At 42.1% G+C, this 131,208-nt stretch overlaps 22 non-coding genes across 22 annotated transcripts; all 22 read right to left on the bottom strand.

Moving 5' to 3' along the window:
• Positions 1–54,396: 54,396 nt before the first annotated feature.
• Positions 54,397–54,482, bottom strand: TRNAC-GCA (transfer RNA cysteine (anticodon GCA)). The gene is given in 2 exon segments: positions 54,397–54,432; positions 54,446–54,482. It is a non-coding gene; the product is annotated as a tRNA-Cys (tRNA).
• A 20,566-nt stretch (positions 54,483–75,048) lies between these two features.
• TRNAY-GUA (transfer RNA tyrosine (anticodon GUA)) lies at positions 75,049–75,134 on the bottom strand. Its single transcript is given in 2 exon segments — positions 75,049–75,084; positions 75,098–75,134. It is a non-coding gene; the product is annotated as a tRNA-Tyr (tRNA).
• A 2,407-nt stretch (positions 75,135–77,541) lies between these two features.
• TRNAY-GUA (transfer RNA tyrosine (anticodon GUA)) lies at positions 77,542–77,627 on the bottom strand. The gene is given in 2 exon segments: positions 77,542–77,577; positions 77,591–77,627. It is a non-coding gene; the product is annotated as a tRNA-Tyr (tRNA).
• A 3,742-nt stretch (positions 77,628–81,369) lies between these two features.
• On the bottom strand, positions 81,370–81,455 carry TRNAY-GUA (transfer RNA tyrosine (anticodon GUA)). Its single transcript is given in 2 exon segments — positions 81,370–81,405; positions 81,419–81,455. It is a non-coding gene; the product is annotated as a tRNA-Tyr (tRNA).
• Positions 81,456–83,260: 1,805 nt separating this feature from the next.
• Positions 83,261–83,346, bottom strand: TRNAY-GUA (transfer RNA tyrosine (anticodon GUA)). The gene is given in 2 exon segments: positions 83,261–83,296; positions 83,310–83,346. It is a non-coding gene; the product is annotated as a tRNA-Tyr (tRNA).
• A 2,405-nt stretch (positions 83,347–85,751) lies between these two features.
• Positions 85,752–85,837, bottom strand: TRNAY-GUA (transfer RNA tyrosine (anticodon GUA)). The gene is given in 2 exon segments: positions 85,752–85,787; positions 85,801–85,837. It is a non-coding gene; the product is annotated as a tRNA-Tyr (tRNA).
• A 1,853-nt stretch (positions 85,838–87,690) lies between these two features.
• Positions 87,691–87,776, bottom strand: TRNAY-GUA (transfer RNA tyrosine (anticodon GUA)). Its single transcript is given in 2 exon segments — positions 87,691–87,726; positions 87,740–87,776. It is a non-coding gene; the product is annotated as a tRNA-Tyr (tRNA).
• Positions 87,777–88,981: 1,205 nt separating this feature from the next.
• TRNAY-GUA (transfer RNA tyrosine (anticodon GUA)) lies at positions 88,982–89,067 on the bottom strand. The gene is given in 2 exon segments: positions 88,982–89,017; positions 89,031–89,067. It is a non-coding gene; the product is annotated as a tRNA-Tyr (tRNA).
• A 3,093-nt stretch (positions 89,068–92,160) lies between these two features.
• Positions 92,161–92,246, bottom strand: TRNAY-GUA (transfer RNA tyrosine (anticodon GUA)). Its single transcript is given in 2 exon segments — positions 92,161–92,196; positions 92,210–92,246. It is a non-coding gene; the product is annotated as a tRNA-Tyr (tRNA).
• A 4,434-nt stretch (positions 92,247–96,680) lies between these two features.
• TRNAY-GUA (transfer RNA tyrosine (anticodon GUA)) lies at positions 96,681–96,766 on the bottom strand. The gene is given in 2 exon segments: positions 96,681–96,716; positions 96,730–96,766. It is a non-coding gene; the product is annotated as a tRNA-Tyr (tRNA).
• A 3,145-nt stretch (positions 96,767–99,911) lies between these two features.
• Positions 99,912–99,997, bottom strand: TRNAY-GUA (transfer RNA tyrosine (anticodon GUA)). The gene is given in 2 exon segments: positions 99,912–99,947; positions 99,961–99,997. It is a non-coding gene; the product is annotated as a tRNA-Tyr (tRNA).
• A 1,207-nt stretch (positions 99,998–101,204) lies between these two features.
• On the bottom strand, positions 101,205–101,290 carry TRNAY-GUA (transfer RNA tyrosine (anticodon GUA)). Its single transcript is given in 2 exon segments — positions 101,205–101,240; positions 101,254–101,290. It is a non-coding gene; the product is annotated as a tRNA-Tyr (tRNA).
• A 2,499-nt stretch (positions 101,291–103,789) lies between these two features.
• TRNAY-GUA (transfer RNA tyrosine (anticodon GUA)) lies at positions 103,790–103,875 on the bottom strand. Its single transcript is given in 2 exon segments — positions 103,790–103,825; positions 103,839–103,875. It is a non-coding gene; the product is annotated as a tRNA-Tyr (tRNA).
• A 3,144-nt stretch (positions 103,876–107,019) lies between these two features.
• TRNAY-GUA (transfer RNA tyrosine (anticodon GUA)) lies at positions 107,020–107,105 on the bottom strand. Its single transcript is given in 2 exon segments — positions 107,020–107,055; positions 107,069–107,105. It is a non-coding gene; the product is annotated as a tRNA-Tyr (tRNA).
• Positions 107,106–109,603: 2,498 nt separating this feature from the next.
• On the bottom strand, positions 109,604–109,689 carry TRNAY-GUA (transfer RNA tyrosine (anticodon GUA)). The gene is given in 2 exon segments: positions 109,604–109,639; positions 109,653–109,689. It is a non-coding gene; the product is annotated as a tRNA-Tyr (tRNA).
• A 1,852-nt stretch (positions 109,690–111,541) lies between these two features.
• On the bottom strand, positions 111,542–111,627 carry TRNAY-GUA (transfer RNA tyrosine (anticodon GUA)). Its single transcript is given in 2 exon segments — positions 111,542–111,577; positions 111,591–111,627. It is a non-coding gene; the product is annotated as a tRNA-Tyr (tRNA).
• A 1,207-nt stretch (positions 111,628–112,834) lies between these two features.
• On the bottom strand, positions 112,835–112,920 carry TRNAY-GUA (transfer RNA tyrosine (anticodon GUA)). The gene is given in 2 exon segments: positions 112,835–112,870; positions 112,884–112,920. It is a non-coding gene; the product is annotated as a tRNA-Tyr (tRNA).
• Positions 112,921–115,419: 2,499 nt separating this feature from the next.
• TRNAY-GUA (transfer RNA tyrosine (anticodon GUA)) lies at positions 115,420–115,505 on the bottom strand. The gene is given in 2 exon segments: positions 115,420–115,455; positions 115,469–115,505. It is a non-coding gene; the product is annotated as a tRNA-Tyr (tRNA).
• Positions 115,506–118,649: 3,144 nt separating this feature from the next.
• TRNAY-GUA (transfer RNA tyrosine (anticodon GUA)) lies at positions 118,650–118,735 on the bottom strand. The gene is given in 2 exon segments: positions 118,650–118,685; positions 118,699–118,735. It is a non-coding gene; the product is annotated as a tRNA-Tyr (tRNA).
• A 2,498-nt stretch (positions 118,736–121,233) lies between these two features.
• On the bottom strand, positions 121,234–121,319 carry TRNAY-GUA (transfer RNA tyrosine (anticodon GUA)). The gene is given in 2 exon segments: positions 121,234–121,269; positions 121,283–121,319. It is a non-coding gene; the product is annotated as a tRNA-Tyr (tRNA).
• A 3,130-nt stretch (positions 121,320–124,449) lies between these two features.
• Positions 124,450–124,535, bottom strand: TRNAY-GUA (transfer RNA tyrosine (anticodon GUA)). Its single transcript is given in 2 exon segments — positions 124,450–124,485; positions 124,499–124,535. It is a non-coding gene; the product is annotated as a tRNA-Tyr (tRNA).
• A 559-nt stretch (positions 124,536–125,094) lies between these two features.
• TRNAY-GUA (transfer RNA tyrosine (anticodon GUA)) lies at positions 125,095–125,180 on the bottom strand. The gene is given in 2 exon segments: positions 125,095–125,130; positions 125,144–125,180. It is a non-coding gene; the product is annotated as a tRNA-Tyr (tRNA).
• Between the last annotated feature and the right edge of the window lie 6,028 nt (positions 125,181–131,208).

Below are 131,208 nucleotides of genomic sequence, written 5' to 3' on the forward strand. Positions count from 1 at the left end.
GAGCTATCGAAGGCTTGGCAAATCAGTCTCTAGCAAGCTCAATACGAGCTTCCACTTCAACCGTCGACATTCAAACATCTCTTGCAATTCGTGCAAAATACTACAAATTTGGCTTGTGAGGTTCCCGAATTGAGTAAAAGCACATCAGTTCACAATTAAAAAAATGACCCCCTCCGCAGTCTCCCGCATGTTACTGACCACCATACTAAGGAGGAAAAGTTGAAAGGCGGCGCCTCACAGGCCATCTCCTCAGAGTATTCATCAGTGTTCGGCCTTGACAATATTTTAATATCTTGGATGGTGTATAGTGTTCTCCCATTTCCCTTTATAAATCAAGATTGTCAAGGGGATTCTGCTGTTTTGTCAGTTCATAGCAAGAGATGGGGATCCAAAATACCTCACAGGAAACCAACGAAGATTGGTGTCGGACAGAAAAATAACGTGGCCACATCCTCAAAGCAAAAGGCATCTATTTTCAGTGATGAAATATAATATAATTATAAATTGTCTGTTATTTTACTTTCCAAGTATTTTACTTTCCAAGTATTCAATAAAATGTGCATTTGGCAAAAGTCCTTTGAGCCGGATTTGAACCAGCGACGAGCTATCGAAGGCTTGGCAAATCATTCTCTAGCAAACTCAATACGAGCTTCCACTTCAACCGTCGACTTGTAAACATCTCTTGCAATTCGTGCAAAATACTACAAATTTGGCTTGTGAGGTTCCCGAATTGAGTAAAAGCACATCAGTTCACAATTAAAAAAATGACCCCCTCCGCAGTCTCCCGCATGTTACTGACCACCATACTAAGGGGGAAAAGTTGAAAGGCGGCGCCTCACAGGCCATCTCCTCAGAGTATTCAGCCGTGTTGGGCCTTGACAATATTTTAATATCTTGGATGGTGTATAGTGTTCTCTCATTTCCCTTGAGAAATCAAGATTGTCAAGGGGATTCTGCTGTTTTGCCAGTTCATAGCATGAGATGGGGATCCAAAACACCTCACATGAAACCAATGAAGATTCGTGTTGGACAGAAACATAACGTGGCCACAGCCTCAAAGCAAAAGGCATCTATTTTCAGTGATGAAATATAATTATAAATTGTCTGTTATTTTACTTTCCAAGTATTTTACTTTCCAAGTATTTAATAAAATGTGCATTTGGCAAAAGTCCTTTGAGCCGGACTTGAACCAGCGACGAGCTATCGAATGCTTGGCAAATCATTCTCTAGCAAACCCAATACGAGCTTCCACTTCAACCGTCGACTTGTAAACATCTCTTGCAATTCGTGCAAAATACTACAAATTTGGCTTGTGAGGTTCCCGAATTGAGTAAAAGCACATCAGTTCCCAATTAAAAAAATGACCCCCTCCGCAGTCTCCCGCATGTTACTGACCACCATACTAAGGGGGAAAAGTTGAAAGGCGCGCCTCACAGGCCATCTCCTCAGAGTATTCAGCAGTGTTGGGCCTTGACAATATTTTAATATCTTGGATGGTGTATAGTGTTCTCCCATTTCCCTTGAGAAATCAAGATTGTCAAGGGGATTCTGCTGTTTTGTCAGTTCATAGCAAGAGATGGGGATCCAAAACACCTCACAGGAAACCAACGAAGATTGGTGTCGGCCAGAAACATAACGTGGCCACAGCCTCAAAGCAAAAGGCATCTATTTTCAGTGATGAAATATAATATAGTTATACATTTTCTGTTATTTTATTTTCCAAGCATTTTACTTTCCAAGTATTCAATAAAATTTGCATTTGGCAAAAGTCCTTCAATCTGGATTTGAACCAGCGACCTAAGGATGCCTGTTTTACCACTACAGTCCTCTGCTCTACCAACTGAGCTATCGAAAGCTTGGCAAATCAGTCTCTAGCAAGCTCAATACGAGCTTCCACTTCAACCGTCGACATTCAAACATCTCTTGCAATTCGTGCAAAATACTACAAATTTGGCTTGTGAGGTTCCCGAATTGAGTAAAAGCACATCAGTTCACAATTAAAAAAATGACCCCCTCCGCAGTCTCCCGCATGTTACTGACCACCATACTAAGGGGGAAAAGTTGAAAGGCGGCACCTCACAGGCCATCTCCTCAGAGTATTCAGCCGCGTTGGGCCTTGACAATATTTTAATATCTTGGATGGTGTATAGTGTTCTCTCATTTCCCTTGAGAAATCAAGATTGTCAAGGGGATTCTGCTGTTTTGCCAGTTCATAGCAAGAGATGGGGATCCAAAACACCTCACAGGAAACCAATGAAGATTCGTGTTGGACAGAAAAATAACATGGTCACAGCCTCAAAGCAAAGGCATCTATTTTCAGTGATGAAATATAATATAATTATAAATTGTCTGTTATTTTATTTTCCAAGTATTTTACTTTCCAAGTATTCAATAAAATGTGCATTTGGCAAAAGTCCTTCGAGCCGGATTTGAACCAGCGACCTAAGGATGTCTGTTTTACCACTACAGTCCTCCGCTGTACCAACTGAGCTATCGAAGGCTTGGCAAATCAGTCTCTAGCAAGCTCAATACGAGCTTCCACTTCAACCGTCGACATTCAAACATCTCTTGCAATTCGTGCAAAATACTACAAATTTGGCTTGTGAGGTTCCCGAATTGAGTAAAAGCACATCAGTTCACAATTAAAAAAATGACCCCCTCCGCAGTCTCCCGCATGTTACTGACCACCATACTAAGGAGGAAAAGTTGAAAGGCGGCGCCTCACAGGCCATCTCCTCAGAGTATTCATCAGTGTTCGGCCTTGACAATATTTTAATATCTTGGATGGTGTATAGTGTTCTCCCATTTCCCTTTATAAATCAAGATTGTCAAGGGGATTCTGCTGTTTTGTCAGTTCATAGCAAGAGATGGGGATCCAAAATACCTCACAGGAAACCAACGAAGATTGGTGTCGGACAGAAAAATAACGTGGCCACATCCTCAAAGCAAAAGGCATCTATTTTCAGTGATGAAATATAATATAATTATAAATTGTCTGTTATTTTACTTTCCAAGTATTTTACTTTCCAAGTATTCAATAAAATGTGCATTTGGCAAAAGTCCTTTGAGCCGGATTTGAACCAGCGACGAGCTATCGAAGGCTTGGCAAATCATTCTCTAGCAAACTCAATACGAGCTTCCACTTCAACCGTCGACTTGTAAACATCTCTTGCAATTCGTGCAAAATACTACAAATTTGGCTTGTGAGGTTCCCGAATTGAGTAAAAGCACATCAGTTCCCAATTAAAAAAATGACCCCCTCCGCAGTCTCCCGCATGTTACTGACCACCATACTAAGGGGGAAAAGTTGAAAGGCGCGCCTCACAGGCCATCTCCTCAGAGTATTCAGCAGTCTTGGGCCTTGACAATATTTTAATATCTTGGATGGTGTATAGTGTTCTCCCATTTCCCTTGAGAAATCAAGATTGTCAAGGGGATTCTGCTGTTTTGTCAGTTCATAGCAAGAGATGGGGATCCAAAACACCTCACAGGAAACCAACGAAGATTGGTGTCGGACAGAAACATAACGTGGCCACAGCCTCAAAGCAAAAGGCATCTATTTTCAGTGATGAAATATAATATAATTATAAATTGTCTGTTATTTTATTTTCCAAGCATTTTACTTTCCAAGTATTCAATAAAATTTGCATTTGGCAAAAGTCCTTCAATCTGGATTTGAACCAGTGACCTAAGGATGCCTGTTTTACCACTACAGTCCTCTGCTCTACCAACTGAGCTATTGAAGGCTTGGCAAATGAGTCTCTAGCAAGCTCAATACGAGCTTCCACTTCAACCGTCAACATTCAAACATCTCTTGCAATTCGTGCAAAATACTACAAATTTGGCATGTGAGGTTCCCGAATTGAGTAAAAGCACATCAGTTCACAATTAAAAAAATGACCCCCTCCGCAGTCTCCCGCATGTTACTGACCACCATACTAAGGGGGAAAAGTTGAAAGGCGGCGCCTCACAGGCCATCTCCTCAGAGTATTCATCAGTGTTCGGCCTTGACAATATTTTAATATCTTGGATGGTGTATAGTGTTCTCCCATTTCCCTTGATAAATCAAGATTGTCAAGGGGATTCTGCTGTTTTGTCAGTTCATAGCAAGAGATGGGGATCCAAAATACCTCACAGGAAACCAACGAAGATTGGTGTCGGACAGAAAAATAACGTGGCCACAGCCTCAAAGCAAAAGGCATCTATTTTCAGTGATGAAATATAATATAATTATAAATTGTCTGTTATTTTACTTTCCAAGTATTTTACTTTCCAAGTATTCAATAAAATGTGCATTTGGCAAAAGTCCTTTGAACCGGATTTGAACCAGCGACGAGCTATCGAAGGCTTGGCAAATCATTCTCTAGCAAACCCAATACGAGCTTCCACTTCAACCGTCGACTTGTAAACATCTCTTGCAATTCGTGCAAAATACTACAAATTTGGCTTGTGAGGTTCCCGAATTGAGTAAAAGCACATCAGTTCCCAATTAAAAAAATGACCCCCTCCGCAGTCTCCCGCATGTTACTGACCACCATACTAAGGGGGAAAAGTTGAAAGGCGCGCCTCACAGGCCATCTCCTCAGAGTATTCAGCAGTGTTGGGCCTTGACAATATTTTAATATCTTGGATGGTGTATAGTGTTCTCTCATTTCCCTTGAGAAATCAAGATTGTCAAGGGGATTCTGCTGTTTTGTCAGTTCATAGCAAGAGATGGGGATCCAAAACACCTCACAGGAAACCAACGAAGATTGGTGTCGGCCAGAAACATAACGTGGCCACAGCCTCAAAGCAAAAGGCATCTATTTTCAGTGATGAAATATAATATAATTATAAATTGTCTGTTATTTTATTTTCCAAGCATTTTACTTTCCAAGTATTCAATAAAATTTGCATTTGGCAAAAGTCCTGCAATCTGGATTTGAACCAGCGACCTAAGGATGCCTGTTTTACCACTACAGTCCTCTGCTCTACCAACTGAGCTATCGAAAGCCTGGCAAATCAGTCTCTAGCAAGCTCAATACGAGCTTCCACTTCAACCGTCGACATTCAAACATCTCTTGCAATTCGTGCAAAATACTACAAATTTGGCTTGTGAGGTTCCCGAATTGAGTAAAAGCACATCAGTTCACAATTAAAAAAATGACCCCCTCCGCAGTCTCCCGCATGTTACTGACCACCATACTAAGGGGGAAAAGTTGAAAGGCGGCGCCTCACAGGCTATCTCCTCAGAGTATTCAGCCGTGTTGGGCCTTGACAATATTTTAATATCTTGGATGGTGTATAGTGTTCTCTCATTTCCCTTGAGAAATCAAGATTGTCAAGGGGATTCTGCTGTTTTGCCAGTTCATAGCAAGAGATGGGGATCCAAAACACCTCACATGAAACCAATGAAGATTCGTGTTGGACAGAAACATAACGTGGCCACAGCCTCAAAGCAAAAGGCATCTATTTTCAGTGATGAAATATAATTATAAATTGTCTGTTATTTTACTTTCCAAGTATTTTACTTTCCAAGTATTCAATAAAATTTGCATTTGGCAAAAGTCCTTCAATCTGGATTTGAACCAGCGACCTAAGGATGCCTGTTTTACCACTACAGTCCTCTGCTCTACCAACTGAGCTATCGAAAGCTTGGCAAATCAGTCTCTAGCAAGCTCAATACGAGCTTCCACTTCAACCGTCGACATTCAAACATCTCTTGCAATTCGTGCAAAATACTACAAATTTGGCTTGTGAGGTTCCCGAATTGAGTAAAAGCACATCAGTTCCCAATTAAAAAAATGACCCCCTCCGCAGTCTCCCGCATGTTACTGACCACCATACTAAGGGGGAAAAGTTGAAAGGCGGCACCTCACAGGCCATCTCCTCAGAGTATTCAGCCGCGTTGGGCCTTGACAATATTTTAATATCTTGGATGGTGTATAGTGTTCTCTCATTTCCCTTGAGAAATCAAGATTGTCAAGGGGATTCTGCTGTTTTGCCAGTTCATAGCAAGAGATGGGGATCCAAAACACCTCACAGGAAACCAATGAAGATTCGTGTTGGACAGAAAAATAACATGGTCACAGCCTCAAAGCAAAGGCATCTATTTTCAGTGATGAAATATAATATAATTATAAATTGTCTGTTATTTTATTTTCCAAGTATTTTACTTTCCAAGTATTCAATAAAATGTGCATTTGGCAAAAGTCCTTCGAGCCGGATTTGAACCAGCGACCTAAGGATGTCTGTTTTACCACTACAGTCCTCCGCTGTACCAACTGAGCTATCGAAGGCTTGGCAAATCAGTCTCTAGCAAGCTCAATACGAGCTTCCACTTCAACCGTCGACATTCAAACATCTCTTGCAATTCGTGCAAAATACTACAAATTTGGCTTGTGAGGTTCCCGAATTGAGTAAAAGCACATCAGTTCACAATTAAAAAAATGACCCCCTCCGCAGTCTCCCGCATGTTACTGACCACCATACTAAGGAGGAAAAGTTGAAAGGCGGCGCCTCACAGGCCATCTCCTCAGAGTATTCATCAGTGTTCGGCCTTGACAATATTTTAATATCTTGCATGGTGTATAGTGTTCTCCCATTTCCCTTGATAAATCAAGATTGTCAAGGGGATTCTGCTGTTTTGTCAGTTCATAGCAAGAGATGGGGATCCAAAATACCTCACAGGAAACCAACGAAGATTGGTGTCGGACAGAAAAATAACGTGGCCACATCCTCAAAGCAAAAGGCATCTATTTTCAGTGATGAAATATAATATAATTATAAATTGTCTGTTATTTTACTTTCCAAGTATTTTACTTTCCAAGTATTCAATAAAATGTGCATTTGGCAAAAGTCCTTTGAGCCGGATTTGAACCAGCGACGAGCTATCGAAGGCTTGGCAAATCATTCTCTAGCAAACTCAATACGAGCTTCCACTTCAACCGTCGACTTGTAAACATCTCTTGCAATTCGTGCAAAATACTACAAATTTGGTTTGTGAGGTTCCCGAATTGAGTAAAAGCACATCAGTTCCCAATTAAAAAAATGACCCCCTCCGCAGTCTCCCGCATGTTACTGACCACCATACTAAGGGGGAAAAGTTGAAAGGCGCGCCTCACAGGCCATCTCCTCAGAGTATTCAGCAGTCTTGGGCCTTGACAATATTTTAATATCTTGGATGGTGTATAGTGTTCTCCCATTTCCCTTGAGAAATCAAGATTGTCAAGGGGATTCTGCTGTTTTGTCAGTTCATAGCAAGAGATGGGGATCCAAAACACCTCACAGGAAACCAACGAAGATTGGTGTCGGACAGAAACATAACGTGGCCACAGCCTCAAAGCAAAAGGCATCTATTTTCAGTGATGAAATATAATATAATTATAAATTGTCTGTTATTTTATTTTCCAAGCATTTTACTTTCCAAGTATTCAATAAAATTTGCATTTGGCAAAAGTCCTTCAATCTGGATTTGAACCAGTGACCTAAGGATGCCTGTTTTACCACTACAGTCCTCTGCTCTACCAACTGAGCTATTGAAGGCTTGGCAAATGAGTCTCTAGCAAGCTCAATACGAGCTTCCACTTCAACCGTCAACATTCAAACATCTCTTGCAATTCGTGCAAAATACTACAAATTTGGCATGTGAGGTTCCCGAATTGAGTAAAAGCACATCAGTTCACAATTAAAAAAATGACCCCCTCCGCAGTCTCCCGCATGTTACTGACCACCATACTAAGGGGGAAAAGTTGAAAGGCGGCGCCTCACAGGCCATCTCCTCAGAGTATTCATCAGTGTTCGGCCTTGACAATATTTTAATATCTTGGATGGTGTATAGTGTTCTCCCATTTCCCTTGATAAATCAAGATTGTCAAGGGGATTCTGCTGTTTTGTCAGTTCATAGCAAGAGATGGGGATCCAAAATACCTCACAGGAAACCAACGAAGATTGGTGTCGGACAGAAAAATAACGTGGCCACAGCCTCAAAGCAAAAGGCATCTATTTTCAGTGATGAAATATAATATAATTATAAATTGTCTGTTATTTTACTTTCCAAGTATTTTACTTTCCAAGTATTCAATAAAATGTGCATTTGGCAAAAGTCCTTTGAACCGGATTTGAACCAGCGACGAGCTATCGAAGGCTTGGCAAATCATTCTCTAGCAAACCCAATACGAGCTTCCACTTCAACCGTCGACTTGTAAACATCTCTTGCAATTCGTGCAAAATACTACAAATTTGGCTTGTGAGGTTCCCGAATTGAGTAAAAGCACATCAGTTCCCAATTAAAAAAATGACCCCCTCCGCAGTCTCCCGCATGTTACTGACCACCATACTAAGGGGGAAAAGTTGAAAGGCGCGCCTCACAGGCCATCTCCTCAGAGTATTCAGCAGTGTTGGGCCTTGACAATATTTTAATATCTTGGATGGTGTATAGTGTTCTCTCATTTCCCTTGAGAAATCAAGATTGTCAAGGGGATTCTGCTGTTTTGTCAGTTCATAGCAAGAGATGGGGATCCAAAACACCTCACAGGAAACCAACGAAGATTGGTGTCGGCCAGAAACATAACGTGGCCACAGCCTCAAAGCAAAAGGCATCTATTTTCAGTGATGAAATATAATATAATTATAAATTGTCTGTTATTTTATTTTCCAAGCATTTTACTTTCCAAGTATTCAATAAAATTTGCATTTGGCAAAAGTCCTTCAATCTGGATTTGAACCAGCGACCTAAGGATGCCTGTTTTACCACTACAGTCCTCTGCTCTACCAACTGAGCTATCGAAAGCCTGGCAAATCAGTCTCTAGCAAGCTCAATACGAGCTTCCACTTCAACCGTCGACATTCAAACATCTCTTGCAATTCGTGCAAAATACTACAAATTTGGCTTGTGAGGTTCCCGAATTGAGTAAAAGCACATCAGTTCACAATTAAAAAAATGACCCCCTCCGCAGTCTCCCGCATGTTACTGACCACCATACTAAGGGGGAAAAGTTGAAAGGCGGCGCCTCACAGGCTATCTCCTCAGAGTATTCAGCCGTGTTGGGCCTTGACAATATTTTAATATCTTGGATGGTGTATAGTGTTCTCTCATTTCCCTTGAGAAATCAAGATTGTCAAGGGGATTCTGCTGTTTTGCCAGTTCATAGCAAGAGATGGGGATCCAAAACACCTCACATGAAACCAATGAAGATTCGTGTTGGACAGAAACATAACGTGGCCACAGCCTCAAAGCAAAAGGCATCTATTTTCAGTGATGAAATATAATTATAAATTGTCTGTCATTTTACTTTCCAAGTATTTTACTTTCCAAGTATTCAATAAAATTTGCATTTGGCAAAAGTCCTTCAATCTGGATTTGAACCAGCGACCTAAGGATGCCTGTTTTACCACTACAGTCCTCTGCTCTACCAACTGAGCTATCGAAAGCTTGGCAAATCAGTCTCTAGCAAGCTCAATACGAGCTTCCACTTCAACCGTCGACTTGTAAACATCTCTTGCAATTCGTGCAAAATACTACAAATTTGGCTTGTGAGGTTCCCGAATTGAGTAAAAGCACATCAGTTCCCAATTAAAAAAATTACCCCCTCCGCAGTCTCCCGCATGTTACTGACCACCATACTAAGGGGGAAAAGTTGAAAGGCGGCACCTCACAGGCCATCTCCTCAGAGTATTCAGCCGTGTTGGGCCTTGACAATATTTTAATATCTTGGATGGTGTATAGTGTTCTCCCATTTCCCTTGATAAATCAAGATTGTCAAGGGGATTCTGCTGTTTTGTCAGTTCATGGCAAGAGATGGGGAGGGATCCAAAATACCTCACAGGAAACCAACGAAGATTGGTGTCGGACAGAAAAATAACGTGGCCACAGCCTCAAAGCAAAAGGCATCTATTTTCAGTGATGAAATATAATATCATTATAAATTGTCTGTTATTTTACTTTCCAAGTATGTTACTTTCCAAGTATTCAATAAAATGTGCATTTGGCAAAAGTCCTTTGAGCCGGATTTGAACCAGCGACGAGCTATCGAAGGCTTGGCAAATCATTCTCTAGCAAACTCAATACGAGCTTCCACTTCAACCGTCGACTTGTAAACATCTCTTGCAATTCGTGCAAAATACTACAAATTTGGCTTGTGAGGTTCCCGAATTGAGTAAAAGCACATCAGTTCCCAATTAAAAAAATGACCCCCTCCGCAGTCTCCCGCATGTTACTGACCACCATACTAAGGGGGAAAAGTTGAAAGGCGCGCCTCACAGGCCATCTCCTCAGAGTATTCAGCAGTGTTGGGCCTTGACAATATTTTAATATCTTGGATGGTGTATAGTGTTCTCCCATTTCCCTTGAGAAATCAAGATTGTCAAGGGGATTCTGCTGTTTTGTCAGTTCATAGCAAGAGATGGGGATCCAAAACACCTCACAGGAAACCAACGAAGATTGGTGTCGGACAGAAACATAACGTGGCCACAGCCTCAAAGCAAAAGGCATCTATTTTCAGTGATGAAATATAATATAATTATAAATTGTCTGTTATTTTATTTTCCAAGTATTCAATAAAATTTGCATTTGGCAAAAGTCCTTCAATCTGGATTTGAACCAGTGACCTAAGGATGCCGGTTTTACCACTACAGTCCTCTGCTCTACCAACTGAGCTATCGAAGGCTTGGCAAATCAGTCTCTAGCAAGCTCAATACGAGCTTCCACTTCAACCGTCGACATTCAAACATCTCTTGCAATTCGTGCAAAATACTACAAATTTGGCTTGTGAGGTTCCCGAATTGAGTAAAAGCACATCAGTTCACAATTAAAAAAATGACCCCCTCCGCAGTCTCCCGCATGTTACTGACCACCATACTAAGGGGGAAAAGTTGAAAGGCGGCGCCTCACAGGCCATCTCCTCAGAGTATTCAGCCGTGTTGGGCCTTGACAATATTTTAATATCTTGGATGGTGTATAGTGTTCTCTCATTTCCCTTGAGAAATCAAGATTGTCAAGGGGATTCTGCTGTTTTGCCAGTTCATAGCATGAGATGGGGATCCAAAACACCTCACATGAAACCAATGAAGATTCGTGTTGGACAGAAACATAACGTGGCCACAGCCTCAAAGCAAAAGGCATCTATTTTCAGTGATGAAATATAATTATAAATTGTCTGTTATTTTACTTTCCAAGTATTTTACTTTCCAAGTATTTAATAAAATGTGCATTTGGCAAAAGTCCTTTGAGCCGGACTTGAACCAGCGACGAGCTATCGAATGCTTGGCAAATCATTCTCTAGCAAACCCAATACGAGCTTCCACTTCAACCGTCGACTTGTAAACATCTCTTGCAATTCGTGCAAAATACTACAAATTTGGCTTGTGAGGTTCCCGAATTGAGTAAAAGCACATCAGTTCCCAATTAAAAAAATGACCCCCTCCGCAGTCTCCCGCATGTTACTGACCACCATACTAAGGGGGAAAAGTTGAAAGGCGCGCCTCACAGGCCATCTCCTCAGAGTATTCAGCAGTGTTGGGCCTTGACAATATTTTAATATCTTGGATGGTGTATAGTGTTCTCCCATTTCCCTTGAGAAATCAAGATTGTCAAGGGGATTCTGCTGTTTTGTCAGTTCATAGCAAGAGATGGGGATCCAAAACACCTCACAGGAAACCAACGAAGATTGGTGTCGGCCAGAAACATAACGTGGCCACAGCCTCAAAGCAAAAGGCATCTATTTTCAGTGATGAAATATAATATAATTATACATTTTCTGTTATTTTATTTTCCAAGCATTTTACTTTCCAAGTATTCAATAAAATTTGCATTTGGCAAAAGTCCTTCAATCTGGATTTGAACCAGCGACCTAAGGATGCCTGTTTTACCACTACAGTCCTCTGCTCTACCAACTGAGCTATCGAAAGCTTGGCAAATCAGTCTCTAGCAAGCTCAATACGAGCTTCCACTTCAACCGTCGACATTCAAACATCTCTTGCAATTCGTGCAAAATACTACAAATTTGGCTTGTGAGGTTCCCGAATTGAGTAAAAGCACATCAGTTCCCAATTAAAAAAATGACCCCCTCCGCAGTCTCCCGCATGTTACTGACCACCATACTAAGGGGGAAAAGTTGAAAGGCGGCACCTCACAGGCCATCTCCTCAGAGTATTCAGCCGCGTTGGGCCTTGACAATATTTTAATATCTTGGATGGTGTATAGTGTTCTCTCATTTCCCTTGAGAAATCAAGATTGTCAAGGGGATTCTGCTGTTTTGCCAGTTCATAGCAAGAGATGGGGATCCAAAACACCTCACAGGAAACCAATGAAGATTCGTGTTGGACAGAAAAATAACATGGTCACAGCCTCAAAGCAAAGGCATCTATTTTCAGTGATGAAATATAATATAATTATAAATTGTCTGTTATTTTATTTTCCAAGTATTTTACTTTCCAAGTATTCAATAAAATGTGCATTTGGCAAAAGTCCTTCGAGCCGGATTTGAACCAGCGACCTAAGGATGTCTGTTTTACCACTACAGTCCTCCGCTGTACCAACTGAGCTATCGAAGGCTTGGCAAATCAGTCTCTAGCAAGCTCAATACGAGCTTCCACTTCAACCGTCGACATTCAAACATCTCTTGCAATTCGTGCAAAATACTACAAATTTGGCTTGTGAGGTTCCCGAATTGAGTAAAAGCACATCAGTTCACAATTAAAAAAATGACCCCCTCCGCAGTCTCCCGCATGTTACTGACCACCATACTAAGGAGGAAAAGTTGAAAGGCGGCGCCTCACAGGCCATCTCCTCAGAGTATTCATCAGTGTTCGGCCTTGACAATATTTTAATATCTTGGATGGTGTATAGTGTTCTCCCATTTCCCTTTATAAATCAAGATTGTCAAGGGGATTCTGCTGTTTTGTCAGTTCATAGCAAGAGATGGGGATCCAAAATACCTCACAGGAAACCAACGAAGATTGGTGTCGGACAGAAAAATAACGTGGCCACATCCTCAAAGCAAAAGGCATCTATTTTCAGTGATGAAATATAATATAATTATAAATTGTCTGTTATTTTACTTTCCAAGTATTTTACTTTCCAAGTATTCAATAAAATGTGCATTTGGCAAAAGTCCTTTGAGCCGGATTTGAACCAGCGACGAGCTATCGAAGGCTTGGCAAATCATTCTCTAGCAAACTCAATACGAGCTTCCACTTCAACCGTCGACTTGTAAACATCTCTTGCAATTCGTGCAAAATACTACAAATTTGGCTTGTGAGGTTCCCGAATTGAGTAAAAGCACATCAGTTCACAATTAAAAAAATGACCCCCTCCGCAGTCTCCCGCATGTTACTGACCACCATACTAAGGGGGAAAAGTTGAAAGGCGGCGCCTCACAGGCCATCTCCTCAGAGTATTCAGCCGTGTTGGGCCTTGACAATATTTTAATATCTTGGATGGTGTATAGTGTTCTCTCATTTCCCTTGAGAAATCAAGATTGTCAAGGGGATTCTGCTGTTTTGCCAGTTCATAGCATGAGATGGGGATCCAAAACACCTCACATGAAACCAATGAAGATTCGTGTTGGACAGAAACATAACGTGGCCACAGCCTCAAAGCAAAAGGCATCTATTTTCAGTGATGAAATATAATTATAAATTGTCTGTTATTTTACTTTCCAAGTATTTTACTTTCCAAGTATTTAATAAAATGTGCATTTGGCAAAAGTCCTTTGAGCCGGACTTGAACCAGCGACGAGCTATCGAATGCTTGGCAAATCATTCTCTAGCAAACCCAATACGAGCTTCCACTTCAACCGTCGACTTGTAAACATCTCTTGCAATTCGTGCAAAATACTACAAATTTGGCTTGTGAGGTTCCCGAATTGAGTAAAAGCACATCAGTTCCCAATTAAAAAAATGACCCCCTCCGCAGTCTCCCGCATGTTACTGACCACCATACTAAGGGGGAAAAGTTGAAAGGCGCGCCTCACAGGCCATCTCCTCAGAGTATTCAGCAGTGTTGGGCCTTGACAATATTTTAATATCTTGGATGGTGTATAGTGTTCTCCCATTTCCCTTGAGAAATCAAGATTGTCAAGGGGATTCTGCTGTTTTGTCAGTTCATAGCAAGAGATGGGGATCCAAAACACCTCACAGGAAACCAACGAAGATTGGTGTCGGCCAGAAACATAACGTGGCCACAGCCTCAAAGCAAAAGGCATCTATTTTCAGTGATGAAATATAATATAGTTATACATTTTCTGTTATTTTATTTTCCAAGCATTTTACTTTCCAAGTATTCAATAAAATTTGCATTTGGCAAAAGTCCTTCAATCTGGATTTGAACCAGCGACCTAAGGATGCCTGTTTTACCACTACAGTCCTCTGCTCTACCAACTGAGCTATCGAAAGCTTGGCAAATCAGTCTCTAGCAAGCTCAATACGAGCTTCCACTTCAACCGTCGACATTCAAACATCTCTTGCAATTCGTGCAAAATACTACAAATTTGGCTTGTGAGGTTCCCGAATTGAGTAAAAGCACATCAGTTCCCAATTAAAAAAATGACCCCCTCCGCAGTCTCCCGCATGTTACTGACCACCATACTAAGGGGGAAAAGTTGAAAGGCGGCACCTCACAGGCCATCTCCTCAGAGTATTCAGCCGCGTTGGGCCTTGACAATATTTTAATATCTTGGATGGTGTATAGTGTTCTCTCATTTCCCTTGAGAAATCAAGATTGTCAAGGGGATTCTGCTGTTTTGCCAGTTCATAGCAAGAGATGGGGATCCAAAACACCTCACAGGAAACCAATGAAGATTCGTGTTGGACAGAAAAATAACATGGTCACAGCCTCAAAGCAAAGGCATCTATTTTCAGTGATGAAATATAATATAATTATAAATTGTCTGTTATTTTATTTTCCAAGTATTTTACTTTCCAAGTATTCAATAAAATGTGCATTTGGCAAAAGTCCTTCGAGCCGGATTTGAACCAGCGACCTAAGGATGTCTGTTTTACCACTACAGTCCTCCGCTGTACCAACTGAGCTATCGAAGGCTTGGCAAATCAGTCTCTAGCAAGCTCAATACGAGCTTCCACTTCAACCGTCGACATTCAAACATCTCTTGCAATTCGTGCAAAATACTACAAATTTGGCTTGTGAGGTTCCCGAATTGAGTAAAAGCACATCAGTTCACAATTAAAAAAATGACCCCCTCCGCAGTCTCCCGCATGTTACTGACCACCATACTAAGGAGGAAAAGTTGAAAGGCGGCGCCTCACAGGCCATCTCCTCAGAGTATTCATCAGTGTTCGGCCTTGACAATATTTTAATATCTTGGATGGTGTATAGTGTTCTCCCATTTCCCTTTATAAATCAAGATTGTCAAGGGGATTCTGCTGTTTTGTCAGTTCATAGCAAGAGATGGGGATCCAAAATACCTCACAGGAAACCAACGAAGATTGGTGTCGGACAGAAAAATAACGTGGCCACATCCTCAAAGCAAAAGGCATCTATTTTCAGTGATGAAATATAATATAATTATAAATTGTCTGTTATTTTACTTTCCAAGTATTTTACTTTCCAAGTATTCAATAAAATGTGCATTTGGCAAAAGTCCTTTGAGCCGGATTTGAACCAGCGACGAGCTATCGAAGGCTTGGCAAATCATTCTCTAGCAAACTCAATACGAGCTTCCACTTCAACCGTCGACTTGTAAACATCTCTTGCAATTCGTGCAAAATACTACAAATTTGGCTTGTGAGGTTCCCGAATTGAGTAAAAGCACATCAGTTCCCAATTAAAAAAATGACCCCCTCCGCAGTCTCCCGCATGTTACTGACCACCATACTAAGGGGGAAAAGTTGAAAGGCGCGCCTCACAGGCCATCTCCTCAGAGTATTCAGCAGTCTTGGGCCTTGACAATATTTTAATATCTTGGATGGTGTATAGTGTTCTCCCATTTCCCTTGAGAAATCAAGATTGTCAAGGGGATTCTGCTGTTTTGTCAGTTCATAGCAAGAGATGGGGATCCAAAACACCTCACAGGAAACCAACGAAGATTGGTGTCGGACAGAAACATAACGTGGCCACAGCCTCAAAGCAAAAGGCATCTATTTTCAGTGATGAAATATAATATAATTATAAATTGTCTGTTATTTTATTTTCCAAGCATTTTACTTTCCAAGTATTCAATAAAATTTGCATTTGGCAAAAGTCCTTCAATCTGGATTTGAACCAGTGACCTAAGGATGCCTGTTTTACCACTACAGTCCTCTGCTCTACCAACTGAGCTATTGAAGGCTTGGCAAATGAGTCTCTAGCAAGCTCAATACGAGCTTCCACTTCAACCGTCAACATTCAAACATCTCTTGCAATTCGTGCAAAATACTACAAATTTGGCATGTGAGGTTCCCGAATTGAGTAAAAGCACATCAGTTCACAATTAAAAAAATGACCCCCTCCGCAGTCTCCCGCATGTTACTGACCACCATACTAAGGGGGAAAAGTTGAAAGGCGGCGCCTCACAGGCCATCTCCTCAGAGTATTCATCAGTGTTCGGCCTTGACAATATTTTAATATCTTGGATGGTGTATAGTGTTCTCCCATTTCCCTTGATAAATCAAGATTGTCAAGGGGATTCTGCTGTTTTGTCAGTTCATAGCAAGAGATGGGGATCCAAAATACCTCACAGGAAACCAACGAAGATTGGTGTCGGACAGAAAAATAACGTGGCCACAGCCTCAAAGCAAAAGGCATCTATTTTCAGTGATGAAATATAATATAATTATAAATTGTCTGTTATTTTACTTTCCAAGTATTTTACTTTCCAAGTATTCAATAAAATGTGCATTTGGCAAAAGTCCTTTGAACCGGATTTGAACCAGCGACGAGCTATCGAAGGCTTGGCAAATCATTCTCTAGCAAACCCAATACGAGCTTCCACTTCAACCGTCGACTTGTAAACATCTCTTGCAATTCGTGCAAAATACTACAAATTTGGCTTGTGAGGTTCCCGAATTGAGTAAAAGCACATCAGTTCCCAATTAAAAAAATGACCCCCTCCGCAGTCTCCCGCATGTTACTGACCACCATACTAAGGGGGAAAAGTTGAAAGGCGCGCCTCACAGGCCATCTCCTCAGAGTATTCAGCAGTGTTGGGCCTTGACAATATTTTAATATCTTGGATGGTGTATAGTGTTCTCTCATTTCCCTTGAGAAATCAAGATTGTCAAGGGGATTCTGCTGTTTTGTCAGTTCATAGCAAGAGATGGGGATCCAAAACACCTCACAGGAAACCAACGAAGATTGGTGTCGGCCAGAAACATAACGTGGCCACAGCCTCAAAGCAAAAGGCATCTATTTTCAGTGATGAAATATAATATAATTATAAATTGTCTGTTATTTTATTTTCCAAGCATTTTACTTTCCAAGTATTCAATAAAATTTGCATTTGGCAAAAGTCCTTCAATCTGGATTTGAACCAGCGACCTAAGGATGCCTGTTTTACCACTACAGTCCTCTGCTCTACCAACTGAGCTATCGAAAGCCTGGCAAATCAGTCTCTAGCAAGCTCAATACGAGCTTCCACTTCAACCGTCGACATTCAAACATCTCTTGCAATTCGTGCAAAATACTACAAATTTGGCTTGTGAGGTTCCCGAATTGAGTAAAAGCACATCAGTTCACAATTAAAAAAATGACCCCCTCCGCAGTCTCCCGCATGTTACTGACCACCATACTAAGGGGGAAAAGTTGAAAGGCGGCGCCTCACAGGCTATCTCCTCAGAGTATTCAGCCGTGTTGGGCCTTGACAATATTTTAATATCTTGGATGGTGTATAGTGTTCTCTCATTTCCCTTGAGAAATCAAGATTGTCAAGGGGATTCTGCTGTTTTGCCAGTTCATAGCAAGAGATGGGGATCCAAAACACCTCACATGAAACCAATGAAGATTCGTGTTGGACAGAAACATAACGTGGCCACAGCCTCAAAGCAAAAGGCATCTATTTTCAGTGATGAAATATAATTATAAATTGTCTGTTATTTTACTTTCCAAGTATTTTACTTTCCAAGTATTCAATAAAATTTGCATTTGGCAAAAGTCCTTCAATCTGGATTTGAACCAGCGACCTAAGGATGCCTGTTTTACCACTACAGTCCTCTGCTCTACCAACTGAGCTATCGAAAGCTTGGCAAATCAGTCTCTAGCAAGCTCAATACGAGCTTCCACTTCAACCGTCGACATTCAAACATCTCTTGCAATTCGTGCAAAATACTACAAATTTGGCTTGTGAGGTTCCCGAATTGAGTAAAAGCACATCAGTTCCCAATTAAAAAAATGACCCCCTCCGCAGTCTCCCGCATGTTACTGACCACCATACTAAGGGGGAAAAGTTGAAAGGCGGCACCTCACAGGCCATCTCCTCAGAGTATTCAGCCGCGTTGGGCCTTGACAATATTTTAATATCTTGGATGGTGTATAGTGTTCTCTCATTTCCCTTGAGAAATCAAGATTGTCAAGGGGATTCTGCTGTTTTGCCAGTTCATAGCAAGAGATGGGGATCCAAAACACCTCACAGGAAACCAATGAAGATTCGTGTTGGACAGAAAAATAACATGGTCACAGCCTCAAAGCAAAGGCATCTATTTTCAGTGATGAAATATAATATAATTATAAATTGTCTGTTATTTTATTTTCCAAGTATTTTACTTTCCAAGTATTCAATAAAATGTGCATTTGGCAAAAGTCCTTCGAGCCGGATTTGAACCAGCGACCTAAGGATGTCTGTTTTACCACTACAGTCCTCCGCTGTACCAACTGAGCTATCGAAGGCTTGGCAAATCAGTCTCTAGCAAGCTCAATACGAGCTTCCACTTCAACCGTCGACATTCAAACATCTCTTGCAATTCGTGCAAAATACTACAAATTTGGCTTGTGAGGTTCCCGAATTGAGTAAAAGCACATCAGTTCACAATTAAAAAAATGACCCCCTCCGCAGTCTCCCGCATGTTACTGACCACCATACTAAGGAGGAAAAGTTGAAAGGCGGCGCCTCACAGGCCATCTCCTCAGAGTATTCATCAGTGTTCGGCCTTGACAATATTTTAATATCTTGCATGGTGTATAGTGTTCTCCCATTTCCCTTGATAAATCAAGATTGTCAAGGGGATTCTGCTGTTTTGTCAGTTCATAGCAAGAGATGGGGATCCAAAATACCTCACAGGAAACCAACGAAGATTGGTGTCGGACAGAAAAATAACGTGGCCACATCCTCAAAGCAAAAGGCATCTATTTTCAGTGATGAAATATAATATAATTATAAATTGTCTGTTATTTTACTTTCCAAGTATTTTACTTTCCAAGTATTCAATAAAATGTGCATTTGGCAAAAGTCCTTTGAGCCGGATTTGAACCAGCGACGAGCTATCGAAGGCTTGGCAAATCATTCTCTAGCAAACTCAATACGAGCTTCCACTTCAACCGTCGACTTGTAAACATCTCTTGCAATTCGTGCAAAATACTACAAATTTGGTTTGTGAGGTTCCCGAATTGAGTAAAAGCACATCAGTTCCCAATTAAAAAAATGACCCCCTCCGCAGTCTCCCGCATGTTACTGACCACCATACTAAGGGGGAAAAGTTGAAAGGCGCGCCTCACAGGCCATCTCCTCAGAGTATTCAGCAGTCTTGGGCCTTGACAATATTTTAATATCTTGGATGGTGTATAGTGTTCTCCCATTTCCCTTGAGAAATCAAGATTGTCAAGGGGATTCTGCTGTTTTGTCAGTTCATAGCAAGAGATGGGGATCCAAAACACCTCACAGGAAACCAACGAAGATTGGTGTCGGACAGAAACATAACGTGGCCACAGCCTCAAAGCAAAAGGCATCTATTTTCAGTGATGAAATATAATATAATTATAAATTGTCTGTTATTTTATTTTCCAAGCATTTTACTTTCCAAGTATTCAATAAAATTTGCATTTGGCAAAAGTCCTTCAATCTGGATTTGAACCAGTGACCTAAGGATGCCTGTTTTACCACTACAGTCCTCTGCTCTACCAACTGAGCTATTGAAGGCTTGGCAAATGAGTCTCTAGCAAGCTCAATACGAGCTTCCACTTCAACCGTCAACATTCAAACATCTCTTGCAATTCGTGCAAAATACTACAAATTTGGCATGTGAGGTTCCCGAATTGAGTAAAAGCACATCAGTTCACAATTAAAAAAATGACCCCCTCCGCAGTCTCCCGCATGTTACTGACCACCATACTAAGGGGGAAAAGTTGAAAGGCGGCGCCTCACAGGCCATCTCCTCAGAGTATTCATCAGTGTTCGGCCTTGACAATATTTTAATATCTTGGATGGTGTATAGTGTTCTCCCATTTCCCTTGATAAATCAAGATTGTCAAGGGGATTCTGCTGTTTTGTCAGTTCATAGCAAGAGATGGGGATCCAAAATACCTCACAGGAAACCAACGAAGATTGGTGTCGGACAGAAAAATAACGTGGCCACAGCCTCAAAGCAAAAGGCATCTATTTTCAGTGATGAAATATAATATAATTATAAATTGTCTGTTATTTTACTTTCCAAGTATTTTACTTTCCAAGTATTCAATAAAATGTGCATTTGGCAAAAGTCCTTTGAACCGGATTTGAACCAGCGACGAGCTATCGAAGGCTTGGCAAATCATTCTCTAGCAAACCCAATACGAGCTTCCACTTCAACCGTCGACTTGTAAACATCTCTTGCAATTCGTGCAAAATACTACAAATTTGGCTTGTGAGGTTCCCGAATTGAGTAAAAGCACATCAGTTCCCAATTAAAAAAATGACCCCCTCCGCAGTCTCCCGCATGTTACTGACCACCATACTAAGGGGGAAAAGTTGAAAGGCGCGCCTCACAGGCCATCTCCTCAGAGTATTCAGCAGTGTTGGGCCTTGACAATATTTTAATATCTTGGATGGTGTATAGTGTTCTCTCATTTCCCTTGAGAAATCAAGATTGTCAAGGGGATTCTGCTGTTTTGTCAGTTCATAGCAAGAGATGGGGATCCAAAACACCTCACAGGAAACCAACGAAGATTGGTGTCGGCCAGAAACATAACGTGGCCACAGCCTCAAAGCAAAAGGCATCTATTTTCAGTGATGAAATATAATATAATTATAAATTGTCTGTTATTTTATTTTCCAAGCATTTTACTTTCCAAGTATTCAATAAAATTTGCATTTGGCAAAAGTCCTTCAATCTGGATTTGAACCAGCGACCTAAGGATGCCTGTTTTACCACTACAGTCCTCTGCTCTACCAACTGAGCTATCGAAAGCCTGGCAAATCAGTCTCTAGCAAGCTCAATACGAGCTTCCACTTCAACCGTCGACATTCAAACATCTCTTGCAATTCGTGCAAAATACTACAAATTTGGCTTGTGAGGTTCCCGAATTGAGTAAAAGCACATCAGTTCACAATTAAAAAAATGACCCCCTCCGCAGTCTCCCGCATGTTACTGACCACCATACTAAGGGGGAAAAGTTGAAAGGCGGCGCCTCACAGGCTATCTCCTCAGAGTATTCAGCCGTGTTGGGCCTTGACAATATTTTAATATCTTGGATGGTGTATAGTGTTCTCTCATTTCCCTTGAGAAATCAAGATTGTCAAGGGGATTCTGCTGTTTTGCCAGTTCATAGCAAGAGATGGGGATCCAAAACACCTCACATGAAACCAATGAAGATTCGTGTTGGACAGAAACATAACGTGGCCACAGCCTCAAAGCAAAAGGCATCTATTTTCAGTGATGAAATATAATTATAAATTGTCTGTCATTTTACTTTCCAAGTATTTTACTTTCCAAGTATTCAATAAAATTTGCATTTGGCAAAAGTCCTTCAATCTGGATTTGAACCAGCGACCTAAGGATGCCTGTTTTACCACTACAGTCCTCTGCTCTACCAACTGAGCTATCGAAAGCTTGGCAAATCAGTCTCTAGCAAGCTCAATACGAGCTTCCACTTCAACCGTCGACTTGTAAACATCTCTTGCAATTCGTGCAAAATACTACAAATTTGGCTTGTGAGGTTCCCGAATTGAGTAAAAGCACATCAGTTCCCAATTAAAAAAATTACCCCCTCCGCAGTCTCCCGCATGTTACTGACCACCATACTAAGGGGGAAAAGTTGAAAGGCGGCACCTCACAGGCCATCTCCTCAGAGTATTCAGCCGTGTTGGGCCTTGACAATATTTTAATATCTTGGATGGTGTATAGTGTTCTCTCATTTTCCTTGAGAAATCAAGATTGTCAAGGGGATTATGCTGTTTTGCCAGTTCATAGCAAGAGATGGGGATCAAAAAAACACCTCACAGGAAACCAAAGAAGATTGGTGTTGGACAGAAAAATAACATGGTCACAGCCTCAAAGCAAAAGGCATCTATTTTCAGTGATGAAATATAATATAATTATAAATTGTCTGTTATTTTACTTTCCAAGTATGTTACTTTCCAAGTATTCAATAAAATGTGCATTTGGCAAAAGTCATTCGAGCCGGATTTGAACCAGCGACCTAAGGATGTCTGTTTTACCACTACAGTCCTCCGCTGTACCAACTGAGCTATCGAAGGCTTGGCAAATCAGTCTCTAGCAAGCTCAATACGAGCTTCGACTTCAACCGTCGACATTCAAACATCTCTTGCAATTCGTGCAAAATACTACAAATTTGGCTTGTGAGGTTCCCGAATTGAGTAAAAGCACATCAGTTCACAATTAAAAAAATGACCCCCTCCGCAGTCTCCCGCATGTTACTGACCACCATACTAAGGAGGAAAAGTTGAAAGGCGGCGCCTCACAGGCCATCTCCTCAGAGTATTCATCAGTGTTCGGCCTTGACAATATTTTAATATCTTGCATGGTGTATAGTGTTCTCCCATTTCCCTTGATAAATCAAGATTGTCAAGGGGATTCTGCTGTTTTGTCAGTTCATAGCAAGAGATGGGGATCCAAAACACCTCACAGGAAACCAACGAAGATTGGTGTCGGACAGAAACATAACGTGGCCACAGCCTCAAAGCAAAAGGCATCTATTTTCAGTGATGAAATATAATATAATTATAAATTGTCTGTTATTTTACTTTCCAAGTATTTTACTTTCCAAGTATTCAATAAAATGTGCATTTGGCAAAAGTCCTTTGAGCCGGATTTGAACCAGCGACGAGCTATCGAAGGCTTGGCAAATCATTCTCTAGCAAACCCAATACGAGCTTCCACTTCAACCGTCGACTTGTAAACATCTCTTGCAATTCGTGCAAAATACTACAAATTTGGCTTGTGAGGTTCCCGAATTGAGTAAAAGCACATCAGTTCCCAATTAAAAAAATGACCCCCTCCGCAGTCTCCCGCATGTTACTGACCACCATACTAAGGGGGAAAAGTTGAAAGGCGCGCCTCACAGGCCATCTCCTCAGAGTATTCAGCAGTGTTGGGCCTTGACAATATTTTAATATCTTGGATGGTGTATAGTGTTCTCTCATTTCCCTTGAGAAATCAAGATTGTCAAGGGGATTCTGCTGTTTTGTCAGTTCATAGCAAGAGATGGGGATCCAAAACACCTCACAGGAAACCAACGAAGATTGGTGTCGGCCAGAAACATAACGTGGCCACAGCCTCAAAGCAAAAGGCATCTATTTTCAGTGATGAAATATAATATAATTATAAATTGTCTGTTATTTTATTTTCCAAGCATTTTACTTTCCAAGTATTCAATAAAATTTGCATTTGGCAAAAGTCCTTCAAGCTGGATTTGAACCAGCGACCTAAGGATGCCTGTTTTAACACTACAGTCCTCTGCTCTACCAACTGAGCTATCGAAAGCTTGGCAAATCAGTCTCTAGCAAGCTCAATACGAGCTTCCACTTCAACCGTCGACATTCAAACATCTCTGGCAATTCGTGCAAAATACTACAAATTTGGCTTGTGAGGTTCCCGAATTGAGTAAAAGCACATCAGTTCCCAATTAAAAAAATGACCCCCTCCGCAGTCTCCCGCATGTTACTGACCACCATAATAAGGGGGAAAAGTTGAAAGGCGGCACCTCACAGGCCATCTCCTCAGAGTATTCAGCCGCGTTGGGCCTTGACAATATTTTAATATCTTGGATGGTGTATAGTGTTCTCTCATTTCCCTTGAGAAATCAAGATTGTCAAGGGGATTCTGCTGTTTTGCCAGTTCATAGCAAGAGATGGGGATCCAAAACACCTCACAGGAAACCAATGAAGATTCGTGTTGGACAGAAAAATAACATGGTCACAGCCTCAAAGCAAAAGGCATCTATTTTCAGTGATGAAATATAATATAATTATAAATTGTCTGTTATTTTATTTTCCAAGTATTTTACTTTCCAAGTATTCAATAAAATGTGCATTTGGCAAAAGTCCTTCGAGCCGGATTTGAACCAGCGACCTAAGGATGTCTGTTTTACCACTACAGTCCTCCGCTGTACCAACTGAGCTATCGAAGGCTTGGCAAACCAGTCTCTAGCAAGCTCAATACGAGCTTCCACTTCAACCGTCGACATTCAAACATCTCTTGCAATTCGTGCAAAATACTACAAATTTGGCTTGTGAGGTTCCCGAATTGAGTAAAAGCACATCAGTTCACAATTAAAAAAATGACCCCCTCCGCAGTCTCCCGCATGTTACTGACCACCATACTAAGGAGGAAAAGTTGAAAGGCGGCGCCTCACAGGCCATCTCCTCAGAGTATTCATCAGTGTTCGGCCTTGACAACATTTTAATATCTTGGATGGTGTATAGTGTTCTCCCATTTCCCTTGATAAATCAAGATTGTCAAGGGGATTCTGCTGTTTTGTCAGTTCATAGCAAGAGATGGGGATCCAAAATACCTCACAGGAAACCAACGAAGATTGGTGTCGGACAGAAAAATAACGTGGCCACAGCCTCAAAGCAAAAGGCATCTATTTTCAGTGATGAAATATAATATCATTATAAATTGTCTGTTATTTTACTTTCCAAGTATTTTACTTTCCAAGTATTCAATAAAATGTGCATTTGGCAAAAGTCCTTTGAGCCGGATTTGAACCAGCGACGAGCTATCGAAGGCTTGGCAAATCATTCTCTAGCAAACTCAATACGAGCTTCCACTTCAACCGTCGACTTGTAAACATCTCTTGCAATTCGTGCAAAATACTACAAATTTGGCTTGTGAGGTTCCCGAATTGAGTAAAAGCACATCAGTTCCCAATTAAAAAAATGACCCCCTCCGCAGTCTCCCGCATGTTACTGACCACCATACTAAGGGGGAAAAGTTGAAAGGCGCGCCTCACAGGCCATCTCCTCAGAGTATTCAGCAGTGTTGGGCCTTGACAATATTTTAATATCTTGGATGGTGTATAGTGTTCTCCCATTTCCCTTGAGAAATCAAGATTGTCAAGGGGATTCTGCTGTTTTGTCAGTTCATAGCAAGAGATGGGGATCCAAAACACCTCACAGGAAACCAACGAAGATTGGTGTCGGACAGAAACATAACGTGGCCACAGCCTCAAAGCAAAAGGCATCTATTTTCAGTGATGAAATATAATATAATTATAAATTGTCTGTTATTTTATTTTCCAAGTATTCAATAAAATTTGCATTTGGCAAAAGTCCTTCAAACTGGATTTGAACCAGTGACCTAAGGATGCCGGTTTTACCACTACAGTCCTCTGCTCTACCAACTGAGCTATCGAAGGCTTGGCAAATCAGTCTCTAGCAAGCTCAATACGAGCTTCCACTTCAACCGTCGACATTCAAACATCTCTTGCAATTCGTGCAAAATACTACAAATTTGGCTTGTGAGGTTCCCGAATTGAGTAAAAGCACATCAGTTCACAATTAAAAAAATGACCCCCTCCGCAGTCTCCCGCATGTTACTGACCACCATACTAAGGGGGAAAAGTTGAAAGGCGGCGCCTCACAGGCCATCTCCTCAGAGTATTCAGCCGTGTTGGGCCTTGACAATATTTTAATATCTTGGATGGTGTATAGTGTTCTCTCATTTCCCTTGAGAAATCAAGATTGTCAAGGGGATTCTGCTGTTTTGCCAGTTCATAGCATGAGATGGGGATCCAAAACACCTCACATGAAACCAATGAAGATTCGTGTTGGACAGAAACATAACGTGGCCACAGCCTCAAAGCAAAAGGCATCTATTTTCAGTGATGAAATATAATTATAAATTGTCTGTTATTTTACTTTCCAAGTATTTTACTTTCCAAGTATTCAATAAAATGTGCATTTGGCAAAAGTCCTTTGAGCCGGATTTGAACCAGCGACGAGCTATCGAATGCTTGGCAAATCATTCTCTAGCAAACCCAATACGAGCTTCCACTTCAACCATCGACTTGTAAACATCTCTTGCAATTCGTGCAAAATACTACAAATTTGGCTTGTGAGGTTCCCGAATTGAGTAAAAGCACATCAGTTCCCAATTTAAAAAATGACCCCCTCCGCAGTCTCCCGCATGTTACTGACCACCATACTAAGGGGGAAAAGTTGAAAGGCGCGCCTCACAGGCCATCTCCTCAGAGTATTCAGCAGTGTTGGGCCTTGACAATATTTTAATATCTTGGATGGTGTATAGTGTTCTCCCATTTCCCTTGAGAAATCAAGATTGTCAAGGGGATTCTGCTGTTTTGTCAGTTCATAGCAAGAGATGGGGATCCAAAACACCTCACAGGAAACCAACGAAGATTGGTGTCGGCCAGAAACATAACGTGGCCACAGCCTCAAAGCAAAAGGCATCTATTTTCAGTGATGAAATATAATATAATTATACATTTTCTGTTATTTTATTTTCCAAGCATTTTACTTTCCAAGTATTCAATAAAATTTGCATTTGGCAAAAGTCCTTCAATCTGGATTTGAACCAGCGACCTAAGGATGCCTGTTTTACCACTACAGTCCTCTGCTCTACCAACTGAGCTATCGAAAGCTTGGCAAATCAGTCTCTAGCAAGCTCAATACGAGCTTCCACTTCAACCGTCGACATTCAAACATCTCTTGCAATTCGTGCAAAATACTACAAATTTGGCTTGTGAGGTTCCCGAATTGAGTAAAAGCACATCAGTTCCCAATTAAAAAAATGACCCCCTCCGCAGTCTCCCGCATGTTACTGACCACCATACTAAGGGGGAAAAGTTGAAAGGCGGCACCTCACAGGCCATCTCCTCAGAGTATTCAGCCGCGTTGGGCCTTGACAATATTTTAATATCTTGGATGGTGTATAGTGTTCTCTCATTTCCCTTGAGAAATCAAGATTGTCAAGGGGATTCTGCTGTTTTGCCAGTTCATAGCAAGAGATGGGGATCCAAAACACCTCACAGGAAACCAATGAAGATTCGTGTTGGACAGAAAAATAACATGGTCACAGCCTCAAAGCAAAAGGCATCTATTTTCAGTGATGAAATATAATATAATTATAAATTGTCTGTTATTTTATTTTCCAAGTATTTTACTTTCCAAGTATTCAATAAAATGTGCATTTGGCAAAAGTCCTTCGAGCCGGATTTGAACCAGCGACCTAAGGATGTCTGTTTTACCACTACAGTCCTCCGCTGTACCAACTGAGCTATCGAAGGCTTGGCAAATCAGTCTCTAGCAAGCTCAATACGAGCTTCCACTTCAACCGTCGACATTCAAACATCTCTTGCAATTCGTGCAAAATACTACAAATTTGGCTTGTGAGGTTCCCGAATTGAGTAAAAGCACATCAGTTCCCAATTAAAAAAATGACCCCCTCCGCAGTCTCCCGCATGTTACTGACCACCATACTAAGGGGGAAAAGTTGAAAGGCGCGCCTCACAGGCCATCTCCTCAGAGTATTCAGCAGTCTTGGGCCTTGACAATATTTTAATAACTTGGATGGTGTATAGTGTTCTCCCATTTCCCTTGAGAAATCAAGATTGTCAAGGGGATTCTGCTGTTTTGTCAGTTCATAGCAAGAGATGGGGATCCAAAACACCTCACAGGAAACCAACGAAGATTGGTGTCGGACAGAAACATAACGTGGCCACAGCCTCAAAGCAAAAGGCATCTATTTTCAGTGATGAAATATAATATAATTATAAATTGTCTGTTATTTTATTTTCCAAGCATTTTACTTTCCAAGTATTCAATAAAATTTGCATTTGGCAAAAGTCCTTCAATCTGGATTTGAACCAGTGACCTAAGGATGCCTGTTTTACCACTACAGTCCTCTGCTCTACCAACTGAGTTATTGAAGGCTTGGCAAATGAGTCTCTAGCAAGCTCAATACGAGCTTCCACTTCAACCGTCAACATTCAAACATCTCTTGCAATTCGTGCAAAATACTACAAATTTGGCTTGTGAGGTTCCCGAATTGAGTAAAAGCACATCAGTTCACAATTAAAAAAATGACCCCCTCCGCAGTCTCCCGCATGTTACTGACCACCATACTAAGGGGGAAAAGTTGAAAGGCGGCACCTCACAGGCCATCTCCTCAGAGTATTCAGCCGTGTTGGGCCTTGACAATATTTTAATATCTTGGATGGTGTATAGTGTTCTCTCATTTTCCTTGAGAAATCAAGATTGTCAAGGGGATTATGCTGTTTTGCCAGTTCATAGCAAGAGATGGGGATCAAAAAAACACCTCACAGGAAACCAAAGAAGATTGGTGTTGGACAGAAAAATAACATGGTCACAGCCTCAAAGCAAAAGGCATCTATTTTCAGTGATGAAATATAATATAATTATAAATTGTCTGTTATTTTATTTTCCAAGCATTTTACTTTCCAAGTATTCAATAAAATTTGCATTTGGCAAAAGTCCTTCAATCGGGATTTGAACCAGTGACCTAAGGATGCCTGTTTTACCACTACAGTCCTCTGCTCTACCAACTGAGCTATTGAAGGCTTGGCAAATGAGTCTCTAGCAAGCTCAATACGAGCTTCCACTTCAACCGTCAACATTCAAACATCTCTTGCAATTCGTGCAAAATACTACAAATTTGGCTTGTGAGGTTCCTGAATTGAGTAAAAGCACATCAGTTCACAATTAAAAAAATGACCCCCTCCGCAGTCTCCCGCATGTTACTGACCACCATACTAAGGGGGAAAAGTTGAAAGGCGGCGCCTCACAGGCCATCTCCTCAGAGTATTCATCAGTGTTCGGCCTTGACAATATTTTAATATCTTGGATGGTGTATAGTGTTCTCCCATTTCCCTTGATAAATCAAGATTGTCAAGGGGATTCTGCTGTTTTGTCAGTTCATAGCAAGAGATGGGGATCCAAAATACCTCACAGGAAACCAACGAAGATTGGTGTCGGACAGAAAAATAACGTGGCCACAGCCTCAAAGCAAAAGGCATCTATTTTCAGTGATGAAATATAATATAATTATAAATTGTCTGTTATTTTACTTTCCAAGTATTTTACTTTCCAAGTATTCAATAAAATGTGCATTTGGCAAAAGTCCTTTGAGCCGGATTTGAACCAGCGACGAGCTATCGAAGGCTTGGCAAATCATTCTCTAGCAAACCCAATACGAGCTTCCACTTCAACCGTCGACTTGTAAACATCTCTTGCAATTCGTGCAAAATACTACAAATTTGGCTTGTGAGGTTCCCGAATTGAGTAAAAGCACATCAGTTCCCAATTAAAAAAATGACCCCCTCCGCAGTCTCCCGCATGTTACTGACCACCATACTAAGGGGGAAAAGTTGAAAGGCGCGCCTCACAGGCCATCTCCTCAGAGTATTCAGCAGTGTTGGGCCTTGACAATATTTTAATATCTTGGATGGTGTATAGTGTTCTCTCATTTCCCTTGAGAAATCAAGATTGTCAAGGGGATTCTGCTGTTTTGTCAGTTCATAGCAAGAGATGGGGATCCAAAACACCTCACAGGAAACCAACGAAGATTGATGTCGGCCAGAAACATAACGTGGCTACAGCCTCAAAGCAAAAGGCATCTATTTTCAGTGATGAAATATAATATAATTATAAATTGTCTGTTATTTTATTTTCCAAGCATTTTACTTTCCAAGTATTCAATAAAATTTGCATTTGGCAAAAGTCCTTCAATCTGGATTTGAACCAGCAACCTAAGGATGCCTGTTTTACCACTACAGTCCTCTGCTCTACCAACTGAGCTATCGAAAGCTTGGCAAATCAGTCTCTAGCAAGCTCAATACGAGCTTCCACTTCAACCGTCGACATTCAAACATCTCTTGCAATTCGTGCAAAATACTACAAATTTGGCTTGTGAGGTTCCCGAATTGAGTAAAAGCACATCAGTTCCCCATTAAAAAAATGACCCCCTCCGCAGTCTCCCGCATGTTACTGACCACCATACTAAGGGGGAAAAGTTGAAAGGCGGCACCTCACAGGCCATCTCCTCAGAGTATTCAGCCGCGTTGGGCCTTGACAATATTTTAATATCTTGGATGGTGTATAGTGTTCTCTCATTTCCCTTGAGAAATCAAGATTGTCAAGGGGATTCTGCTGTTTTGCCAGTTCATAGCAAGAGATGGGGATCCAAAACACCTCACAGGAAACCAATGAAGATTCGTGTTGGACAGAAAAATAACATGGTCACAGCCTCAAAGCAAAAGGCATCTATTTTCAGTGATGAAATATAATATAATTATAAATTGTCTGTTATTTTATTTTCCAAGTATTTTACTTTCCAAGTATTCAATAAAATGTGCATTTGGCAAAAGTCCTTCGAGCCGGATTTGAACCAGCGACCTAAGGATGTCTGTTTTACCACTACAGTCCTCCGCTGTACCAACTGAGCTATCGAAGGCTTGGCAAACCAGTCTCTAGCAAGCTCAATACGAGCTTCCACTTCAACCGTCGACATTCAAACATCTCTTGCAATTCGTGCAAAATACTACAAATTTGGCTTGTGAGGTTCCCGAATTGAGTAAAAGCACATCAGTTCACAATTAAAAAAATGACCCCCTCCGCAGTCTCCCGCATGTTACTGACCACCATACTAAGGAGGAAAAGTTGAAAGGCGGCGCCTCACAGGCCATCTCCTCAGAGTATTCATCAGTGTTCGGCCTTGACAATATTTTAATATCTTGGATGGTGTATAGTGTTCTCCCATTTCCCTTGATAAATCAAGATTGTCAAGGGGATTCTGCTGTTTTGTCAGTTCATAGCAAGAGATGGGGATCCAAAATACCTCACAGGAAACCAACGAAGATTGGTGTCGGACAGAAAAATAACGTGGCCACAGCCTCAAAGCAAAAGGCATCTATTTTCAGTGATGAAATATAATATAATTATAAATTGTCTGTTATTTTACTTTCCAAGTATTTTACTTTCCAAGTATTCAATAAAATGTGCATTTGGCAAAAGTCCTTTGAGCCGGATTTGAACCAGCGACGAGCTATCGAAGGCTTGGCAAATCATTCTCTAGCAAACTCAATACGAGCTTCCACTTCAACCGTCGACTTGTAAACATCTCTTGCAATTCGTGCAAAATACTACAAATTTGGCTTGTGAGGTTCCCGAATTGAGTAAAAGCACATCAGTTCCCAATTAAAAAAATGACCCCCTCCGCAGTCTCCCGCATGTTACTGACCACCATACTAAGGGGGAAAAGTTGAAAGGCGCGCCTCACAGGCCATCTCCTCAGAGTATTCAGCAGTGTTGGGCCTTGACAATATTTTAATATCTTGGATGGTGTATAGTGTTCTCCCATTTCCTTTGAGAAATCAAGATTGTCAAGGGGATTCTGCTGTTTTGTCAGTTCATAGCAAGAGATAGGGATCCAAAACACCTCACAGGAAACCAACGAAGATTGGTGTCGGACAGAAACATAACGTGGCCACAGCCTCAATGCAAAAGGCATCTATTTTCAGTGATGAAATATAATATAATTATAAATTGTCTGTTATTTTATTTTCCAAGCATTTTACTTTCCAAGTATTCAATAAAATTTGCATTTGGCAAAAGTCCTTCAATCTGGATTTGAACCAGCGACCTAAGGATGCCTGTTTTACCACTACAGTCCTCTGCTCTACCAACTGAGCTATTGAAGGCTTGGCAAATGAGTTTCTAGCAAGCTCAATACGAGCTTCCACTTCAACCGTCAACATTCAAACATCTCTTGCAATTCGTGCAAAATACTACAAATTTGGCTTGTGAGGTTCCCGAATTGAGTAAAAGCACATCAGTTCACAATTAAAAAAATGACCCCCTCCGCAGTCTCCCGCATGTTACTGACCACCATACTAAGGGGGAAAAGTTGAAAGGCGGCGCCTCACAGGCCATCTCCTCAGAGTATTCATCAGTGTTCGGCCTTGACAATATTTTTAATATTTTGGATGGTGTATAGTGTTCTCCCATTTCCCTTGATAAATCAAGATTGTCAAGGGGATTCTGCTGTTTTGTCAGTTCATAGCAAGAGATGGGGATCCAAAATACCTCACAGGAAACCAACGAAGATTGGTGTCGGACAGAAAAATAACGTGGCCACAGCCTCAAAGCAAAAGGCATCTATTTTCAGTGATGAAATATAATATAATTATAAATTGTCTGTTATTTTACTTTCCAAGTATTTTACTTTCCAAGTATTCAATAAAATGTGCATTTGGCAAAAGTCCTTTGAGCCGGATTTGAACCAGCGACGAGCTATCGAAGGCTTGGCAAATCATTCTCTAGCAAACCCAATACGAGCTTCCACTTCAACCGTCGACTTGTAAACATCTCTTGCAATTCGTGCAAAATACTACAAATTTGGCTTGTGAGGTTCCCGAATTGAGTAAAAGCACATCAGTTCCCAATTAAAAAAATGACCCCCTCCGCAGTCTCCCGCATGTTACTGACCACCATACTAAGGGGGAAAAGTTGAAAGGCGCGCCTCACAGGCCATCTCCTCAGAGTATTCAGCAGTGTTGGGCCTTGACAATATTTTAATATCTTGGATGGTGTATAGTGTTCTCCCATTTCCCTTGAGAAATCAAGATTGTCAAGGGGATTCTGCTGTTTTGTCAGTTCATAGCAAGAGATGGGGATCCAAAACACCTCACAGGAAACCAACGAAGATTGGTGTCGGCCAGAAACATAACGTGGCCACAGCCTCAAAGCAAAAGGCATCTATTTTCAGTGATGAAATATAATATAATTATAAATTGTCTGTTATTTTATTTTCCAAGCATTTTACTTTCCAAGTATTCAATAAAATTTGCATTTGGCAAAAGTCCTTCAATCTGGATTTGAACCAGCGACCTAAGGATGCCTGTTTTACCACTACAGTCCTCTGCTCTACCAACTGAGCTATCGAAAGCTTGGCAAATCAGTCTCTAGCAAGCTCAATACGAGCTTCCACTTCAACCGTCGACATTCAAACATCTCTTGCAATTCGTGCAAAATACTACAAATTTGGCTTGTGAGGGTCCCGAATTGAGTAAAAGCACATCAGTTCCCAATTAAATAAATGACCCCCTCCGCAGTCTCCCGCATGTTACTGACCACCATACTAAGGGGGAAAAGTTGAAAGGCGGCACCTCACAGGCCATCTCCTCAGAGTATTCAGCCGCGTTGGGCCTTGACAATATTTTAATATCTTGGATGGTGTATAGTGTTCTCTCATTTCCATTGAGAAATCAAGATTGTCAAGGGGATTCTGCTGTTTTGCCAGTTCATAGCAAGAGATGGGGATCCAAAACACCTCACAGGAAACCAATGAAGATTCGTGTTGGACAGAAAAATAACATGGTCACAGCCTCAAAGCAAAAGGCATCTATTTTCAGTGATGAAATATAATATAATTATAAATTGTTTGTTATTTTATTTTCCAAGTATTTTACTTTCCAAGTATTCAATAAAATGTGCATTTGGCAAAAGTCCTTTGAGCCGGATTTGAACCAGTGACGAGCTATCGAAGGCTTGGCAAATCATTCTCTAGCAAACTCAATACGAGCTTCCACTTCAACCGTCGACTTGTAAACATCTCTTGCAATTCGTGCAAAATACTACAAATTTGGCTTGTGAGGTTCCCGAATTGAGTAAAAGCACATCAGTTCCCAATTAAAAAAATGACCCCCTCCGCAGTCTCCCGCATGTTACTGACCACCATACTAAGGGGGAAAAGTTGAAAGGTGCACCTCACAGGCCATCTCCTCAGAGTATTCAGCAGTCTTGGGCCTTGACAATATTTTAATATCTTGGATGGTGTATAGTGTTCTCCCATTTCCCTTGAGAAATCAAGATTGTCAAGGGGATTCTGCTGTTTTGTCAGTTCATAGCAAGAGATGGGGATCCAAAACACCTCACAGGAAACCAACGAAGATTGGTGTCGGACAGAAACATAACGTGGCCACAGCCTCAAAGCAAAAGGCATCTATTTTCAGTGATGAAATATAATATAATTATAAATTGTCTGTTATTTTATTTTCCAAGCATTTTACTTTCCAAGTATTCAATAAAATTTGCATTTGGCAAAAGTCCTTCAATCTGGATTTGAACCAGTGACCTAAGGATGCCTGTTTTACCACTACAGTCCTCTGCTCTACCAACTGAGCTATTGAAGGCTTGGCAAATGAGTCTCTAGCAAGCTCAATACGAGCTTCCACTTCAACCGTCAACATTCAAACATCTCTTGCAATTCGTGCAAAATACTACAAATTTGGCTTGTGAGGTTCCCGAATTGAGTAAAAGCACATCAGTTCACAATTAAAAAAATGACCCCCTCCGCAGTCTCCCGCATGTTACTGACCACCATACTAAGGGGGAAAAGTTGAAAGGCGGCGCCTCACAGGCCATCTCCTCAGAGTATTCAGCCGTGTTGGGCCTTGACAATATTTTAATAGATGTGATGTCCTCACTTCCTTATCTAAGGACGACAGTCCTCTGTTTATGTTTGATCCGCGGGCTGCGACCCGCGTATGTTGAAGGGCGGGGTTACCGCCTAGAAGTTAGTCTAACGCCGGATCGTTAAGAATAAAGACGTGTTGCACCCCAGCTCCTCGTGCCGCCTCTCCTTTCTGGTATGCATGCATGAAAGGGCGACACTTGAGTATGAGCGTGAGGAGGTCCACGATTGACTACACCACACTGGCGACGAGGAAATAAAGTTCCCACAGTGCCCAAAAATCGTCGGTCCGCTGCTCGCGGTACATCCCCTGTCACCACTGGGAGCCCGGACCTTGATCGCACGTGGGCCCACATAGGCCCAAATCTCCAGCGCGAGTGTTTCGCGCGGGTGGAGCAGCTGTCAGCTCCCTGCGTAGACACTTTTCCGGGCGGTGGAGGAGTGACCTCCCGCCAACGGCAACGCCCGCGGAGGCCCGGCCCAGCACACGAAGTAATCAGCGGGTGGAGCAAAGGCTCCCCGCGCGGGTGGAGCAATTGCCAGCTCCCCGCAGACACATCACCGGGCGGTGGAGGAGTGGTCTCCCGCCAACGGCAACGCGCACGAGCAGTGGAGGCGAAAACCTCCCGCTCCAACAGTCCGACACAAAGGGGTAAGAGCGAGCCCTCTCCCCCCCAGGCACAAATTGTCTCCCGCATGTTACTGACCACCATACTAAGGGGGAAAAGTTGAAAGGCGGCGCCTCACAGGCCATCTCCTCAGAGTATTCATCAGTGTTCGGCCTTGACAATATTTTAATATCTTGGATGGTGTATAGTGTTCTCCCATTTCCCTTGATAAATCAAGATTGTCAAGGGGATTCTGCTGTTTTGTCAGTTCATAGCAAGAGATGGGGATCCAAAATACCTCACAGGAAACCAACGAAGATTGGTGTCGGACAGAAAAATAACGTGGCCACAGCCTCAAAGCAAAAGGCATCTATTTTCAGTGATGAAATATAATATAATTATAAATTGTCTGTTATTTTACTTTCCAAGTATTTTACTTTCCAAGTATTCAATAAAATGTGCATTTGGCAAAAGTCCTTCAATCTGGATTTGAACCAGCGACCTAAGTATGCCTGTTTTACCACTAAAGTCCTCTGCTCTACCAACTGAGCTATCGAAAGCTTGGCAAATCAGCCTCTAGCAAACTCAATACGAGCTTCCACTTCAACCGTCGACTTGTAAACATCTCTTGCAATTCGTGCAAAATACTACAAATTTGGCTTGTGAGGTTCCCGAATTGAGTAAAAGCACATCAGTTCCCAATTAAAAAAATTACCCCCTCCGCAGTCTCCCGCATGTTACTGACCACCATACTAAGGGGGAAAAGTTGAAAGGCGGCACCTCACAGGCCATCTCCTCAGAGTATTCAGCCGTGTTGGGCCTTGACAATATTTTAATATCTTGGATGGTGTATAGTGTTCTCTCATTTTCCTTGAGAAATCAAGATTGTCAAGGGGATTATGCTGTTTTGCCAGTTCATAGCAAGAGATGGGGATCAAAAAAACACCTCACAGGAAACCAAAGAAGATTGGTGTTGGACAGAAAAATAACATGGTCACAGCCTCAAAGCAAAAGGCATCTATTTTCAGTGATGAAATATAATATAATTATAAATTGTCTGTTATTTTACTTTCCAAGTATGTTACTTTCCAAGTATTCAATAAAACGTGCATTTGGCAAAAGTCCTTCGAGCCGGATTTGAACCAGCGACCTAAGGATGTCTGTTTTACCACTACATTCCTCCGCTGTACCAACTGAGCTATCGAAGGCTTGGCAAATCAGTCTCTAGCAAGCTCAATACGAGCTTCGACTTCAACCGTCGACATTCAAACATCTCTTGCAATTCGTGCAAAATACTACAAATTTGGCTTGTGAGGTTCCCGAATTGAGTAAAAGCACATCAGTACACAATTAAAAAAATGACCCCTTCCTCAGTCTCCCGCATGTTACTGACCACCATACTAAGGAGGAAAAGTTGAAAGGCGGCGCCTCACAGGCCATCTCCTCAGAGTATTCATCAGTGTTCGGCCTTGACAATATTTTAATATCTTGCATGGTGTATAGTGTTCTCCCATTTCCCTTGATAAATCAAGATTGTCAAGGGGATTCTGCTGTTTTGTCAGTTCATAGCAAGAGATGGGGATCCAAAACACCTCACAGGAAACCAACGAAGATTGGTGTCGGACAGAAACATAACGTGGCCACAGCCTCAAAGCAAAAGGCATCTATTTTCAGTGATGAAATATAATATAATTATAAATTATCTGTTATTTTACTTTCCAAGTATTTTACTTTCCAAGTATTCAATAAAATGTGCATTTGGCAAAAGTCCTTTGAGCCGGATTTGAACCAGCGACGAGCTATCGAAGGCTTGGCAAATCATTCTCTAGCAAACCCAATACGAGCTTCCACTTCAACCGTCGACTTGTAAACATCTCTTGCAATTCGTGCAAAATACTACAAATTTGGCTTGTGAGGTTCCCGAATTGAGTAAAAGCACATCAGTTCCCAATTAAAAAAATGACCCCCTCCGCAGTCTCCCGCATGTTACTGACCACCATACTAAGGGGGAAAAGTTGAAAGGCGCGCCTCACAGGCCATCTCCTCAGAGTATTCAGCAGTGTTGGGCCTTGACAATATTTTAATATCTTGGATGGTGTATAGTGTTCTCTCATTTCCCTTGAGAAATCAAGATTGTCAAGGGGATTCTGCTGTTTTGTCAGTTCATAGCAAGAGATGGGGATCCAAAACACCTCACAGGAAACCAACGAAGATTGGTGTCGGCCAGAAACATAACGTGGCCACAGCCTCAAAGCAAAAGGCATCTATTTTCAGTGATGAAATATAATATAATTATAAATTGTCTGTTATTTTATTTTCCAAGCATTTTACTTTCCAAGTATTCAATAAAATTTGCATTTGGCAAAAGTCCTTCAAGCTGGATTTGAACCAGCGACCTAAGGATGCCTGTTTTACCACTACAGTCCTCTGCTCTACCAACTGAGCTATCGAAAGCTTGGCAAATCAGTCTCTAGCAAGCTCAATACGAGCTTCCACTTCAACCGTCGACATTCAAACATCTCTTGCAATTCGTGCAAAATACTACAAATTTGGCTTGTGAGGTTCCCGAATTGAGTAAAAGCACATCAGTTCCCAATTAAAAAAATGACCCCCTCCGCAGTCTCCCGCATGTTACTGACCACCATACTAAGGGGGAAAAGTTGAAAGGCGGCACCTCACAGGCCATCTCCTCAGAGTATTCAGCCGCGTTGGGCCTTGACAATATTTTAATATCTTGGATGGTGTATAGTGTTCTCTCATTTCCCTTGAGAAATCAAGATTGTCAAGGGGATTCTGCTGTTTTGCCAGTTCATAGCAAGAGATGGGGATCCAAAACACCTCACAGGAAACCAATGAAGATTCGTGTTGGACAGAAAAATAACATGGTCACAGCCTCAAAGCAAAAGGCATCTATTTTCAGTGATGAAATATAATATAATTATAAATTGTCTGTTATTTTATTTTCCAAGTATTTTACTTTCCAAGTATTCAATAAAATGTGCATTTGGCAAAAGTCCTTCGAGCCGGATTTGAACCAGCGACCTAAGGATGTCTGTTTTACCACTACAGTCCTCTGCTGTACCAACTGAGCTATCGAAGGCTTGGCAGACCAGTCTCTAGCAAGCTCAATACGAGCTTCCACTTCAACCGTCGACATTCAAACATCTCTTGCAATTCGTGCAAAATACTACAAATTTGGCTTGTGAGGTTCCCGAATTGAGTAAAAGCACATCAGTTCCCAATTAAAAAAATGACCCCCTCCGCAGTCTCCCGCATGTTACTGACCACCATACTAAGGAGGAAAAGTTGAAAGGCGGCGCCTCACAGGCCATCTCCTCAGAGTATTCATCAGTGTTCGGCCTTCACAACATTTTAATATCTTGGATGGTGTATAGTGTTCTCCCATTTCCCTTGATAAATCAAGATTGTCAAGGGGATTCTGCTGTTTTGTCAGTTCATAGCAAGAGATGGGGATCCAAAATACCTCACAGGAAACCAACGAAGATTGGTGTCGGACAGAAAAATAACGTGGCCACAGCCTCAAAGCAAAAGGCATCTATTTTCAGTGATGAAATATAATATCATTATAAATTGTCTGTTATTTTACTTTCCAAGTATTTTACTTTCCAAGTATTCAATAAAATGTGCATTTGGCAAAAGTCCTTTGAGCCGGATTTGAACCAGTGACGAGCTATCGAAGGCTTGGCAAATCATTCTCTAGCAAACTCAATACGAGCTTCCACTTCAACCGTCGACTTGTAAACATCTCTTGCAATTCGTGCAAAATACTACAAATTTGGCTTGTGAGGTTCCCGAATTGAGTAAAAGCACATCAGTTCCCAATTAAAAAAATGACCCCCTCCGCAGTCTCCCGCATGTTACTGACCACCATACTAAGGGGGAAAAGTTGAAAGGTGCACCTCACAGGCCATCTCCTCAGAGTATTCAGCAGTCTTGGGCCTTGACAATATTTTAATATCTTGGATGGTGTATAGTGTTCTCCCATTTCCCTTGAGAAATCAAGATTGTCAAGGGGATTCTGCTGTTTTGTCAGTTCATAGCAAGAGATGGGGATCCAAAACACCTCACAGGAAACCAACGAAGATTGGTGTCGGACAGAAACATAACGTGGCCACAGCCTCAAAGCAAAAGGCATCTATTTTCAGTGATGAAATATAATATAATTATAAATTGTCTGTTATTTTATTTTCCAAGCATTTTACTTTCCAAGTATTCAATAAAATTTGCATTTGGCAAAAGTCCTTCAATCTGGATTTGAACCAGTGACCTAAGGATGCCTGTTTTACCACTACAGTCCTCTGCTCTACCAACTGAGCTATTGAAGGCTTGGCAAATGAGTCTCTAGCAAGCTCAATACGAGCTTCCACTTCAACCGTCAACATTCAAACATCTCTTGCAATTCGTGCAAAATACTACAAATTTGGCTTGTGAGGTTCCCGAATTGAGTAAAAGCACATCAGTTCACAATTAAAAAAATGACCCCCTCCGCAGTCTCCCGCATGTTACTGACCACCATACTAAGGGGGAAAAGTTGAAAGGCGGCGCCTCACAGGCCATCTCCTCAGAGTATTCAGCCGTGTTGGGCCTTGACAATATTTTAATAGATGTGATGTCCTCACTTCCTTATCTAAGGACGACAGTCCTCTGTTTATGTTTGATCCGCGGGCTGCGACCCGCGTATGTTGAAGGGCGGGGTTACCGCCTAGAAGTTAGTCTAACGCCGGATCGTTAAGAATAAAGACGTGTTGCACCCCAGCTCCTCGTGCCGCCTCTCCTTTCTGGTATGCATGCATGAAAGGGCGACACTTGAGTATGAGCGTGAGGAGGTCCACGATTGACTACACCACACTGGCGACGAGGAAATAAAGTTCCCACAGTGCCCAAAAATCGTCGGTCCGCTGCTCGCGGTACATCATCTGTCACCACTGGGAGCCCGGACCTTGATCGCACGTGGGCCCACATAGGCCCAAATCTCCAGCGCGAGTGTTTCGCGCGGGTGGAGCAGCTGTCAGCTCCCTGCGTAGACACTTTTCCGGGCGGTAGAGGAGTGACCTCCCGCCAACGGCAACGCCCGCGGAGGCCCGGCCCAGCACACGAAGTAATCAGCGGGTGGAGCAAAGGCTCCCCGCGCGGGTGGAGCAATTGCCAGCTCCCCGCAGACACATCACCGGGCGGTGGAGGAGTGGTCTCCCGCCAACGGCAACGCGCACGAGCAGTGGAGGCGAAAACCTCCCGCTCCAACAGTCCGACACAAAGGGGTAAGAGCGAGCCCTCTCCCCCCCAGGCACAAATTGTCTCCCGCATGTTACTGACCACCATACTAAGGGGGAAAAGTTGAAAGGCGGCGCCTCACAGGCCATCTCCTCAGAGTATTCATCAGTGTTCGGCCTTGACAATATTTTAATATCTTGGATGGTGTATAGTGTTCTCCCATTTCCCTTGATAAATCAAGATTGTCAAGGGGATTCTGCTGTTTTGTCAGTTCATAGCAAGAGATGGGGATCCAAAATACCTCACAGGAAACCAACGAAGATTGGTGTCGGACAGAAAAATAACGTGGCCACAGCCTCAAAGCAAAAGGCATCTATTTTCAGTGATGAAATATAATATAATTATAAATTGTCTGTTATTTTACTTTCCAAGTATTTTACTTTCCAAGTATTCAATAAAATGTGCATTTGGCAAAAGTCCTTCAATCTGGATTTGAACCAGCGACCTAAGTATGCCTGTTTTACCACTACAGTCCTCTGCTCTACCAACTGAGCTATCGAAAGCTTGGCAAATCAGTCTCTAGCAAACTCAATACGAGCTTCCACTTCAACCGTCGACTTGTAAACATCTCTTGCAATTCGTGCAAAATACTACAAATTTGGCTTGTGAGGTTCCCGAATTGAGTAAAAGCACATCAGTTCCCAATTAAAAAAATTACCCCCTCCGCAGTCTCCCGCATGTTACTGACCACCATACTAAGGGGGAAAAGTTGAAAGGCGGCACCTCACAGGCCATCTCCTCAGAGTATTCAGCCGTGTTGGGCCTTGACAATATTTTAATATCTTGGATGGTGTATAGTGTTCTCTCATTTTCCTTGAGAAATCAAGATTGTCAAGGGGATTATGCTGTTTTGCCAGTTCATAGCAAGAGATGGGGATCAAAAAAACACCTCACAGGAAACCAAAGAAGATTGGTGTTGGACAGAAAAATAACATGGTCACAGCCTCAAAGCAAAAGGCATCTATTTTCAGTGATGAAATATAATATAATTATAAATTGTCTGTTATTTTACTTTCCAAGTATGTTACTTTCCAAGTATTCAATGAAACGTGCATTTGGCAAAAGTCCGTCGAGCCGGATTTGAACCAGCGACCTAAGGATGTCTGTTTTACCACTACATTCCTCCGCTGTACCAACTGAGCTATCGAAGGCTTGGCAAATCAGACTCTAGCAAGCTCAATACGAGCTTCCACTTCAACCGTCGACATTCAAACATCTCTTGCAATTCGTGCAAAATACTACAAATTTGGCTTGTGAGGTTCCCGAATTGAGTAAAAGCACATCAGTTCCCAATTAAAAAAATGACCCCCTCCGCAGTCTCCCGCATGTTACTGACCACCATACTAAGGGGGAAAAGTTGAAAGGCGGCACCTCACAGGCCATCTCCTCAGAGTATTCAGCCGCGTTGGGCCTTGACAATATTTTAATATCTTGGATGGTGTATAGTGTTCTCTCATTTCCCTTGAGAAATCAAGATTGTCAAGGGGATTCTGCTGTTTTGCCAGTTCATAGCAAGAGATGGGGATCCAAAACACCTCACAGGAAACCAATGAAGATTCGTGTTGGACAGAAAAATAACATGGTCACAGCCTCAAAGCAAAAGGCATCTATTTTCAGTGATGAAATATAATATAATTATAAATTGTCTGTTATTTTATTTTCCAAGTATTTTACTTTCCAAGTATTCAATAAAATGTGCATTTGGCAAAAGTCCTTCGAGCCGGATTTGAACCAGCGACCTAAGGATGTCTGTTTTACCACTACAGTCCTCCGCTGTACCAACTGAGCTATCGAAGGCTTGGCAGACCAGTCTCTAGCAAGCTCAATACGAGCTTCCACTTCAACCGTCGACATTCAAACATCTCTTGCAATTTGTGCAAAATACTACAAATTTGGCTTGTGAGGTTCCCGAATTGAGTAAAAGCACATCAGTTCCCAATTAAAAAAATGACCCCCTCCGCAGTCTCCCGCATGTTACTGACCACCATACTAAGGAGGAAAAGTTGAAAGGCGGCGCCTCACAGGCCATCTCCTCAGAGTATTCATCAGTGTTCGGCCTTGACAACATTTTAATATCTTGGATGGTGTATAGTGTTCTCCCATTTCCCTTGATAAATCAAGATTGTCAAGGGGATTCTGCTGTTTTGTCAGTTCATAGCAAGAGATGGGGATCCAAAATACCTCACAGGAAACCAACGAAGATTGGTGTCGGACAGAAAAATAACGTGGCCACAGCCTCAAAGCAAAAGGCATCTATTTTCAGTGATGAAATATAATATCATTATAAATTGTCTGTTATTTTACTTTCCAAGTATTTTACTTTCCAAGTATTCAATAAAATGTGCATTTGGCAAAAGTCCTTTGAGCCGGATTTGAACCAGTGACGAGCTATCGAAGGCTTGGCAAATCATTCTCTAGCAAACTCAATACGAGCTTCCACTTCAACCGTCGACTTGTAAACATCTCTTGCAATTCGTGCAAAATACTACAAATTTGGCTTGTGAGGTTCCCGAATTGAGTAAAAGCACATCAGTTCCCAATTAAAAAAATGACCCCCTCCGCAGTCTCCCGCATGTTACTGACCACCATACTAAGGGGGAAAAGTTGAAAGGCGCGCCTCACAGGCCATCTCCTCAGAGTATTCAGCAGTGTTGGGCCTTGACAATATTTTAATATCTTGGATGGTGTATAGTGTTCTCCCATTTCCCTTGAGAAATCAAGATTGTCAAGGGGATTCTGCTGTTTTGTCAGTTCATAGCAAGAGATGGGGATCCAAAACACCTCACAGGAAACCAACGAAGATTGGTGTCGGACAGAAACATAACGTGGCCACAGCCTCAAAGCAAAAGGCATCTATTTTCAGTGATGAAATATAATATAATTATAAATTGTCTGTTATTTTATTTTCCAAGTATTCAATAAAATTTGCATTTGGCAAAAGTCCTTCAATCTGGATTTGAACCAGTGACCTAAGGATGCCTGTTTTACCACTACAGTCCTCTGCTCTACCAACTGAGCTATCGAAGGCTTGGCAAATCAGTCTCTAGCAAGCTCAATACGAGCTTCCACTTCAACCGTCGACATTCAAACATCTCTTGCAATTCGTGCAAAATACTACAAATTTGGCTTGTGAGGTTCCCGAATTGAGTAAAAGCACATCAGTTCACAATTAAAAAAATGACCCCCTCCGCAGTCTCCCGCATGTTACTGACCACCATACTAAGGGGGAAAAGTTGAAAGGCAGCGCCTCACAGGCCATCTCCTCAGAGTATTCAGCCGTGTTGGGCCTTGACAATATTTTAATATCTTGGATGGTGTATAGTGTTCTCTCATTTCCCTTGAGAAATCAAGATTGTCAAGGGGATTCTGCTGTTTTGCCAGTTCATAGCATGAGATGGGGATCCAAAACACCTCACATGAAACCAATGAAGATTCGTGTTGGACAGAAACATAACGTGGCCACAGCCTCAAAGCAAAAGGCATCTATTTTCAGTGATGAAATATAATTATAAATTGTCTGTTATTTTACTTTCCAAGTATTCAATAAAATTTGCATTTGGCAAAAGTCCTTCGAGCCGGATTTGAACCAGCGACCTAAGGATGTCTGTTTTACCACTACAGTCCTCCGCTGTACCAACTGAGCTATCGAAGGCTTGGCAAATCAGTCTCTAGCAAGCTCAATACGAGCTTCCACTTCAACCGTCGACATTCAAACATCTCTTGCAATTCGTGCAAAATACTACAAATTTGGCTTGTGAGGTTCCCGAATTGAGTAAAAGCACATCAGTTCACAATTAAAAAAATGACCCGCTCCGCAGTCTCCCTCATGTTACTGACCACCATACTAAGGAGGAAAAGTTGAAAGGCGGCGCCTCACAGGCCATCTCCTCAGAGTATTCATCTGTGTTCGGCCTTGACAATATTTTAATATCTTGGATGGTGTATAGTGTTCTCCCATTTCCCTTTATAAATCAAGATTGTCAAGGGGATTCTGCTGTTTTGTCAGTTCATAGCAAGAGATGGGGATCCAAAATACCTCACAGGAAACCAACGAAGATTGGTGTCGGACAGAAAAATAACGTGGCCACAGCCTCAAAGCAAAAGGCATCTATTTTCAGTGATGAAATATAATATAATTATAAATTGTCTGTTATTTTACTTTCCAAGTATTTTACTTTCCAAGTATTCAATAAAATGTGCATTTGGCAAAAGTCCTTTGAGCCGGATTTGAACCAGCGACGAGCTATCGAAGGCTTGGCAAATCATTCTCTAGCAAACTCAATACAAGCTTCCACTTCAACCGTCGACTTGTAAACATCTCTTGCAATTCGTGCAAAATACTACAAATTTGGCTTGTGAGGTTCCCGAATTGAGTAAAAGCACATCAGTTCCCAATTAAAAAAATGACCCCCTCCGCAGTCTCCCGCATGTTACTGACCACCATACTAAGGGGGAAAAGTTGAAAGGCGCGCCTCACAGGCCATCTCCTCAGAGTATTCAGCAGTCTTGGGCCTTGACAATATTTTAATATCTTGGATGGTGTATAGTGTTCTCCCATTTCCCTTGAGAAATCAAGATTGTCAAGGGGATTCTGCTGTTTTGTCAGTTCATAGCAAGAGATGGGGATCCAAAACACCTCACAGGAAACCAACGAAGATTGGTGTCGGACAGAAACATAACGTGGCCACAGCCTCAAAGCAAAAGGCATCTATTTTCAGTGATGAAATATAATATAATTATAAATTGTCTGTTATTTTATTTTCCAAGCATTTTACTTTCCAAGTATTCAATAAAATTTGCATTTGGCAAAAGACCTTCAATCTGGATTTGAACCAGTGACCTAAGGATGCCTGTTTTACCACTACAGTCCTCTGCTCTACCAACTGAGTTATTGAAGGCTTGGCAAATGAGTCTCTAGCAAGCTCAATACGAGCTTCCACTTCAACCGTCAACATTCAAACATCTCTTGCAATTCGTGCAAAATACTACAAATTTGGCTTGTGAGGTTCCCGAATTGAGTAAAAGCACATCAGTTCACAATTAAAAAAATGACCCCCTCCGCAGTCTCCCGCATGTTACTGACCACCATACTAAGGGGGAAAAGTTGAAAGGCGGCGCCTCACAGGCCATCTCCTCAGAGTATTCATCAGTGTTCGGCCTTGACAATATTTTAATATCTTGGATGGTGTATAGTGTTCTCCCATTTCCCTTGATAAATCAAGATTGTCAAGGGGATTCTGCTGTTTTGTCAGTTCATAGCAAGAGATGGGGATCCAAAATACCTCACAGGAAACCAACGAAGATTGGTGTCGGACAGAAAAATAACGTGGCCACAGCCTCAAAGCAAAAGGCATCTATTTTCAGTGATGAAATATAATATAATTATAAATTGTCTGTTATTTTACTTTCCAAGTATTTTACTTTCCAAGTATTCAATAAAATGTGCATTTGGCAAAAGTCCTTTGAGCCGGATTTGAACCAGCGACGAGCTATCGAAGGCTTGGCAAATCATTCTCTAGCAAACCCAATACGAGCTTCCACTTCAACCGTCGACTTGTAAACATCTCTTGCAATTCGTGCAAAATACTACAAATTTGGCTTGTGAGGTTCCCGAATTGAGTAAAAGCACATCAGTTCCCAATTAAAAAAATGACCCCCTCCGCAGTCTCCCGCATGTTACTGACCACCATACTAAGGGGGAAAAGTTGAAAGGCGCGCCTCACAGGCCATCTCCTCAGAGTATTCAGCAGTGTTGGGCCTTGACAATATTTTAATATCTTGGATGGTGTATAGTGTTCTCTCATTTCCCTTGAGAAATCAAGATTGTCAAGGGGATTCTGCTGTTTTGTCAGTTCATAGCAAGAGATGGGGATCCAAAACACCTCACAGGAAACCAACGAAGATTGGTGTCGGCCAGAAACATAACGTGGCCACAGCCTCAAAGCAAAAGGCATCTATTTTCAGTGATGAAATATAATATAATTATAAATTGTCTGTTATTTTATTTTCCAAGCATTTTACTTTCCAAGTATTCAATAAAATTTGCATTTGGCAAAAGTCCTTCAATCTGGATTTGAACCAGCGACCTAAGGATGCCTGTTTTACCACTACAGTCCTCTGCTCTACCAACTGAGCTATCGAAAGCTTGGCAAATCAGTCTCTAGCAAGCTCAATACGAGCTTCCACTTCAACCGTCGACATTCAAACATCTCTTGCAATTCGTGCAAAATACTACAAATTTGGCTTGTGAGGTTCCCGAATTGAGTAAAAGCACATCAGTTCACAATTAAAAAAATGACCCCCTCCGCAGTCTCCCGCATGTTACTGACCACCATACTAAGGGGGAAAAGTTGAAAGGCGGCGCCTCACAGGCTATCTCCTCAGAGTATTCAGCCGTGTTGGGCCATGACAATATTTTAATATCTTGGGTGGTGTATAGTGTTCTCTCATTTCCCTTGAGAAATCAAGATTGTCAAGGGGATTCTGCTATTTTGCCAGTTCATAGCAAGAGATGGGGATCCAAAACACCTCACATGAAACCAATGAAGATTCGTGTTGGACAGAAACATAACGTGGCCACAGCCTCAAAGCAAAAGGCATCTATTTTCAGTGATGAAATTTAATTATAAATTGTCTGTTATTTTACTTTCCAAGTATTTTACTTTCCAAGTATTCAATAAAATTTGCATTTGGCAAAAGTCCTTCAATCTGGATTTGAACCAGCGACCTAAGGATGTCTGTTTTACCACTACAGTCCTCTGCTCTACCAACTGAGCTATCGAAAGCTTGGCAAATTAGTCTCTAGCAAGCTCAATACGAGCTTCCACTTCAACCGTCGACTTGTAAACATCTCTTGCAATTCGTGCAAAATACTACAAATTTGGCTTGTGAGGTTCCCGAATTGAGTAAAAGCACATCAGTTCCCAATTAAAAAAATTACCCCCTCCGCAGTCTCCCGCATGTTACTGACCACCATACTAAGGGGGAAAAGTTGAAAGGTGGCACCTCACAGGCCATCTCCTCAGAGTATTCAGCCGTGTTGGGCCTTGACAATATTTTAATATCTTGGATGGTGTATAGTGTTCTCTCATTTTCCTTGAGAAATCAAGATTGTCAAGGGGATTATGCTGTTTTGCCAGTTCATAGCAAGAGATGGGGATCAAAAAAACACCTCACAGGAAACCAAAGAAGATTGGTGTTGGACAGAAAAATAACATGGTCACAGCCTCAAAGCAAAAGGCATCTATTTTCAGTGATGAAATATAATATAATTATAAATTGTCTGTTATTTTACTTTCCAAGTATGTTACTTTCCAAGTATTCAATAAAATGTGCATTTGGCAAAAGTCCTTCGAGCCGGATTTGAACCAGCGACCTAAGGATGTCTGTTTTACCACTACAGTCCTCCGCTGTACCAACTGAGCTATCGAAGGCTTGGCAAATCAGTCTCTAGCAAGCTCAATACGAGCTTTGACTTCAACCGTCGACATTCAAACATCTCTTGCAATTCGTGCAAAATACTACAAATTTGGCTTGTGAGGTTCCCGAATTGAGTAAAAGCACATCAGTTCCCAATTAAAAAAATGACCCCCTCCGCAGTCTCCCGCATGTTACTGACCACCATACTAAGGGGGAAAAGTTGAAAGGCGCGCCTCACAGGCCATCTCCTCAGAGTATTCAGCAGTCTTGGGCCTTGACAATATTTTAATATCTTGGATGGTGTATAGTGTTCTCCCATTTCCCTTGAGAAATCAAGATTGTCAAGGGGATTCTGCTGTTTTGTCAGTTCATAGCAAGAGATGGGGATCCAAAACACCTCACAGGAAACCAACGAAGATTGGTGTCGGACAGAAACATAACGTGGCCACAGCCTCAAAGCAAAAGGCATCTATTTTCAGTGATGAAATATAATATAATTATAAATTGTCTGTTATTTTATTTTCCAAGCATTTTACTTTCCAAGTATTCAATAAAATTTGCATTTGGCAAAAGTCCTTCAATCTGGATTTGAACCAGTGACCTAAGGATGCCTGTTTTACCACTACAGTCCTCTGCTCTACCAACTGAGTTATTGAAGGCTTGGCAAATGAGTCTCTAGCAAGCTCAATACGAGCTTCCACTTCAACCGTCAACATTCAAACATCTCTTGCAATTCGTGCAAAATACTACAAATTTGGCTTGTGAGGTTCCCGAATTGAGTAAAAGCACATCAGTTCACAATTAAAAAAATGACCCCCTCCGCAGTCTCCCGCATGTTACTGACCACCATACTAAGGGGGAAAAGTTGAAAGGCGGCGCCTCACAGGCCATCTCCTCAGAGTATTCATCAGTGTTCGGCCTTGACAATATTTTAATATCTTGGATGGTGTATAGTGTTCTCCCATTTCCCTTGATAAATCAAGATTGTCAAGGGGATTCTGCTGTTTTGTCAGTTCATAGCAAGAGATGGGGATCCAAAATACCTCACAGGAAACCAACGAAGATTGGTGTCGGACAGAAAAATAACGTGGCCACAGCCTCAAAGCAAAAGGCATCTATTTTCAGTGATGAAATATAATATAATTATAAATTGTCTGTTATTTTACTTTCCAAGTATTTTACTTTCCAAGTATTCAATAAAATGTGCATTTGGCAAAAGTCCTTTGAGCCGGATTTGAACCAGCGACGAGCTATCGAAGGCTTGGCAAATCATTCTCTAGCAAACCCAATACGAGCTTCCACTTCAACCGTCGACTTGTAAACCTCTCTTGCAATTCGTGCAAAATACTACAAATTTGGCTTATGAGGTTCCCGAATTGAGTAAAAGCACATCAGTTCCCAATTAAAAAAATGACCCCCTCCGCAGTCTCCCGCATGTTACTGACCACCATACTAAGGGGGAAAAGTTGAAAGGCGCGCCTCACAGGCCATCTCCTCAGAGTATTCAGCAGTGTTGGGCCTTAACAATATTTTAATATCTTGGATGGTGTATAGTGTTCTCTCATTTCCCTTGAGAAATCAAGATTGTCAAGGGGATTCTGCTGTTTTGTCAGTTCATAGCAAGAGATGGGGATCCAAAACACCTCACAGGAAACCAACGAAGATTGGTGTCGGCCAGAAACATAACGTGGCCACAGCATCAAAGCAAAAGGCATCTATTTTCAGTGATGAAATATAATATAATTATAAATTGTCTGTTATTTTATTTTCCAAGCATTTTACTTTCCAAGTATTCAATAAAATTTGCATTTGGCAAAAGTCCTTCAATCTGGATTTGAACCAGCGACCTAAGGATGCCTGTTTTACCACTACAGTCCTCTGCTCTACCAACTGAGCTATCGAAAGCTTGGCAAATCAGTCTCTAGCAAGCTCAATACGAGCTTCCACTTCAACCGTCGACATTCAAACATCTCTTGCAATTCGTGCAAAATACTACAAATTTGGCTTGTGAGGTTCCCGAATTGAGTAAAAGCACATCAGTTCACAATTAAAAAAATGACCCCCTCCGCAGTCTCCCGCATGTTACTGACCACCATACTAAGGGGGAAAAGTTGAAAGGCGGCGCCTCACAGGCTATCTCCTCAGAGTATTCAGCCGTGTTGGGCCTTGACAATATTTTAATATCTTGGGTGGTGTATAGTGTTCTCTCATTTCCCTTGAGAAATCAAGATTGTCAAGGGGATTCTGCTGTTTTGCCAGTTCATAGCAAGAGATGGGGATCCAAAACACCTCACATGAAACCAATGAAGATTCGTGTTGGACAGAAACATAACGTGGCCACAGCCTCAAAGCAAAAGGCATCTATTTTCAGTGATGAAATTTAATTATAAATTGTCTGTTATTTTACTTTCCAAGTATTTTACTTTCCAAGTATTCAATAAAATTTGCATTTGGCAAAAGTCCTTCAATCTGGATTTGAACCAGCGACCTAAGGATGCCTGTTTTACCACTACAGTCCTCTGCTCTACCAACTGAGCTATCGAAAGCTTGGCAAATTAGTCTCTAGCAAGCTCAATACGAGCTTCCACTTCAACCGTCGACTTGTAAACATCTCTTGCAATTCGTGCAAAATACTACAAATTTGGCTTGTGAGGTTCCCGAATTGAGTAAAAGCACATCAGTTCCCAATTAAAAAAATTACCCCCTCCGCAGTCTCCCGCATGTTACTGACCACCATACTAAGGGGGAAAAGTTGAAAGGCGGCACCTCACAGGCCATCTCCTCAGAGTATTCAGCCGTGTTGGGCCTTGACAATATTTTAATATCTTGGATGGTGTATAGTGTTCTCTCATTTTCCTTGAGAAATCAAGATTGTCAAGGGGATTATGCTGTTTTGCCAGTTCATAGCAAGAGATGGGGATCAAAAAAACACCTCACAGGAAACCAAAGAAGATTGGTGTTGGACAGAAAAATAACATGGTCACAGCCTCAAAGCAAAAGGCATCTATTTTCAGTGATGAAATATAATATAATTATAAATTGTCTGTTATTTTACTTTCCAAGTATGTTACTTTCCAAGTATTCAATAAAATGTGCATTTGGCAAAAGTCCTTCGAGCCGGATTTGAACCAGCGACCTAAGGATGTCTGTTTTACCACTACAGTCCTCCGCTGTACCAACTGAGCTATCGAAAGCTTGGCAAATCAGTCTCTAGCAAGCTCAATACGAGCTTCGACTTCAACCGTCGACATTCAAACATCTCTTGCAATTCGTGCAAAATACTACAAATTTGGCTTGTGAGGTTCCCGAATTGAGTAAAAGCACATCAGTTCACAATTAAAAAAATGACCCCCTCCGCAGTCTCCCGCATGTTACTGACCACCATACTAAGGAGGAAAAGTTGAAAGGCGGCGCCTCACAGGCTATCTCCTCAGAGTATTCATCAGTGTTCGGCCTTGACAATATTTTAATATCTTGCATGGTGTATAGTGTTCTCCCATTTCCCTTGATAAATCAAGATTGTCAAGGGGATTCTGCTGTTTTGTCAGTTCATAGCAAGAGATGGGGATCCAAAAGACCTCACAGGAAACCAACGAAGATTGGTGTCGGACAGAAACATAACGTGGCCACAGCCTCAAAGCAAAAGGCATCTATTTTCAGTGATGAAATATAATATAATTATAAATTGTCTGTTATTTTACTTTCCAAGTATTTTACTTTCCAAGTATTCAATAAAATGTGCATTTGGCAAAAGTCCTTTGAGCCGGATTTGAACCAGCGACGAGCTATCGAAGGCTTGGCAAATCATTCTCTAGCAAACCCAATACGAGCTTCCACTTCAACCGTCGACTTGTAAACATCTCTTGCAATTCGTGCAAAATACTACAAATTTGGCTTGTGAGGTTCCCGAATTGAGTAAAAGCACATCAGTTCCCAATTAAAAAAATGACCCCCTCCGCAGTCTCCCGCATGTTACTGACCACCATACTAAGGGGGAAAAGTTGAAAGGCGCGCCTCACAGGCCCTCTCCTCAGAGTATTCAGCAGTGTTGGGCCTTGACAATATTTTAATATCTTTGATGGTGTATAGTGTTCTCACATTTCCCTTGAGAAATCAAGATTGTCAAGGGGATTCTGCTGTTTTGTCAGTTCATAGCAAGAGATGGGGATCCAAAACACCTCACAGGAAACCAACGAAGATTGGTGTCGGCCAGAAACATAACGTGGCCACAGCCTCAAAGCAAAAGGCATCTATTTTCAGTGATGAAATATAATATAATTATAAATTGTCTGTTATTTTATTTTCCAAGCATTTTACTTTCCAAGTATTCAATAAAATTTGCATTTGGCAAAAGTCCTTCAAGCTGGATTTGAACCAGCGACCTAAGGATGCCTGTTTCACCACTACAGTCCTCTGCTCTACCAACTGAGCTATCGAAAGCTTGGCAAATCAGTCTCTAGCAAGCTCAATACGAGCTTCCACTTCAACCGTCGACATTCAAACATCTCTTGCAATTCGTGCAAAATACTACAAATTTGGCTTGTGAGGTTCCCGAATTGAGTAAAAGCACATCAGTTCCCAATTAAAAAAATGACCCCCTCCGCAGTCTCCCGCATGTTACTGACCACCATACTAAGGGGGAAAAGTTGAAAGGCGGCACCTCACAGGCCATCTCCTCAGAGTATTCAGCCGCGTTGGGCCTTGACAATATTTTAATATCTTGGATGGTGTATAGTGTTCTCTCATTTCCCTTGAGAAATCAAGATTGTCAAGGGGATTCTGCTGTTTTGCCAGTTCATAGCAAGAGATGGGGATCCAAAACACCTCACAGGAAACCAATGAAGATTCGTGTTGGACAGAAAAATAACATGGTCACAGCCTCAAAGCAAAAGGCATCTATTTTCAGTGATGAAATATAATATAATTATAAATTGTCTGTTATTTTATTTTCCAAGTATTTTACTTTCCAAGTATTCAATAAAATGTGCATTTGGCAAAAGTCCTTCGAGCCGGATTTGAACCAGCGACCTAAGGATGTCTGTTTTACCACTACAGTCCTCCGCTGTACCAACTGAGCTATCGAAGGCTTGGCAAACCAGTCTCTAGCAAGCTCAATACGAGCTTCCACTTCAACCGTCGACATTCAAACATCTCTTGCAATTCGTGCAAAATACTACAAATTTGGCTTGTGAGGTTCCCGAATTGAGTAAAAGCACATCAGTTCCCAATTAAAAAAATGACCCCCTCCGCAGTCTCCCGCATGTTACTGACCACCATACTAAGGGGGAAAAGTTGAAAGGCGCGCCTCACAGGCCATCTCCTCAGAGTATTCAGCAGTGTTGGGCCTTGACAATATTTTAATATCTTGGATGGTGTATAGTGTTCTCTCATTTCCCTTGAGAAATCAAGATTGTCAAGGGGATTCTGCTGTTTTGTCAGTTCATAGCAAGAGATGGGGATCCAAAACACCTCACAGGAAACCAACGAAGATTGGTGTCGGCCAGAAACATAACGTGGCCACAGCCTCAAAGCAAAAGGCATCTATTTTCAGTGATGAAATATAATATAATTATAAATTGTCTGTTATTTTATTTTCCAAGCATTTTACTTTCCAAGTATTCAATAAAATTTGCATTTGGCAAAAGTCCTTCAAGCTGGATTTGAACCAGCGACCTAAGGATGCCTGTTTTACCACTACAGTCCTCTGCTCTACCAACTGAGCTATCGAAAGCTTGGCAAATCAGTCTCTAGCAAGCTCAATACGAGCTTCCACTTCAACCGTCGACATTCAAACATCTCTTGCAATTCGTGCAAAATACTACAAATTTGGCTTGTGAGGTTCCCGAATTGAGTAAAAGCACATCAGTTCCCAATTAAAAAAATGACCCCCTCCGCAGTCTCCCGCATGTTACTGACCACCATACTAAGGGGGAAAAGTTGAAAGGCGGCACCTCAGAGGCCATCTCCTCAGAGTATTCAGCCGCGTTGGGCCTTGACAATATTTTAATATCTTGGATGGTGTATAGTGTTCTCTCATTTCCCTTGAGAAATCAAGATTGTCAAGGGGATTCTGCTGTTTTGCCAGTTCATAGCAAGAGATGGGGATCCAAAACACCTCACAGGAAACCAATGAAGATTCGTGTTGGACAGAAAAATAACATGGTCACAGCCTCAAAGCAAAAGGCATCTATTTTCAGTGATGAAATATAATTATAAATTGTCTGTTATTTTACTTTCCAAGTATTTTACTTTCCAAGTATTCAATAAAATGTGCATTTGGCAAAAGTCCTTCGAGCCGGATTTGAACCAGCGACCTAAGGATGCCTGTTGTACCACTGCAGTCCTCCGCTGTACCAACTGAGCTATCGAAGGCTTGGCAAACCAGTCTCTAGCAAGCTCAATACGAGCTTCGACTTCAACCGTCGACATTCAAACATCTCTTGCAATTCGTGCAAAATACTACAAATTTGGCTTGTGAGGTTCCCGAATTGAGTAAAAGCACATCAGTTCACAATTAAAAAAATGACCCCCTCCGCAGTCTCCCGCATGTTACTGACCACCATACTAAGGAGGAAAAGTTGAAAGGCGGCGCCTCACAGGCCATCTCCTCAGAGTATTCATCAGTGTTCGGCCTTGACAATATTTTAATATCTTGCATGGTGTATAGTGTTCTCCCATTTCCCTTGATAAATCAAGATTGTCAAGGGGATTCTGCTGTTTTGTCAGTTCATAGCAAGAGATGGGGATCCAAAACACCTCACAGGAAACCAACGAAGATTGGTGTCGGACAGAAACATAACGTGGCCACAGCCTCAAAGCAAAAGGCATCTATTTTCAGTGATGAAATATAATATAATTATAAATTGTCTGTTATTTTACTTTCCAAGTATTTTACTTTCCAAGTATTCAATAAAATGTGCATTTGGCAAAAGTCCTTTGAGCCGGATTTGAACCAGCGACGAGCTATTGAAGGCTTGGCAAATCATTCTCTAGCAAACTCAATACGAGCTTCCACTTCAACCGTCGACTTGTAAACATCTCTTGCAATTCGTGCAAAATACTACAAATTTGGCTTGTGAGGTTCCCGAATTGAGTAAAAGCACATCAGTTCCCAATTAAAAAAATGACCCCCTCCGCAGTCTCCCGCATGTTACTGACCACCATACTAAGGGGGAAAAGTTGAAAGGCGCGCCTCACAGGCCATCTCCTCAGAGTATTCAGCAGTGTTGGGCCTTGACAATATTTTAATATCTTGGATGGTGTATAGTGTTCTCCCATTTCCCTTGAGAAATCAAGATTGTCAAGGGGATTCTGCTGTTTTGTCAGTTCATAGCAAGAGATGGGGATCCAAAACACCTCACAGGAAACCAACGAAGATTGGTGTAGGACAGAAACATAACGTGGCCACAGCCTCAAAGCAAAAGGCATCTATTTTCAGTGATGAAATATAATATAATTATAAATTGTCTGTTATTTTATTTTCCAAGCATTTTACTTTCCAAGTATTCAATAAAATTTGCATTTGGCAAAAGTCCTTCAATCTGGATTTGAACCAGCAACCTAAGGATGCCTGTTTTACCACTACAGTCCTCTGCTCTACCAACTGAGCTACTGAAGGCTTGGCAAATGAGTCGCTAGCAAGCTCAATACGAGCTTCCACTTCAACCGTCAACATTCAAACATCTCTTGCAATTCGTGCAAAATACTACAAATTTGGCTTGTGAGGTTCCCGAATTGAGTAAAAGCACATCAGTTCACAATTAAAAAAATGACCCCCTCCGCAGTCTCCCGCATGTTACTGACCACCATACTAAGGGGGAAAAGTTGAAAGGCGGCGCCTCACAGGCCATCTCCTCAGAGTATTCATCAGTGTTCGGCCTTGACAATATTTTAATATCTTGGATGGTGTATAGTGTTCTCCCATTTCCCTTGATAAATCAAGATTGTCAAGGGGATTCTGCTGTTTTGTCAGTTCATAGCAAGAGATGGGGATCCAAAATACCTCACAGGAAACCAACGAAGATTGGTGTCGGACAGAAAAATAACGTGGCCATAGCCTCAAAGCAAAAGGCATCTATTTTCAGTGATGAAATATAATATAATTATAAATTGTCTGTTATTTTACTTTCCAAGTATTTTACTTTCCAAGTATTCAATAAAATGTGCATTTGGCAAAAGTCCTTTGAGCCGGATTTGAACCAGCGACGAGCTATCGAAGGCTTGGCAAATCATTCTCTAGCAAACCCAATACGAGCTTCCACTTCAACCGTCGACTTGTAAACATCTCTTGCAATTCGTGCAAAATACTACAAATTTGGCTTGTGAGGTTCCCGAATTGAGTAAAAGCACATCAGTTCCCAATTAAAAAAATGACCCCCTCCGCAGTCTCCCGCATGTTACTGACCACCATACTAAGGGGGAAAAGTTGAAAGGCGCGCCTCACAGGCCATCTCCTCAGAGTATTCAGCAGTGTTGGGCCTTGACAATATTTTAATATCTTGGATGGTGTATAGTGTTCTCCCATTTCCCTTGAGAAATCAAGATTGTCAAGGGGATTCTGCTGTTTTGTCAGTTCATAGCAAGAGATGGGGATCCAAAACACCTCACAGGAAACCAACGAAGATTGGTGTCGGCCAGAAACATAACGTGGCCACAGCCTCAAAGCAAAAGGCATCTATTTTCAGTGATGAAATATAATATAATTATAAATTGTCTGTTATTTTATTTTCCAAGTATTCAATAAAATTTGCATTTGGCAAAAGTCCTTCAATCTGGATTTGAACCAGTGACCTAAGAATGCCTGTTTTACCACTACAGTCCTCTGCTCTACCAACTGAGCTATCGAAGGCTTGGCAAATCAGTCTCTAGCAAGCTCAATACGAGCTTCCACTTCAACCGTCGACATTCAAACATCTCTTGCAATTCGTGCAAAATACTACAAATTTGGCTTGTGAGGTTCCCGAATTGAGTAAAAGCACATCAGTTCACAATTAAAAAAATGACCCCCTCCGCAGTCTCCCGCATGTTACTGACCACCATACTAAGGGGGAAAAGTTGAAAGGCGGCACCTCACAGGCCATCTCCTCAGAGTATTCAGCCGCGTTGGGCCTTGACAATATTTTAATATCTTGGATGGTGTATAGTGTTCTCTCATTTCCCTTGAGAAATCAAGATTGTCAAGGGGATTCTGCTGTTTTGCCAGTTCATAGCAAGAGATGGGGATCCAAAACACCTCACAGGAAACCAATGAAGATTCGTGTTGGACAGAAAAATAACATGGTCACAGCCTCAAAGCAAAAGGCATCTATTTTCAGTGATGAAATATAATATAATTATAAATTGTCTGTTATTTTATTTTCCAAGTATTTTACTTTCCAAGTATTCAATAAAATGTGCATTTGGCAAAAGTCCTTCGAGCCGGATTTGAACCAGCGACCTAAGGATGTCTGTTTTACCACTACAGTCCTCCGCTGTACCAACTGAGCTATCGAAGGCTTGGCAAATCAGTCTCTAGCAAGCTCAATACGAGCTTCCACTTCAACCGTCGACATTCAAACATCTCTTGCAATTCGTGCAAAATACTACAAATTTGGCTTGTGAGGTTCCCGAATTGAGTAAAAGCACATCAGTTCACAATTAAAAAAATGACCCCCTCCGCAGTCTCCCGCATGTTACTGACCACCATACTAAGGAGGAAAAGTTGAAAGGCGGCGCCTCACAGGCCATCTCCTCAGAGTATTCATCAGTGTTCGGCCTTGACAATATTTTAATATCTTGGATGGTGTATAGTGTTCTCCCATTTCCCTTTATAAATCAAGATTGTCAAGGGGATTCTGCTGTTTTGTCAGTTCATAGCAAGAGATGGGGATCCAAAACACCTCACAGGAAACCAACGAAGATTGGTGTCGGACAGAAACATAACGTGGCCACAGCCTCAAAGCAAAAGGCATCTATTTTCAGTGATGAAATATAATATAATTATAAATTGTCTGTTATTTTACTTTCCAAGTATTTTACTTTCCAAGTATTCAATAAAATGTGCATTTGGCAAAAGTCCTTTGAGCCGGATTTGAACCCGCGACGAGCTATCGAAGGCTTGGCAAATCATTCTCTAGCAAACCCAATACGAGCTTCCACTTCAACCGTCGACATTCAAACATCTCTTGCAATTCGTGCAAAATACTACAAATTTGGCTTGTGAGGTTCCCGAATTGAGTAAAAGCACATCAGTTCCCAATTAAAAAAATGACCCCCTCCGCAGTCTCCCGCATGTTACTGACCACCATACTAAGGGGGAAAAGTTGAAAGGCGGCACCTCACAGGCCATCTCCTCAGAGTATTCAGCCGCGTTGGGCCTTGACAATATTTTAATATCTTGGATGGTGTATAGTGTTCTCTCATTTCCCTTGAGAAATCAAGATTGTCAAGGGGATTCTGCTGTTTTGCCAGTTCATAGCAAGAGATGGGGATCCAAAACACCTCACAGGAAACCAATGAAGATTCGTGTTGGACAGAAAAATAACATGGTCACAGCCTCAAAGCAAAAGGCATCTATTTTCAGTGATGAAATATAATATAATTATAAATTGTCTGTTATTTTATTTTCCAAGTATTTTACTTTCCAAGTATTCAATAAAATGTGCATTTGGCAAAAGTCCTTCGAGCCGGATTTGAACCAGCGACCTAAGGATGTCTGTTTTACCACTACAGTCCTCCGCTGTACCAACTGAGCTATCGAAGGCTTGGCAAACCAGTCTCTAGCAAGCTCAATACGAGCTTCCACTTCAACCGTCGACATTCAAACATCTCTTGCAATTCGTGCAAAATACTACAAATTTGGCTTGTGAGGTTCCCGAATTGAGTAAAAGCACATCAGTTCACAATTAAAAAAATGACCCCCTCCGCAGTCTCCTGCATGTTACTGACCACCATACTAAGGAGGAAAAGTTGAAAGGCGGCGCCTCACAGGCCATCTCCTCAGAGTATTCATCAGTGTTCGGCCTTGACAATATTTTAATATCTTGGATGGTGTATAGTGTTCTCCCATTTCCCTTGATAAATCAAGATTGTCAAGGGGATTCTGCTGTTTTGTCAGTTCATAGCAAGAGATGGGGATCCAAAATACCTCACAGGAAACCAACGAAGATTGGTGTCGGACAGAAAAATAACGTGGCCACAGCCTCAAAGCAAAAGGCATCTATTTTCAGTGATGAAATATAATATAATTATAAATTGTCTGTTATTTTACTTTCCAAGTATTTTACTTTCCAAGTATTCAATAAAATGTGCATTTGGCAAAAGTCCTTTGAGCCGGATTTGAACCAGCGACGAGCTATCGAAGGCTTGGCAAATCATTCTCTAGCAAACTCAATACGAGCTTCCACTTCAACCGTCGACTTGTAAACATCTCTTGCAATTCGTGCAAAATACTACAAATTTGGCTTGTGAGTGTTGTGTCGAGGGCCCGCGGCCTACGCGCGGGGGCTGGCGTCATGCAATTAGGCCGCGCGGCCGGTGGCGCAGCTCCAGCGGGAGCTGCAATAAACACACACCCACGCCGATGTTAGGTCTGCCCCGGAACTGCCTCCCGAACGCGGGGGCGGGGCTTTTATTAAGGACGCCCTGCGTCACCGCGTAGCGGGACGCAGGGCGGAACATAACATTCCTCCTTTATTATAAAACAAAACAAAACACATAACTCTAACAGCCGCACAACGGCCAAGTCCAACATAAGCGCTCAGTCTTCAACACTCAGCCACCTTGCCATTGGGGTTCATGGCACTATTGCACCAGTTGCCACACATAGTCACTTAGCTTGGCTGGCGGTCTCGTCGTTGTTCTCAGTGAGTATCGTCCTTCGCGGGGGTCCTCCCCCCTTGCTTCAAGCTCGGTTCCATCGTCGCAGTTCGGGTCCTCGAGGCCAGGTTCATCCACCGGTTCCCAGCTTCCATCCCGCGCTCCATCCTCCTCAGGGATGGCCTCCGGCTCTTCTTCGCTGGGTGGATTGTCCATGCCTTCCCGATGGCATTCCTTATCAGTCCATAGTGTACGGGGTATGGCTTTGAACCATGACGCATTTCTCGTCACTTGGCGGTTTCCTCGTGTCACAGTGACCATGGTTCCATGCCGGTTGCTGACGGTCCATGGAAGTTCCTCGTACCTTGTGTCAAGTTTTGACTTGGAAGGGTTACGTAGCATGATAACCTGGTCACCCACTTGATGATGGGACTGCCTCGCTCTCCGCTTGCCACTCATGTGTTCGTTGGCATCCCTCCTCCTTCTCTCGGTGCGTTCCTCGTTCACCGTGTCCGGGGTTCTGCTTGGGTGATGCGGGATCGAGGATCTGATGACGGTGCCGAACATGAGGTCCGCAGGCGGTATGCCGGTTGTACTGTGAGGCGTGACCCGGTAATTTCGGAGGAATCGGAAGAGGTCAACCTTCCAGGGGCTGGCGTTAGCCTTAGACACTCGGAGTACCTTATTGATAGTCCGCATAAATCGTTCTACGTCCCCATTTGCCTGGGGGTGTCTTGGAGTGATGTGGTGATATTTCACATTGAGATCCTGTAGGTACTTTTTGAAATCCTCTCCCGTAAACGGCGGGCCATTGTCGCTTTTGATTGAAATGGGTAGTCCATGGGTTGCGAACATTTTCTCTAGGGCCGGAATGACCACTTCAGCTGCTGTGGACTCAACTATCTCAACTTCCGGGTAGCGGGAGTGGTCATCGACGGCCACCAGCAAGTGGAGGCCCTCCCGGAGCTTGCAAAAGTCAATGCTGATGGCCTCCCAGCGAGAGCGGCCCCGTTCTGCCGATATGATGGGTTCCGGGTCTGGCGGCCCCCCTGTTATCTGACAGGCTAGGCACGTGGTGATGAGTGTCTCGACCCGCTCCTCGATCTGGGGAAACCATACTCGGTGCCGAATGCGGGCTTTCGTCCTTACCAGTCCTTGGTGTCCCTCATGTGCTAGGGCCACTATTCTGTCCTGTAGTTTGAGAGGGATCACGATGCGGTTTCCTCGAAGTAACAGTCCACCTTCCGTGACTGACAAGTCTTGCCGCACTGTGAATATGCCTGACAAAAACCCCTTTGCTTCCGCTGTTCTGTTGTGTGTATGTCTCATGAAAGTCTTCCAGTCACCGGACAGGATGGCATCTTTCACCAAGTCGCAACACGGGTCCTGGTGCGTTTCCGCCTCGATTTCCTCGATGCTCACCGCTCTGGGCCTCATTGCTCGCACCACTTGGCATATGTGTTCCTCTGTTTCTGCCGCTACTTGGATCTCTTGTTGAGTGGCCTCTCGCGGATGCCTGGATAGAAAATCCGCCGGGTTCCCGCTGCCTGGTTGGTAGACGAGGTTGAAGTCATATTGCTGGAGGTGCAGTAACCACTTGGTTATTCGTGCCGGAGGGTGTGCTGAGGTTCCCATGAAAATTGGTAGAAGGGGCTTGTGGTCCGTGATCGTCGTGAAGTGACGTCCATATAGGTAGAGGTGAAAATGCCGGCACCCCCACAGCACGGCGATGGCCTCCTTTTCGATGTGTGAGTACCTTTGTTCGGTCTCGGTGAGGGCTCTCGATGCATACGCGATCGGTCTTTTCTCCCCTTCCCTCGTGACTTGCATTAGGATGGCTCCGAGCCCCACGGGGCTGGCATCTACGAATAGTTCTGTGGGCAGTTCAGTATTGTAGTAGGCCATCTTGGTGTCAGCTGAGAGGGAGTCCTTGATGCTTTCGAACGAGTCCTGGCATGTTGGCCCCCATTCCCACTTGACGTTGGCTTTCGTGAGTTCCCGCAGCGGCTCAGATAGTGTGGCCAGGTTTCGGATGAACCTCCCGCAGTAGGTGGCCATGCCTAGAAAACTGCGCACTTCCGTGGGTGTCATCGGAGGGCTAGCCGCCTGGATGTCTGCGACCTTCTGCGGGTCCGGGGAGATGCCTGTGCTGCCAAACTTGTATCCGAAGAACGTGATCTCCGCTTTGAGGAATTCACACTTTTCCCGATGTATTGTGAGCCCAACCTCTTGTAGTCGGCCCAGTAGGGCGTGAAGCCTCTTGATGTGTGTCTCTTTGTCGGGGGCGTGAATCAGAATATCATCGCTCACGTTGAGGACACCAGGGATGCCCCGGATGACCTCCTGGATGGTCTGCTGGAACACCTCCGCAGCTGATGATATTCCGAAACTTAGGCGTTTGTACCTCCGCAGCCCCAGATGCGTAGAGAATGTTGTTATGTATCGAGAGTCTCTGTGGAGTTTGAGTTGATGATACCCCGCCTTTAGGTCAATCTTTGAAAATATCTTCGACCCTGTGAGGTCAGCCACAATCTCGTCGATTGTTGGGGTTATGTGGCGTTCCCTTTTAATGGCGGTGTTGGGGAGGCGCATGTCTATGCAGATCCGCACCTTTCCAGGCTGCTTGGGCTTCCGTGTGACTACCATTGGGGAGACCCACGGTGTGGGCCCTGTGACCTCCTCAATGATACCCGCTTCTTCCAGTGCCTTGAGTTCCTGTTCCACTTGTTCTCTCATGTGGAACGGCGTTCTCCGGTGCCGGACGGCTTTCGGCTGCACAGTCTCATCAATATGCAGTTTGATGGTTTTGCCTCTTAGACAGCCTATGCCTTCTTGCAAGTCAGGGTATTGGTTAAGCATCTGCTCGATCTCCATTTCTTCGTTGACATGGCAGATGAATTGGACCACTCCCAAGTCCTCCGCTGCGTCCCCACTCAGGAGGCTCTCAACACCTGCCTTCACAACATAGATTTTGGACCATAGTCTGTTTTCTCCGTGTTCCAGCGTGGTGCGGAACCTGCCAATTACCGGCAGGGGCTTTCGACAGCCGTATGCATAGAGCAGAGTGTCGGTGTTTTTCAGCTCTGGTGGAGGACTTAGAGTCAGGAAGATGCTCTCAGGCATTACGTTCACCGAAGCGCCTGTGTCGATGGTCATCTGAACGCACTGATTTTGGATGGTGACCATGCATTTGCGCCTTCGGGTGGCTTTTCCTCGAGGTCCACGGTCCTGGCATAGTGCAGACACCAGGTATACCTTCCTTCCTTTCCTGTCTGTGTCCTTGGAGGGGGGCTGCAGCATTGCCGAGATATCGTCCCCTTCATCCTCCGTGGAAGAGCTGGCCACTGCGACCCTTCTGGCACTGGCTTGCTTCTTTTTCTTGGTCGCGATCTTCTCCGGCTGGTTTTGCTGAGGCTGTATGGGGGTGTCCGTTGATCGGCATACCTTCGCGTAATGGTCCTTCCGGCCACATGCCCCACACGTGGTGCCTTGAGCAGGACAGTTGCGACGGCCATGTCGTGGGCCACCGCACCAACCACACTCAGTGGGTCCCGGAATACGCGGTTGCCACCTGTTTTGTCCGTATCCGCCACTGTTGTCGTCTCTCGAGGATTGTTTGTTGGCGATGCGGGCAACCATAGCCGTGTTGAGAGCAGGTTGCAGCCTGTGTAGCGTGGCCTCCATATTGGCCGCTCTGGTGTGTGCCAGTTCCCTCTGACGTCCTAGTTCAAGGATACGCTGTAGGGGGATACCCCTCTCGCTGAGTATTAGGCGCCTCAGTTTTTCCGAATGAATCCCGTTGATGATCTGCCTCCTGATTTCCCTCTCCACATTTGTGAATTCACAGGACATGGCTAACTTCCTCAGGCGGGTGTGGTACGCATCAAGGGTTTCCTCCGCTGTCTGTAATGTGGTGCAGAAGAGAAACGTCTCATAGTCTGGGTTTAATTGAGGGAGGAAGTGATCGGTGAGGGCGTCTTTCGCGCTTCGGTACCCATCCAGGCCATCATCAACGTTCAGCGAATTGAAAATGCGCAGTACCTCATCACCCACACTGAGTAGCAGGTGTGCCTTCAGTTTCCTGGGCGCAGTGATCTCTTTGCACTCCATCGCCATCTCGAACTTCTGGATCCATAGCTGCCATCTGGGTCCGCATGACGACGGATCCGTGAATGGGTCAAACGGTTGGACCAGTGTCGACGAAGTGCCTTGAGTTCGAGGTGGAGGCGGCGTCATGGACAGATTTGCCGCAATTCTGGACGGCGTGGAGGGCCCAGGCGTGGATGTGCCGGCCGCCATGCTGGCGTGTACCTGATCCGTGTTGTCGTAGGTGCCTCCGACGGCCACCAATGCTGTGCTGCGTCGTCTGCCTGCCTTGGAGGTGCCGCCGTGCCCAGGCGCCGTGTTGCAACTCCTGGCCTGGCACTCCCCACACTCTGTGGTGCCGCTCTCCTGTGTTGGATGGGAAGAGTTGTGGTCTTGGAGGCAGAGCGCATGAATAGATGAGAGAAAGAGAAAAAAAAAAAATTTTTTTTTTTTTGGGGTGGGGGGTCACGTGTGTGATGGCACCCCCACCGGGTGTCCAAAAATTAAGCCGCGATGGCTGTATGTCGTTGTGGTGCCTTCAGAGCACCGAGCTTATTGTGGAGCTCGTCTCTCCTCGTCGCCATTGTTGTGTCGAGGGCCCGCGGCCTACGCGCGGGGGCTGGCGTCATGCAATTAGGCCGCGCGGCCGGTGGCGCAGCTCCAGCGGGAGCTGCAATAAACACACACCCACGCCGATGTTAGGTCTGCCCCGGAACTGCCTCCCGAACGCGGGGGCGGGGCTTTTATTAAGGACGCCCTGCGTCACCGCGTAGCGGGACGCAGGGCGGAACATAACAGTGAGGTTCCCGAATTGAGTAAAAGCACATCAGTTCCCAATTAAAAAAATGACCCCCTCCGCAGTCTCCCGCATGTTACTGACCACCATACTAAGGGGGAAAAGTTGAAAGGCGCGCCTCACAGGCCATCTCCTCAGAGTATTCAGCAGTCTTGGGCCTTGACAATATTTTAATATCTTGGATGGTGTATAGTGTTCTCCCATTTCCCTTGAGAAATCAAGATTGTCAAGGGGATTCTGCTGTTTTGTCAGTTCATAGCAAGAGATGGGGATCCAAAACACCTCACAGGAAACCAACGAAGATTGGTGTCGGACAGAAACATAACGTGGCCACAGCCTCAAAGCAAAAGGCATCTATTTTCAGTGATGAAATATAATATAATTATAAATTGTCTGTTATTTTATTTTCCAAGCATTTTACTTTCCAAGTATTCAATAAAATTTGCATTTGGCAAAAGTCCTTCAATCTGGATTTGAACCAGCGACCTAAGGATGCCTGTTTTACCACTACAGTCCTCTGCTCTACCAACTGAGCTATCGAAAGCTTAGCAAATCAGTCTCTAGCAAGCTCAATACGAGCTTCCACTTCAACCGTCGACATTCAAACATCTCTTGCAATTCGTGCAAAATACTACAAATTTGGCTTGTGAGGTTCCCGAATTGAGTAAAAGCACATCAGTTCCCAATTAAAAAAATGACCCCCTCCGCAGTCTCCCGCATGTTACTGACCACCATACTAAGGGGGAAAAGTTGAAAGGCGGCACCTCACAGGCCATCTCCTCAGAGTATTCAGCCGCGTTGGGCCTTGACAATATCATAGCTCTCAACCATTTCTGTTGCAAAGGCGGGTGAAATCACCCGGTTTTGTTTTTGGCGGGTGAGACGCCCATTGGAATTAATGGGCGTGCAGGAGGCTTGGCGGGTGAGTCACCCCTTTACAGTGCGGGTGACACCCGCCAAAAGCGTGTGAGTTGAGAGCTATGCAATATTTTAATATCTTGGATGGTGTATAGTGTTCTCTCATTTCCCTTGAGAAATCAAGATTGTCAAGGGGATTCTGCTGTTTTGCCAGTTCATAGCAAGAGATGGGGATCCAAAACACCTCACAGGAAACCAATGAAGATTCGTGTTGGACAGAAAAATAACATGGTCACAGCCTCAAAGCAAAAGGCATCTATTTTCAGTGATGAAATATAATATAATTATAAATTGTCTGTTTTTTTATTTTCCAAGTATTTTACTTTCCAAGTATTCAATAAAATGTGCATTTGGCAAAAGTCCTTCGAGCCGGAGTTTTGAACCAGCGACCTAAGGATGTCTGTTTTACCACTACAGTCCTCCGCTGTACCAACTGAGCTATCGAAGGCTTGGCAAATCAGTCTCTAGCAAGCTCAATACGAGCTTCCACTTCAACCGTCGACATTCAAACATCTCTTGCAATTCGTGCAAAATACTACAAATTTGGCTTGTGAGGTTCCCGAATTGAGTAAAAGCACATCAGTTCACAATTAAAAAAATGACCCCCTCCGCAGTCTCCCGCATGTTACTGACCACCATACTAAGGAGGAAAAGTTGAAAGGCGGCGCCTCACAGGCCATCTCCTCAGAGTATTCATCAGTGTTCGGCCTTGACAATATTTTAATATCTTGGATGGTGTATAGTGTTCTCCCATTTCCCTTTATAAATCAAGATTGTCAAGGGGATTCTGCTGTTTTGTCAGTTCATAGCAAGAGATGGGGATCCAAAATACCTCACAGGAAACCAACGAAGATTGGTGTCGGACAGAAAAATAACGTGGCCACAGCCTCAAAGCAAAAGGCATCTATTTTCAGTGATGAAATATAATATAATTATAAATTGTCTGTTATTTTACTTTCCAAGTATTTTACTTTCCAAGTATTCAATAAAATGTGCATTTGGCAAAAGTCCTTTGAGCCGGATTTGAACCAGCGACGAGCTATCGAAGGCTTGGCAAATCATTCTCTAGCAAACTCAATACGAGCTTCCACTTCAACCGTCGACTTGTAAACATCTCTTGCAATTCGTGCAAAATACTACAAATTTGGCTTGTGAGGTTCCCGAATTGAGTAAAAGCACATCAGTTCCCAATTAAAAAAATGACCCCCTCCGCAGTCTCCCGCATGTTACTGACCACCATACTAAGGGGGAAAAGTTGAAAGGCGCGCCTCACAGGCCATCTCCTCAGAGTATTCAGCAGTGTTGGGCCTTGACAATATTTTAATATCTTGGATGGTGTATAGTGTTCTCCCATTTCCCTGGAGAAATCAAGATTGTCAAGGGGATTCTGCTGTTTTGTCAGTTCATAGCAAGAGATGGGGATCCAAAACACCTCACAGGAAACCAACGAAGATTGGTGTCGGACAGAAACATAACGTGGCCACAGCCTCAAAGCAAAAGGCATCTATTTTCAGTGATGAAATATAATATAATTATAAATTGTCTGTTATTTTATTTTCCAAGCATTTTACTTTCCAAGTATTCAATAAAATTTGCATTTGGCAAAAGTCCTTCAATCTGGATTTGAACCAGTGACCTAAGGATGCCTGTTTTACCACTACAGTCCTCTGCTCTACCAACTGAGCTATTGAAGGCTTGGCGAATGAGTCTCTAGCAAGCTCAATACGAGCTTCCACGTCAACCGTCAACATTCAAACATCTCTTGCAATTCGTGCAAAATACTACAAATTTGGCTTGTGAGGTTCCCGAATTGAGTAAAAGCACATCAGTTCACAATTAAAAAAATGACCCCCTCCGCAGTCTCCCGCATGTTACTGACCACCATACTAAGGGGCAAAAGTTGAAAGGCGGCGCCTCACAGGCCATCTCCTCAGAGTATTCATCAGTGTTCGGCCTTGACAATATTTTAATATCTTGGATGGTGTATAGTGTTCTCCCATTTCCCTTGATAAATCAAGATTGTCAAGGGGATTCTGCTGTTTTGTCAGTTCATAGCAAGAGATGGGGATCCAAAATACCTCATAGGAAACCAACGAAGATTGGTGTCGGACAGAAAAATAATGTGGCCACAGCCTCAAAGCAAAAGGCATCTATTTTCAGTGATGAAATATAATATAATTATAAATTGTCTGTTATTTTACTTTCCAAGTATTTTACTTTCCAAGTATTCAATAAAATGTGCATTTGGCAAAAGTCCTTTGAGCCGGATTTGAACCAGCGACGAGCTATCGAAGGCTTGGCAAATCATTCTCTAGCAAACCCAATACGAGCTTCCACTTCAACCGTCGACTTGTAAACATCTCTTGCAATTCGTGCAAAATACTACAAATTTGGCTTGTGAGGTTCCCGAATTGAGTAAAAGCACATCAGTTCCCAATTAAAAAAATGACCCCCTCCGCAGTCTCCCGCATGTTACTGACCACCATACTAAGGGGGAAAAGTTGAAAGGCGCGCCTCACAGGCCATCTCCTCAGAGTATTCAGCAGTGTTGGGCCTTGACAATATTTTAATATCTTGGATGGTGTATAGTGTTCTCTCATTTCCCTTGAGAAATCAAGATTGTCAAGGGGATTCTGCTGTTTTGTCAGTTCATAGCAAGAGATGGGGATCCAAAACACCTCACAGGAAACCAGCGAAGATTGGTGTCGGCCAGAAACATAACGTGGCCACAGCCTCAAAGCAAAAGGCATCTATTTTCAGTGATGAAATATAATATAATTATAAATTGTCTGTTATTTTATTTTCCAAGCATTTTACTTTCCAAGTATTCAATAAAATTTGCATTTGGCAAAAGTCCTTCAATCTGGATTTGAACCAGCGACCTAAGGATGCCTGTTTTACCACTACAGTCCTCTGCTCTACCAACTGAGCTATCGAAAGCTTGGCAAATCAGTCTCTAGCAAGCTCAATACGAGCTTCCACTTCAACCGTCGACATTCAAACATCTCTTGCAATTCGTGCAAAATACTACAAATTTGGCTTGTGAGGTTCCCGAATTGAGTAAAAGCACATCAGTTCACAATTAAAAAAATGACCCCCTCCACAGTCTCCCGCATGTTACTGACCACCATACTAAGGGGGAAAAGTTGAAAGGCGGCACCTCACAGGCCATCTCCTCAGAGTATTCAGCCGCGTTGGGCCTTGACAATATCATAGCTCTCAACCATTTCTGTTGCAAAGGCGGGTGAAATCACCCGGTTTTGTTTTTGGCGGGTGAGACGCCCATTGGAATTAATGGGCGTGCAGGAGGCTTGGCGGGTGAGTCACCCCTTTACAGGGCGGGTGACACCCGCCAAAAGCGTGTGAGTTGAGAGCTATGCAATATTTTAATATCTTGGATGGTGTATAGTGTTCTCTCATTTCCCTTGAGAAATCAAGATTGTCAAGGGGATTCTGCTGTTTTGCCAGTTCATAGCAAGAGATGGGGATCCAAAACACCTCACAGGAAACCAATGAAGATTCGTGTTGGACAGAAAAATAACATGGTCACAGCCTCAAAGCAAAAGGCATCTATTTTCAGTGATGAAATATAATATAATTATAAATTGTCTGTTTTTTTATTTTCCAAGTATTTTACTTTCCAAGTATTCAATAAAAAGTGCATTTGGCAAAAGTCCTTCGAGCCGGAGTTTTGAACCAGCGACCTAAGGATGTCTGTTTTACCACTACAGTCCTCCGCTGTACCAACTGAGCTATCGAAGGCTTGGCAAATCAGTCTCTAGCAAGCTCAATACGAGCTTCCACTTCAACCGTCGACATTCAAACATCTCTTGCAATTCGTACAAAATACTACAAATTTGGCTTGTGAGGTTCCCGAATTGAGTAAAAGCACATCAGTTCACAATTAAAAAAATGACCCCCTCCGCAGTCTCCCGCATGTTACTGACCACCATACTAAGGAGGAAAAGTTGAAAGGCGGCGCCTCACAGGCCATCTCCTCAGAGTATTCATCAGTGTTCGGCCTTGACAATATTTTAATATCTTGGATGGTGTATAGTGTTCTCCCATTTCCCTTTATAAATCAAGATTGTCAAGGGGATTCTGCTGTTTTGTCAGTTCATAGCAAGAGATGGGGATCCAAAATACCTCACAGGAAACCAACGAAGATTGGTGTCGGACAGAAAAATAACGTGGCCACAGCCTCAAAGCAAAAGGCATCTATTTTCAGTGATGAAATATAATATAATTATAAATTGTCTGTTATTTTACTTTCCAAGTATTTTACTTTCCAAGTATTCAATAAAATGTGCATTTGGCAAAAGTCCTTTGAGCCGGATTTGAACCAGCGACGAGCTATCGAAGGCTTGGCAAATCATTCTCTAGCAAACCCAATACGAGCTTCCACTTCAACCGTCGACTTGTAAACATCTCTTGCAATTCGTGCAAAATACTACAAATTTGGCTTGTGAGGTTCCCGAATTGAGTAAAAGCACATCAGTTCCCAATTAAAAAAATGACCCCCTCCGCAGTCTCCCGCATGTTACTGACCACCATACTAAGGGGGAAAAGTTGAAAGGCGCGCCTCACAGGCCATCTCCTCAGAGTATTCAGCAGTGTTGGGCCTTGACAATATTTTAATATCTTGGATGGTGTATAGTGTTCTCTCATTTCCCTTGAGAAATCAAGATTGTCAAGGGGATTCTGCTGTTTTGTCAGTTCATAGCAAGAGATGGGGATCCAAAACACCTCACAGGAAACCAACGAAGATTGGTGTCGGACAGAAACATAACGTGGCCACAGCCTCAAAGCAAAAGGCATCTATTTTCAGTGATGAAATATAATATAATTATAAATTGTCTGTTATTTTATTTTCCAAGCATTTTACTTTCCAAGTATTCAATAAAATTTGCATTTGGCAAAAGTCCTTCAATCTGGATTTGAACCAGCGACCTAAGGATGCCTGTTTTACCACTACAGTCCTCTGCTCTACCAACTGAGCTATCGAAAGCTTGGCAAATCAGTCTCTAGCAAGCTCAATACGAGCTTCCACTTCAACCGTCGACATTCAAACATCTCTTGCAATTCGTGCAAAATACTACAAATTTGGCTTGTGAGGTTCCCGAATTGAGTAAAAGCACATCAGTTCACAATTAAAAAAATGACCCCCTCCGCAGTCTCCCGCATGTTACTGACCACCATACTAAGGGGGAAAAGTTGAAAGGCGCGCCTCACAGGCCATCTCCTCAGAGTATTCAGCCGTGTTGGGCCTGGACAATATTTTAATATCTTGGATGGTGTATAGTGTTCTCTCATTTCCCTTGAGAAATCAAGATTGTCAAGGGGATTCTGCTGTTTTGCCAGTTCATAGCAAGAGATGGGGATCCAAAACACCTCACATGAAACCAATGAAGATTCGTGTTGGACAGAAACATAACGTGGCCACAGCCTCAAAGCAAAAGGCATCTATTTTCAGTGATGAAATATAATTATAAATTGTCTGTTATTTTACTTTCCAAGTATTTTACTTTCCAAGTATTCAATAAAATTTGCATTTGGCAAAAGTCCTTCAATCTGGATTTGAACCAGCAACCTAAGGATGCCTGTTTTACCACTACAGTCCTCTGCTCTGCCAACTGAGCTATCGAACGCTTGGCAAATCAGTCTCTAGCAAGCTCAATACGAGCTTCCACTTCAACCGTCGACTTGTAAACATCTCTTGCAATTCGTGCAAAATACTACAAATTTGGCTTGTGAGGTTCCCGAATTGAGTAAAAGCACATCAGTTCACAATTAAAAAAATGACCCCCTCCGCAGTCTCCCGCATGTTACTGACCACCATACTAAGGGGGAAAAGTTGAAAGGCGGCGCCTCACAGGCCATCTCCTCAGAGTATTCATCAGTGTTCGGCCTTGACAATATTTTAATATCTTGGATGGTGTATAGTGTTCTCCCATTTCCCTTGATAAATCAAGATTGTCAAGGGGATTCTGCTGTTTTGTCAGTTCATAGCAAGAGATGGGGATCCAAAATACCTCACAGGAAACCAACGAAGATTGGTGTCGGACAGAAAAATAACGTGGCCACAGCCTCAAAGCAAAAGGCATCTATTTTCAGTGATGAAATATAATATAATTATAAATTGTCTGTTATTTTACTTTCCAAGTATTTTACTTTCCAAGTATTCAATAAAATGTGCATTTGGCAAAAGTCCTTTGAGCCGGATTTGAACCAGCGACGAGCTATCGAAGGCTTGGCAAATCATTCTCTAGCAAACCCAATACGAGCTTCCACTTCAACCGTCGACTTGTAAACATCTCTTGCAATTCGTGCAAAATACTACAAATTTGGCTTGTGAGGTTCCCGAATTGAGTAAAAGCACATCAGTTCCCAATTAAAAAAATGACCCCCTCCGCAGTCTCCCGCATGTTACTGACCACCATACTAAGGGGGAAAAGTTGAAAGGCGCGCCTCACAGGCCATCTCCTCAGAGTATTCAGCAGTGTTGGGCCTTGACAATATTTTAATATCTTGGATGGTGTATAGTGTTCTCTCATTTCCCTTGAGAAATCAAGATTGTCAAGGGGATTCTGCTGTTTTGTCAGTTCATAGCAAGAGATGGGGATCCAAAACACCTCACAGGAAACCAACAAAGATTGGTGTCGGGCAGAAACATAACGTGGCCACAGCCTCAAAGCAAAAGGCATCTATTTTCAGTGATGAAATATAATATAATTATAAATTGTCTGTTATTTTATTTTCCAAGCATTTTACTTTCCAAGTATTCAATAAAATTTGCATTTGGCAAAAGTCCTTCAATCTGGATTTGAACCAGCGACCTAAGGATGCCTGTTTTACCACTACAGTCCTCTGCTCTACCAACTGAGCTATCGAAAGCTTGGCAAATCAGTCTCTAGCAAGCTCAATACGAGCTTCCACTTCAACCGTCGACATTCAAACATCTCTTGCAATTCGTGCAAAATACTACAAATTTGGCTTGTGAGGTTCCCGAATTGAGTAAAAGCACATCAGTTCACAATTAAAAAAATGACCCCCTCCGCAGTCTCGCGCATGTTACTGACCACCATACTAAGGGGGAAAAGTTGAAAGGCGGCGCCTCACAGGCTATCTCCTCAGAGTATTCAGCCGTGTTGGGCCTGGACAATATTTTAATATCTTGGATGGTGTATAGTGTTCTCTCATTTCCCTTGAGAAATCAAGATTGTCAAGGGGATTCTGCTGTTTTGCCAGTTCATAGCAAGAGATGGGGATCCAAAACACCTCACATGAAACCAATGAAGATTCGTGTTGGACAGAAACATAACGTGGCCACAGCCTCAAAGCAAAAGGCATCTATTTTCAGTGATGAAATATAATTATAAATTGTCTGTTATTTTACTTTCCAAGTATTTTACTTTCCAAGTATTCAATAAAATTTGCATTTGGCAAAAGTCCTTCAATCTGGATTTGAACCAGCGACCTAAGGATGCCTGTTTTACCACTACAGTCCTCTGCTCTACCAACTGAGCTATCGAACGCTTGGCAAATCAGTCTCTAGCAAGCTCAATACGAGCTTCCACTTCAACCGTCGACTTGTAAACATCTCTTGCAATTCGTGCAAAATACTACAAATTTGGCTTGTGAGGTTCCCGAATTGAGTAAAAGCACATCAGTTCCCAATTAAAAAAATTACCCCCTCCGCAGTCTCCCGCATGTTTCTGACCACCATACTAAGGGGGAAAAGTTGAAAGGCGGCACCTCACAGGCCATCTCCTCAGAGTATTCAGCCGTGTTGGGCCTTGACAATATTTTAATATCTTGGATGGTGTATAGTGTTCTCTCATTTTCCTTGAGAAATCAAGATTGTCAAGGGGATTATGCTGTTTTGCCAGTTCATAGCAAGAGATGGGGATCAAAAAAACACCTCGCAGGAAACCAAAGAAGATTGGTGTTGGACAGAAAAATAACATGGTCACAGCCTCAAAGCAAAAGGCATCTATTTTCAGTGATGAAATATAATATAATTATAAATTGTCTGTTATTTTACTTTCCAAGTATGTTACTTTCCAAGTATTCAATAAAATGTGCATTTGGCAAAAGTCCTTTGAGCCGGATTTGAACCAGCGACGAGCTATCGAAGGCTTGGCAAATCATTCTCTAGCAAACGCAATACGAGCTTCCACTTCAACCGTTGACTTGTAAACATCTCTTGCAATTCGTGCAAAATACTACAAATTTGGCTTGTGAGGTTCCCGAATTGAGTAAAAGCACATCAGTTCCCAATTAAAAAAATGACCCCCTCCGCAGTCTCCCGCATGTTACTGACCACCATACTAAGGGGGAAAAGTTGAAAGGCGCGCCTCACAGGCCATCTCCTCAGAGTATTCAGCCGTGTTGGGCCTTGACAATATTTTAATATCTTGGATGGTGTATAGTGTTCTCCCATTTCCCTTGAGAAATCAAGATTGTCAAGGGGATTCTGCTGTTTTGTCAGTTCATAGCAAGAGATGGGGATCCAAAACACCTCACAGGAAACCAAAGAAGATTGGTGTCGGACAGAAACATAACGTGGCCACAGCCTCAAAGCATAAGGCATCTATTTTCAGTGATGAAATATAATATAATTATAAATTGTCTGTTATTTTATTTTCCAAGCATTTTACTTTCCAAGTATTCAATAAAATTTGCATTTGGCAAAAGTCCTTCAATCGGGATTTGAACCAGCGACCTAAGGATGCCTATTTTACCACTACAGTCCTCTGCTCTACCAACTGAGCTATCAAAGGCTTGGTAAATCAGTCTCTAGCAAGCTCAATACGAGCTTCCACTTCAACCGTCGACATTCAAACATCTCTTGCAATTCGTGCAAAATACTACAAATTTGGCTTGTGAGATTCCCGAATTGAGTAAAAGCACATCAGTTCACAATTAAAAAAATGACCCCCTCCGCAGTCTCCCGCATGTTACTGACCACCATACAAAGGAGGAAAAGTTGAAAGGCGGCGCCTCACAGGCCATCTCCTCAGAGTATTCATCAGTGTTCGGCCTTGACAATATTTTAATATCTTGGATGGTGTATAGTGTTCTCCCATTTCCCTTGAGAAATCAAGATTGTCAAGGGGATTCTGCTGTTTTGTCAGTTCATAGCAAGAGATGGGGATCCAAAATACCTCACAGGAAACCAACGAAGATTGGTGTCGGACAGAAAAATAACGTGGCCACAGCCTCAAAGCAAAAGGCATCTATTTTCAGTGATGAAATATAATATAATTATAAATTGTCTGTTATTTTACTTTCCAAGTATTTTACTTTCAAGTATTCAATAAAATGTGCATTTGGCAAAAGTCCTTCGAGCCGGATTTGAACCAGCGACCTAAGGATGCCTGTTTTACCACTACAGTCCTCCGCTCTACCAACTGAGCTATCGAAGGCTTGGCAATTCGTTCTCTAGCAAACTCAATACGAGCTTCCACTTCAACCGTCGACTTGTAAACATCTCTTGCAATTCGTGCAAAATACTACAAATTTGGCTTGTGACGTTCCCGAATTGAGTAAAAGCACATCAGTTCCCAATTAAAAAAATGACCCCCATCCGCAGTCTCCCGCATGTTACTGACCACCATACTAAGGGGGAAAAGGTGAAAGGCGGCGCCTCACAGGCCATCTCCTCAGAATATTCAGCCGTGTTGGGCCTTGACAATATTTTAATATCTTGGATGGTGTATACTGTTCTCTCATTTCCCTTGAGAAATCAAGATTGTCAAGGGGATTCTGCTGTTTTGCCAGTTCATAGCAAGAGATGGGGATCCGAAACACCTCACAGGAAACCAACGAATATTGGTGTCGGACAGAAAAATAACGTGGCCACAGCCTCAAAGCAAAAGGCATCTATTTTCAGTGATGAAATATAATATAATTATAAATTGTCTGTTATTTTACTTTCCAAGTATTTTACTTTCCAAGTATTCAATAAAATGTGCATTTGGCAAAAGTCCTTTGAGCTGGATTTGAACCAGCGACGAGCTATCGAAGGCTTGGCAAATCATTCTCTAGCAAACTCAATACGAGCTTCCACTTCAACCGTCAACTTGTAAACATCTCTTGCAATTCATGCAAAATACTACAAATTTGGCTTGTGAGGTTCCCGAATTGAGTAAAAGCACATCAGTTCCCAATTAAAAAAATGACCCCCTCCGCAGGCTCCCGCATGTTACTGACCACCATACTAAGGGGGAAAAGTTGAAAGGCGGCGCCTCACAGGCCATTTCCTCAGAATATTCAGCCGTGTTGGGCCTTGACAATATTTTAATATCTTGGATGGTGTATACTGTTCTCTCATTTCCCTTGAGAAATCAAGATTGTCAAGGGGATTCTGCTGTTTTGCCAGTTCATAGCAAGAGATGGGGATCCGAAACACCTCACAGGAAACCAATGAAGATTGGTGTTGGACAGAAACATAACGTGGCCACAGCCTCAAAGCAAAAGGCATCTATTTTCAGTGATGAAATATAATATCATTATAAATTGTCTGTTATTTTATTTTCCAAGTATTTTACTTTTCAAGTATTCAATAAAATTTGCATTTGGCAAAAGTCCTTCGAGCCGGATTTGAACCAGCGACCTAAGGATGCCTGTTTTACCACTACAGTCCTCCGCTCTACCAACTGAGCTATTGAAGGCTTGGCAAATCAGTCTCTAGCAAGCTCAATAAGAGCTTCCACTTCAACCGTCAACATTCAAACATCTCTTGCAATTCGTGCAAAATACTACAAATTTGGCTTGTGAGGTTCCCGAATTGAGTAAAAGCACATCAGTTCACAATTAAAAAAATGACCCCCTCCGCAGTCTCCTGCATGTTACTGACCACCATACTAAGGGGGAAAAGTTGAAAGGCGGCGCCTCACAGGCCATCTCCTCAGAGTATTCATCAGTGTTCGGCCTTGACAATATTTTAATATCTTGGATGGTGTATAGTGTTCTCCCATTTCCCTTGATAAATCAAGATTGTCAAGGGGATTCTGCTGTTTTGTCAGTTCATAGCAAGAGATGGGGATCCAAAATACCTCACAGGAAACCAACGAAGATTGGTGTCGGACAGAAAAATAACGTGGCCACAGCCTCAAAGCAAAAGGCATCTATTTTCAGTGATGAAATATAATATAATTATAAATTGTCTGTTATTTTACTTTCCAAGTATTTTACTTTCCAAGTATTCAATAAAATGTGCATTTGGCAAAAGTCCTTGGAGCCGGATTTGAACCAGCGACGAGCTATCGAAGGCTTGGCAAATCATTCTCTAGCAAACCCAACACGAGCTTCCACTTCAACCGTCGACTTGTAAACATCTCTTGCAATTCGTGCAAAATACTACAAATTTGGCTTGTGAGGTTCCCGAATTGAGTAAAAGCACATCAGTTCCCAATTAAAAAAATGAACCCCTCCGCAGTCTCCCGCATGTTACTGACCACCATACTAAGGGGGAAAAGTTGAAAGGCGCGCCTCACAGGCCATCTCCTCAGAGTATTAGGCAGTGTTGGGCCTTGACAATATTTTAATATCTTGGATGGTGTATACTGTTCTCTCATTTCCCTTGAGAAATCAAGATTGTCAAGGGGATTCTGCTGTTTTGCCAGTTCATAGCAAGAGATGGGGATCCGAAACACCTCACAGGAAACCAATGAAGATTGGTGTTGGACAGAAACATAACGTGGCCACAGCCTCAAAGCAAAAGGCATCTATTTTCAGTGATGAAATATAATATCATTATAAATTGTCTGTTATTTTATTTTCCAAGTATTTTACTTTCAAGTATTCAATAAAATGTGCATTTGGCAAAAGTCCTTCGAGCCGGATTTGAACCAGCGACCTAAGGATGCCTGTTTTACCACTACAGTCCTCCACTCTACCAACTGAGCTATCGAAGGCTTGGCAAATCGTTCTCTAGCAAGCTCAACTTGAGCTTCCACTTCAACCGTCGACATGCAAACATCTCTTGCAATTCGTGCAAAATACTACAAATTTGGCTTGTGAGGTTCCCGAATTGAGTAAAAGCACATCAGTTCCCAATTAAAAAAATGACCGCCTCCTCAGTCTCCCGCATGTTACTGACCACCATACTAAGGGGGAAAAGTTGAAAGGCGGCGCCTCACAGGCCATCTCCTCAGAGTATTCAGCTGTGTTGAGCCTTGACAATATTTTAATATCTTGGATGGTGTATAGTGTTCTCCCATTTCCCTTGAGAAATCAAGATTGTCAAGGGGATTATGCTGTTTTGTCAGTTCATAGCAAGAGATGGGGATCCAAAACACCTCACAGGAAACCAAAGAAGATTGGTGTCGGACAGAAACATAACGTGGCCACAGCCTCAAAGCAAAAGGCATCTATTTTCAGTGATGAAATATAATATAATTATAAATTGTCTGTTATTTTATTTTCCAAGCATTTTACTTTCCAAGTATTCAATAAAATTTGCATTTGGCCAAAGTCCTTCAATCTGGATTTGAACCAGCGACCTAAGGATGCCTGTTTTACCACTACAGTCCTCTGCTCTACCAACTGAGCTGTCGAAGGCTTGGCAAATCAATCTCTAGCAAGCTCAATACGAGCTTCCACTTCAACCGTCGACATTCAAACATCTCTTGCAATTCGTGCAAAATACTACAAATTTGGCTTGTGAGGTTCCCGAATTGAGTAAAAGCACATCAGTTCCCAATTAAAAAAATGACCCCCTCCGCAGTCTCCCGCATGTTACTGACCACCATACTAAGGGGGAAAAGTTGAAAGGCGGCGCCTCACAGGCCATCTCCTCAGAGTATTCAGCCGTGTTGGGCCTTGACAATATTTTAATATCTTGGATGGTGTATACTGTTCTCTCATTTCCCTTGAGAAATCAAGATTGTCAAGGGGATTCTGCTGTTTTGCCAGTTCATAGCAAGAGATGGGGATCCAAAACACCTCACATGAAACCAATGAAGATTCGTGTTGGACAGAAACATAACGTGGCCACAGCCTCAAAGCAAAAGGCATCTATTTTCAGTGATGAAATATAATATAATTATAAATTGTCTGTTATTTTACTTTCCAGTTATTTTACTTTCCAAGTATTCAATAAAATTTGCATTTGGCAAAAGTCCTTTGAGCCGGATTTGAACCAGCGACCTAAGGATGCCTGTTGTACCACTACAGTCCTCTGCTCTACCAACTGAGCTATCGAAGGCTTGGCAAATTATTCTCTAGCAAACTCAATATGAGCTTCCACTTCAACCGTCGACTTGTAAACATCTCTTGCAATTCGTGCAAAATACTACAAATTTGGCTTGTGAGGTTCCCGAATTGAGTAAAAGCACATCAGTTCCCAATTAAAAAAATGACCCCCTCCGCAGTCTCCCGCATGTTACTGACCACCATACTAAGGGGGAAAAGTTGAAAGGCGCGCCTCACAGGCCATCTCCTCAGAGTATTCATCAGTGTTCGGCCTTGACAATATTTTAATATCTTGGATGGTGTATAGTGTTCTCCCATTTCCCTTGAGAAATCAAGATTGTCAAGGGGATTCTGCTGTTTTGTCAGTTCATAGCAAGAGATGGGGATCCAAAATACCTCACAGGAAACCAACGAAGATTGGTGTCGGACAGAAAAATAACGTGGCCACAGCCTCAAAGCATAAGGCATCTATTTTCAGTGATGAAATATAATATAATTATAAATTGTCTGTTATTTTACTTTCCAAGTATTTTACTTTCCAAGTATTCAATAAAATGTGCATTTGGCAAAAGTCCTTTGAGCCGGATTTGAACCAGCGACGAGCTATCGAAGGCTTGGCAAATCATTCTCTAGCAAACGCAATACGAGCTTCCACTTCAACCGTCGACTTGTAAACATCTCTTGCAATTCGTGCAAAATACTACAAATTTGGCTTGTGAGGTTCCCGAATTGAGTAAAAGCACATCAGTTCCCAATTAAAAAAATGACCCCCTCCGCAGTCTCCCGCTTGTTACTGACCACCATACTAAGGGGGAAAAGTTGAAAGGCGCGCCTCACAGGCCATCTCCTCAGAGTATTCAGCCGTGTTGGGCCTTGACAATATTTTAATATCTTGGATGGTGTATAGTGTTCTCCCATTTCCCTTGAGAAATCAAGATTGTCAAGGGGATTCTGCTGTTTTGTCAGTTCATAGCAAGAGATGGGGATCCAAAACACCTCACAGGAAACCAAAGAAGATTGGTGTCGGACAGAAACATAACGTGGCCACAGCCTCAAAGCAAAAGGCATCTATTTTCAGTGATGAAATATAATATAATTATAAATTGTCTGTTATTTTATTTTCCAAGCATTTTACTTTCCAAGTATTCAATAAAATTTGCATTTGGCAAAAGTCCTTCAATCGGGATTTGAACCAGCGACCTAAGGATGCCTATTTTACCACTACAGTCCTCTGCTCTACCAACTGAGCTATCGAAGGCTTGGCAAATCAGTCTCTAGCAAGCTCAATACGAGCTTCCACTTCAACCGTCGACATTCAAACATCTCTTGCAATTCGTGCAAAATACTACAAATTTGGCTTGTGAGGTTCCCGAATTGAGTAAAAGCACATCAGTTCACAATTAAAAAAATGACCCCCTCCGCAGTCTCCCGCATGTTACTGACCAACATACTAAGGGGGAAAAGTTGAAAGGCGGCGCCTCACAGGCCATCTCCTCAGAGTATTCAGCCGTGTTGGGCCTTGACAATATTTTAATATCTTGGATGGTGTATAGTGTTCTCTCATTTCCCTTGAGAAATCAAGATTGTCAAGGGGATTCTGCTGTTTTGCCAGTTCATAGCAAGAGATGGGGATCCAAAACACCTCACATGAAACCAATGAAGATTCGTGTTGGACAGAAACATAACGTGGCCACAGCCTCAAAGCAAAAGGCATCTATTTTCAGTGATGAAATATAATATAATTATGAATTGTCTGTTATGTTATTTTCCAAGTATTTTACTTTCCAAGTATTCAATAAAATTTTCATTTGGCAAAAGTTCTTCGAGCCGGCTTTGAACCAGCGACCTAAGGATGCCTGTTTTACCACTACATTCCTCCGCTCTACCAACTGAGCTATCAAAGGCATGGTAAATCAGTCTCTAGCAAGCTCAATACGAGCTTCCACTTCAACCGTCGACATTCAAACATCTCTTGCAATTCGTGCAAAATACTACAAATTTGGCTTGTGAGATTCCCGAATTGAGTAAAAGCACATCAGTTCACAATTAAAAAAATGACCCCCTCCGCAGTCTCCCGCATGTTACTGACCACCATACAAAGGAGGAAAAGTTGAAAGGCGGCGCCTCACAGGCCATCTCCTCAGAGTATTCATCAGTGTTCGGCCTTGACAATATTTTAATATCTTGGATGGTGTATAGTGTTCTCCCATTTCCCTTGAGAAATCAAGATTGTCAAGGGGATTCTGCTGTTTTGTCAGTTCATAGCAAGAGATGGGGATCCAAAATACCTCACAGGAAACCAACGAAGATTGGTGTCGGACAGAAAAATAACGTGGCCACAGCCTCAAAGCAAAAGGCATCTATTTTCAGTGATGAAATATAATATAATTATAAATTGTCTGTTATTTTACTTTCCAAGTATTTTACTTTCAAGTATTCAATAAAATGTGCATTTGGCAAAAGTCCTTCGAGCCGGATTTGAACCAGCGACCTAAGGATGCCTGTTTTACCACTACAGTCCTCCGCTCTACCAACTGAGCTATCGAAGGCTTGGCAAATCGTTCTCTAGCAAACTCAATACGAGCTTCCACTTCAACCGTCGACTTGTAAACATCTCTTGCAATTCGTGCAAAATACTACAAATTTGGCTTGTGACGTTCCCGAATTGAGTAAAAGCACATCAGTTCCCAATTAAAAAAATGACCCCCTCCGCAGTCTCCCGCATGTTACTGACCACCATACTAAGGGGGAAAAGGTGAAAGGCGGCGCCTCACAGGCCATCTCCTCAGAATATTCAGCCGTGTTGGGCCTTGACAATATTTTAATATCTTGGATGGTGTATACTGTTCTCTCATTTCCCTTGAGAAATCAAGATTGTCAAGGGGATTCTGCTGTTTTGCCAGTTCATAGCAAGAGATGGGGATCCGAAACACCTCACAGGAAACCAACGAATATTGGTGCGGACAGAAAAATAACGTGGCCACAGCCTCAAAGCAAAAGGCATCTATTTTCAGTGATGAAATATAATATAATTATAAATTGTCTGTTATTTTACTTTCCAAGTATTTTACTTTCCAAGTATTCAATAAAATGTGCATTTGGCAAAAGTCCTTTGAGCTGGATTTGAACCAGCGACGAGCTATCGAAGGCTTGGCAAATTATTCTCTAGCAAACTCAATACGAGCTTCCACTTCAACCGTCAACTTGTAAACATCTCTTGCAATTCGTGCAAAATACTACAAATTTGGCTTGTGAGGTTCCCGAATTGAGTAAAAGCACATCAGTTCCCAATTAAAAAAATGACCCCCTCCGCAGGCTCCCGCATGTTACTGACCACCATACTAAGGGGGAAAAGTTGAAAGGCGGCGCCTCACAGGCCATTTCCTCAGAATATTCAGCCGTGTTGGGCCTTGACAATATTTTAATATCTTGGATGGTGTATAGTGTTCTCTCATTTCCCTTGAGAAATCAAGATTGTCAAGGGGATTCTGCTGTTTTGCCAGTTCATAGCAAGAGATGGGGATCCAAAACACCTCACATGAAACCAATGAAGATTCGTGTTGGACAGAAACATAACGTGGCCACAGCCTCAAAGCAAAAGGCATCTATTTTCAGTGATGAAATATAATATAATTATGAATTGTCTGTTATGTTATTTTCCAAGTATTTTACTTTCCAAGTATTCAATAAAATTTTCATTTGGCAAAAGTTCTTCGAGCCGGCTTTGAACCAGCGACCTAAGGATGCCTGTTTTACCACTACATTCCTCCGCTCTACCAACTGAGCTATCAAAGGCATGGTAAATCAGTCTCTAGCAAGCTCAATACGAGCTTCCACTTCAACCGTCGACATTCAAACATCTCTTGCAATTCGTGCAAAATACTACAAATTTGGCTTGTGAGATTCCCGAATTGAGTAAAAGCACATCAGTTCACAATTAAAAAAATGACCCCCTCCGCAGTCTCCCGCATGTTACTGACCACCATACAAAGGAGGAAAAGTTGAAAGGCGGCGCCTCACAGGCCATCTCCTCAGAGTATTCATCAGTGTTCGGCCTTGACAATATTTTAATATCTTGGATGGTGTATAGTGTTCTCCCATTTCCCTTGAGAAATCAAGATTGTCAAGGGGATTCTGCTGTTTTGTCAGTTCATAGCAAGAGATGGGGATCCAAAATACCTCACAGGAAACCAACGAAGATTGGTGTCGGACAGAAAAATAACGTGGCCACAGCCTCAAAGCAAAAGGCATCTATTTTCAGTGATGAAATATAATATAATTATAAATTGTCTGTTATTTTACTTTCCAAGTATTTTACTTTCAAGTATTCAATAAAATGTGCATTTGGCAAAAGTCCTTCGAGCCGGATTTGAACCAGCGACCTAAGGATGCCTGTTTTACCACTACAGTCCTCCGCTCTACCAACTGAGCTATCGAAGGCTTGGCAAATCGTTCTCTAGCAAACTCAATACGAGCTTCCACTTCAACCGTCGACTTGTAAACATCTCTTGCAATTCGTGCAAAATACTACAAATTTGGCTTGTGACGTTCCCGAATTGAGTAAAAGCACATCAGTTCCCAATTAAAAAAATGACCCCCTCCGCAGTCTCCCGCATGTTACTGACCACCATACTAAGGGGGAAAAGGTGAAAGGCGGCGCCTCACAGGCCATCTCCTCAGAATATTCAGCCGTGTTGGGCCTTGACAATATTTTAATATCTTGGATGGTGTATACTGTTCTCTCATTTCCCTTGAGAAATCAAGATTGTCAAGGGGATTCTGCTGTTTTGCCAGTTCATAGCAAGAGATGGGGATCCGAAACACCTCACAGGAAACCAACGAATATTGGTGCGGACAGAAAAATAACGTGGCCACAGCCTCAAAGCAAAAGGCATCTATTTTCAGTGATGAAATATAATATAATTATAAATTGTCTGTTATTTTACTTTCCAAGTATTTTACTTTCCAAGTATTCAATAAAATGTGCATTTGGCAAAAGTCCTTTGAGCTGGATTTGAACCAGCGACGAGCTATCGAAGGCTTGGCAAATTATTCTCTAGCAAACTCAATACGAGCTTCCACTTCAACCGTCAACTTGTAAACATCTCTTGCAATTCGTGCAAAATACTACAAATTTGGCTTGTGAGGTTCCCGAATTGAGTAAAAGCACATCAGTTCCCAATTAAAAAAATGACCCCCTCCGCAGGCTCCCGCATGTTACTGACCACCATACTAAGGGGGAAAAGTTGAAAGGCGGCGCCTCACAGGCCATTTCCTCAGAATATTCAGCCGTGTTGGGCCTTGACAATATTTTAATATCTTGGATGGTGTATACTGTTCTCTCATTTCCCTTGAGAAATCAAGATTGTCAAGGGGATTCTGCTGTTTTGCCAGTTCATAGCAAGAGATGGGGATCCAAAACACCTCACAGGAAACCAATGAAGATTGGTGTTGGACAGAAACATAACGTGGCCACAGCCTCAAAGCAAAAGGCATCTATTTTCAGTGATGAAATATAATATCATTATAAATTGTCTGTTATTTTATTTTCCAAGTATTTTACTTTTCAAGTATTCAATAAAATTTGCATTTGGCAAAAGTCCTTCGAGCCGGATTTGAACCAGCGACCTAAGGATGCCTGTTTTACCACTACAGTCCTCCGCTCTACCAACTGAGCTATTGAAGGCTTGGCAAATCAGTCTCTAGCAAGCTCAATAAGAGCTTCCACTTCAACCGTCAACATTCAAACATCTCTTGCAATTCGTGCAAAATACTACAAATTTGGCTTGTGAGGTTCCCGAATTGAGTAAAAGCACATCAGTTCACAATTAAAAAAATGACCCCCTCCGCAGTCTCCCGCATGTTACTGACCACCATACTAAGGGGGAAAAGTTGAAAGGCGGCGCCTCACAGGCCATCTCCTCAGAGTATTCATCAGTGTTCGGCCTTGACAATATTTTAATATCTTGGATGGTGTATAGTGTTCTCCCATTTCCCTTGATAAATCAAGATTGTCAAGGGGATTCTGCTGTTTTGTCAGTTCATAGCAAGAGATGGGGATCCAAAATACCTCACAGGAAACCAACGAAGATTTGTGTCGGACAGAAAAATAACGTGGCCACAGCCTCAAAGCAAAAGGCATCTATTTTCAGTGATGAAATATAATATAATTATAAATTGTCTGTTATTTTACTTTCCAAGTATTTTACTTTCCAAGTATTCAATAAAATGTGCATTTGGCAAAAGTCCTTGGAGCCGGATTTGAACCAGCGACGAGCTATCGAAGGCTTGGCAAATCATTCTCTAGCAAACCCAACACGAGCTTCCACTTCAACCGTCGACTTGTAAACATCTCTTGCAATTCGTGCAAAATACTACAAATTTGGCTTGTGAGGTTCCCGAATTGAGTAAAAGCACATCAGTTCCCAATTAAAAAAATCACCCCCTCCGCAGTCTCCCGCATGTTACTGACCACCATACTAAGGGGGAAAAGTTGAAAGGCGCGCCTCACAGGCCATCTCCTCAGAGTATTAGGCAGTGTTGGGCCTTGACAATATTTTAATATCTTGGATGGTGTATACTGTTCTCTCATTTCCCTTGGGAAATCAAGATTGTCAAGGGGATTCTGCTGTTTTGCCAGTTCATAGCAAGAGATGGGGATCCGAAACACCTCACAGGAAACCAATGAAGATTGGTGTTGGACAGAAACATAACGTGGCCACAGCCTCAAAGCAAAAGGCATCTATTTTCAGTGATGAAATATAATATCATTATAAATTGTCTGTTATTTTATTTTCCAAGTATTTTACTTTCAAGTATTCAATAAAATGTGCATTTGGCAAAAGTCCTTCGAGCCGGATTTGAACCAGCGACCTAAGGATGCCTGTTTTACCACTACAGTCCTCCACTCTACCAACTGAGCTATCGAAGGCTTGGCAAATCGTTCTCTAGCAAGCTCAATTTGAGCTTCCACTTCAACCGTCGACATGCAAACATCTCTTGCAATTCGTGCAAAATACTACAAATTTGGCTTGTGAGGTTCCCGAATTGAGTAAAAGCACATCAGTTCCCAATTAAAAAAATGACCGCCTCCTCAGTCTCCCGCATGTTACTGACCACCATACTAAGGGGGAAAAGTTGAAAGGCGCGCCTCACAGGCCATCTCCTCAGAGTATTCAGCAGTGTTGGGCCTTGACAATATTTTAATATCTTGGATGGTGTATAGTGTTCTCCCATTTCCCTTGAGAAATCAAGATTGTCAAGGGGATTATGCTGTTTTGTCAGTTCATAGCAAGAGATGGGGATCCAAAACACCTCACAGGAAACCAAAGAAGATTGGTGTCGGACAGAAACATAACGTGGCCACAGCCTCAAAGCAAAAGGCATCTATTTTCAGTGATGAAATATAATATAATTATAAATTGTCTGTTATTTTATTTTCCAAGCATTTTACTTTCCAAGTATTCAATAAAATTTGCATTTGGCCAAAGTCCTTCAATCTGGATTTGAACCAGCGACCTAAGGATGCCTGTTTTACCACTACAGTCCGCTGCTCTACCAACTGAGCTGTCGAAGGCTTGGCAAACCAATCTCTAGCAAGCTCAATACGAGCTTCCACTTCAACCGTCGACTTGTAAACATCTCTTGCAATTCGTGCAAAATACTACAAATTTGGCTTGTGAGGTTCCCGAATTGAGTAAAAGCACATCAGTTCCCAATTAAAAAAATGACCCCCTCCGCAGTCTCCCGCATGTTACTGACCACCATACTAAGGGGGAAAAGTTGAAAGGCGGCACCTCACAGGCCATCTCCTCAGAGTATTCAGCCGCGTTGGGCCTTGACAATATTTTAATATCTTGGATGGTGTATAGTGTTCTCTCATTTTCCTTGAGAAATCAAGATTGTCAAGGGGATTATGCTGTTTTGCCAGTTCATAGCAAGAGATGGGGATCAAAGAAACACCTCACAGGAAACCAAAGAAGATTGGTGTTGGACAGAAAAATAATGTGGCCACAGCCTCAAAGCAAAAGGCATCTATTTTCAGTGATGAAATATAATATAATTATAAATTGTCTGTTATGTTATTTTCCAAGTATTTTACTTTCCAAGTATTCAATAAAATTTGCATTTGGCAAAAGTCCTTCGAGCCGGATTTGAACCAGCGACATAAGGATGCCTGTTTTACCACTACAGTCCTCCAATCTACCAACTGAGCTTTCGAAGGTTTGGCAAATCACTCTCTAGCAAACTCAATACGAGCTTCCACTTCAACCGTCGACTTGTAAACATCTCTTGCAATTCGTGCAAAATACTACAAATTTGGCTTGTGAGGTTCCCGAATTGAGTAAAAGCACATCAGTTCCCAATTAAAAAAATGACCCCCTCCGCAGTCTCCCGCATGTTAATGACCACCATACTAAGGGGGAAAAGTTGAAAGGCGGCGCCTCACAGGCCATCTCCTCAGAGTATTCAGCCGTGTTGGGCCTTGACAATATTTTAATATCTTGGATGGTGTATAGTGTTCTCTCATTTCCCTTGAGAAATCAAGATTGTCAAGGGGATTCTGCTATTTTGCCAGTTCATAGCAAGAGATGGGGATCCAAAACACCTCACAGGAAACCAATGAAGATTCGTGTTGGACAGAAAAATAACATGGTCACAGGCTCAAAGCAAAAGGCATCTATTTTCAGTGATGAAATATAATATAATTATAAATTGTCTGCTATTTTACTTTCCAAGTATTTTACTTTCCAAGTATTCAATAAAATGTGCATTTGGCAAAAGTCCTTCGAGCTGGATTTGAACCAGCGACCTAAGGATTCCTGTCTTACCACTACAGTCCTCCGCTCTACCAACTGAGCTATCGAAGGCTTGGCAAATCATTCTCTAGCAAACTCAATACGAACTTCCACTTCAACCGTCGACTTGTAAACATCTCTTGCAATTTGTGCAAAATACTACAAATTTGGCTTGTGAGGTTCCCGAATTGAGTAAAAGCACATCAGTTCCCAATTAAAAAAATGACCCCCTCCGCAGTCTCCCGCATGTTAATGACCACCATACTAAGGGGGAAAAGTTGAAAGGCGGCGCCTCACAGGCCATCTCCTCAGAGTATTCAGCCGTGTTGGGCCTTGACAATATTTTAATATCTTAGATGGTGTATAGTGTTCTCTCATTTCCCTTGAGAAATCAAGATTGTCAAGGGGATTCTGCTGTTTTGCCAGTTCATAGCAAGAGATGGGGATCCAAAACACCTGACAGGAAACCAACGAAGATTCGTGTTGGACAGAAAAATAACATGGCCACAGCCTCAAAGCAAAAGGCATCTATTTTCAGTGATGAAATATAATATAATTATAAATTGTCTGTTATTTTACTTTCCAAGTATTTCACTTTCCAAGTATTCAATAAAATGTGCATTTGGCAAGAGTCCTTCGAGCGGGATTTGAACCAGCGACCTAAGGATGCCTGTTTTACCACTACAGTCCTCCACTCTACCAACTGAGCTATCAAAGGCTTGGCAAATCAACTCTAGCAAACTCAATACGAGCTTCCACTTCAACCGTCGACTTGTAAACATCTCTTGCAATTCGTGCAAAATACTACAAATTTGGCTTGTGAGGTTCCCGAATTGAGTAAAAGCACATCAGTTCCCAATTAAAAAAATGACCCCCTCCGCAGTCTCCCGCATGTTAATGACCACCATACTAAGGGGGAAAAGTTGAAAGGCGGCACCTCACAGGCCATCTCCTCAGAGTATTCAGCTGTGTTGGGCCTTGACAATATTTTAATATCTTGGATGGTGTATAGTGTTCTCTCATTTCCCTTGAGAAATCAAGATTGTCAAGGGGATTCTGCTATTTTGCCAGTTCATAGCAAGAGATGGGGATCCAAAACACCTCACAGGAAACCAATGAAGATTCGTGTTGGACAGAAAAATAACATGGTCACAGGCTCAAAGCAAAAGGCATCTATTTTCAGTGATGAAATATAATATAATTATAAATTGTCTGCTATTTTACTTTCCAAGTATTTTACTTTCCAAGTATTCAATAAAATGTGCATTTGGCAAAAGTCCTTCGAGCTGGATTTGAACCAGCGACCTAAGGATGCCTGTCTTACCACTACAGTCCTCCGCTCTACCAACTGAGCTATCGAAGGCTTGGCAAATCATTCTCTAGCAAACTCAATACGAACTTCCACTTCAACCGTCGACTTGTAAACATCTCTTGCAATTTGTGCAAAATACTACAAATTTGGCTTGTGAGGTTCCCGAATTGAGTAAAAGCACATCAGTTCCCAATTAAAAAAATGACCCCCTCCGCAGTCTCCCGCATGTTAATGACCACCATACTAAGGGGGAAAAGTTGAAAGGCGGCGCCTCACAGGCCATCTCCTCAGAGTATTCAGCCGTGTTGGGCCTTGACAATATTTTAATATCTTAGATGGTGTATAGTGTTCTCTCATTTCCCTTGAGAAATCAAGATTGTCAAGGGGATTCTGCTGTTTTGCCAGTTCATAGCAAGAGATGGGGATCCAAAACACCTGACAGGAAACCAATGAAGATTCGTGTTGGACAGAAAAATAACATGGCCACAGCCTCAAAGCAAAAGGCATCTATTTTCAGTGATGAAATATAATATAATTATAAATTGTCTGTTATTTTACTTTCCAAGTATTTCACTTTCCAAGTATTCAATAAAATGTGCATTTGGCAAGAGTCCTTCGAGCGGGATTTGAACCAGCGACCTAAGGATGCCTGTTTTACCACTACAGTCCTCCACTCTACCAACTGAGCTATCGAAGGCTTGGCAAATCAACTCTAGCAAACTCAATACGAGCTTCCACTTCAACCGTCGACTTGTAAACATCTCTTGCAATTCGTGCAAAATACTACAAATTTGGCTTGTGAGGTTCCCGAATTGAGTAAAAGCACATCAGTTCCCAATTAAAAAAATGACCCCCTCCGCAGTCTCCCGCATGTTACTGACCACCATACTAAGGGGGAAAAGTTGAAAGGCGGCACCTCACAGGCCATCTCCTCAGAGTATTCAGCCGCGTTGGGCCTTGACAATATTTTAATATCTTGGTTGGTGTATAGTGTTCTCTCATTTCCCTTGAGAAATCAAGATTGTGAAGGGGATTCTGCTGTTTTGCCAGTTCATAGCAAGAGATGGGGATCCGAAACACCTCACAGGAAACCAATGAAGATTGGTGTTGGACAGAAACATAACGTGGCCACAGCCTCAAAGCAAAAGGCATCTATTTTCAGTGATGAAATATAATATAATTATAAATTGTCTGTTATTTTATTTTCCAAGTATTTTACTTTCCAAGTATTCAATAAAATTTGCATTTGGCAAAAGTCCTTCGAGCCGGATTTGAACCAGCGACCTAAGGATGCCTGTTTTACCACTACAGTCCTCCGCTCTACCAACTGAGCTTTCGAAGGTTTGGCAAATCATTCTCTAGCAAACTCAATACGAGCTTCCACTTCAACCGTCGACTTGTAAACATCCCTTGCAATTCGTGCAAAATACTACAAATTTGGCTTGTGAGGTTCCCGAATTGAGTAAAAGCACATCAGTTCCCAATTAAAAAAATGACCCCCTCCGCAGTCTCCCGCATGTTAATGACCACCATACTAAGGGGGAAAAGTTGAAAGGCGGCGCCTCACAGGCCATCTCCTCAGAGTATTCAGCCGTGTTGGGCCTTGACAATATTTTAATATCTTGGATGGTGTATAGTGTTCTCTCATTTCCCTTGAGAAATCAAGATTGTCAAGGGGATTCAGCTGTTTTGTCAGTTCATAGCAAGAGATGGGGATCCAAAACACCTGACAGGAAACCAATGAAGATTCGTGTTGGACAGAAAAATAACGTGGCCACAGCCTCAAAGCAAAAGGCATCTATTTTCAGTGATGAAATATAATATAATTATAAATTGTCTGTTATTTTACTTTCCAAGTATTTTACTTTCCAAGTATTCAATAAAATGTGCATTTGGCAAAAGTCATTTGAGCCGGACTTGAACCAGCGACCTAAGGATGCCTGTTTTACCACTACTGTCCTCGGCTCTAACAACTGAGCTTTCGAAGGCTTGGCAAATCAACTCTAGCAAACTCAATACGAGCTTCCACTTCAACCGTCGACTTGTAAACATCTCTTGCAATTCGTGCAAAATACTACAAATTTGGCTTGTGAGGTTCCCGAATTGAGTAAAAGCACATCAGTTCCCAATTAAAAAAATGACCCCCTCCGCAGTCTCCCGCATGTTACTGACCACCATACTAAGGGGGAAAAGTTGAAAGGCGGCACCTCACAGGCCATCTCCTTAGAGTATTCAGCCGCGTTGGGCCTTGACAATATTTTAATATCTTGGATGGTGTATAGTGTTCTCTCATTTCCCTTGAGAAATCAAGATTGTCAAGGGGATTCTGCTGTTTTGCCAGTTCATAGCAAGAGATGGGGATCCAAAACACCTCACAGGAAACCAATGAAGATTCGTGTTGGACAGAAAAATAACATGGTCACAGCCTCAAAGCAAAAGGCATCTATTTTCAGTGATGAAATATAATATAATTATAAATTGTCTGTTATTTTACTTTCCAAGTATTTTACTTTCCAAGTATTCAATAAAATGTGCATTTGGCACATTGTTCATGTGATTTGAACCAGCGACGAGCAATCGAAGGCTTGGCAAATCATTCTCTAGCAAACTCAATACGAGCTTCCACTTCAACCGTCGACTTGTAAACATCTCTTGCAATTTGTGCAAAATACTACAAATTTGGCTTGTGAGGTTCCCGAATTGAGTAAAAGCACATCAGTTCCCAATTAAAAAAATGACCCCCTCCGCAGTCTCCCGCATGTTAATGACCACCATACTAAGGGGGAAAAGTTGAAAGGCGGCGCCTCACAGGCCATCTCCTCAGAGTATTCAGCCGTGTTGGGCCTTGACAATATTTTAATATCTTAGATGGTGTATAGTGTTCTCTCATTTCCCTTGAGAAATCAAGATTGTCAAGGGGATTCTGCTGTTTTGCCAGTTCATAGCAAGAGATGGGGATCCAAAACACCTGACAGGAAACCAATGAAGATTCGTGTTGGACAGAAAAATAACATGGCCACAGCCTCAAAGCAAAAGGCATCTATTTTCAGTGATGAAATATAATATAATTATAAATTGTCTGTTATTTTACTTTCCAAGTATTTCACTTTCCAAGTATTCAATAAAATGTGCATTTGGCAAGAGTCCTTCGAGCCGGATTTGAACCAGCGACCTAAGGATGCCTGTTTTACCACTACAGTCCTCCGCTCTACCAACTGAGCTATCGAAGGCTTGGCAAATCAACTCTAGCAAACTCAATACGAGCTTCCACTTCAACCGTCGACTTGTAAACATCTCTTGCAATTCGTGCAAAATACTACAAATTTGGCTTGTGAGGTTCCCGAATTGAGTAAAAGCACATCAGTTCCCAATTAAAAAAATGACCCCCTCCGCAGTCTCCCGCATGTTACTGACCACCATACTAAGGGGGAAAAGTTGAAAGGCGCGCCTCACAGGCCATCTCCTCAGAGTATTCAGCCGTGTTGGGCCTTGACAATATTTTAATATCTTGGATGGTGTATAGTGTTCTCCCATTTCCCTTGAGAAATCAAGATTGTCAAGGGGATTCTGCTGTTTTGTCAGTTCATAGCAAGAGATGGGGATCCAAAACACCTCACAGGAAACCAACGAAGATTGGTGTCGGACAGAAACATAACGTGGCCACAGCCTCAAAGCAAAAGGCATCTATTTTCAGTGATGAAATATAATATAATTATAAATTGTCTGTTATTTTATTTTCCAAGCATTTTACTTTCCAAGTATTCAATAAAATTTGCATTTGGCAAAAGTCCTTCAATCTGGATTTGAACCAGCGACCTAAGGATGCCTGTTTTACCACTACAGTCCTCTGCTCTACCAACTGAGCTATCAAAGGCTTGGCAAATCAGTCTCTAGCAAGCTCAATACGAGCTTCCACTTCAACCGTCGACATTCAAACATCTCTTGTAATTCGTGCAAAATACTACAAATTTGGCTTGTGAGGTTCCCGAATTGAGTAAAAGCACATCAGTTCCCAATTAAAAAAATGACACCCTCCGCAGTCTCCCGCATGTTACTGACCACCATACTAACGGGGAAAAGTTGAAAGGCGGCACCTCACAGGCAATCTCCTCAGAGTATTCAGCCGAGTTGGGCCTTGACAGTATTTTAATATCTTGGATGGTGTATAGTGTTCTCTCATTTCCCTTGAGAAATCAAGATTGTCAAGGGGATTCTGCTGTTTTGCCAGTTCATAGCAAGAGATAGGGATCCAAAACACCTCACAGGAAACCAATGAAGATTTGTGTTGGACAGAAAAATAAGGTGGTCACAGCCTCAAAGCAAAAGGCATCTATTTTCAGTGATGAAATATAATATAATTATAAATTGTCTGTTATTTTACTTTCCAAGTATTTTACTTTCCAAGTATTCAATAAAAGGTGCATTTGGCAAAAGTCCTTCGAGCCGGATTTGAACCAGCGACCTATGGATGCCTGTTTTACCACTACAGTCCTCCGCTCTACCAACTGAGCTATCGAAGGCTTGGCAAATCAGTCTCTAGCAAGCTCAATACGAGCTTCCACTTCAACCCTCGACATTCAAACATCTCTTGCAATTTGTGCAAAATACTACAAATTTGGCTTGTGAGGTTCCCGAATTGAGTAAAAGCACATCAGTTCACAATTAAAAAAATGACCCCCTCCGCAGTCTCCCGCATGTTACTGACCACCATACTAAGGGGGAAAAGTTGAAAGGCGGCACCTCACAGGCCATCTCCTCAGAGTATTCAGCCGCGTTGGGCCTTGACAATATTTTAATATCTTGGTTGGTGTATAGTGTTCTCTCATTTTCCTTGAGAAATCAAGATTGTCAAGGGGATTATGCTGTTTTGCCAGTTCATAGCAAGAGATGGGGATCAAAGAAACACCTCACAGGAAACCAAAGAAGATTGGTGTTGGACAGAAAAATAATGTGGCCACAGCCTCAAAGCAAAAGGCATCTATTTTCAGAGATGAAATATAATATAATTATAAATTGTCTGTTATGTTATTTTCCAAGTATTTTACTTTCCAAGTATTCAATAAAATTTGCATTTGGCAAAAGACCTTCGAGCCGGATTTGAACCAGCGACATAAGGATGCCTGTTTTACCACTACAGTCCTCCCCTCTACCAACTGAGCTATCTAAGGCTTGGCAATCCGTTCTCTAGCAAGCTCAATTCGAGCTTCCACTTCAACCGTCGACATGCAAACATCTCTTGCAATTCGTGCAAAATACTACAAATTTGGCTTGTGAGGTTCCCGAATTGAGTAAAAGCACATCAGTTCCCAATTAAAAAAATGACCGCCTCCGCAGTCTCCCGCATGTTACTGACCACCATGCTAAGGAGGAAAAGTTGAAAGGCGGCGCCTCACAGGCCATCTCCTCAGAGTATTCATCAGTGTTCGGCCTTGACAATATTTTAATATCTTGGATGGTGTATGGTGTTCTCCTATTTCCCTTGAGAAATCAAGATTGTCAAGGGGATTCTGCTGTTTTGTCAGTTCATAGCAAGAGATGGGGATCCAAAACACGTCACAGGAAACCAACGAAGATTGGTGTCGGACAGAAAAATAACGTGGCCACAGCCTCAAAGCAAAAGGCATCTATTTTCAGTGATGAAATAAAATATAATTATAAATTGTCTGTTATTTTACTTTCCAAGTATTTTACTTTCCAAGTATTCAATAAAATTTGCATTTGGCAAAAGTCCTTCGAGCCAGATTTGAACCAGTGACCTAAGGATGCCTGTTTTACCACTACAGTCCTCCGCTCTTTCAACTGAGCTATCAAAGGCTTGGCAAATCATTCTCTAGCAAACTCAATACGAGCTTCCACTTCAACCGTCGACTTGTAAACATCTCTTGCAATTCGTGCAAAATACTACAAATTTGGCTTGTGAGGTTCCCGAATTGAGTAAAAGCACATCAGTTCCCAATTAAAAAAATGACCCCTCCGCAGTCTCCCGCATGTTAATGACCACCATACTAAGGGGGAAAAGTTGAAAGGCGGCGCCTCACAGGCCATCTCCTCAGAGTATTCAGCCGTGTTGGGCCTTGACAATATTTTAATATCTTGGATGGTGTATAGTGTTCTCTCATTTCCTTTGAGAAATCAAGATTGTCAAGGGGATTCTGCTGTTTTGCCAGTTCATAGCAAGAGATGGGGATCCAAAACACCTGACAGGAAACCAACGAAGATTCGTGTTGGACAGAAAAATAACGTGGCCACAGCCTCAAAGCAAAAGGCATCTATTTTCAGTGATGAAATATAATATAATTATAAATTGTCTGTTATTTTACTTTCCAAGTATTTTACTTTCCAAGTATTCAATAAAATGTGCATTTGGCAAAAGTCCTTCTAGCCGGATATGAACCAGCGACCTAAGGATGCCTGTTTTACCACTACAGTCCTCCGCTCTACCAACTGAGCTATCGAAGGCTTGGCAAATCGTTCTCTAGCAAACTCAATACGAGCTTCCACTTCAACCGTCGACTTGTAAACATCTCTTGCAATTCGTGCAAAATACTACAAATTTGGCTTGTGACGTTCCCGAATTGAGTAAAAGCACATCAGTTCCCAATTAAAAAAATGACCCCCTCCGCAGTCTCCCGCATGTTACTGACCACCATACTAAGGGGGAAAAGTTGAAAGGCGGCGCCTCACAGGCCATCTCCTCAGAGTATTCAGCCGTGTTGGGCCTTGACAATATTTTAATATCTTGGATGGTGTATACTGTTCTCTCATTTCCCTTGAAAAATCAAGATTGTCAAGGGGATTCTGCTGTTTTGCCAGTTCATAGCAAGAGATGGGGATCTGAAACACCTCACAGGAAACCAATGAAGATTGGTGTTGGACAGAAACATAACGTGGCCACAGCCTCAAAGCAAAAGGCATCTATTTTCAGTGATGAAATATAATATAATTATAAATTGTCTGTTATGTTATTTTCCAAGTATTTTACTTTCCAAGTATTCAATAAAATTTGCATTTGGCAAAAGTCCTTCGAGCCGGATTTGAACCAGCGACCTAAGGATGCCTGTTTTACCACTACAGTCCTCCCCTCTACCAACTGAGCTATCGAAGGCATGGCAAACCGTTCTCTAGCAAGCTCAATTCGAGCTTCCACTTCAACCGTCGACATGCAAACATCTCTTGCAATTCGTGCAAAATACTACAAATTTGGCTTGTGAGGTTCCCGAATTGAGTAAAAGCACATCAGTTCCCAATTAAAAAAATGACCCCCTCCGCAGTCTCCCGCATGTTACTGACCACCATATTAAGGGGGAAAAGTTGAAAGGCGCGCCTCACAGGCCATCTCCTCAGAGTATTCAGCCGTGTTGGGCCTTGACAATATTTTAATATCTTGGATGGTGTATAGTGTTCTCCCATTTCCCTTGAGAAATCAAGATTGTCAAGGGGATTCTGCTGTTTTGTCAGTTCATAGCAAGAGATGGGGATCCAAAACACCTCACAGGAAACCAATGAAGATTTGTGTTGGACAGAAAAATAAGGTGGTCACAGCCTCAAAGCAAAAGGCATCTATTTTCAGTGATGAAATATAATATAATTATAAATTGTCTGTTATTTTACTTTCCAAGTATTTTACTTTCCAAGTATTCAATAAAATGTGCATTTGGCAAAAGTCCTTCGAGCCGGATTTGAACCAGCGACCTAAGGATGCCTGTTTTACCACTACAGTCCTCCGCTCTACCAACTGAGCTATCGAAGGCTTGGCAAATCAGTCTCTAGCAAGCTCAATACGAGCTTCCACTTCAACCCTCGACATTCAAACATCTCTTGCAATTTGTGCAAAATACTACAAATTTGGCTTGTGAGGTTCCCGAATTGAGTAAAAGCACATCAGTTCACAATTAAAAAAATGACCCCCTCCGCAGTCTCCCGCATGTTACTGACCACCATACAAAGGAGGAAAAGTTGAAAGGCGGCACCTCACAGGCCATCTCCTCAGAGTATTCAGCCGCGTTGGGCCTTGACAATATTTTAATATCTTGGATGGTGTATAGTGTTCTCTCATTTTCCTTGAGAAATCAAGATTGTCAAGGGGATTCTGCTGTTTTGTCAGTTCATAGCAAGAGATGGGGATCCAAAATACCTCACAGGAAACCAACGAAGATTGGTGTCGGACAGAAAAATAACGTGGCCACAGCCTCAAAGCAAAAGGCATCTATTTTCAGTGATGAAATATAATATAATTATAAATTGTCTGTTATTTTACTTTCCAAGTATTTTACTTTCCAAGTATTCAATAAAATGTGCATTTGGCAAAAGTCCTTCGAGCCGGATTTGAACCAGCGACCTAAGGATGCCTGTTTTACCACTACAGTCCTCTGCTCTACCAGCTGAGCTATCGAAGGCTTGGCAAATCGTTTTCTAGCAAACTCAATACGAGCTTCCACTTCAACCGTCGACTTGTAAACATCTCTTGCAATTCGTGCAAAATACTACAAATTTGGCTTGTGACGTTCCCGAATTGAGTAAAAGCACATCAGTTCCCAATTAAAAAAATGACCCCCTCCGCAGTCTCCCGCATGTTACTGACCACCATACTAAGGGGGAAAAGTTGAAAGGCGGCGCCTCACAGGCCATCTCCTCAGAGTATTCAGCCGTGTTGGGCCTTGACAATATTTTATTATCTTGGATGGTGTATACTGTTCTCTCATTTCCCTTGAGAAATCAAGATTGTCAAGGGGATTCTGCTGTTTTGCCAGTTCATAGCAAGAGATGGGGATCCGAAACACCTCACAGGAAACCAATGAAGATTGGTGTTGGACAGAAACATAACGTGGCCACAGCCTCAAAGCAAAAGGCATCTATTTTCAGTGATGAAATATAATATAATTATAAATTGTCTGTTATTTTATTTTCCAAGTATTTTACTTTCCAAGTATTCAATAAAATTTGCATTTGGCAAAAGTCCTTCGAGCCGGATTTGAACCAGCGACCTAAGGATGCCTGTTTTACCACTACAGTCCTCCGCTCTACCAACTGAGCTTTCAAAGTCTTGGCAAATCATTCTCTAGCAAACTCAATACGAGCTTCCACTTCAACCGTCGACTTGTAAACATCTCTTGCAATTCGTGCAAAATACTACAAATTTGGCTTGTGAGGTTCCCGAATTGAGTAAAAGCACATCAGTTCCCAATTAAAAAAATGACCCCCTCCGCAGTCTCCCGCATGTTACTGACCACCATATTAAGGGGGAAAAGTTGAAAGGCGCGCCTTACAGGCCATCTCCTCAGAGTATTCAGCTGTGTTGGGCCTTGACAATATTTTAATATCTTGGATGGTGTATAGTGTTCTCCCATTTCCCTTGAGAAATCAAGATTGTCAAGGGGATTCTGCTGTTTTGTCAGTTCATAGCAAGAGATGGGGATCCAAAACACCTCACAGGAAACCAACGAAGATTGGTGTCGGACAGAAACATAACGTGGCCACAGCCTCAAAGCAAAAGGCATCTATTTTCAGTGATGAAATATAATATAATTATAAATTGTCTGTTATTTTATTTTCCAAGCATTTTACTTTCCAAGTATTCAATAAAATTTGCATTTGGCAAAAGTCCTTAAATCTGGATTTGAACCAGTGACCTAAGGATGCCTGTTTTACCACTACAGTCCTCTGCTCTACCAACTGAGCTATCGAAGGCTTGGCAAATCAGTCTCTAGCAAGCTCAATACGAGCTTCCACTTCAACCGTCGACATTCAAACATCTCTTGCAATTCGTGCAAAATACTACAAATTTGGCTTGTGAGGTTCCCGAATTGAGTAAAAGCACATCAGTTCCCAATTAAAAAAATGACCCCCGCCGCAGTCTCCCGCATGTTACTGACCACCATACTAAGGGGGAAAAGTTGAAAGGCGGCACCTCACAGGCCATCTCCTCAGAGTATTCAGCCGCGTTGGGCCTTGACAATATTTTAATATCTTGGATGGTGTATAGTGTTCTCTCATTTTCCTTGAGAAATCAAGATTGTCAAGGGGATTATGCTGTTTTGCCAGTTCATAGCAAGAGATGGGGAACAAAGAAACACCTCACAGGAAACCAAAGAAGATTGGTGTTGGACAGAAAAATAATGTTGCCACAGCCTCAAAGCAAAAGGCATCTATTTTCAGTGATGAAATATAATATAATTATAAATTGTCTGTTATGTTATTTTCCAAGTATTTTACTTTCCAAGTATTCAATAAAATTTGCATTTGGCAAAAGTCCTTCGAGCCGGATTTGAACCAGCGACCTAAGGATGCCTGTTTTACCACTACAGTCCTCCCCTCTACCAACTGAGCTATCGAAGGCTTGGCAAACCGTTTTCTAGCAAGCTCAATTCGAGCTTCCACTTCAACCGTCGACATGCAAACATCTCTTGCAATTCGTGCAAAATACTACAAATTTGGCTTGTGAGGTTCCCGAATTGAGTAAAAGCACATCAGTTCCCAATTAAAAAAATGACCGCCTCCGCAGTCTCCCGCATGTTACTGACCACCATACTAAGGAGGAAAAGTTGAAAGGCGGCGCCTCACAGGCCATCTCCTCAGAGTATTCATCAGTGTTCGGCCTTGACAATATTTTAATATCTTGGATGGTGTATGGTGTTCTCCCATTTCCCTTGAGAAATCAAGATTGTCAAGGGGATTCTGCTGTTTTGTCAGTTCATAGCAAGAGATGGGGATCCAAAACACGTCACAGGAAAACAACGAAGATTGGTGTCGGACAGAAAAATAACGTGGCCACAGCCTCAAAGCAAAAGGCATCTATTTTCAGTGATGAAATAAAATATAATTATAAATTGTCTGTTATTTTACTTTCCAAGTATTTTACTTTCCAAGTATTCAATAAAATGTGAATTTGGCAAGAGTCCTTCGAGCCGGATTTGAACCAGCGACCTAAGGATGCCTGTTTTACTACTACAGTCCTCCGCTCTACCAACTGAGCTATCGAAGGATTGGCAAATCAACTCTAGCAAACTCAATACGAGCTTCCACTTCAACCGTCGACTTGTAAACATCTCTTGCAATTCGTGCAAAATACTACAAATTTGGCTTGTGAGTTTCCCGAATTGAGTAAAAGCACATCAGTTCCCAATTAAAAAAATGACCCCCTCCGCAGTCTCCCGCATGTTACTGACCACCATACTAAGGGGGAAAAGTTGAAAGGCGGCACCTCACAGGCAATCTCCTCAGAGTATTCAGCCGCGTTGGGCCTTGACAATATTTTAATATCTTGGATGGTGTATAGTGTTCTCTTATTTCCCTTGAGAAATCAAGATTGTCAAGGGGATTCTGCTGTTTTGCCAGTTCATAGCAAGAGATGGGGATCCAAAACACCTCACAGGAAACCAATGAAGATTTGTGTTGGACAGAAAAATAAGGTGGTCACAGCCTCAAAGCAAAAGGCATCTATTTTCAGTGATGAAATATAATATAATTATAAATTGTCTGTTATTTTACTTTCCAAGTATTTTACTTTCCAAGTATTCAATAAAATGTGCATTTGGCAAAAGTCCTTAGAGCCGGATTTGAACCAGCGACCTAAGGATGCCTGTTTTACCACTACAGTCCTCCGCTCTACCAACTGAGCTATCGAAGGCTTGGCAAATCAGTCTCTAGCAAGCTCAATACGAGCTTCCACTTCAACCCTCGACATTCAAACATCTCTTGCAATTTGTGCAAAATACTACAAATTTGGCTTGTGAGGTTCCCGAATTGAGTAAAAGCACATCAGTTCACAATTAAAAAAATGACCCCCTCCGCAGTCTCCCGTATGTTACTGACCACCATACTAAGGGGGAAAAGTTGAAAGGCGGCACCTCACAGGCCATCTCCTCAGAGTATTCAGCCGCGTTGGGCCTTGACAATATTTTAATATCTTGGATGGTGTATAGTGTTCTCTCATTTTCCTTGAGAAATCAAGATTGTCAAGGGGATTATGCTGTTTTGCCAGTTCATAGCAAGAGATGGGGATCAAAGAAACACCTCACAGGAAACCAAAGAAGATTGGTGTTGGACAGAAAAATAATGTGGCCACAGCCTCAAAGCAAAAGGCATCTATTTTCAGTGATGAAATATAATATAATTATAAATTGTCTGTTATGTTATTTTCCAAGTATTTTACTTTCCAAGTATTCAATAAAATGTGCATTTGGCAAAAGTCCTTCGAGCCGGATTTGAACCAGCGACCTAAGGATGCCTGTTTTACCACTACAGTCCTCCGCTCTACCAACTGAGCTATCGAAGGCTTGGCAAATCAGTCTCTAGCAAGCTCAATACGAGCTTCCACTTCAACCCTCGACATTCAAACATCTCTTGCAATTCGTGCAAAATACTACAAATTTGGCTTGTGAGGTTCCCGAATTGAGTAAAAGCACATCAGTTCACAAATAAAAAAATGACCCCCTCCGCAGTCTCCCGCATGTTACTGACCACCATACAAAGGAGGAAAAGTTGAAAGTCGGCGCCTCACAGGCCATCTCCTCAGAGTATTCATCAGTGTTCGGCCTTGACAATATTTTAATATCTTGGATGGTGAATAGTGTTCTCCCATTTCCCTTGAGAAATCAAGATTGTCAAGGGGATTCTGCTGTTTTGTCAGTTCATAGCAAGAGATGGGGATCCAAAATACCTCACAGGAAACCAACTAAGATTGGTGTCTGACAGAAAAATAACGTGGCCACAGCCTCAAAGCAAAAGGCATCTATTTTCAGTGATGAAATATAATATAATTATAAATTGTCTGTTATTTTACTTTCCAAGTATTTTACTTTCCAAGTATTCAATAAAATGTGCATTTGGCAAAAGTCCTTCGAGCCGGATTTGAACCAGCGACCTAAGGATGCCTGTTTTACCACTACAGTCCTCCGCTCTACCAAGTGAGCTATCGAAGGCTTGGCAAATCGTTCTCTAGCAAACTCAATACGAGCTTCCACTTCAACCGTCGACTTGTAAACATCTCTTGCAATTCGTGCAAAATACTACAAATTTGGCTTGTGACGTTCCCGAATTGAGTAAAAGCACATCAGTTCCCAATTAAAAAAATGACCCCCTCCGCAGTCTCCCGCATGTTACTGACCACCATACTAAGGGGGAAAAGTTGAAAGGCGGCGCCTCACAGGCCATCTCCTCAGAGTATTCAGCCGTGTTGGGCCTTGACAATATTTTAATATCTTGGATGGTGTATACTGTTCTCTCATTTCCCTTGAGAAATCAAGATTGTCAAGGGGATTCTGCTGTTTTGCCAGTTCATAGCAAGAGATGGGGATCAAAAAAACACCTCACAGGAAACCAAAGAAGATTGGTGTTGGACAGAAAAATAATGTGGCCACAGCCTCAAAGCAAAAGGCATCTATTTTCAGAGATGAAATATAATATAATTATAAATTGTCTGTTATGTTATTTTCCAAGTATTTTACTTTCCAAGTATTCAATAAAATTTGCATTTGGCAAAAGACCTTCGAGCCGGATTTGAACCAGCGACATAAGGATGCCTGTTTTACCACTACAGTCCTCCCCTCTACCAACTGAGCTATCTAAGGCTTTGCAATCTGTTCTCTAGCAAGCTCAATTCGAGCTTCCACTTCAACCGTCGACATGCAAACATCTCTTGCAATTCGTGCAAAATACTACAAATTTGGCTTGTGAGGTTCCCGAATTGAGTAAAAGCACATCAGTTCCCAATTAAAAAAATGACCGCCTCCGCAGTCTCCCGCATGTTACTGACCACCATGCTAAGGAGGAAAAGTTGAAAGGCGGCGCCTCACAGGCCATCTCCTCAGAGTATTCATCAGTGTTCGGCCTTGACAATATTTTAATATCTTGGATGGTGTATGGTGTTCTCCCATTTCCCTTGAGAAATCAAGATTGTCAAGGGGATTCTGCTGTTTTGTCAGTTCATAGCAAGAGATGGGGATCCAAAACACGTCACAGGAAACCAACGAAGATTGGTGTCGGACAGAAAAATAACGTGGCCACAGCCTCAAAGCAAAAGGCATCTATTTTCAGTGATGAAATAAAATATAATTATAAATTGTCTGTTATTTTACTTTCCAAGTATTTTACTTTCCAAGTATTCAATAAAATTTGCATTTGGCAAAAGTCCTTCGAGCCGGATTTGAACCAGTGACCTAAGGATGCCTGTTTTACCACTACAGTCCTCCGCTCTTTCAACTGAGCTATCAAAGGCTTGGCAAATCATTCTCTAGCAAACTCAATACGAGCTTCCACTTCAACCGTCGACTTGTAAACATCTCTTGCAATTCGTGCAAAATACTACAAATTTGGCTTGTGAGGTTCCCGAATTGAGTAAAAGCACATCAGTTCCCAATTAAAAAAATGACCCCTCCGCAGTCTCCCGCATGTTAATGACCACCATACTAAGGGGGAAAAGTTGAAAGGCGGCGCCTCACAGGCCATCTCCTCAGAGTATTCAGCCGTGTTGGGCCTTGACAATATTTTAATATCTTGGATGGTGTATAGTGTTCTCTCATTTCCCTTGAGAAATCAAGATTGTCAAGGGGATTCTGCTGTTTTGCCAGTTCATAGCAAGAGATGGGGATCCAAAACACCTGACAGGAAACCAATGAAGATTCGTGTTGGACAGAAAAATAACGTGGCCACAGCCTCAAAGCAAAAGGCATCTATTTTCAGTGATGAAATATAATATAATTATAAATTGTCTGTTATTTTACTTTCCAAGTATTTTACTTTCCAAGTATTCAATAAAATGTGCATTTGGCAAGAGTCCTTCGAGCCGGATTTGAACCAGCGACCTAAGGATGCCTGTTTTACCACTACAGTCCTCCGCTCTACCAACTGAGCTATCGAAGGCTTGGCAAATCAACTCTAGCAAACTCAATACGAGCTTTCACTTCAACCGTCGACTTGTAAACATCTCTTGCAATTCGTGCAAAATACTACAAATTTGGCTTGTGAGGTTCCCGAATTGAGTAAAAGCACATCAGTTCCCAATTAAAAAAATGACCCCCTCCGCAGTCTCCCGCATGTTACTGACCACCATACTAAGGGGGAAAAGTTGAAAGGCGGCACCTCACAGGCCATCTCCTCAGAGTATTCAGCAGCGTTGGGCCTTGACAATATTTTAATATCTTGGATGGTGTATAGTGTTCTTTCATTTCCCTTGAGAAATCAAGATTGTCAAGGGGATTCTGCTGTTTTGCCAGTTCATAGCAAGAGATGGGGATCCGAAACACCTCACAGGAAACCAATGAAGATTGGTGTTGGACAGAAACATAACGTGGCCACAGCCTCAAAGCAAAAGGCATCTATTTTCAGTGATGAAATATAATATAATTATAAATTGTCTGTTATTTTATTTTCCAAGTATTTTACTTTCCAAGTATTCAATAAAATTTGCATTTGGCAAAAGTCCTTAAATCTGGATTTGAACCAGCGACCTAAGGATGCCTGTTTTACCACTACAGTCCTCTGCTCTACCAACTGAGCTATCGAAGGCTTGGCAAATCAGTCTCTAGCAAGCTCAATACGAGCTTCCACTTCAACCGTCGACATTCAAACATCTCTTGCAATTCGTGCAAAATACTACAAATTTGGCTTGTGAGGTTCCCGAATTGAGTAAAAGCACATCAGTTCCCAATTAAAAAAATGACCCCCGCCGCAGTCTCCCGCATGTTACTGACCACCATACTAAGGGGGAAAAGTTGAAAGGCGGCACCTCACAGGCCATCTCCTCAGAGTATTCAGCCGCGTTGGGCCTTGACAATATTTTAATATCTTGGATGGTGTATAGTGTTCTCTCATTTTCCTTGAGAAATCAAGATTGTCAAGGGGATTATGCTGTTTTGCCAGTTCATAGCAAGAGATGGGGATCAAAGAAACACCTCACAGGAAACCAAAGAAGATTGGTGTTGGACAGAAAAATAATGTTGCCACAGCCTCAAAGCAAAAGGCATCTATTTTCAGTGGTGAAATATAATATAATTATAAATTGTCTGTTATGTTATTTTCCAAGTATTTTACTTTCCAAGTATTCAATAAAATTTGCATTTGGCAAAAGTCCTTCGAGCCGGATTTGAACCAGCGACCTAAGGATGCCTGTTTTACCACTACAGTCCTCCCCTCTACCAACTGAGCTATCGAAGGCTTGGCAAACCGTTTTCTAGCAAGCTCAATTCGAGCTTCCACTTCAACCGTCGACATGCAAACATATCTTGCAATTCGTGCAAAATACTACAAATTTGGCTTGTGAGGTTCCCGAATTGAGTAAAAGCACATCAGTTCCCAATTAAAAAAATGACCGCCTCCGCAGTCTCCCGCATGTTACTGACCACCATACTAAGGAGGAAAAGTTGAAAGGCGGCGCCTCACAGGCCATCTCCTCAGAGTATTCATCAGTGTTCGGCCTTGACAATATTTTAATATCTTGGATGGTGTATGGTGTTCTCCCATTTCCCTTGAGAAATCAAGATTGTCAAGGGGATTCTGCTGTTTTGTCAGTTCATAGCAAGAGATGGGGATCCAAAACACGTCACAGGAAAACAACGAAGATTGGTGTCGGACAGAAAAATAACGTGGCCACAGCCTCAAAGCAAAAGGCATCTATTTTCAGTGATGAAATAAAATATAATTATAAATTGTCTGTTATTTTACTTTCCAAGTATTTTACTTTCCAAGTATTCAATAAAATGTGAATTTGGCAAGAGTCCTTCGAGCCGGATTTGAACCAGCGACCTAAGGATGCCTGTTTTACTACTACAGTCTTCCGCTCTACCAACTGAGCTATCGAAGGATTGGCAAATCAACTCTAGCAAACTCAATACGAGCTTCCACTTCAACCGTCGACTTGTAAACATCTCTTGCAATTCGTGCAAAATACTACAAATTTGGCTTGTGAGGTTCCCGAATTGAGTAAAAGCACATCAGTTCCCAATTAAAAAAATGACCCCCTCCGCAGTCTCCCGCATGTTACTGACCACCATACTAAGGGGGAAAAGTTGAAAGGCGGCACCTCACAGGCAATCTCCTCAGAGTATTCAGCCGCGTTGGGCCTTGACAATATTTTAATATCTTGGATGGTGTATAGTGTTCTCTTATTTCCCTTGAGAAATCAAGATTGTCAAGGGGATTCTGCTGTTTTGCCAGTTCATAGCAAGAGATGGGGATCCAAAACACCTCACAGGAAACCAATGAAGATTTGTGTTGGACAGAAAAATAAGGTGGTCACAGCCTCAAAGCAAAAGGCATCTATTTTCAGTGATGAAATATAATATAATTATAAATTGTCTGTTATGTTATTTTCCAAGTATTTTACTTTCCAAGTATTCAATAAAATGTGCATTTGGCAAAAGTCCTTCGAGCCGGTTTTGAACCAGCGACCTAAGGATGCCTGTTTTACCACTACAGTCCTCCGCTCTACCAACTGAGCTATCAAAGGCTTGGCAAATCAGTCTCTAGCAAGCTCAATACGAGCTTCCACTTCAACCCTCGACATTCAAACATCTCTTGCAATTCGTGCAAAATACTACAAATTTGGCTTGTGAGGTTCCCGAATTGAGTAAAAGCACATCAGTTCACAAATAAAAAAATGACCCCCTCCGCAGTCTCCCGCATGTTACTGACCACCATACAAAGGAGGAAAAGTTGAAAGTCGGCGCCTCACAGGCCATCTCCTCAGAGTATTCATCAGTGTTCGGCCTTGACAATATTTTAATATCTTGGATGGTGAATAGTGTTCTCCCATTTCCCTTGAGAAATCAAGATTGTCAAGGGGATTCTGCTGTTTTGTCAGTTCATAGCAAGAGATGGGGATCCAAAATACCTCACAGGAAACCAACTAAGATTGGTGTCTGACAGAAAAATAACGTGGCCACAGCCTCAAAGCAAAAGGCATCTATTTTCAGTGATGAAATATAATATAATTATAAATTGTCTGTTATTTTACTTTCCAAGTATTTTACTTTCCAAGTATTCAATAAAATGTGCATTTGGCAAAAGTCCTTCGAGCCGGATTTGAACCAGCGACCTAAGGATGCCTGTTTTACCACTACAGTCCTCCGCTCTACCAACTGAGCTATCAAAGGCTTGGCAAATCGTTCTCTAGCAAACTCAATACGAGCTTCCACTTCAACCGTCGACTTGTAAACATCTCTTGCAATTCGTGCAAAATACTACAAATTTGGCTTGTGACGTTCCCGAATTGAGTAAAAGCACATCAGTTCCCAATTAAAAAAATGACCCCCTCCGCAGTCTCCCGCATGTTACTGACCACCATACTAAGGGGGAAAAGTTGAAAGGCGGCGCCTCACAGGCCATCTCCTCAGAGTATTCAGCCGTGTTGGGCCTTGACAATATTTTAATATCTTGGATGGTGTATACTGTTCTCTCATTTCCCTTGAGAAATCAAGATTGTCAAGGGGATTCTGCTGTTTTGCCAGTTCATAGCAAGAGATGGGGATCAAAAAAACACCTCACAGGAAACCAAAGAAGATTGGTGTTGGACAGAAAAATAATGTGGCCACAGCCTCAAAGCAAAAGGCATCTATTTTCAGAGATGAAATATAATATAATTATAAATTGTCTGTTATGTTATTTTCCAAGTATTTTACTTTCCAAGTATTCAATAAAATTTGCATTTGGCAAAAGACCTTCGAGCCGGATTTGAACCAGCGACATAAGGATGCCTGTTTTACCACTACAGTCCTCCCCTCTACCAACTGAGCTATCTAAGGCTTTGCAATCCGTTCTCTAGCAAGCTCAATTCGAGCTTCCACTTCAACCGTCGACATGCAAACATCTCTTGCAATTCGTGCAAAATACTACAAATTTGGCTTGTGAGGTTCCCGAATTGAGTAAAAGCACATCAGTTCCCAATTAAAAAAATGACCGCCTCCGCAGTCTCCCGCATGTTACTGACCACCATGCTAAGGAGGAAAAGTTGAAAGGCGGCGCCTCACAGGCCATCTCCTCAGAGTATTCATCAGTGTTCGGCCTTGACAATATTTTAATATCTTGGATGGTGTATGGTGTTCTCCCATTTCCCTTGAGAAATCAAGATTGTCAAGGGGATTCTGCTGTTTTGTCAGTTCATAGCAAGAGATGGGGATCCAAAACACCTCACAGGAAACCAATGAAGATTGGTGTTGGACAGAAACATAACGTGGCCTCAGCCTCAAAGCAAAAGGCATCTATTTTCAGTGATGAAATATAATATAATTATAAATTGTCTGTTATTTTATTTTCCAAGTATTTTACTTTCCAAGTATTCAATAAAATTTGCATTTGGCAAAAGTCCTTCGAGCCGGATTTGAACCAGTGACCTAAGGATGCCTGTTTTACCACTACAGTCCTTCGCTCTTTCAACTGAGCTATCAAAGGCTTGGCAAATCATTCTCTAGCAAACTCAATACGAGCTTCCACTTCAACCGTCGACTTGTAAACATCTCTTGCAATTCGTGCAAAATACTACAAATTTGGCTTGTGAGGTTCCCGAATTGAGTAAAAGCACATCAGTTCCCAATTAAAAAAATGACCCCTCCGCAGTCTCCCGCATGTTAATGACCACCATACTAAGGGGGAAAAGTTGAAAGGCGCGCCTTACAGGCCATCTCCTCAGAGTATTCAGCCGTGTTGGGCCTTGACAATATTTTAATATCTTGGATGGTGTATAGTGTTCTCCCATTTCCCTTGAGAAATCAAGATTGTCAAGGGGATTCTGCTGTTTTGTCAGTTCATAGCAAGAGATGGGGATCCAAAACACCTCACAGGAAACCAACGAAGATTGGTGTCGGACAGAAACATAATGTGGCCACAGCCTCAAAGCAAAAGGCATCTATTTTCAGTGATGAAATATAATATAATTATAAATTGTCTGTTATTTTATTTTCCAAGTATTTTACTTTCCAAGTATTCAATAAAATTTGCATTTGGCAAAAGTCCTTCGAGCCGGATTTGAACCAGCGACCTAAGGATGCCTGTTTTACCACTACAGTCCTCCCCTCTACCAACTGAGCTATCGAAGGCTTGGCAAACCGTTTTCTAGCAAGCTCAATTCGAGCTTCCACTTCAACCGTCGACATGCAAACATCTCTTGCAATTCGTGCAAAATACTACAAATTTGGCTTGTGAGGTTCCCGAATTGAGTAAAAGCACATCAGTTCCCAATTAAAAAAATGACCGCCTCCGCAGTCTCCCGCATGTTACTGACCACCATACTAAGGAGGAAAAGTTGAAAGGCGGCGCCTCACAGGCCATCTCCTCAGAGTATTCATCAGTGTTCGGCCTTGACAATATTTTAATATCTTGGATGGTGTATGGTGTTCTCCCATTTCCCTTGAGAAATCAAGATTGTCAAGGGGATTCTGCTGTTTTGTCAGTTCATAGCAAGAGATGGGGATCCAAAACACGTCACAGGAAACCAACGAAGATTGGTGTTGGACAGAAAAATAACGTGGCCACAGCCTCAAAGCAAAAGGCATCTATTTTCAGTGATGAAATAAAATATAATTATAAATTGTCTGTTATTTTACTTTCCAAGTATTTTACTTTCCAAGTATTCAATAAAATGTGAATTTGGCAAGAGTCCTTCGAGCCGGATTTGAACCAGCGACCTAAGGATGCCTGTTTTACTACTACAGTCCTCCGCTCTACCAACTGAGCTATCGAAGGATTGGCAAATCAACTCTAGCAAACTCAATACGAGCTTCCACTTCAACCGTCGACTTGTAAACATCTCTTGCAATTCGTGCAAAATACTACAAATTTGGCTTGTGAGGTTCCCGAATTGAGTAAAAGCACATCAGTTCCCAATTAAAAAAATGACCCCCTCCGCAGTCTCCCGCATGTTACTGACCACCATATTAAGGGGGAAAAGTTGAAAGGCGCGCCTTACAGGCCATCTCCTCAGAGTATTCAGCTGTGTTGGGCCTTGACAATATTTTAATATCTTGGATGGTGTATAGTGTTCTCCCATTTCCCTTGAGAAATCAAGATTGTCAAGGGGATTCTGCTGTTTTGTCAGTTCATAGCAAGAGATGGGGATCCAAAACACCTCACAGGAAACCAACGAAGATTGGTGTCGGACAGAAACATAACGTGGCCACAGCCTCAAAGCAAAAGGCATCTATTTTCAGTGATGAAATATAATATAATTATAAATTGTCTGTTATTTTATTTTCCAAGCATTTTACTTTCCAAGTATTCAATAAAATTTGCATTTGGCAAAAGTCCTTAAATCTGGATTTGAACCAGTGACCTAAGGATGCCTGTTTTACCACTACAGTCCTCTGCTCTACCAACTGAGCTATCGAAGGCTTGGCAAATCAGTCTCTAGCAAGCTCAATACGAGCTTCCACTTCAACCGTCGACATTCAAACATCTCTTGCAATTCGTGCAAAATACTACAAATTTGGCTTGTGAGGTTCCCGAATTGAGTAAAAGCACATCAGTTCCCAATTAAAAAAATGACCCCCGCCGCAGTCTCCCGCATGTTACTGACCACCATACTAAGGGGGAAAAGTTGAAAGGCGGCACCTCACAGGCCATCTCCTCAGAGTATTCAGCCGCGTTGGGCCTTGACAATATTTTAATATCTTGGATGGTGTATAGTGTTCTCTCATTTTCCTTGAGAAATCAAGATTGTCAAGGGGATTATGCTGTTTTGCCAGTTCATAGCAAGAGATGGGGATCAAAGAAACACCTCACAGGAAACCAAAGAAGATTGGTGTTGGACAGAAAAATAATGTTGCCACAGCCTCAAAGCAAAAGGCATCTATTTTCAGTGATGAAATATAATATAATTATAAATTGTCTGTTATGTTATTTTCCAAGTATTTTACTTTCCAAGTATTCAATAAAATTTGCATTTGGCAAAAGTCCTTCGAGCCGGATTTGAACCAGCGACCTAAGGATGCCTGTTTTACCACTACAGTCCTCCCCTCTACCAACTGAGCTATCGAAGGCTTGGCAAACCGTTTTCTAGCAAGCTCAATTCGAGCTTCCACTTCAACCGTCGACATGCAAACATCTCTTGCAATTCGTGCAAAATACTACAAATTTGGCTTGTGAGGTTCCCGAATTGAGTAAAAGCACATCAGTTCCCAATTAAAAAAATGACCGCCTCCGCAGTCTCCCGCATGTTACTGACCACCATACTAAGGAGGAAAAGTTGAAAGGCGGCGCCTCACAGGCCATCTCCTCAGAGTATTCATCAGTGTTCGGCCTTGACAATATTTTAATATCTTGGATGGTGTATGGTGTTCTCCCATTTCCCTTGAGAAATCAAGATTGTCAAGGGGATTCTGCTGTTTTGTCAGTTCATAGCAAGAGATGGGGATCCAAAACACGTCACAGGAAAACAACGAAGATTGGTGTCGGACAGAAAAATAACGTGGCCACAGCCTCAAAGCAAAAGGCATCTATTTTCAGTGATGAAATAAAATATAATTATAAATTGTCTGTTATTTTACTTTCCAAGTATTTTACTTTCCAAGTATTCAATAAAATGTGAATTTGGCAAGAGTCCTTCGAGCCGGATTTGAACCAGCGACCTAAGGATGCCTGTTTTACTACTACAGTCCTCCGCTCTACCAACTGAGCTATCGAAGGATTGGCAAATCAACTCTAGCAAACTCAATACGAGCTTCCACTTCAACCGTCGACTTGTAAACATCTCTTGCAATTCGTGCAAAATACTACAAATTTGGCTTGTGAGTTTCCCGAATTGAGTAAAAGCACATCAGTTCCCAATTAAAAAAATGACCCCCTCCGCAGTCTCCCGCATGTTACTGACCACCATACTAAGGGGGAAAAGTTGAAAGGCGGCACCTCACAGGCAATCTCCTCAGAGTATTCAGCCGCGTTGGGCCTTGACAATATTTTAATATCTTGGATGGTGTATAGTGTTCTCTTATTTCCCTTGAGAAATCAAGATTGTCAAGGGGATTCTGCTGTTTTGCCAGTTCATAGCAAGAGATGGGGATCCAAAACACCTCACAGGAAACCAATGAAGATTTGTGTTGGACAGAAAAATAAGGTGGTCACAGCCTCAAAGCAAAAGGCATCTATTTTCAGTGATGAAATATAATATAATTATAAATTGTCTGTTATTTTACTTTCCAAGTATTTTACTTTCCAAGTATTCAATAAAATGTGCATTTGGCAAAAGTCCTTAGAGCCGGATTTGAACCAGCGACCTAAGGATGCCTGTTTTACCACTACAGTCCTCCGCTCTACCAACTGAGCTATCGAAGGCTTGGCAAATCAGTCTCTAGCAAGCTCAATACGAGCTTCCACTTCAACCCTCGACATTCAAACATCTCTTGCAATTTGTGCAAAATACTACAAATTTGGCTTGTGAGGTTCCCGAATTGAGTAAAAGCACATCAGTTCACAATTAAAAAAATGACCCCCTCCGCAGTCTCCCGTATGTTACTGACCACCATACTAAGGGGGAAAAGTTGAAAGGCGGCACCTCACAGGCCATCTCCTCAGAGTATTCAGCCGCGTTGGGCCTTGACAATATTTTAATATCTTGGATGGTGTATAGTGTTCTCTCATTTTCCTTGAGAAATCAAGATTGTCAAGGGGATTATGCTGTTTTGCCAGTTCATAGCAAGAGATGGGGATCAAAGAAACACCTCACAGGAAACCAAAGAAGATTGGTGTTGGACAGAAAAATAATGTGGCCACAGCCTCAAAGCAAAAGGCATCTATTTTCAGTGATGAAATATAATATAATTATAAATTGTCTGTTATGTTATTTTCCAAGTATTTTACTTTCCAAGTATTCAATAAAATGTGCATTTGGCAAAAGTCCTTCGAGCCGGATTTGAACCAGCGACCTAAGGATGCCTGTTTTACCACTACAGTCCTCCGCTCTACCAACTGAGCTATCGAAGGCTTGGCAAATCAGTCTCTAGCAAGCTCAATACGAGCTTCCACTTCAACCCTCGACATTCAAACATCTCTTGCAATTCGTGCAAAATACTACAAATTTGGCTTGTGAGGTTCCCGAATTGAGTAAAAGCACATCAGTTCACAAATAAAAAAATGACCCCCTCCGCAGTCTCCCGCATGTTACTGACCACCATACAAAGGAGGAAAAGTTGAAAGTCGGCGCCTCACAGGCCATCTCCTCAGAGTATTCATCAGTGTTCGGCCTTGACAATATTTTAATATCTTGGATGGTGAATAGTGTTCTCCCATTTCCCTTGAGAAATCAAGATTGTCAAGGGGATTCTGCTGTTTTGTCAGTTCATAGCAAGAGATGGGGATCCAAAATACCTCACAGGAAACCAACTAAGATTGGTGTCTGACAGAAAAATAACGTGGCCACAGCCTCAAAGCAAAAGGCATCTATTTTCAGTGATGAAATATAATATAATTATAAATTGTCTGTTATTTTACTTTCCAAGTATTTTACTTTCCAAGTATTCAATAAAATGTGCATTTGGCAAAAGTCCTTCGAGCCGGATTTGAACCAGCGACCTAAGGATGCCTGTTTTACCACTACAGTCCTCCGCTCTACCAAGTGAGCTATCGAAGGCTTGGCAAATCGTTCTCTAGCAAACTCAATACGAGCTTCCACTTCAACCGTCGACTTGTAAACATCTCTTGCAATTCGTGCAAAATACTACAAATTTGGCTTGTGACGTTCCCGAATTGAGTAAAAGCACATCAGTTCCCAATTAAAAAAATGACCCCCTCCGCAGTCTCCCGCATGTTACTGACCACCATACTAAGGGGGAAAAGTTGAAAGGCGGCGCCTCACAGGCCATCTCCTCAGAGTATTCAGCCGTGTTGGGCCTTGACAATATTTTAATATCTTGGATGGTGTATACTGTTCTCTCATTTCCCTTGAGAAATCAAGATTGTCAAGGGGATTCTGCTGTTTTGCCAGTTCATAGCAAGAGATGGGGATCAAAAAAACACCTCACAGGAAACCAAAGAAGATTGGTGTTGGACAGAAAAATAATGTGGCCACAGCCTCAAAGCAAAAGGCATCTATTTTCAGAGATGAAATATAATATAATTATAAATTGTCTGTTATGTTATTTTCCAAGTATTTTACTTTCCAAGTATTCAATAAAATTTGCATTTGGCAAAAGACCTTCGAGCCGGATTTGAACCAGCGACATAAGGATGCCTGTTTTACCACTACAGTCCTCCCCTCTACCAACTGAGCTATCTAAGGCTTTGCAATCTGTTCTCTAGCAAGCTCAATTCGAGCTTCCACTTCAACCGTCGACATGCAAACATCTCTTGCAATTCGTGCAAAATACTACAAATTTGGCTTGTGAGGTTCCCGAATTGAGTAAAAGCACATCAGTTCCCAATTAAAAAAATGACCGCCTCCGCAGTCTCCCGCATGTTACTGACCACCATGCTAAGGAGGAAAAGTTGAAAGGCGGCGCCTCACAGGCCATCTCCTCAGAGTATTCATCAGTGTTCGGCCTTGACAATATTTTAATATCTTGGATGGTGTATGGTGTTCTCCCATTTCCCTTGAGAAATCAAGATTGTCAAGGGGATTCTGCTGTTTTGTCAGTTCATAGCAAGAGATGGGGATCCAAAACACGTCACAGGAAACCAACGAAGATTGGTGTCGGACAGAAAAATAACGTGGCCACAGCCTCAAAGCAAAAGGCATCTATTTTCAGTGATGAAATAAAATATAATTATAAATTGTCTGTTATTTTACTTTCCAAGTATTTTACTTTCCAAGTATTCAATAAAATTTGCATTTGGCAAAAGTCCTTCGAGCCGGATTTGAACCAGTGACCTAAGGATGCCTGTTTTACCACTACAGTCCTCCGCTCTTTCAACTGAGCTATCAAAGGCTTGGCAAATCATTCTCTAGCAAACTCAATACGAGCTTCCACTTCAACCGTCGACTTGTAAACATCTCTTGCAATTCGTGCAAAATACTACAAATTTGGCTTGTGAGGTTCCCGAATTGAGTAAAAGCACATCAGTTCCCAATTAAAAAAATGACCCCTCCGCAGTCTCCCGCATGTTAATGACCACCATACTAAGGGGGAAAAGTTGAAAGGCGGCGCCTCACAGGCCATCTCCTCAGAGTATTCAGCCGTGTTGGGCCTTGACAATATTTTAATATCTTGGATGGTGTATAGTGTTCTCTCATTTCCCTTGAGAAATCAAGATTGTCAAGGGGATTCTGCTGTTTTGCCAGTTCATAGCAAGAGATGGGGATCCAAAACACCTGACAGGAAACCAATGAAGATTCGTGTTGGACAGAAAAATAACGTGGCCACAGCCTCAAAGCAAAAGGCATCTATTTTCAGTGATGAAATATAATATAATTATAAATTGTCTGTTATTTTACTTTCCAAGTATTTTACTTTCCAAGTATTCAATAAAATGTGCATTTGGCAAGAGTCCTTCGAGCCGGATTTGAACCAGCGACCTAAGGATGCCTGTTTTACCACTACAGTCCTCCGCTCTACCAACTGAGCTATCGAAGGCTTGGCAAATCAACTCTAGCAAACTCAATACGAGCTTTCACTTCAACCGTCGACTTGTAAACATCTCTTGCAATTCGTGCAAAATACTACAAATTTGGCTTGTGAGGTTCCCGAATTGAGTAAAAGCACATCAGTTCCCAATTAAAAAAATGACCCCCTCCGCAGTCTCCCGCATGTTACTGACCACCATACTAAGGGGGAAAAGTTGAAAGGCGGCACCTCACAGGCCATCTCCTCAGAGTATTCAGCAGCGTTGGGCCTTGACAATATTTTAATATCTTGGATGGTGTATAGTGTTCTTTCATTTCCCTTGAGAAATCAAGATTGTCAAGGGGATTCTGCTGTTTTGCCAGTTCATAGCAAGAGATGGGGATCCGAAACACCTCACAGGAAACCAATGAAGATTGGTGTTGGACAGAAACATAACGTGGCCACAGCCTCAAAGCAAAAGGCATCTATTTTCAGTGATGAAATATAATATAATTATAAATTGTCTGTTATTTTATTTTCCAAGTATTTTACTTTCCAAGTATTCAATAAAATTTGCATTTGGCAAAAGTCCTTAAATCTGGATTTGAACCAGCGACCTAAGGATGCCTGTTTTACCACTACAGTCCTCTGCTCTACCAACTGAGCTATCGAAGGCTTGGCAAATCAGTCTCTAGCAAGCTCAATACGAGCTTCCACTTCAACCGTCGACATTCAAACATCTCTTGCAATTCGTGCAAAATACTACAAATTTGGCTTGTGAGGTTCCCGAATTGAGTAAAAGCACATCAGTTCCCAATTAAAAAAATGACCCCCGCCGCAGTCTCCCGCATGTTACTGACCACCATACTAAGGGGGAAAAGTTGAAAGGCGGCACCTCACAGGCCATCTCCTCAGAGTATTCAGCCGCGTTGGGCCTTGACAATATTTTAATATCTTGGATGGTGTATAGTGTTCTCTCATTTTCCTTGAGAAATCAAGATTGTCAAGGGGATTATGCTGTTTTGCCAGTTCATAGCAAGAGATGGGGATCAAAGAAACACCTCACAGGAAACCAAAGAAGATTGGTGTTGGACAGAAAAATAATGTTGCCACAGCCTCAAAGCAAAAGGCATCTATTTTCAGTGGTGAAATATAATATAATTATAAATTGTCTGTTATGTTATTTTCCAAGTATTTTACTTTCCAAGTATTCAATAAAATTTGCATTTGGCAAAAGTCCTTCGAGCCGGATTTGAACCAGCGACCTAAGGATGCCTGTTTTACCACTACAGTCCTCCCCTCTACCAACTGAGCTATCGAAGGCTTGGCAAACCGTTTTCTAGCAAGCTCAATTCGAGCTTCCACTTCAACCGTCGACATGCAAACATATCTTGCAATTCGTGCAAAATACTACAAATTTGGCTTGTGAGGTTCCCGAATTGAGTAAAAGCACATCAGTTCCCAATTAAAAAAATGACCGCCTCCGCAGTCTCCCGCATGTTACTGACCACCATACTAAGGAGGAAAAGTTGAAAGGCGGCGCCTCACAGGCCATCTCCTCAGAGTATTCATCAGTGTTCGGCCTTGACAATATTTTAATATCTTGGATGGTGTATGGTGTTCTCCCATTTCCCTTGAGAAATCAAGATTGTCAAGGGGATTCTGCTGTTTTGTCAGTTCATAGCAAGAGATGGGGATCCAAAACACGTCACAGGAAAACAACGAAGATTGGTGTCGGACAGAAAAATAACGTGGCCACAGCCTCAAAGCAAAAGGCATCTATTTTCAGTGATGAAATAAAATATAATTATAAATTGTCTGTTATTTTACTTTCCAAGTATTTTACTTTCCAAGTATTCAATAAAATGTGAATTTGGCAAGAGTCCTTCGAGCCGGATTTGAACCAGCGACCTAAGGATGCCTGTTTTACTACTACAGTCTTCCGCTCTACCAACTGAGCTATCGAAGGATTGGCAAATCAACTCTAGCAAACTCAATACGAGCTTCCACTTCAACCGTCGACTTGTAAACATCTCTTGCAATTCGTGCAAAATACTACAAATTTGGCTTGTGAGGTTCCCGAATTGAGTAAAAGCACATCAGTTCCCAATTAAAAAAATGACCCCCTCCGCAGTCTCCCGCATGTTACTGACCACCATACTAAGGGGGAAAAGTTGAAAGGCGGCACCTCACAGGCAATCTCCTCAGAGTATTCAGCCGCGTTGGGCCTTGACAATATTTTAATATCTTGGATGGTGTATAGTGTTCTCTTATTTCCCTTGAGAAATCAAGATTGTCAAGGGGATTCTGCTGTTTTGCCAGTTCATAGCAAGAGATGGGGATCCAAAACACCTCACAGGAAACCAATGAAGATTTGTGTTGGACAGAAAAATAAGGTGGTCACAGCCTCAAAGCAAAAGGCATCTATTTTCAGTGATGAAATATAATATAATTATAAATTGTCTGTTATGTTATTTTCCAAGTATTTTACTTTCCAAGTATTCAATAAAATGTGCATTTGGCAAAAGTCCTTCGAGCCGGTTTTGAACCAGCGACCTAAGGATGCCTGTTTTACCACTACAGTCCTCCGCTCTACCAACTGAGCTATCAAAGGCTTGGCAAATCAGTCTCTAGCAAGCTCAATACGAGCTTCCACTTCAACCCTCGACATTCAAACATCTCTTGCAATTCGTGCAAAATACTACAAATTTGGCTTGTGAGGTTCCCGAATTGAGTAAAAGCACATCAGTTCACAAATAAAAAAATGACCCCCTCCGCAGTCTCCCGCATGTTACTGACCACCATACAAAGGAGGAAAAGTTGAAAGTCGGCGCCTCACAGGCCATCTCCTCAGAGTATTCATCAGTGTTCGGCCTTGACAATATTTTAATATCTTGGATGGTGAATAGTGTTCTCCCATTTCCCTTGAGAAATCAAGATTGTCAAGGGGATTCTGCTGTTTTGTCAGTTCATAGCAAGAGATGGGGATCCAAAATACCTCACAGGAAACCAACTAAGATTGGTGTCTGACAGAAAAATAACGTGGCCACAGCCTCAAAGCAAAAGGCATCTATTTTCAGTGATGAAATATAATATAATTATAAATTGTCTGTTATTTTACTTTCCAAGTATTTTACTTTCCAAGTATTCAATAAAATGTGCATTTGGCAAAAGTCCTTCGAGCCGGATTTGAACCAGCGACCTAAGGATGCCTGTTTTACCACTACAGTCCTCCGCTCTACCAACTGAGCTATCAAAGGCTTGGCAAATCGTTCTCTAGCAAACTCAATACGAGCTTCCACTTCAACCGTCGACTTGTAAACATCTCTTGCAATTCGTGCAAAATACTACAAATTTGGCTTGTGACGTTCCCGAATTGAGTAAAAGCACATCAGTTCCCAATTAAAAAAATGACCCCCTCCGCAGTCTCCCGCATGTTACTGACCACCATACTAAGGGGGAAAAGTTGAAAGGCGGCGCCTCACAGGCCATCTCCTCAGAGTATTCAGCCGTGTTGGGCCTTGACAATATTTTAATATCTTGGATGGTGTATACTGTTCTCTCATTTCCCTTGAGAAATCAAGATTGTCAAGGGGATTCTGCTGTTTTGCCAGTTCATAGCAAGAGATGGGGATCAAAAAAACACCTCACAGGAAACCAAAGAAGATTGGTGTTGGACAGAAAAATAATGTGGCCACAGCCTCAAAGCAAAAGGCATCTATTTTCAGAGATGAAATATAATATAATTATAAATTGTCTGTTATGTTATTTTCCAAGTATTTTACTTTCCAAGTATTCAATAAAATTTGCATTTGGCAAAAGACCTTCGAGCCGGATTTGAACCAGCGACATAAGGATGCCTGTTTTACCACTACAGTCCTCCCCTCTACCAACTGAGCTATCTAAGGCTTTGCAATCCGTTCTCTAGCAAGCTCAATTCGAGCTTCCACTTCAACCGTCGACATGCAAACATCTCTTGCAATTCGTGCAAAATACTACAAATTTGGCTTGTGAGGTTCCCGAATTGAGTAAAAGCACATCAGTTCCCAATTAAAAAAATGACCGCCTCCGCAGTCTCCCGCATGTTACTGACCACCATGCTAAGGAGGAAAAGTTGAAAGGCGGCGCCTCACAGGCCATCTCCTCAGAGTATTCATCAGTGTTCGGCCTTGACAATATTTTAATATCTTGGATGGTGTATGGTGTTCTCCCATTTCCCTTGAGAAATCAAGATTGTCAAGGGGATTCTGCTGTTTTGTCAGTTCATAGCAAGAGATGGGGATCCAAAACACCTCACAGGAAACCAATGAAGATTGGTGTTGGACAGAAACATAACGTGGCCTCAGCCTCAAAGCAAAAGGCATCTATTTTCAGTGATGAAATATAATATAATTATAAATTGTCTGTTATTTTATTTTCCAAGTATTTTACTTTCCAAGTATTCAATAAAATTTGCATTTGGCAAAAGTCCTTCGAGCCGGATTTGAACCAGTGACCTAAGGATGCCTGTTTTACCACTACAGTCCTTCGCTCTTTCAACTGAGCTATCAAAGGCTTGGCAAATCATTCTCTAGCAAACTCAATACGAGCTTCCACTTCAACCGTCGACTTGTAAACATCTCTTGCAATTCGTGCAAAATACTACAAATTTGGCTTGTGAGGTTCCCGAATTGAGTAAAAGCACATCAGTTCCCAATTAAAAAAATGACCCCTCCGCAGTCTCCCGCATGTTAATGACCACCATACTAAGGGGGAAAAGTTGAAAGGCGCGCCTTACAGGCCATCTCCTCAGAGTATTCAGCCGTGTTGGGCCTTGACAATATTTTAATATCTTGGATGGTGTATAGTGTTCTCCCATTTCCCTTGAGAAATCAAGATTGTCAAGGGGATTCTGCTGTTTTGTCAGTTCATAGCAAGAGATGGGGATCCAAAACACCTCACAGGAAACCAACGAAGATTGGTGTCGGACAGAAACATAATGTGGCCACAGCCTCAAAGCAAAAGGCATCTATTTTCAGTGATGAAATATAATATAATTATAAATTGTCTGTTATTTTATTTTCCAAGTATTTTACTTTCCAAGTATTCAATAAAATTTGCATTTGGCAAAAGTCCTTCGAGCCGGATTTGAACCAGCGACCTAAGGATGCCTGTTTTACCACTACAGTCCTCCCCTCTACCAACTGAGCTATCGAAGGCTTGGCAAACCGTTTTCTAGCAAGCTCAATTCGAGCTTCCACTTCAACCGTCGACATGCAAACATCTCTTGCAATTCGTGCAAAATACTACAAATTTGGCTTGTGAGGTTCCCGAATTGAGTAAAAGCACATCAGTTCCCAATTAAAAAAATGACCGCCTCCGCAGTCTCCCGCATGTTACTGACCACCATACTAAGGAGGAAAAGTTGAAAGGCGGCGCCTCACAGGCCATCTCCTCAGAGTATTCATCAGTGTTCGGCCTTGACAATATTTTAATATCTTGGATGGTGTATGGTGTTCTCCCATTTCCCTTGAGAAATCAAGATTGTCAAGGGGATTCTGCTGTTTTGTCAGTTCATAGCAAGAGATGGGGATCCAAAACACGTCACAGGAAACCAACGAAGATTGGTGTTGGACAGAAAAATAACGTGGCCACAGCCTCAAAGCAAAAGGCATCTATTTTCAGTGATGAAATAAAATATAATTATAAATTGTCTGTTATTTTACTTTCCAAGTATTTTACTTTCCAAGTATTCAATAAAATGTGAATTTGGCAAGAGTCCTTCGAGCCGGATTTGAACCAGCGACCTAAGGATGCCTGTTTTACTACTACAGTCCTCCGCTCTACCAACTGAGCTATCGAAGGATTGGCAAATCAACTCTAGCAAACTCAATACGAGCTTCCACTTCAACCGTCGACTTGTAAACATCTCTTGCAATTCGTGCAAAATACTACAAATTTGGCTTGTGAGGTTCCCGAATTGAGTAAAAGCACATCAGTTCCCAATTAAAAAAATGACCCCCTCCGCAGTCTCCCGCATGTTACTGACCACCATACTAAGGGGGAAAAGTTGAAAGGCGGCACCTCACAGGCAATCTCCTCAGAGTATTCAGCCGCGTTGGGCCTTGACAATATTTTAATATCTTGGATGGTGTATAGTGTTCTCTTATTTCCCTTGAGAAATCAAGATTGTCAAGGGGATTCTGCTGTTTTGCCAGTTCATAGCAAGAGATGGGGATCCAAAACACCTCACAGGAAACCAATGAAGATTTGTGTTGGACAGAAAAATAAGGTGGTCACAGCCTCAAAGCAAAAGGCATCTATTTTCAGTGATGAAATATAATATAATTATAAATTGTCTGTTATTTTACTTTCCAAGTATTTTACTTTCCAAGTATTCAATAAAATGTGCATTTGGCAAAAGTCCTTAGAGCCGGATTTGAACCAGCGACCTAAGGATGCCTGTTTTACCACTACAGTCCTCCGCTCTACCAACTGAGCTATCGAAGGCTTGGCAAATCAGTCTCTAGCAAGCTCAATACGAGCTTCCACTTCAACCCTCGACATTCAAACATCTCTTGCAATTTGTGCAAAATACTACAAATTTGGCTTGTGAGGTTCCCGAATTGAGTAAAAGCACATCAGTTCACAATTAAAAAAATGACCCCCTCCGCAGTCTCCCGTATGTTACTGACCACCATACTAAGGGGGAAAAGTTGAAAGGCGGCACCTCACAGGCCATCTCCTCAGAGTATTCAGCCGCGTTGGGCCTTGACAATATTTTAATATCTTGGATGGTGTATAGTGTTCTCTCATTTTCCTTGAGAAATCAAGATTGTCAAGGGGATTATGCTGTTTTGCCAGTTCATAGCAAGAGATGGGGATCAAAGAAACACCTCACAGGAAACCAAAGAAGATTGGTGTTGGACAGAAAAATAATGTGGCCACAGCCTCAAAGCAAAAGGCATCTATTTTCAGTGATGAAATATAATATAATTATAAATTGTCTGGTATGTTATTTTCCAAGTATTTTACTTTCCAAGTATTCAATAAAATGTGCATTTGGCAAAAGTCCTTCGAGCCGGATTTGAAGCAGCGACCTAAGGATGCCTGTTTTACCACTACAGTCCTCCGCTCTACCAACTGAGCTATCGAAGGCTTGGCAAATCAGTCTCTAGCAAGCTCAATACGAGCTTCCACTTCAACCCTCGACATTCAAACATCTCTTGCAATTCGTGCAAAATACTACAAATTTGGCTTGTGAGGTTCCCGAATTGAGTAAAAGCACATCAGTTCACAAATAAAAAAATGACCCCCTCCGCAGTCTCCCGCATGTTACTGACCACCATACTAAGGGGGAAAAGTTGAAAGGCGGCGCCTCACAGGCCATCTCCTCAGAGTATTCAGCCGTGTTGGGCCTTGACAATATTTTAATATCTTGGATGGTGTATACTGTTCTCTCATTTCCCTTGAGAAATCAAGATTGTCAAGGGGATTCTGCTGTTTTGCCAGTTCATAGCAAGAGATGGGGATCAAAAAAACACCTCACAGGAAACCAAAGAAGATTGGTGTTGGACAGAAAAATAATGTGGCCACAGCCTCAAAGCAAAAGGCATCTATTTTCAGAGATGAAATATAATATAATTATAAATTGTCTGTTATGTTATTTTCCAAGTATTTTACTTTCCAAGTATTCAATAAAATTTGCATTTGGCAAAAGACCTTCGAGCCGGATTTGAACCAGCGACATAAGGATGCCTGTTTTACCACTACAGTCCTCCCCTCTACCAACTGAGCTATCTAAGGCTTTGCAATCCGTTCTCTAGCAAGCTCAATTCGAGCTTCCACTTCAACCGTCGACATGCAAACATCTCTTGCAATTCGTGCAAAATACTACAAATTTGGCTTGTGAGGTTCCCGAATTGAGTAAAAGCACATCAGTTCCCAATTAAAAAAATGACCGCCTCCGCAGTCTCCCGCATGTTACTGACCACCATGCTAAGGAGGAAAAGTTGAAAGGCGGCGCCTCACAGGCCATCTCCTCAGAGTATTCATCAGTGTTCGGCCTTGACAATATTTTAATATCTTGGATGGTGTATGGTGTTCTCCCATTTCCCTTGAGAAATCAAGATTGTCAAGGGGATTCTGCTGTTTTGTCAGTTCATAGCAAGAGATGGGGATCCAAAACACGTCACAGGAAACCAACGAAGATTGGTGTCGGACAGAAAAATAACGTGGCCACAGCCTCAAAGCAAAAGGCATCTATTTTCAGTGATGAAATAAAATATAATTATAAATTGTCTGTTATTTTACTTTCCAAGTATTTTACTTTCCAAGTATTCAATAAAATTTGCATTTGGCAAAAGTCCTTCGAGCCGGATTTGAACCAGTGACCTAAGGATGCCTGTTTTACCACTACAGTCCTCCGCTCTTTCAACTGAGCTATCAAAGGCTTGGCAAATCATTCTCTAGCAAACTCAATACGAGCTTCCACTTCAACCGTCGACTTGTAAACATCTCTTGCAATTCGTGCAAAATACTACAAATTTGGCTTGTGAGGTTCCCGAATTGAGTAAAAGCACATCAGTTCCCAATTAAAAAAATGACCCCTCCGCAGTCTCCCGCATGTTAATGACCACCATACTAAGGGGGAAAAGTTGAAAGGCGGCGCCTCACAGGCCATCTCCTCAGAGTATTCAGCCGTGTTGGGCCTTGACAATATTTTAATATCTTGGATGGTGTATAGTGTTCTCTCATTTCCCTTGAGAAATCAAGATTGTCAAGGGGATTCTGCTGTTTTGCCAGTTCATAGCAAGAGATGGGGATCCAAAACACCTGACAGGAAACCAATGAAGATTCGTGTTGGACAGAAAAATAACGTGGCCACAGCCTCAAAGCAAAAGGCATCTATTTTCAGTGATGAAATATAATATAATTATAAATTGTCTGTTATTTTACTTTCCAAGTATTCAATAAAATGTGCATTTGGCAAGAGTCCTTCGAGCCGGATTTGAACCAGCGACCTAAGGATGCCTGTTTTACCACTACAGTCCTCCGCTCTACCAACTGAGCTATCGAAGGCTTGGCAAATCAACTCTAGCAAACTCAATACGAGCTTTCACTTCAACCGTCGACTTGTAAACATCTCTTGCAATTCGTGCAAAATACTACAAATTTGGCTTGTGAGGTTCCCGAATTGAGTAAAAGCACATCAGTTCCCAATTAAAAAAATGACCCCCTCCGCAGTCTCCCGCATGTTACTGACCACCATACTAAGGGGGAAAAGTTGAAAGGCGGCACCTCACAGGCCATCTCCTCAGAGTATTCAGCAGCGTTGGGCCTTGACAATATTTTAATATCTTGGATGGTGTATAGTGTTCTCTCATTTCCCTTGAGAAATCAAGATTGTCAAGGGGATTCTGCTGTTTTGCCAGTTCATAGCAAGAGATGGGGATCCAAAACACCTCACAGGAAACCAATGAAGATTTGTGTTGGACAGAAAAATAAGGTGGTCACAGCCTCAAAGCAAAAGGCATCTATTTTCAGTGATGAAATATAATATAATTATAAATTGTCTGTTATTTTACTTTCCAAGTATTTTACTTTCCAAGTATTCAATAAAATGTGCATTTGGCAAAAGTCCTTCGAGCCGGATTTGAACCAGCGACCTAAGGATGCCTGTTTTACCACTACAGTCCTCCGCTCTACCAACTGAGCTATCGAAGGCTTGGCAAATCAGTCTCTAGCAAGGTCAATACGAGCTTCCACTTCAACCGTCGACATTCAAACATCTCTTGCAATTTGTGCAAAATACTACAAATTTGGCTTGTGAGGTTCCCGAATTGAGTAAAAGCACATCAGTTCACAATTAAAAAAATGACCCCCTCCGCAGTCTCCCGCATGTTACTGACCACCATACAAAGGAGGAAAAGTTGAAAGTCGGCGCCTCACAGGCCATCTCCTCAGAGTATTCATCAGTGTTCGGCCTTGACAATATTTTAATATCTTGGATGGTGAATAGTGTTCTCCCATTTCCCTTGAGAAATCAAGATTGTCAAGGGGATTCTGCTGTTTTGTCAGTTCATAGCAAGAGATGGGGATCCAAAATACCTCACAGGAAACCAACGAAGATTGGCGTCGGACAGAAAAATAACGTGGCCACAGCCTCAAAGCAAAAGGCATCTATTTTCAGTGATGAAATATAATATAATTATAAATTGTCTGTTATTTTACTTTCCAAGTATTTTACTTTCCAAGTATTCAATAAAATGTGCATTTGGCAAAAGTCCTTCTAGCCAGATTTGAACCAGCGACCTAAGGATGCCTGTTTTACCACTACAGTCCTCCGCTCTACCAACTGAGCTATCGAAGGCTTGGCAAATTGTTCTCTAGCAAACTCAATACGAGCTTCCACTTCAACCGTCGACTTGTAAACATCTCTTGCAATTCGTGCAAAATACTACAAATTTGGCTTGTGACGTTCCCGAATTGAGTAAAAGCACATCAATTCCCAATTAAAAAAATGACCCCCTCCGCAGTCTCCCGCATGTTACTGACCACCATACTAAGGGGGAAAAGTTGAAAGGCGGCGCCTCACAGGCCATCTCCTCAGAGTATTCAGCCGTGTTGGGCCTTGACAATATTTTAATATCTTGGATGGTGTATACTGTTCTCTCATTTCCCTTGAAAAATCAAGATTGTCAAGGGGATTCTGCTGTTTTGCCAGTTCATAGCAAGAGATGGGGATCTGAAACACCTCACAGGAAACCAATGAAGATTGGTGTTGGACAGAAACATAACGTGGCCACAGCCTCAAAGCAAAAGGCATCTATTTTCAGTGATGAAATATAATATAATTATAAATTGTCTGTTATGTTATTTTCCAAGTATTTTACTTTCCAAGTATTCAATAAAATTTGCATTTGGCAAAAGTCCTTCGAGCCGGATTTGAACCAGCGACCTAAGGATGCCTGTTTTACCACTACAGTCCTCCCCTCTACCAACTGAGCTATCGAAGGCATGGCAAACCGTTCTCTAGCAAGCTCAATTCGAGCTTCCACTTCAACCGTCGACATGCAAACATCTCTTGCAATTCGTGCAAAATGCTACAAATTTGGCTTGTGAGGTTCCCGAATTGAGTAAAAGCACATCAGTTCCCAATTAAAAAAATGACCCCCTCCGCAGTCTCCCGCATGTTACTGACCACCATATTAAGGGGGAAAAGTTGAAAGGCGCGCCTCACAGGCCATCTCCTCAGAGTATTCAGCCGTGTTGGGCCTTGACAATATTTTAATATCTTGGATGGTGTATAGTGTTCTCCCATTTCCCTTGAGAAATCAAGATTGTCAAGGGGATTCTGCTGTTTTGTCAGTTCATAGCAAGAGATGGGGATCCAAATCTCTCTACTCCAAACGAAAATAACTAAAAAGAAAGCTTCCCTTACTCATCAGTCCAAGCCTAACAACCTCACTACAGACCCTACCCCAAAGACCCAGGACATAGCCACACGGTTCATGTTTTCCAAAACATCGATTCTCGATGTGGAGAAAGTCATCCTCTCTCTTAAGCCGTCTAACTGCCAGGGTGATTCTTGCCCTGCCCAGCTTATAAAAGACGCAGCTAGAGATCTCTCCCCGTTTATTGCCAAACTTGTCAACTCTTCTTTCACGTCCGGCACGGTACCCACCAATTTAAAACAATCCTGGGTACTACCATTGCTTAAAAAGCAAACGCTAGACCCTCTTATACCCACAAACTACCGCCCCATTACAACAGTCCCCTTCCTGCTCAAAATCTTGGATAAGATCGCCTACAATCAAATCCAAAGTTTCCTGGAACAACATAAACTCTTAGGAGAGCGCCAATCAGGATTCCGTCCACAACATGGTACAGAGACTGCCCTGATCGACCTAAAGGCACAAATAGATGAAATAAGAGATAAAGGTAAAATGGCTCTCCTCTTGTTGCTGGACCTCTCGGCGGCTTTCGACCTTGTAGACCATGGAGTACTTTGCAGCCATTTAGACTCTGCTGCACACTTTTCCAAGGAGGCCATATCTTGGATTGAATCCTTCCTCAGTGATAGGACCATGAGGGTGTTCTCCCCTTCGGCAGCGGCGGACCCAATCCCCATCCGATGTGGAGTCCCTCAGGGCTCATGCGTCTCCCCGACTCTCTACAACATATTCACTAGGCCCCTTTTTGATGATCTGGACCATCTTGGTATCACCTACACCAACTATGCAGATGATACCCAGATTCTCCTCCCACTTTCCGGGGACTACAACAAGGATTTGGCCTTGGTGAATAGGGTGTATATCATCGTCCAGGCATGGATGGCAACCCACGGTCTATGCCTGAACGATGACAAAACAGAGTTGCTCATCCTAGGGACACATTCTAACATGAAGAAACTCAGTCAGGACTATACCTCATTTGAAATTGACGGGAACATTATCAAGGTTTCCAAAGATGTTAAGACACTTGGCTTCTATCTGGATGCCACCCTCTCTTTTGATAAGCAGGTGAAGTCTTTGGCATCTGCCACCGCCTACACATGTAAGCTCATTAGAGCAGGCAAGCATTTTCTCTCCGATAACAATTGCCTTATCCTAGCAAGAGCATTAATCCTTTCGAGGATTGATTATTGTAATGCCCTCTACATCGGAGCAAACAAATCCATTACCCACCGACTTCAAATTCTTCAAAACAATGCCCTACGAGCCGCCCTTGGTGTACCCAAAAGATCACATATTTCAAACATCAGACGTCTAAACAACTGGTTATCCTCCCAAAACAAAATCCACCTCAAAGTAGCATCACTGGTTCATAAAGCCTTGAACAATGCAGCACCAAGCTATCTCCGCAATAAACTCACAAAAAGAAATCACTCGCGCCCTGCCAGAACTGCAAATGCCAACAGCCTCATCATTCCTAGATTCAGGTTATCTAAGGCGGGGGGTAGTAGCTTCCCGGTGCAAGCAGCTCAATTATGGAACTCATTGCCTAATCCTCTACGCGAGGCACAGCCCTTCCCTAAATTCAGAATCAACTACATCAATTTGCTAAGGACTGCCAATGAATAGCCTATTGGCGCCCACTTATCCTTCACCCCACCCTAGAACATACATTTCATCATGATCTTTATGGTCCCACTCTCTTGTACATAGACTCTCTTGATCATATTTTGTATCTATTCGGCATGTAAACCGCAACTGCTGCCTCCCTGTGATATTTTGCATTCTATTATTTGTATTTTGTATTTATACAGTGTATGTATTCCCATGACCCCACCCTGCAACCTAAGCTTCGCATTTTCTGTACTGCTGCGCCCGGCTACCTTCGGGTTTGGTGCGCATTATAAGTGAATAAAACAAACAAACAAACAAACAAACAAACAAACCTCACAGGAAACCAACGAAGATTGGTGTCGGACAGAAACATAACGTGGCCACAGCCTCAAAGCAAAAAGGCATCTATTTTCAGTGATGAAATATAATATAATTATAAACTGTCTGTTATTTTACTTTCCAAGTATTTTACTTTCCAAGTATTCAATAAAATTTGCATTTGGCAAAAGTCCTTCAATCTGGATTTGAACCAGCGACCTAAGGATGCCTGTTTTACCACTACAGTCCTCTGCTCTACCAACTGAGCTATCGAAGGCTTGGCAAATCAGTCTCTAGCAAGCTCAATACGAGCTTCCACTTCAACCGTCGACATTCAAACATCTCTTGCAATTCGTGCAAAATACTACAAATTTGGCTTGTGAGGTTCCCGAATTGAGTAAAAGCACATCAGTTCACAATTAAAAAAATGACCCCCTCCGCAGTCTCCCGCATGTTACTGACCACCATACAAAGGAGGAAAAGTTGAAAGTCGGCGCCTCACAGGCCATCTCCTCAGAGTATTCATCAGTGTTCGGCCTTGACAATATTTTAATATCTTGGATGGTGTATAGTGTTCTCCCATTTCCCTTGAGAAATCAAGATTGTCAAGGGGATTCTGCTGTTTTGTCAGTTCATAGCAAGAGATGGGGATCCAAAATACCTCACAGGAAACCAACGAAGATTGGTGTCGGACAGAAAAATAACGTGGCCACAGCCTCAAAGCAAAAGGCATCTATTTTCAGTGATGAAATATAATATAATTATAAATTGTCTGTTATTTTACTTTCCAAGTATTTTACTTTCCAAGTATTCAATAAAATGTGCATTTGGCAAAAGTCCTTCGAGCCGGATTTGAACCAGCGACCTAAGGATGCCTGTTTTACCACTACAGTCCTCTGCTCTACCAGCTGAGCTATCGAAGGCTTGGCAAATCGTTCTCTAGCAAACTCAATACGAGCTTCCACTTCAACCGTCGACTTGTAAACATCTCTTGCAATTCGTGCAAAATACTACAAATTTGGCTTGTGACGTTCCCGAATTGAGTAAAAGCACATCAGTTCCCAATTAAAAAAATGACCCCCTCCGCAGTCTCCCGCATGTTACTGACCACCATACTAAGGGGGAAAAGTTGAAAGGCGGCGCCTCACAGGCCATCTCCTCAGAGTATTCAGCCGTGTTGGGCCTTGACAATATTTTAATATCTTGGATGGTGTATACTGTTCTCTCATTTCCCTTGAGAAATCAAGATTGTCAAGGGGATTCTGCTGTTTTGCCAGTTCATAGCAAGAGATGGGGATCCGAAACACCTCACAGGAAACCAATGAAGATTGGTGTTGGACAGAAACATAACGTGGCCTCAGCCTCAAAGCAAAAGGCATCTATTTTCAGTGATGAAATATAATATAATTATAAATTGTCTGTTATTTTATTTTCCAAGTATTTTACTTTCCAAGTATTCAATAAAATTTGCATTTGGCAAAAGTCCTTCGAGCCGGATTTGAACCAGCGACCTAAGGATGCCTGTTTTACCACTACAGTCCTCCGCTCTACCAACTGAGCTTTCGAAGGCTTGGCAAATCATTCTCTAGCAAACTCAATACGAGCTTCCACTTCAACCGTCGACTTGTAAACATCTCTTGCAATTCGTGCAAAATACTACAAATTTGGCTTGTGAGGTTCCCGAATTGAGTAAAAGCACATCAGTTCCCAATTAAAAAAATGACCCCCTCCGCAGTCTCCCGCATGTTACTGACCACCATATTAAGGGGGAAAAGTTGAAAGGCGCGCCTTACAGGCCATCTCCTCAGAGTATTCAGCCGTGTTGGGCCTTGACAATATTTTAATATCTTGGATGGTGTATAGTGTTCTCCCATTTCCCTTGAGAAATCAAGATTGTCAAGGGGATTCTGCTGTTTTGTCAGTTCATAGCAAGAGATGGGGATCCAAAACACCTCACAGGAAACCAACGAAGATTGGTGTCGGACAGAAACATAATGTGGCCACAGCCTCAAAGCAAAAGGCATCTATTTTCAGTGATGAAATATAATATAATTATAAATTGTCTGTTATTTTATTTTCCAAGCATTTTACTTTCCAAGTATTCAATAAAATTTGCATTTGGCAAAAGTCCTTAAATCTGGATTTGAACCAGCGACCTAAGGATGCCTGTTTTACAACTACAGTCCTCTGCTCTACCAACTGAGCTATCGAAGGCTTGGCAAATCAGTCTCTAGCAAGCTCAATACGAGCTTCCACTTCAACCGTCGACATTCAAACATCTCTTGCAATTCGTGCAAAATACTACAAATTTGGCTTGTGAGGTTCCCGAATTGAGTAAAAGCACATCAGTTCCCAATTAAAAAAAT

The sequence above is a fragment of the Ambystoma mexicanum genome, chromosome 1p, assembly GCF_040938575.1.
Source record: "Ambystoma mexicanum isolate Mex_15411 chromosome 1p, UKY_AmexF1_1, whole genome shotgun sequence".
NCBI classification, from domain to species: Eukaryota; Metazoa; Chordata; class Amphibia; order Caudata; family Ambystomatidae; genus Ambystoma; species Ambystoma mexicanum.